This window comes from Nyctereutes procyonoides, unplaced genomic scaffold (assembly GCF_905146905.1).
Source record: "Nyctereutes procyonoides isolate TBG_1078 unplaced genomic scaffold, NYPRO_anot_genome, whole genome shotgun sequence".
In the NCBI taxonomy this organism is placed as follows: Eukaryota; Metazoa; Chordata; class Mammalia; order Carnivora; family Canidae; genus Nyctereutes; species Nyctereutes procyonoides.
Genome location: NW_026575020.1, coordinates 56,261,119 through 56,400,886, shown reverse-complemented (window position 1 = coordinate 56,400,886; position 139,768 = coordinate 56,261,119). Strand labels below are relative to the sequence as shown.

Sequence of the window (139,768 nt, the reverse complement as noted above, 5' to 3'; positions counted from 1 at the left end):
ACTGGAGGGTGTTCAGGGAGGAACTGGTCTCCTCTCACTGCAGCGAAGAGGAAGAGACTTCCGGACGCCTTTGTCTTTCGCATGTGGAGCTCCCAGGGGAAGCTTGGGAGACCAAGGTAGGTTGGTAAGCCTCCCAAGACCCTCACCTGGGGCTTTTCAGTCCCCTCTGTCTGGCCCTATCATTCTCCACCCAGAGGAGGCATCTCAGAGCAGAAGGGATCTCTGTTGGCTCAGAACTCGGCCCCAGGTTAGAGCAGAAGAACTGAAGTCTCTCCTTCGGAGTGGGGCTCACCTGTGCCAGAGGACCCCCTGCCAAAGCCAGCCAGCGGCCTGGGGGATGAAGCTGCAGTAGTCACGGACTCCGGCAGGAGGAATTAGGAGCCCCCAGCCTCTCTCCCTAACCATCTGGGACCAAGCAGTTCTGCAATTATGGCAAGATGAGAAGTTATCAAAAGATAAAATCTATTCCCAGGAAATGAACAGAGGACTGAGCACCAAGTAGGAGCAAACAGCACAGAGCCTCGGGGACTCTCCAACTAATGACATTATGTCATCAGCCCTCGGGGTGTAAGCAGCCCAGTCCAGAGAAGGCGGGAGGAAAGGCCCACATGGGGCCGGGGCGGTCACTGGAGCGGAGCCGATGCGCAGGCCCACTGCAAGGGTTCAGGGAGAGGTGTATGAATTTTTCCGGGTCAACCATAACAAATTAGAGGGCTTCAAACAACAGAAATGTGTCCTAACATGGTTCTGGGGTCCAGAAGTCTGAGATGTGTCCACCAGGACCGGTTCCTTTGGAAGCGCCAAGGGAGCATCTCTTCCCGGCCTCTCTCCTGGCTCCTAGGCGTCATTGGCAATCCTGGGCGTTTCCGTGGCTTGTGGCTCCATCACTCCCACTCCCACTCCCGTCTCCGTCTTCGCACACCTTTCCCCTCTGTGTCTCCGTCTCAGATTCTCCTCCTTCCTCTTAGAAGAAACCAGCCATCGGATTGGTGACCTCATCCTGAGATCCTCAAGTTCATCTGCCAAGACCCTGTTTCCAAGCAAGGTCACATTCACAGCTTCCAGGGGAAGGATATGGAATATCTGAGGGGGAGGGAGGGACACCATTCAACCCACTACAGAAAGGTAATAGGTTCATCCTGGAAAAGAGAACAGGGAAATTCACCTAAGTCGCAGTGAGGACGGCCCAAGCTGGTTGGCAGCAGAGTCTTTCTGCGGCCAGGTGTTGGGGGAAGCCGTCACGCAGGTGCGGGGAGGGTCAAAGGACCTGGGTTCCCATGCTGTGTTCACGTAAGAAAACCCAGGGGACCTCTGAGAGCGCGCAGGGCCAGGAAAAGCCCCTGAATTCTTCCTCGGGCTAAGTGCTCTGCCATATGGGGGGGTGGCAGTGGATCAGGGCCCCTCCTTTGAGCCTATGTTTGGCCCTGTCGCCTCCTCGGGGCAACGTGCAGCCATGCTAAACATGCCCAGGCAAAAGTACACACATTCTTGTTCTCCCGTACTTTCTAGGAATAGTAGAGTTTGGGGGAAAACACAGACCCCTGGTTTCAAATGAGTTTGTGTATTGGTTTCAACTGTTACTTTCCAGCCTTCCTGTTTGTGTTTTCTTCTTAGGTCAAGGGCAACAAGAGCTAAATGAATCACCCCTCCTGGAGCTTGTACGTTATTATGTTCTTAGGCAAAACCACTTTCAAAACAGTAATATCTGGAAAGGTTTTCAATTTTCCACAAATTGAGTTATCAGTGCCTTCCAAGGAGGGAATGAAAGACAATCTGTGAACTCGGGGATTTAAATAGGAACATCTGAAAATGGCCACAAGCCACAGGCCCATGACAGATGCCTCGCACCAGCCCAGAGGAGATGGCGCAGAGGGAGCCAGGAGAGCCCAGCAGAAGCTTCGCGGGAAGGCAGAGGGGAAGTTCACAGTGCATTTGCATCTCCTCCCCCAGCTCAATTCCTCTTCCATCCAGGCCCTCAGCACCCGCCACACCAAAGGAGGCACCCACCTCCGGAGCAGGCCATCCAGAGCAGGGTGCCAAAGGACAGGAGCCCCATTTCCACACCTGCACATTTCTTTTCCTGCACGATTGCCAACAGCACAGTAATCCCTACGCACCCTCAGGCTGGAAAGAGACCGGGTCTGCCTGGTGCTTGTTAATTTTGCAAGTAGTGCAGGATTGGAAGGTTGGAGGCCTTGGCTGAAACTTTTGCTCAAGCCTTGGAACTTAATTTGAAGCTACTGGCTAAGGGCTGCTGGTGTTTGGTGACCAGGGACATGGAAACAAACAGAGGTGGACCTGGTCCAGCGGGGCCTCCACCTGCAGAGGAATCAGTCTGTCCTGGCTCTCAGAAACCCTCCCCACCATCCTGTACAATCGCACCCTATTTTCAGATGAGGAAATTCGGTCTCAAGAGAGTTCATGTGCTGCTTCCAGGCCCCCAGCAGGGACCAGAGCCCCGGTTCCTCATCTGCCTGTAAGACTAAGCAAAAATCCCAGGAGGAAAGAAAGGAATTAATGAAGAGGGCGCCTGGCTCATGCTCCAGCATCCAGAGCTTTGCCTGGCCGTGGACGATGTAGGACCTGCTTGATAGGACCTGCACCCCAGCTCTAGCCTCTTCTAAATCCTGTTGGGTTATTAGGCAGATGCCACCTTATTCCACCTCAGCCGACCACGTTCGTATCCAACATTTGCCAAGCTCCCTGAGGTTCTGGGAGGGCAGGGCTCAACCACCTTTGCTCCCTAATGTATCACAGCTGCTTGGCATTTGCTGAATTTATCCCAGTGAGCGTGCCTTAAACCTATATTCATAGAGTTGGGAGGATTTTCCTATGACCTGGTTGCACTCCTTCACCTGTTCCTCCTTATAACAAACAATATACATTTAACAGGTAACTGTCCAAAGTTACAGGTGCCAGGTGAGGCTTCATGGGAATGACACCTGATATCTACCAAGCCACATGTCCGGTCTGCGGTCTGCGTTAGAAAGGAACTGTACGATGCTGTGGTGACGGACACCTGCCATAGTGCGTTTGTCCAGACCCACAGATTCTTCAGCACCCAGCGAGCCCTGATGTTAACTGTGGGCTTCAGGCAGTGATGATGAGCCACGGCAGGTTCATCGATTGTAACAGATGTACCCCCAGGTGGGGAGGTTGATGGTGGGGAAGGTTGTGTATGGGAAGGGGCAGGGCAAGGAATATATAAGAACTTTCCACTCGGGACGCCTGGGTGGCTCAGCGGTTGAGCACCTGCCCCTGGCTCAGGGCGTGATCCTCCGTCTCAGGATCGAGTCCCACATCGGGCTCCCTGCCTGGAGCCTGCTTCTCCCTCTGCCTACGTCTCTGCCTTTCTCTCTCTGTGTCTTTCATGAATAAATAAATACAATCTTTAAAAAAAAAGAACAATCAATTTTGCTATCAACCTAAACTGCTCCAAAAAATTAACTTTTTAAAGATTTTATTTATTTATTCATGAGAGACAGAGAAAGGCAGAGACGTAGGCGGATGGAGGAGAAGCAGGGGCCATGCAAGGAGCCCGATGAGGGACTTGATCCCAGAACCTCGGGATCATGCCCTGAGCCAAAGGCCGACACTCAACCACTGAGCCACTCAGGCGTCCCATAAAAAATTAACTTGATTAAAATATTTTTTAAATTTTAAAGTAGGGCAGCCCGGGTGGCTCAGCGGTTTAGCGCCGCCTTCAGCCCAGGGCCTGATCCTGGAGACCTGGGATCGAGTCCCACGTCGGGCTCCCTGCATGGAGCCTGCTTCTCCCTCTGCCCCAGTCTCTCTCTCTCTGTGTGTGTGTCTCTCATGAATAAATAAATGAAATCTTTAAAAAAATTTTAAGTAAAACTTAATAAATTTATGAAATCAGTGAGTTTTTGCACAACCCGATTCTCGTGGTAGATGGGAGGACTCCCACATTTATGCCGTCCAACCTGCATTTGACAGACCCCCATAGCACAAATCCTCAGGAAGAAAAGTCCAAGGGGCTCCAGGAGAGATGCACCAGGTGCTGGCTGATGGGTGCTCGTGGTCAGGGTGCCAGGAAGGGGGTGCAGGTACAAGACGGGCTCCCAGGGCCCTTGCATTACTTTGCAGCCTGACTTCCGGTACCACAATCGTATGAGCCAATGGATTGGAAGTCACATCAAAATCCAGGCCATCAGCTTCAGGTGCGCCCCTCCGGGAAGGAGTTTAGTAGAAAGCCCTGGCTCTGTCAGGACATAACCTCCTCCGCCAACAAACAACTGGGAGGGGTGCCGACAACCAGGGCGTGCTCCCACCCTCAGAAGCCACAGCCCAGGGGCGCCTGGGGGGCTCAGTCGGTGAAGCATCTGCCTTCGGCTCCAGTCATGATCCCAGGGTCCTGGGATCGAGTCCCATGTCGGGGGTGGAGGGGGGGTCCCTGCTCAGCGGGGAGTCTGCTTCTCCCTCTCCCTCTGGCCCCCACTCATGCTCGCTCTTTCTCTCTAGTGCTCTCCCTCTCTCAAATAAACAAGTAAAATATTTTAAAAAGAAGAAGCCACAGTCCAGTTGAGGAAGAACAAGGAATTCCCACTGGATTCACGTCTAGGGCTGCTGTGACAAACTGCCGCAAACCCACTGGCTTCCAACAACACAGATTTATTCTCCCAGAGCTCCGGCGGTCAGAAGTCTGAAATGGGTTTCACGGGGCTGACTCCAAGGTGTTGGCCGGGCTGTGTTCCTTCTGGAGGCTCTGAGGAGATGGTCTGTTCCTTGCCTTTTCCAGCTTCTAGAGGCCGTTTCTGGGCTCAGGGCCCCTTCTTGCGTCTTCAGCATCAGAAGTGTGAACTCCTACTCCCCTCCCTGCCCCCCTCCCCTTGCCTGGCTCTGGGCCTCCTGCCTCCCTCTGACAAGGACCCTGTGGTTACGCGGGCCCCACCCAGATCCCCCAGGACGATCTTCGATCTTCGCATCTCAAGATCCTTAACCTCATCACAGCTATGGAATCCCTTTCACAGGTCCTGGGATTTAGGACCACGGACGTTTTGGGGGGCCGTTATTCTGTGTACCACCTCCACCAACCTGACAGATTATATGGAGATGATTAATCTGACCCATTCTCAGCAAGGCCAAAAGGCCTTCAGCCTCAGCTGATTTTTGGCACCTCCTAGAACAGAGGCTCTCAGTGGGAGGGGGTAGGGACCATTTTGCCCCACAGGGGACATGTGACAATGTCTGGAGATACTTTTGGTTGTCACAACTTGGGTTGGGGGCGGTGAGGGTGCTTCTGACACCCAGCAGGGAGAGGCCAGGGATGCTCCAGAACACAGAATGATCCAGCCCAGATGGATCAAAGGGGCCAGGGCTGAGAAAACCTGCTCTAGAAATCAAGAAAAGGACACCTTTGAGGGCAAGGCTCCAGGCCATGGGAGGGCAAGAGGCATCCCACGGCTCTGGGCCGGCCCCCAGAGCTCCCCTCCCGGGAAGGCACAGTGCTTGCACACTGCAGACACTCAAAGGCACGAAGGTACCAAGGTACATTGTTGCTTTGAAAGATTTGTAATCTCGTTTTTTCTTTACATGAAATGAAATCCACTCTGGAGCACCCCGCCCCTCCTGCCCCTACCCCGGCGTCATTTGTCATCCTCACCCCCTGGGACACTGGCAGGGAGCGCAGTCAGATCTTCCATCAGCAGCCTCTATCATTTTTTCCCCCTGTTTCCAAGTCCAAGTGTTAATACTCGCAGGCTTGACTGGTTTTAAATTGGCTTTACTGTGGATAGCTTGCCGTTTCCAATAACACAGAGAGACAAGTGGTAAAAAAAAAAAATCTGCACAGAAGACCATAATTTGGGAGATGAAGCTGGACAAGACTTGAGTCAGCACATGCTGGACCCGCAGGCCCTCTGCACCTGCTCAGTGCCCCAGCCCTACGCTTAATTTCAGAGGCACCTGGGAAGTTTAAATAATTTACTCCTTCCTCGATGCTTCTGAAAGCTTCCTAGCCCACTCATTTGGTGATTAATATGAATCCCAAATTCTACTGGACCGTCAATAAAACCGGGCTTCACGTGGGGCTATACTCCCCGTATCCCAATAAGGCAATGTTTCCAAGGGTTCTCTGAGATGCTAAGTAATTAAATTCTGTTGGACTGGATCAAAGAAAAGAGATGCCATATGCTCTCAATTCAGCTTCTAGAATCCTGGTTAACCCAACAATGGAGTGGGCACCCAGACAAAGGCTATGATGAGAGGTACCCAGGCCAAGCCTACCAGAGAGAAGCCTGTCCTGAGCTTGCTGTACCCCTACCTGCCCTCCTAGATGGGAGCCCCCACCTCTCTGTGCTTAGTTCTGATCCATAATATGGGGATACCTATCCCTCTCTCCAAACTCCTGTGCTGAGCTCTTGGGAGGCTCATGTCAGAATGGACTAGAAAGGGTCCTACAAATTGAGGTTATATAAATGTGAAGTCTTATTCCACAGATAAGGCAGGGCCTGGGGGCCTGACCCACACATAATTTTAAGAAGAAAATGCAGCTCAAACCTGAACTTTTTTTTTTTAAGATTTTACTTTTTTATTTATTCATGAGAGACCCACAGAAAGAAGCAGAGACATAGGCAGAGGTAGAAGAAGGCTCCCCACAAGGAGCCCGAAGTGGGACTCGATCCCAGGGTCATGGGATCACAACCTGAGCCAAAGGCAGAGGCTCAATCACTGAGCCATCCAGGTGCCCCTCCTAACTGCAATTTTGTGACTTGCTCTTGACCTGGTATAAAACTTAACCTTGTTTTGCATTTTTGCATGATAGCGGGAATAAGCTTTGCTCCTTGGGGTGTGGGAAACAAAGGCAGAAGAGAAATTATGAAATTTCCTTACTACCTACAGCCCGTGGACAAGTCCTTGAAAGAGACAGAGTGACTTTCCTCTAGGGACTCAGCTTCCTCCATGTTCATACTTTGCTGAGGGCAAAAGGCAATCCTAGCCCAACCCTCAGGACCCTGTAAGTCCACTTTAACCTATAAAAATTCCTTTGGAAACTTCCTTTATCTCTAACCCACCAAGATACATGTTGACAATCATCCCCCAAGCATTTGACCCCGCATCTGAAGGGTCTCATGACTCCAGTTTTATTAGACGGTAATAAATGACCTTTCCCCAACAGCTCGCCCCCTCAAGGTCCTGGGAGCCTTGCTTCCAAAATTCCTTAGAGACTTACCCTCTCCCTAACCCCCTCCCAACTTGGAAGGACATTATGGACCACGCCTCACGACCCCAGGGCAACTCTTTCTGCCCATGGTCTTGTCCCTGTGCTTTAATAAGACCACCTTTTTGCACCAAAGAGGTCTCGAGAATTCTTTCTTGGCCATCGGCTTCGAACCCTAACGTCTTTCCTACGTCACTTGCACTTGGGGTAAGGCACGTGTGTCTTAGCAAAGATAAAGCACAATGCCAATGTAAGCAGGAATGTCCCCCATATCTAACCAGTCAAAACCTAAGTCCTGCCACCTTCCCCTGTGGCTGTGTGGTGCTCACACTGTAAGGGAGCAACGCCTTACCATCCCTTCATTACCAATATCTGCGTGAGTCAGAGCTGATATCCAAATTTTCCCGAGGTTACCCTTGGTTGGGATTGGGAAGCGATGCATGTTTACAGGCGTGAGTTTAAAGGGGCCAATGAAAAGAAAACAAACCTGAAGACAGGAACAGAGGCTGGACAGGCCCACTATCTTGAAAACAAGTCACATCTGTATTCATAGATCAATACTTAATAGCCCAGCATGAATTCCATCAATAAATGCCGTATTCATTCGCTCCCCGCTGTGCTCCAGGGAATAGATCTTCTCGTGGTGTCCGGAATTTCGTTTCCTGTAAACATTCTAAGACATAAGACAGGAGTGGCTCTGTAAAACAACCTATCAGTGGCAGTCATGAAAGTATCTCAAATTTCAAAGTTCATCTCTTTTGCATGTGGCTATCCGACCGTCCCAGCGCCACTTGTGGGAAAGACTATCCTTTCCCCGTTGAATTGTCTTGGTACCTTTGTCAACTGACCATAAATATAAGGATTTTTGGACTCCCTATTTACCATAAAGATAAGGATTTTTGGACTCTCAATTATTTTACATGGATCCACCCTTCTGCCAACGCTGTACTGTCTTGATAACAGTTTCTTCAGTGTTAAGTCTCAAATAAAAAAGACAAAGTACCTCCAACTTTGTTTTCAAAACTGTTTTGCTGATTCCAGGTTCTTTGTATTTCCCTACAAATCTTAAAGTCAACTTGTTGATTTCCACAAAAAATGTCCTGCTGAGATTTTGAGAGTGATTGCACTGAATTTTTAGATCGATGTGGTGAGAGTTGCCTTCTTGATGAGCCCAAATCTTCCAACCCATGAACGTGGAGATTTTTTCCATTTATTTACACCTTTAATTTCTCTCAAAAACACCTGATAGTTTTCAGCAAATAAGAATTGCATTTTTTGTTAAATATATTACTGTTTTATTCCTTTTGATGGTATTGTGAATGAAATTGTATTACTTTCATCTGCAGATTGTCCAATATTAGTATACAAAATACATTTAGAGGATCCCTGGGTGGCGCAGCGGTTTGGCGCCTGCCTTTGGCCCAGGGCGTGATCCTGGAGACCCAGGATCGAATCCCACGTCGGGCTCCCGGTGCATGGAGCCTGCTTCTCCCTCTGCCTGTGTCTCTGCCTCTCTCTCTCTCTCTGACTATCATAAAAAAAAATACATTTAGTTTCTACATAGTGATCTTGTATCCCAACCTTGCTAAATCCATTCCTTCTAGTAGCTTTATGCGTCTTTGTGTGTGTGTGTTCTTGGTATTATTTATATATAAGATTATGTTAACTGTGATAGTTTTGACAATCTGGATGTCCTTTTGGGAGAGAGGTCTTATTGCAGAAATGGCAAAAGTGTACATTTTGCCTTGATCCTAATCTTAGAAAAAGAGCTTTCAATCTTTCGCATTAAGCATGACGTCAGTTGTGGGTTTTTCCATTCATGCCTCTATTAAGTTGAAGACGCTCTCTATTCCTACTTTAATGAAAATAGTTTAGTTTTTGTCTCTTTGTTTTTAATCATGGTGTTGGATTTTGTCAAGTGCTTTTTATGTAATGTGAATGATCATGCAGTTTCTGTCCTTTATTTCTATGGTGTATTACTGTGGTATAATGAAAAATACATATAGGGGAGGGGGCTCCTGGCTGGCTCAGTTGGTAGAACATGAAATTCTTGATCTTGGAGTTGTGAGTTCAAGCCCCACATTGGGTGCAGAGATTGGTTTAAAATCTTTTTTTTTTAAAGATTTTATTTATTTATTTATTCGAGAGAGAGAGGGGTTGGGCAGAGACACAGGCAGAGGGAGAAGCAGGCTCCATGCAGGGAACCCAATATGGGACTCGATAGCAGGTCTCCAGGATCAGGCCCTGGGTTGAAGGTGGTGCTAAACCACTGAGCCATCCGGGCTGCCCCTAGTTTAAAAATCTTTTAAAAAATACCTATATAGGTATATACATTTACATACATATACGTATACATATACACACACACACAGCCTTTGTTCCTTGTTCCCAGCACAGAACTCCTAAAACCCTTGGAATTTCCTGAGTGTTAAGAATGTCTATCATTACCATAATGAGCCTCTTCAGATCATACCTGATATTATGCTAATGAGGTGACTCTGGGTGGGCCCCTTGCATAGCTTTAAGATGGAGGCTGGTTGCCAGAAGAACCAGCCACTTGATTAGATGATTGGAACTTCAGCCCTACCTCTTGTGCCTCCAACAGGGGTAGAGGAGCTGGAGGTTGATTAATCACCAATGCCAGTGACTTAGTCATGTCTACATAATAAAATCTTGATAAAAAACTCTTTTTTTTTTAATTTTTTAAATTTATTTATGATAGTCACACACACAGAGAGAGAGAGAGAGAGAGAGAGAGAGAGAGAGGCAGAGACACAGGCAGAGGGAGAAGCAGGCTCCATGCACCAGGAGCCCGACGTGGGATTCGATCCCGGGTCTCCAGGATCGCGCCCTGGGCCAAAGGCAGGCGCCAAACCGCTGTGCCACCCAGGGATCCCTGATAAAAAACTCTTATACAAAGTTCAGGGGGCTTCCAGGCTGGTGAACACATTGATGTCTAAGAGGGTAGCATGTCCAGGTAGGACATGGAAGCTCCAAGCTTCTGTCCCATCTCATTCTTGTATATCGCTCCTATATGGCTATTCCTGAGTTGGGTCCTTTATAATAAAACTGCAATATTAAGTATAGCGTTGTAGTGATTTTACGAGTGATTTCTAGTGAATTATATCTGAGGGATGGGTTGTGGGAACCTCTGAATTTGTGCTCAGCGAGGCAGAAGTGTGGGAGCCTTGGGGACAGCCAAGACTTATGGCTGGGATCTGAAGTGGGGGCCATTTGGGACTGAGCCTTCAACTTATGGGGTCTGTGCTAACTCTGGGTACTTAGAGTCAGAATTGATTTGACTGTATGACATCCAGTTGATGTTGGAAAATGACACGAATTGATTTTTGGATGTTAAACTAATCTCGCATTCCTAGGATAAATCCCACTGGCCTATGGTGTGTAATCTTTCTTATATGTTTGTTTTACCTGGAGTCAGTCTGTTAGTATGTTGGCCTTTATGTTCATGAGGAATACTTGACTGTAGTTTTCTTATGATGTCTTTGGGTTTGGTATCAGGGACATTGCGGCCTCATGGAATGAGTTGGATTCCAAATTATATTCTATTTATATTCTATATTATATTCCAATTTATATTCTATATTCTAAAATAATTTGATAATTTAAAGAGTTGATAAAATTCACAGATGAAATCGTCTGGGCCTGGAGATTTCTTTGTGGGAAGAGTTTTAATTAATTAAATTTCTTTATTTGCTATTGGTCCTTTCACATTTCCTAATTCTTCTTGAGTCAGTTACAGTGTCTTTCTAGGAGTTTGTTCTTTTTACCCGAGTGGTCAAATTCTCCTTCTCCTTCTAAGGTTAACTTTCATATGCCATATATTTCAGGGGTGCCTGGGTGGCTCAGTGGGTTAGGTGGGTTAAGTGGGGCTCTTCCTGAACCTGATGGGTTTTGATTGCTTTCAACTCAAAATAATCTTCATACCAAAGTGGCTCATCTTGGGGAGACCTGCCCTTGGCCCCTACATCTATCACCCTATCATACATTTGTGATGGGTTTGGTATTTATAGAGGTACAAATATAAGAAACTCTACGTGTGCATACCTTCTGCCCTGGAACATACAATACACTTCAGGTTACCTCACTGCAGTGGATTGGCTCTGTAGCAATAAGAAAAGTTTATAGACAGCTATACATTGCATTCATTGTTCTACAGCCAGAAAACAAATAATGATGTACCACTAATGCACTTTTTTAAAAAGATTTATTTATTTATTTATTTATTTATTTATTTATTTATTTATTTATTTATTTATTTTAAACATAGAGGGGGGGGGCAGAGACACAGGAGGAGGAAGAAGCAGGCTCCACGCTGGGAGCCCGACATGGGACTTGATCCTGGGACCCCAGGATCATGCCCTGGGCCAAGGCAGGCGCCAAACCGCTGAGCCACCCAGGGATCCCCCACTAATGTGCTTTTTAAAACAGGTTATTATGTGTGTAATTTTCTTTCTTATAAAAAGAAAAAAAAGAAAGGATAGGGAAGAAAGAAAGAAAGAAAGAAAGAAAAGAAAGAAAGAAGAGAAGAAAGAAAGAAAGAAAGAAAGAAATACAAAACTGGGGCCCCTGGCTGTTTCAGTCAGTAGAGCACATGACTCTTGCTCTCAGGGCCATGAGTTCAAGCCCCACACTGGTGCTAGAGCTTACTTAAAAAAAAATTAATAGTGTGAAAATTCATAAAGGGAAACCTCACTAAAATGGAGTCAGGTTGTCCATTGTAGACCCAATAGGAAAGGATGAACAGGAGTGCCAGGGTGGTTCAGTCAGTGAAGCATCTGCCTTCAGCTCAGGTCATGATTTCAGGGTCCTGGGATGGAGCCCTGAATTGGACTCCTTTGCTCGGTGGGGAAGTCCACTTCTCCCTCTGACCCTGGCTCCCCCTTATGCCCTCAATCGCTCTCTCTCAATTACTAAGTAAAATTTAAAAAGAAAAAGGAAAGAAAGAAAGAAAGAAAGAAAGAAAGAAAGAAAGAAAGAAAGAAAGAAAGAAAAGAAAAGGAAAGGAAGAGTAGCGCAAGTCCTCAGGAAAGTTAGCTACTACTTTATCATGACCAGCAGGAGGAAGGTTTCCTCCTCACCGAGCAACAACCCAGCCAATGAGAGATCGTCACACCTCAGCCAATGAGAAGCCCCAATACATCTATTTCCCAGTTTACGCCAATGGACTTTTTGTTTACAACAGCCCTCCCAACGACCCCCTCTCCTCTATAAAAGAGCCTCCTCTCCTTTGTTACGTGGACCTGCCTGTGGCATTGCTGGGTCTTGTGTGTCCTGTAAAGCAATTCTTTGCTCTTCCCAAATAAACCTATATTTTGATGGTTAAAATGACTGGTTTTATTTATTTTTAAGGTTAATAAGAGCAGCAACAATCCATTGTGAGCTGGCTACTACTTATACATGAATGGCCCAGCCGTCCAGAGACCACAGTACAAAGGCTGCTTAATTAGAAAGGATTTCATAGGTGACCATTATCAAGGCAATTCTTCCCTCTCTGTGCCAGAACGAGTGGTTTCTTACACTTTTAAGTGTAAAGCATGCCTTTGGACCTTTTTACCTCCTTTAAGGACGTGGCTTCCGTCCTTTGATTCCAAGGAAATCCTTTTAGCAAGAAACTTGGCAAGAAGAGAAAACAAAACTTAAGGCTGCAGGAGTGGCTGGAATAGAAAGAAGGCAGGCGAGAGAAATTATGGGGCATGGGGTGTGAAATGATGCATCTGATCAGATAATAAAATGGACTGGGGTCCTGTACCCCCAACAGATATAGGTGAGTTAGCTTTGGGCAGAGTTGGGGTGGGGATTAGTTTGCACCAGGATTTAGGACACAGAGGTGTGTTTCTGTGCTATAATTGGGAATTATGAAGATTTTCCCATCTGTGTCCTGCCTTTTAAATATTCTCTGAGGTTCCGGGCAGCCCAGTAGTGCAGCGGTTTAGCACCGCCTGCAGCCCAGGGCGTGATCCTGGAGACCCTGGGTCGAGTCCCACGTCGGGCTCCCTGCATGGAGCCTGCTTCTCCCTCTGCCTGTGTCTCTGCCTCTCTCTCTCTGCATCTCTATGAATAAATAAATAAATAAATCTTTATAAATAAATAAATAAATAAATAAATAAATAAATAAATAAATATTCTCTGAGGTTCCTTCCATGTCTGCATCTTAGGATTCCAGGGCTGCCCTCTGAATCTGCTGTTTCCATATTTTCAAAAGCGTAATAGGACAATAAGTATTCAGTCGCTAACTACTTACCCAGAGTCACCTTATAGCTCAGATCTATACTAGGTGTAATATAATAAGAAATATATTTGGCCTTTGTTCCCAGTTGTAACACAGAGCTTGGAGATCCCCTAGGATATCCTGGGTGATGGAAGTGTCTTTTGTTATTCATGAGCCCCTTTGAGCACTTCTGAGTTTATGGTAATGAGGATAATTAGGATGGGGTCCCTAGGTAGCCTTAGGATAGGCTGCTATCTGAAAGACCAAGTACTTACAACATGTGCCTGGTATGGTTAAGCACTTGGTATATAGTAGCGAAAAAGTCTGTAAACAAAATTAGTCTTGGAAAGTCCAGTCTTGGAGGGCATGATGGCACTGTGTGAACATGCTGGAGCCCATCGAGGATATCAGTATTTAACATGAATAGATGCGAATAATCATGCCCTGTTTTTGCTATTTACCTTTCACTATTTACACTTTCTCTTTCAATGATTGCCCCGATGTAAAAAGGAATTAAATGACAAAGCAGATCTCTCAGGAAAGGAAACAGACTGTACACCAAACACAGAGCACCTTATTTATTCTGCAAAGTAACGAGACAGGCCAAAATGGTGCCTAAGTCAGAGGGTTTGCTGGTGCCAAGGTGATGGCTGTAGAAGCTGCTTTTTAGGCAACAGACTTGAGCGTTGGAAAGTTGAACAAGGCAAAAAGACCCATGGCGACCACCATGCTGACTACAAACACGCTCATTATGCCATAGGCCCTAACTGACCAATGGGCTACTTACAACCAGGCACAGTTCCTGAGATTACCAAAAAAGGGAAAATCCCATTCATCCCCATCACATCCCCTCACTCCGCCCTATAACTATAGCCCCTCACCACCTCCTCCTGGCAGTCTCTCCTCTGCTGTCCTGCTTGCTGCTCCCTTGCTGTGTATTCAATACATTTCTATCTCTTTTGTTCTGCTTGGGGGAATTCTTTAGCTGGCACCACGGGTCCCCATCCAATCAGGATGCCCCATGATGACCTCCAGTCTAAAGCAAGTTCTGGATGCAGAATAAATCATTTCTCACAGAATAGAGCACACACAGTGTGGCTTTGGGTCCAGCTACCTTCAGGAGGAAAGAGAGTCCAGAAGCCCCCGCCTGGCTCCCTCTGACAGCCATATCAATTCGACAGACTACTTACCCAACATGCCAGCTGACAGCATTTGCTGTACTCCTCTTTTATTTGAATGGTTGTAACAACATAAAAGAAGTAGAGAAAAAAACATCTGCTTTTTTCTCAATATGCTCTCACAGTGTCTACAAGATGAGTCATCAAAAGATTTTGCTTTCAGTTCATGTGACAATTATCCCAAAAGATCCCTTTTAAAATGTAAAATAGAAGGGGGAAAAAAGTCAAACAAGCTTAGAATATAAACAAAGAAGATTGAAGAATTGGGAATATCTGACAACATTTTAAAGAAGAAAAGAAAATAAGAGGACCTATGAATTGAAACGCAGTCAAAAAGAAATGCCCAAATGAGCCTCTTTTGGATTTGATGTCTCTAAAACGGCAATCAGTTTTTTCTTTAAATTATCTGTCTCTCTTCTCACAGAATTAGGGCAGAACTGCTCCTGATAAAAACATCAAACCTTCCAGATTGAACAGCAGCTCAGAAAACCAGCAGTCAAAACCAATGACACCAGTGGTCACAGACTGTCCAGACTATTTGTATACAAAGTTGAAAATCATGTCGTTTGAAAGCCACTGTAAAACATTATAGTTTCTTGGCCTACCAAATTAACAAAAACATACTTCCTAGTATTGAAATTTAATATATTATGGATCAACAGGAAGAAATCACACTCAAGAGAAGAATAAGCGATAGATAATTGGGAGAAAATATTTGCAAAAGAAACATCTGGTAAAGGACTGTATTCAAAATAAAAAAATAAAAACAACAACAACAACAACAACAACAAAGAAAAACCAAGACCCTACCCGACACTTCACCAAAGAAGACAACAGATGGCAAATACAAAGATGAAAAGGTGCTCCTCATACTGTGTCCTCAGGGAAATGCAGTTTAATCTGCATTTAATCAACAATGAGATGCTGGTACACACCTACCAGAATAGCCAAAACCCACAACACTGACACCACCAAATGCAGCTGAGGATGGGGAGCAGCAGGAACCTTGGTGCTGGTAGAGATTGCAAAATGGTGCAGCCACTTTGGAAGACAGTTGGTCAGTTTCTTACAAAACTAACACACTCTTACCATACGATCCGGCAACTGTGCTTGTTGGGATTTAGCAAAGGAGTTGAAAATTTATGTCTACACGAAAACCTTCATAGGGATGTTTACAGAAGCTTTATTCATAATTTCAAAACCTAAGGTGCATACACCATGCTGGCAGGTAAACTGAGGCATAATAAATATGTTAAGAGTTTAACAAAAATCTGCTTGAACCCAGCAGCATCCGATCTAGCAGATAGAAAGGTGCTCTGAGAAGCTGTACAAAATGAAAGACTTTTATAGGCAGCAGGAAGCAGGAACAAGGGAGTTATAGCAGACTGAAAAAAAAAAAAAGCAGGTTGGTTATTGCAAGGTTATTTTCCTTTAGGGGATGGTACGGGTCCATCAGGCGATTCCTGATCAACTAGTTTAAGATTCCATTTCTGGGAGAGCTGAAACAGTAATGGTGAAGGTGACTTGGGACTTAGCATAAAGGAGTTCATTTGGGGCCTGGTCTGGTCTTGTTTTTAACAAACCAGACAAGGGAATATTATTCAGTGCTAAGAAGAAATGAGCTATCAAGCCATGAAAAGACATGGAGAAATCTTAAATGCATATGACTAGTTGAAGAAGCCAATAATGGAAAGGCTACAGACTGTGTGTTCCCAACTAACTACATGACATTCTGGAAAAGGCAGAAGTCTGAAGACAGTGAAAAGATCGGAGATTGCCAGCAGGGAGGATAAATAGGTTAGGGAAGGATAAAGAGGAGGAGCACAGGGGGTCTTTAGGACAGTGAAACTACTCCATGAAACTACTCCATATGACACGATGACGGCAGACACATGGTACATTTGTCCAAATCCACAGAATGTACAGGAAGGTGAACCCTCATGTGAACAATGGACTCTGGATGATGATGATGTATCAGTGGAGGTTCATTGATGGTAGCCAATGTGCTACTCCGGTGGCAATGTTGCTAGTGGGGACACGATGTATGAGTGGGGCGGGGTGTATGGGAAATCTCTGTACCTTCCTCTCAATTTTTTTCTGAACCCAAATTATGCTAGAAATTAAAGTCTATTTTTATATCCAAAAATTAATACTAACCATCTATTTCTTAATTCAATAAAGTAAAACACTGTTAAAGAAACAAGCAAAAAGGAAATCACATAAAATTTTAAGAGTCGGAGTATTTCCATGGAACACGTTTCCATATTTCTTAAGAAAATATAGACAGTTCTCTTCTTCAGAAATTGGAGTTGTGGAAAAGAGTTGTCTGTATATTACTTGCTGGGAACCTACCCAAAAGAACCCAACCAAACAAGCCAAAGTAGTTATAGTTTAATGAGACATTAACTTTTCAAACCTAATTATCTCTTCAGTGTTACATCTGTCCCACTCTATGGCTGGAATTTGATCCACTTTGCCCAAGACTCCCTTTTCTTGGAGGACCAGAAGTAACAGAAGTGGACACTTAGGTCATATTGATGAGGGAGCAGAAGGCAAGCTGAGGACAAAGCACAAGGTGACAGACACCCCGCAACCTCTCTCCCCCTCCCCACCCTGGGTGGGATAGGTGTGAAGTTCCTCCAGGAAAATCCCAACTGTCTTAATGCTTTGCAAGAGGGGAAAACAACCTCAGCTTGATAATAGTATCCTGAGGATCATCCTTAGCATATCAAAGTCCTTTTGGACACCTCCCTTTTTCCTCACCTCCTCCAACTCCCAGGTATATAATCAGCCATATCTCACAACCCCAGGGCAGCACCTCTTTCTGCCCATGGGTCCTGTCCCCATGTTTTAATAAAATCACCTTTCTGCACCAAAGATGTCTAAAGAATTTTCTTGGTCATTGGCTCCAGACCTCACTGATATTCCAAAGCTGCATCAATATTATAAAGAATATTTTTTTCAATTACAAAATGAGTGTCCCAAAGGGCGCCTGGCTGGCTCAGTTGGTAGAGCATGTGACTCTTGATCTCGGGGTCTTGAGTTTGAGCCTCACATTCGGTGCAGACTTGACTTAAAAAAAAAGGCGGGGCGCCTGGGTGGCTCAGTAGTTGAGCACCTGCCTTTGGCTCAGGTCGTGATCGAGTCTCACATCAGGCTCCCTATAGGGAGCCTGCTTCTCCCTCTGCCTATGTCTCCGCCTCTCTCTGTGTGTCTTTCATGAATAAATTTTTAAAATCTTAAAAAAGAAAGAAAGAAAAAAAAAGGTGTTGGGGCACCTGGCTGGCTCAGTTGGTTAAGCGTCGGACTCTTGATTTTTGGCTCAGGTCGTGATCTCAGGGTTCTGGGATCAAGCCTTGCATTGGGCTCTGCACTTAGCACAGTCTGCTTGGGCTTCTCTCTCTTCCTCTGCTCTGCCCCTCTCCTTGATCATACTCTCTCTAAAATTAAAAAATTAAAATTTAAAAAGGCGTTAAAAACGTGTTAAAAACAAAATAAAAAACCAAAAATCAGTGTCTCAATTCGAGGAAATAAGACACACATAGTCTATTTAAATGCTTTGATTTCTAATTAAACATGATTCAAGAACAGCAGTGAGGTTTCTAGAATCATTCAAATCCTTGCTATCCTGTTTTTTGACATTTGTTCAAATGAGGCAGGCCTAGAAACAGGTTCAGGACAAATTCTAAAGTCCCCTGATACGAAGCCTTCCTGGGAAGTGTCAGGATGGGGGAAATTGGAGAGTCCCACCTATTAAAGTCAGGCGTATAGTTACTTCTCAAGTACAAGCAAGGCAGAGCGATTCTAAGCATTGTGACCCTAAAAGAAACGTCTGACATTAAACCAGGGGGCCAGTTCATTTCAAGACCTTTCCCACTGTAGGCTTTCCTCTATCATTAGTGAGGAAGAAAAACTATCCCAACCCTGTGTATAAGACCCTTCTGAACACTGCTTTGGGCTTACACGTGACAGGATTAGCACAGCAGGCCTGAGACCACTGTCCCTGGAAGGCCACCTGCAGACTTGCACGCAGGCTCTCGGAGCATTTCTAGCCACCGGTTAACTGGTAAGGGCGGCTCCCTGTGCCCCATTGGGGCAAACCATGTGGTCTCTCTGAGGGTCTGGCATCTCCAGATGTGCCAGGCAGAGAGAGCCCGTGTGACCTGCACCCAGTGGAAACCTGGGGGGCTGTGTCCCTGGTGGGCTCCGGGGCAGGAACACTGCACACGTTCTTGCTGCTGGAAGAGGGAGCTCTTTGCGTTCCCTCAGGGGGAAAGAGGGCATCAGCCACCTCCATTCTGACTTTATTCTGTACTTTCTAATTAAGTTCTCCTCTCCAGCTCATCTAACTCAGGCTAAAGGCCCTGTGGGCAAAGCATCCCACAGAGGAACTGGAACTACCTGCCCTGAGCCAGCAAGACCTCCCTAGACTGACCCCAAGACAAGGATCAACCTGACCTTCACCGCCCACCTGCACGTCCCCACCCACCTTTGTCCTACACCATCCTTATATAAACCTAGAAGTGTTTTCAGCACTTCGGGCACAGTCTTTGAGACGTTGTCTTCATGTGGGGGAGGCCTCATTGGAATAAATTCCTTTCTTGTTTCCCCACCACTCATTGCTCTGGCTTTGGGTTTTGTCAGTGAGTGGCAAGAGGCTGAGCCTGGTCTGCTTGGGACCCCCCAGGGCCAGGTGCTCGTGCACCCCTGCACCCTGCTACAAGGGGAAGGAGAGTGTAAGGAAGCCTGTGCCTGGATTCCTCCAGAGTCTGCCTGGCTCTTTGTCCCGTGATCCATCCTTACCATGTCACCATAATTAACCTGAGCCATGGGTACACTGATAAGCTAAATCCCGTAATTCCTTCCAGTAAATCTTCCAATTTAGGGGTGGCCCTGGGGTCCTCCAAAACATAAGCACTTATGCAGTTCCCCTCAGTTTTTCATTATTTTTAATTGTAGTAAAACACACATAAGGGGATCCCTGGGTAGCTCAGCAGTTTGGCGCCTGCCTTTGGCCCAGGGCGCGATCCTGGAGTCCCGGGATCGAGTCCCATGTCAGGTTCCCGGCATGGAGCCTGCTTCTCCCTCCTCCTGTGTCTGACTCTCTCTATGTCTATCATAAATAAATAAATAAATCTTTTTTAAAAACTACACACACACATAAAATGTACCATGTTAACTATTTTGACGTGCATAGTTCAGCGGCATTAAGTACATTCACATTGTGCAACCATCACCACTGTCCAAACACAGAACTCTTACCTTCCCCAGAGGACACGCTATACACATTGTCAAAAAAAAAAACAAAAACAAAACCAAAACCAAAATTCAACTGGAGTAAATTTGAAGATCCACTTGGCTTTATTAAGAGATGCACGAATCAAGCAGCATCTTGTCGCCATACCAAGTAGAGAGTTGCACAAAGGAAGATTTGTATAGGAAGGAGGGTAGGAAAAGAAAGTTGTTAGAGAAAAAAAAAAAAGGAAAGGACTGTTTGAGGCAAGATCACCTTCCCTTAACGGAGGGGCAGGGGGTCTTACCACGCAGATTCCCTTATCTTCTTCTGTGGTTTGGAGAAGGCCCACGTAATGGATCACCTCACTGATGCTTATCAGAAAATTCCTGACCGTTCAGACGACACTACAAGGAACTTAGGTACTAAGTCCAGATTTGGTGACTTGGCTTAAGTGACACCATTTTGGGCCTATGGTTTTCTAACACCGTTAAACACATTTCCTTGTTCCTCTACCCACCCAGGCCCTGGCAACTACTATTCTTTCTGTCTCTATGCATTTGACTGTTTTAGGTTTTTTTTTTTAAATTTTTTATTTCTTTATGATAGTCACAGAGAGAGAGAGAGAGAGAGAGAGAGAGAGAGAGGCAGAGACACAGGCAGAGGGAGAAGCAGGCTCCATGCACCGGGAGCCCGACGTGGGATTCGATCCCGGGTCTCCGGGATCGCGCCCTGGGCCAAAGGCAGGCGCCAAACCGCTGCGCCACCCAGGGATCCCTGTTTTAGGTATTTGACGCACATGGAATTATACAGTATTTATCTTTTGTGACAGGCATGTCTCACTTAGCCTGGGGTTCTCAAGGTGCATCCGTGCTGTAGGTGTCAGCGCTTCACACCTTTGCATGACTAGATAATACTCCACTGCGTGAACAGACCAATTTTGTTTATTCACTCATCTGCCGATGGGCACCTGGGATGTTGCCACCTTTCGGCAACTGTAAATAATACTGCTATTAACGTGATAGTACAAGTATCCCTTTAAGTTCCTGCTTCCAATAGTTTTGGGTACATACCCCAAAATGGAACTGCTGGATCATACAGTAAATTCTAGTTTTAGTTTTTTCTGTAACCACCCTGTTTTCCATAGAGGCTGAGCTATTTTATGTTGTCAAAAGTATGGGTATGGGAAGACTCTGGGGTGTGGAAAATTCTTCATGCTAGTGGAGAAGACATTTGTGATTCAGTCAAGGTCGTTCAAGGTCCCACCAAATTTCAATATATACCTTATTAAATTTTCGATTTAATAGAGCAGTGCACGCCCCCAAAAAAAGAGCAGTGCACCCATATTTATGCACACACACCCCCGTGTGAAAGCAAGCTAATACTTTTACTTTACACAGATATGAAGATAAAATTATTTGACAGAGTATACAAGACAAGTGTAAAAATTAAACTTTATTTCATTGTCACATTTTAACTCAAATATGAAAAAAACTTAAAAGATGAGCTTATTGTTACCCATCATCTAAGGATCCTGCCAAGATCGACACTATTTATAGACATAAAAAAAAAAAAACCTGAGTAAAACCAAAATTCCAGGAAACACAATGTGAGTACAGAACTTTGAGTATGATTGTACGTATCTGTGGGATGCAGTCATGTTTTTGACTATGAATCTCATCCTATTTCATTTCCTTCTTGACAGAGTTATCAGGAATCCTCCTAGTGGAGACAATATGCTACAGCTTTCTTGGAGGAAAGTATGCTGTGTCATTAACAGAAGCTACTTAACCTCTTGCCAGCCTCGTTTTGCAGATCCATTATGAGCAAATGGAGCAAGAGCCCAGGAGAAGGAGTGATGTGGGAATGCAGGCCCCACTGTGAGCTTAAATATAAGAGAGTTTAAGCCTGGTATGATAAGCAGCCTCGTAAGATGGTCCAGAGAGGATCCCTGACTCCTGGTGCTAACCCCTTGTGTAATCCCATCCAGAACTAGTGACTTGCATCTAACAAAGAGAAAATAGCAAAAGTGATGGGATGTCACTTTTGAGATTAAGTTACAAAAGACTGTGACTTCTGTCTTGCTAGCATTCTCTGGCTTTTCTTGCTTGCTTTGTTTGATGAAGACAGCTTCTATGTCGTGAGCTGCCCTGTAACAAGGAACAGAGGGTGGCCTTTGGCCAACAGCCACGAGAAACGGAGATCCTTAACCAGCAGCCTGTGAGGAGCTGACTCCTGCCAACAACTGCAAGAGTGAGTTGAGAAGTGGGTCCTTTCCCAGTTGAGCCCAGCCCAGCTTTGGGACAGATCCTAACCCGAGGATCTAGCCTAGTAACACTGATTCCTGACTCATGGAACTGTGAGAGTGTTTGTCATTTTAAAGTAGCTAAGTTTTGGGGTCATCTGTTATACCATGATAGAAAATACACCTGGGTAAGGAGTCACGTGCTTACAGAGACAATAAAACCACTTGTATTAATTCTGCAATAGCATTTACAAATTATTTATACAGGATCAACAAACAACTGAGTTTATCTCTCTCAACTTTGAAAAAGAAAACCAAAACTTTATACTACCTGGAACAAGAGTTTGGTGTTCCACACAAACTAAATTTCTCTAAGAAGTCTAGATAACTACAGTTTCCTGACTCCCTGCAGTATACATGCCATCAAGTCTGAAAATCACATGCTACCGAATTTCTTCAGATTTGTAGGCCAACTATAAAAATCTCCAAATTTCTATTAGGTTTAAAAAAAAATAGAAAACAAGGTATTAGCTGTCCTCCTGGCTGAATTTACCTTGCTGTAAAACTCATCATTTGTACAGGTAAATATCTTAGGTAAAAGTGAGCTCTCCCATTCATAAGAAATGTCCAAATAGGCAAATCCAGAGACAGCAGAGTAGTGCTTGCTAGTGCCAGGCCAGACAATGGGGGATGACTGCTAAAAGGCAGGGGTTTCTTTCTGGGGTGATGAAAATGTTCTAGAATTAGATCATGGTGATGGCAGTACAACCCTGTGAATATACTTAAGAAGAAACATTAAATTGTACACTTCAAAATGGTGAATTTCATGGTTTCTGAATTATATGTCGATTAGAAAGAATTTGTAAAGCAAGCTCCTACAGAGGAAAGTGAACATGTCCATTTAAACATCCCCCCAGACAGTTATGCTGCATCCCCAGACACACATGAGGAATGGTGTCTGCTCTGTGACAGACAGCAACCTGCAACCATGCAACAGCTTACATGTACCCCTTCCCCTTTTTTTGCATTGCATCTTCTAGGAAAATACTAGCAAAAATCCTCTCTGGTAAATATGTGTTGTTGTTGTTTTAAAAGAGTTTTTGTTCGTTTACATGTTAGATTCATTTTTAAAACATTAGACAATTTTTAACTCATTTTATAATAATTAGCTACTCCTTGCTACAAATGACAAGGTAGGAAAACTCATCAAACCAAAATGTTAAAGAAGGAAAAAAGTACAAACCTTTTCAAAGATTCCACTAAGGCATCTCACAATTTATTGAAATGTCGTTCACAGACACATACGTGGGGTGGGCATATGCTCCCTATTACTACATAGTAGCACACACCCCATGCCCAGCAAGGATCTTCATCTGCCATACGGCCTAGTGTTCTGAATCAGGGCAGGATCTTTCAATGAGAACAGGAGGGTGAAGAAAACATTTACACTCTAGAACATGATTATAAGGAACTCGACACATAGGAATCGAAAAACATTATCTCTGAACGATTATAACTGACAGAACAAGTTTCCCTTATTCTGCTTGTTTTAAATAGATAATATCTGTAAACTTGAACACCAACCCTGGCAGATTGAGCAGTCTTAATTCTCTGATCTTCCTTCCTGAACAACATCCAACACTCCGCGGAAAGGAAAGGTGGCTTCTTCAGCTGAGTTTTCGCTCCGCCAGGCCACCAGAAGCTGCGCCCCACCTTTTGGGCGCCCCGGGGTCAAATGCTTCGGTAGTCAGAGCCCCGGGCCACGATGGCGGCGGCGGCCCACTCCACGGAGAAAAACGAAATGGTCCCAAAGAACCCAAATATCACCATGACCAGGAGTTGCCAGTGAAGGAGAAGGTAGTTACTGTAGAAGAATGCCACGGCCGCACAGATGGACTGAGAAGAAACAAAACAGGTCAGAAGATGTGCACAGAGGACCCCACCACGCCCCAGCGAGCCCTGCCACCCTCGGCACCGCCCAGAGGGAACTCTGTCAGTCACCAGCTCACAAACGTTTAAAGGCCAGCAACAATCAAGCAAGCGGCAATCTGGTATTGAAAACAGTATATTGTGGGGCGCCTGGGGGGCTCAGTCAGTTAAGCATCTGACTTTGGCTCAGGTCCTGATCTCAGGGTCTTGGGATCGAGCCCCACATCAGGCTCCCTGTTCAGCAGGGGGAGTCTGCTTCTCCCTCTGCCCACCCCCGCCCCCAGGTCATGCATGCCCACTTGCTCTCTGTCTCAAATAAATAAAATCTTTAAAAATAAATATATCAAATAGGATTTTGTGAGAAACTCGGTAATGAAATAACATCACCCGGCCAGAAACCTGCTTATCTACAGGATGAAGGGACTCTGGTACTTAGAAAGGCTCTAATCTGAGCACTGAGTCCAGAATGAAAAATCTCTTACACAGCAGGGGAAAGAAAATCACACCCCTCGCTGCTTCTGAAGTCCAATCAGAAACGCTTTAAAGGATGCCCCGACTCTCATTTGGGAACGATCAAGAACACAATGTTGGTGTACCTGCACAAATTTGAAGACTGCAAAGGCTGGCGCACTGTCTTCAGAGTAGAGAAACCCTAAGATACTAAGCAGCTGAGTATTGAAGCAGCTGTCCCCAAGGCCCAACAAGAAGCTGCAGAAGATGGCAACTTCTTTGCTGCAGAAGAGGAAAATGAACTTAGAAAGAGAGCACTCTTAACAATATTTGTTAGAGCCGTCTCAAATGTAAAAGCAACTCCCCCATGAGAGCATTTCACTCACACGTGATAAACACTAAGAAACAAGAAGAAATACCAGACTCCATGGAGTAACAATTTATGCTCAAACGCACTCACCGTGACAGTCTGAGCAAACTCTGCTCTATGAACTATCTGGGAGCAGACAATGGGTTCGGGCAGGGCTGCCCTTGCATGGTGGATCTGGACATAAATGTCTACATCTATAATGAATTGGAGTGGAGTGCAAGAAAGTAAGATCCTCAAAACGGACATAACCAACTGTGAATGGACGGGATGGCCTACCCTCTCCTCACTGTTCTTCACTGCTCAGAATGCAGACCTATAAAATCACATCAGATACTTTTATGCTCTGTCATAGATCAAGAAAAAACACTCAGTGGGCTGAAAGGTTAAAATCGACAATTACAAAAATAACTTGGGATTCTCTATGAGCTCCTACTTAAACTAATTCTGGCTTATTCATTTAACATTTGACAGATGACCTTATAGAGAGAACAGACTTTCAGAAAATGATTAACGACTCCATTCTGAATATCTAGCCACCCATTACCTCCCACCCTTCTTTAAATTACTAGAAAAATGACAGTCACTATACCTGGATTTGATGTAAGCACTGCTATCGGTTCCTTCAACAGGAGCAATAGGGGCATCCCCAGGCATATTGAGAAATATCAAATAAAAAGCTACAAAATGCACCAGGATGCCCAACAACACAACTGGATTTCTACCAAAACGATTATTCTTGCTCAGCAGGCCAAAGAGGCTTCCACCTACAGAACCAACGAAGTAGAGAAGAGAAAAACCCAAGGCCAGATTAATGAATCAAAATTTTGGTTCTCTGAAAAAAAAAAATTAAAACGGATAAGCCAACAATTAATTTAATCAAGGGATATTAAAAAAAAATAACCATTGAAGCGGAAGAAATGTTAAAAATCAGAACAGACTTCTGGGTCAGAGGGGTAACAAGGAATGGATTTACCACCTGCCAAAAAAAGTTGTACCAAAAATCTGAAGCAGTAATTTTGAAGATACGAGATACCAGACAACAAAGGGCAATAATCTCTCAGAGAGGAAGTGAAGGAGGTGAGCCCAGCTGCAGGTCTAGAGAGAAGCTTAGCTGGGCTGCAGGGAAGGGAGAAGGTGGGCAGGTGGACCCATAGGCCCTGAGTGGAGGACATGGGGCTGAGAGTCAAGGATACCTAGGTGGCTACAGAGTTCCAGAATGGGCTATCAGAAAGGAAAGCTGCACAGAGACAATTCTAGAAATCTACAGCTCTGAGGCTTCTCTAAGTGCTGATTGGCACATACTGTGAGTAAATTAACAGAGGCCCGAGAAAGAACAGTCCAGCAGGATTAGATTAGTGCCACGCTCTGGGCTGGGAAAAGTGCCTCATCCCCCTGGCCAGACAGGAAATCTTATGACTCACAGGCACTGTGCACAGAACGGTCTTCCCTCAACAGCGAGGAAGATTTAGCCCTCGTCTGAGCACTTCTCTGGTCTGCCCAACAAACCTTAAAAGCAAGCCCTGAAAGAGTCATACTGTTTCCAAGTAAATGAACTGTAGCCAAGAATAAAGCTCACGAATATTTATTAGAATACAAAAATGTCCAGCACCCCACTAGGTGAAGTTCACAAAGTCTGGTATCTCAAAGTACCTTCTTTGCCTAGTACCTCAGGCAACGAAGCAGGAAAGCAGGCCCCGTTATGAGGAGAAAAAGCAGGCAAACGAGTTATTATATGACCCAGCAATTCCAGTGCTAGTTATATATCCAAAGGAAGTGAACACGCACCTTTATATAAAAATATATATATACATATGTGTTCACAGCAGCATTATTTATGATGGCCAAAAAGTGGAAACAACCCAAATGTTCATCAAATGATGGACGGATAAATAAAATGTGATATATCTGTACAATTAAATATTGTCTACTGATAAAAAATGTATTTTTTAAAGTATGTTTTAAAGAAGTGAACATTTCTTTTTTTAAAGAAAGCACATTAGCAGTTGCCTGCAGAAGGGCAAGAAAAATGTACTAAAATTAGATTGTAGGGATGACTCACAACCTGTCACTATACTAAAAAACACTGACCCACACATACACTTTTAGGGGGTGATGTATATGGTATGTGAGTTACATTTCAATAAAGTTGTAAAAAATTTTAAAAACAACCCAGAACGATTACAGATACTAGAATGGGCAAAAACATCACAATAATTACTATAACCATATTCTACATAAACACCTGGTACAGTTCCAGGTGTGGGCAAAAAGCAGGGAAAGAAAAGGCCATCTGCTCTTGTCAACATGCTGATCACCACGGGCCACTCCAAGGGTCCTAGGAGGGTTTATTGTCTATGTTCTTCCCTAAGGCCAGAAGCTCCATGTGGGCAGGGAGTCTCAGTCATACAATGCAGGCATAAGTATGTGATGAATTGGTAAGTTCCTCCTACAGGATGGTGTCCAACACACTGTTCCAGGGATCGAGCCAGTGTGGCTGATGGACAAATACCTGCACGCATGGTGCTGAGCACCATGAGTGGGACGAAATGTTCAATTACTACATTGTACACCCGAAACTAATATCATGCTGCATGTTAACTAACTGGAATTTGAATAAAAAAACATTAAAAAAAAAAAAGAATACCTAATGTGGTACAGTAAAAATCCATGTTGGTCTTTGCCTTGTCCCTCCTCCTCCCTGGCACCGAGCTCCTAGGACCCTGGGAATGTCCTTAGTGACAGGCATGTCTTCTGTTTGTTCTCTATTACTCTTTCCCGACCGTACCAGAGCTTATGCAAATGAGGTGATTGCTGAGGGTGTTTAGGGGTGGACTAGCTAGCTTCAGGATGGCTGCTGGTTGCCAGAAGGACCAAGATTTACTTAGAGGGTTGGAACCCTCAGTCCCAGCTGCCAAGCTCAGGGCAGGGGAGAGGGTTGGAGATTGAGTTCAATCGCCATTGGCCAATGATCTCATCAACTTTGCCTCTGTAATGAAATGTCCATAACAACCTCTAAATGATGGGTTTGGGAGAGCTACCCTGATTGGTTGGTTGAACATATCCACATACTGGGAGGGTAATATATCCTGACTCCACGGGGACACAGGTTCCTGTACTCAGGACCCTTCTGGACTCTGCCGTATGTGCCTCCATCCGGCTGTTCACTTGTATTCTTTATAATAAGCTTTAACAGTAAATATAGCATTTTCCTAGGGGTTTATGGGAACCTCCAAATTCATAGCCAAGTCAGACAGAAATGTAGGTAGCCTGGGGACCTGGGATTTTTGGCAAGTGGCATCTGAAGTGAGGGCATCTTTATGGGACTGAGACCTTGGGCCTGTGGAGTCTGACAGAAACTCCAATACTTAGAAGTTTGAAGTGACTTGTCTCACTGGACCTCCAGCTTGTGTCAGAGATTCAGAAGATACTTTCCCTAAGTATTTTAAGAAAAAAAGCTGGAAGAGACTGTATGTTTTCCTATGTATGGTTTTGTCTGTGAATTATATGGCAAACATAGTTTTCTTAGAACGATGATCATAAAAAAAGACATACCTGTCTGGGTGAAAATAAGCAAGGTAATTAAAATTCAAGGATAAAGAGGTGAAGTACACTTACAATATCTATAACTACAACAAAGTGATTTCATGCAAAAACGCTTTTTTAACAAACCTAAGATTTCTCCAATGCCAATGAAAATGCCAGAAAGTCCAATGAGGCTCTTCTCTTCTGTTCCAAATTTATTTACAGCACCAATACATGTTCCATAGACACCAGAAAAGAAAGTCAATTCCAGACCTAAGGAAAAAAAATCATATTTAATTACACATTCACAATCTCCATTCCTGGTTTTTCCTCATGGCTGGCAGAATTATATATGTACACAATAAAATTCATTCAGCCTGACATGTTACTCCCCCCAAGCAGATCAGTTTTATGCTATCTAGCTGATGAAATGGAATTAACCTCAAGATGGCAGTTGCCATGTATTTCAGATAAAAATACACAACTCAAATAAGCAAAGACAGAAGAGTGTCTTTGCTCTGTCTTAACTCTTCTGTTAAGTCTTTTGGGCACCTGGGTGTCTTCAGTAGGTTAAGCACCCAACCCTTGATTTCAGCTCAGGTCATGATCTCAGGGTCCTAGGATCGAGCCCCACATGGAGCTCCAGGCTTACTGTGGAGTCTCCCTGCCCCGCCCCCGTCCCTCCTCCAGAGACACAGGCACATGCTGTCTCTCTCAAATACATAAATTAATCTTAAAAAACAAAAACGATTCTCTGTGTGGAGATGGGATGGACAGAGGGCAGTACATATGTAAAGTCTGTACTAGTGATTTCTAAAGTGTTTGTTACCCTTATTAACAGCTCTCCAAGGTTAATAGGAATGTAGGTTTGGCAAACCAATGCATACCATCCACCTTGCTCAAAGGCACAATGTTTTCGTTGAACTCTTTTTCCCAGAAAAATAAGTTTTAAAAATTAGGGTTAAAAAATTAAGGCCAATCAGTAGGTCTTCTACATTCCTCAATGCTACAAAAACTTTCTGAATTTTAAAGATGTTTACCATTTTTCTATTTCTCAAAAAAAGATGCTCATACCTATAAGGCAAATAAAGGCAAAAGTAATCGCTGGCACATTATAGCACTTTTTTCCCTTAACACTTATTTTTTAATTTACTTTTTTTTTAACACTTTTCTTTTTTTTTTAATTTATTTATGGTAGAGAGAGAGAGAGAGAGGTAGAGACATAGGCAGAGGGAGAAGCAGGCTCCATGCACCAGGAGCCCGATGTGGGATTCGATCCCGGGTCTCCAGGATCGGGCCCTGGGCCAAAGGCAGGCACCAAACCGCTGCGCCACCCAGGGATCCCTCTTAACACTTTTAAAAAAGAAACCAATCTCCTAAACATTCTGAAGATCTGAGAGTGCTCCAACGACCCAGGGTAAACCACAGAACTCATTCCACTTTATCAGGAAGTATATGAATCTATAAAAACTTACAAGATTACTCAGGATTATTTTCTGTAGTGTTCTATTTTGCCCTAAAGTCATCAGTTGTGCCTCCCAGGGTTCAACCCTTGTGCAGAATCCTCCTACACTGAACTTGGGCTGGCCCTGTGATGTGTTTTAACCAATGAAATGCAGAGTGATACTAGGCTCATGCCAGGGCTAAGCCTAAAGAAAATCTGGTAGTTTCTCCTTTTGCCCTTTCTCCTTTTGCACTTGGCCTCTAAGCCATCTGGCCTTCCCGCCAGGTTGGAAGGAAGGGATCATGTGGGAGGGGGTCATGCAGCCACGGAGACAACGTAGACACAGAGACGGAGAGACCCCCCAGCCTTGCACTTGACCCCTTCAGACATGCAAAGGGAACTATAGGGACATTGTGGCCCCAGCTGCCTCTAATAGCACCCATAAGAAACCTCGATTAAGACCATCAGAACCACTCAGCTGAGCCCTGTCAGTACACAGGACTATGGGAAAGAATCATGCAGTGGTTGTTTTCCACCCTTTGTCATAAAGTAGCCACAGAAAACCCCATCATTATTCCCATTACCTGTATAAGCAGTTGTAATGCTAAGGAGGAGCATCTCCTTGGTGACACATAGCTTAAGAGATTTTCCTGTAAGAAAGAAAACAATTCAGGAGTGCTTAATTAGATCGTACTTACTCAAACAAAAATCCTAAAACATTTACTTAACCCGGACACCCCTTGTCAGTAACGCCAGTAGACAAATACAGTGGCACTGAGGTTAAGGATTCAGATGCCGAAGGGATGAACAAAATCTGCCCTGTAAATAATGTGTTTATTTCAACTGCTTCAATACATTCTAGAGTGGCCTTTCCCCCACCATATTCTCCAGCTTGAATTAAAAGAAAAACAAAAACTAAAAACCATGGAATAGAGAAAAGAAATAGAATCAAATAAAACATGACTCTTTCAACAGACTTGACCAAGGGTTAGCCTAAGGGAGTCCATGGCTGGCAAAGCAATAACATCTCAGAGGAACGAGAGGGCACAGAGTGACTTGAAGACTGGACTCCAGATCGTCACCGAGGGAGCTTGCTGACCGCACAGAGGCCGCCACACCATTTCCTGTGATTCTCAGTTCTCTGGATCTGAGGACCGAAACTTCAGTTCTGCATATTTGCTTATGACTACTTTAACATCTGTTTTTATGCTGTTCGATATGGTGGAAATCAGCAAAGGAAAATCCATGTCTAAAAACTGCACATTTTAACTGTCTCTTTGAACCTGCTTACATTTCATAATTTAAGGCCAGATTTAAACTACTCCTAAGTGAATAGTGGATCCAGGTTTTAGTTCTTGCTCAACTGCTGACTACAGAAGTTACACAAGACACAAATGCTCTGTCCTGAATTTCGCCACATGCAGAAGAGGGTATTTTTTTTATCTAACCTCACTGAAATGTAGTAAGACTAAATGCAGTATGACATTTTCACCATTTTCACGAAAAAATATATGACCAATATGAAGTTTATTTTTACTTTTTTAAAGATTCTATTTATTTATTTGAGAGAAAGAGAGTGAGAGAGAGCACAAGCAGGGAAGGGAGAAGCAGGCTCCCCACTGAGCAGGGACCCTGATGTGGGGCTCAATCCCAGGACCCTGGGATCATGATCTGAGCCAAAGGCACCTGACTGAGCCACCTAGGCACCCCTGGTCAATACAAAGTTTAAAACAATATTTTTAATTTTAAAAAATGACATTAGCAAACCATGTTTGTTTTTGGATAATCAGAAGATTTTGTTTTATAGATTTTATTTATTTATTCATGAGAGACACAGAGAGAGAGAGAGAGGCAGAGACACAGGCAGAGGGAGAAGCAGGCTCCATGCAGGGAGCCTGACGTGGTACTTGATCCCAGGTCTCCAGAATCAGGCCCTGGGCTGAAGGCGGTGCTAAACCACTGAGCCACCTGGGCTGCCTGATAATCAGAAGATTTACAAAAAGGAATTTTAAAACAATCTAGAAAAAAAAAAATAAAAAATAAAAAATAAAAAAAAAACAATCTAGAATAATACTATCATGGTGACTACCTATCGTCATACATTCGTCCAAACCCATAAAATGTACACCAAGAGTGAACCCTCATGTTAAACTGTGGACTCTGGGTGGTGATGCGATGTGTGAATGTAGCAGGGGCATCAACTGTAACAAATGCGCCACTCTGGTGGGGGAGGCTATGCATGTGTGAGGGGCAAGGGAGCATTGGAGAACTCTCTTCCTCAATTTTGTTGTGAATCTACAACAGCTCTAAAAAGATGACAGAAACAACAACACAACATCATCTAGGTACAGAAATAGACAAAATGATCCTAAAATTCATACAGAAATTCAAGGGGCCCATCGTAGCCAAAACAATCTTGAAAAAGAACAAAGTTGGAAGGTCACACTTTCCAACTTCAAAGTTTGATAGTCATCAGCGGAGCATGGTACCAGCGTTAAGGACAGACACATGCATCTGGAAATAAACTCTTACATTTACAGTCAATTGATTTTAGACAAGAGAATCAGCACAATTCAATGGGGGAAGATCAGTCTTTTCAGCAGGACAACAAGGTGGCACGGGCAGAGGAATGCAGTTGGACTCCTACCTCACAACATACACAACAATGAACTCAGAATAGATCCCAGACCTAAATGTCAGAGTGGAAACTAAAACTCTTAGAAGAAAACAGGAGCAAATCTTTGTGATCCGGGGCCAAGCAGGACCTCAGGACAACAAAAACACATGCACAAGGTAAAAATCAAAAGGTAAATCAGTCTTCTTCAAAAATTTAGAACTTCTGTGCTTTAGGAGATACTATCCAGAAAATGAAAAGCCAACCTAAGGAATGAGAGAAAATATTTGCGAATTAAAAATAGACCTGCCCTACGACCCAGCAATTGCACTGTTAGGGATTTACCCCGAAGATTCAGATGCAATGAAACGCCGGGGCACCTGCACCCCGATGTTTCTAGCAGCCATGTCCACAATAGCCAAACTGTGGAAGGAGCCTCGGTGCCCATCGAAAGATGAATGGATAAAGAAGATGTGGTTTATGTATACACTGGAATATTACTCAGCCATTAGAAACGACAAATACCCACCATTTGCCTCAACGTGGATGGAACTGGAGGGTATTATGCTGAGTGAAGTAAGTCAATCGGAGAAGGACAAACAGTGTATGTTCTCACTCATTTGGGGAATATGAATAATAGTGAAGGGGAATATAAGGGAAGGGAGAAGAAATGTGTGGGAGATATCAGAAAGGGACACAGAACATAAAGACTCCTAACTCTGGGAAATGAACTAGGGGTGGTGAAAGGGGAGGAGGGCGGGGGGTGGGGGTGAATGGGTGACGGGCACGGAGGGGGACACTTGATGAGATGAGCACTGGGTGTTATTCTGTATGTTGGTAAATTGAACACCAATAAAAATTAATTTATAAAAAAAAAAAAGAAAATATTTGCAAATCCTATATGAGACTTCTATCTAGAACATATAAAGAATGTTTACAACTCCATAATAAAATGACAACCCATAAAAAATGGGCAAAGGACTCGAGTAGATAGTTCTCTAGAGACATGATGCAGATGACCACAAGCACGTGAAAATCTCCACACCCTTAGCCATCAGGAAAATGCCAATCAAAACCATGAGACACCACTTTACACCCACTGGGACAGCCAGAATCAGAAAGACAGATAAGGACTCAAGGAGGTAGAGAAACCGGAACCTTCAGACACTGCTGCTGGGAGCGTAAAATGGTGCAGCCACTCAGGAAAACATTTGCTGGTTCCTCAGAAGCTTAAACAGCGACTGCAGACAGCAATCCCATGACTCCTAGATACACACACAGAGATATGCAGATGTACATCCACACAAAAACCTGTACACGGATGTTCACAGCAGCATTATTCATGATGCCTACAAACACTCCATTCTTTGTAACATGCCATAACATGGATGAGCCTCAAAACCACGACCATAAAACCAAAACCATAAGTAAGAGGAACATGTCACAAAAAAGCACGTATAGCACAATTCCATGCATATAAAATAATATCCAGGACAGGAGAGGCAAGTCTAAAGACAGAAAGTGGGTTAATGGATGCCTAGGGTGAGGGATCGGGGTAGTGGAGAAAATGGGAAGTGAATGTTAATGGGTATAGTAATCTCTTCTGGGGTGAAGAACAAGTCCTATAATTGACTGTAGTGATGAATGCCCAACCCTGTGAATATACTAAATGCCAACAAGTTGTACACTTAGATCGTACAGTCTGTGAATTACATTCAATAAACCTATCCTATTAAGAGAAAAACTATAATCTAACAGTTTAATGGATCTCCTTCCAGACTTAAAAAAAACTTAATAGAAACAAAATTCATTATATATACTATTTTAAAATTTGTTTTCACATAATAAATATTTTCTAACATTCATCAAGATCATTTTAATGGCTAGAATAATCTCTTGTATAGATGCACTGATGCCTTGTTATGAAATATTTCAATTACTTTCAGTTTCTCACTAATACAGACATCTTAGCCATTAAATCTTGACAAAAATTCTTAATTATTTCCTGAGGATAATCCTATTAGTGGAATTGCCAGGATAAAGGCACAAACATTTCTAAGGCTTCTGATATTTGCTGACAGATTGTTCTTCAGAAAATAATATAAATATATCTTCCTATCAGCAATGTGGTCTTATGCCTGTAAGTACATACTCCCGATAACATGGACAATTATTTTTATCTTTTAAAATTTGATGGAAAACTTTCAAATTTCCATTTCTCATTCTTAAGCAAATGTCTTCTCTATCATTTTAAGTCTATTAGGTTGTTGTTGTTTTTTAAGATTTTATTTATTTATTCATGAGAGACAGAGGCAGAGACACAGGCAAAGGAAGAAGCAAGCTCCCCACAGCGGGCCTGATGTGGAACTCGATCCCAGAAGCCTGGGATCACATCCTGAGCTGAAGATGCTCAACCGCTGAGCCATCCAGGTGTCCCCCATAGGTTGTTTTGACAGTTAGACGTTTTATATTTTAAGCAACCAAAGGGCACCTTTTCTCTTAATGTTTGCGTAAGTTGCTTTTACAAGGCTTTTCTCTAACCGGTTTCTTGGATTACTTTTATAGTTTCATTTTTACATTGAATCCACTTGGAATGCAAGAAGATACAACGTTCGAGTCTATTGTCCTATACACTCCACTCCCTAATTTTATTTAAGAATCTCTTTTATTGTATTTGTAGTATTATGGACATGGGCCTGATTCTAGAAACCAGTTCCACTGCTCTTTGTATTCCAAAGTGTTCAAATGATTCATGATAAATGTTAATATTTATTAAAGGAAAGTTCTCCTTCTCAAAAACTCTCTTAGCTGTTCTCAGTTATTTCTTTAAAAAGATTTTTCTATTTATTTATTCATGAAAGACACAGAGAGAGAAAGAGAGGCAGAGACACAGGCAGAGGGAGAAGCAGGCTCCATGCAGGGAGCCTGACGTGGGACTTGACCCCGGGACTCCAGGATCACACCCTGGGCTGAAGGCGGTGCTAAACCGCTGAGCCACGTGGGCTGCCCCTATTCTCAGTTATTCTTCCAGATGAACTTCAGAATTGTTCCAAGACCAAAAAATAAATGTTTAAAAATTTTCTAGAATTGGAGCACCTGGGTGGCTCAGTGGGTAAAGCATCTGCCTTTGGCTCAGGTCATGATCTTGGGGTCCTGGGATCAAGCCCCAAGGAGGCATCCCTGCTCAGCAGGAGTCTGCTTGTCCTTCTCCCTCTGTACTTCCCTCTGCTTGCACGTGCACCCATTCTCTCTCTCCCTCTTCCAAACAATAAAATCTTATTTTTTTTTTTCTAGAATCCCATCAAACATATGCATTTGGTTAAAAAATGAAGTGCTCGCTCTTTTCCATCTTGCAAGATGGCGGGCGAAAAAGCCGAGAAGCCGGATACTAAGGAGAAGAAACCTGAAGCCAAGAAGGTTAATGCCGGTGGCAAGGCAAAGAAGGGTAACGTAAAGGCTAAAACTAAAACGCCAAAGAAGGGGAAGCCCCACTGCAGCCGAAACCCTGTCCTAGTCAGAGGAATTGGCAGATATTCCCGATCGGCTATGTATTCCAGAAAAGCCATGTACAAGAGGAAGTATTCGGCAGCTAAATCCAGGGTTGAAAAGAAAAAGAAGGAGAAGGTTCTTGCTACCGTTACAAAACCAGTTGGTGGTGACAAGAATGGTGGTACCCGAGTGGTTAAACTTCGCAAAATGCCTAGGTATTATCCTACTGAAGATGTGCCTCGCAAGCTGTTGAGCCATGGCAAAAAACCTTTCAGTCAGCATGTGAGAAAGTTGCGAGCTAGCATCACTCCTGGGACCATTTTGATCATCCTCACTGGGCGCCACAGAGGCAAGAGGGTAGTTTTCCTGAAGCAACTGAGCAGTGGCTTGCTACTTGTGACTGGACCTCTGGCCCTCAACCGAGTTCCTCTGTGTAGAACACACCAGAAATTTGTCATTGCCACTTCCACTAAAATTGATATAAGCAGCGTGAAAATCCCCAAACATCTCACTGATGCTTATTTCAAGAAGAAGAAGCTGCGTAAACCCAGACACCAGGAAGGGGAGATTTTTGACACAGAGAAGGAGAAATACGAGATTACAGAGCAGCGCAAGGTTGATCAGAAAGCTGTGGACTCGCAAATTCTGCCAAAAATCAAAGCTGTTCCTCAGCTTCAGGGCTACCTCCGCTCTGTGTTTTCTCTCACAAATGGAGTTTACCCTCACAAATTGGGTGTTCTAAATTTTTTACAAAGAACCTAATTAAACAACTGATCCATTAAAAAAAAAAAAAAAAAATGAAGTGCTCCTGGGATGCCTGGGTAGCTCAGTGGTTGAGCATCTGCCTTCGGCTCAGGGCGTGATTCTGGAGTCCTGGGATGGAGCTCCACATCGGGCTCCCTGCGTGGAGCCTGCTTCTCCCTCTGCCTGCGTCTCTGCCTCTCTCTTTGTGTCTCTCATGAATAAAATCTTAAAAAAAAAAAAAAAAAAAAAGAAATGACGTGCTTTTCAGATAATCAGGAGCCTTTTCTGTACAACATGCACCACAGCATCAACAGAGGGAATGTGATGATTAATAAAAAATGAAACACAGCCCCCCCACCCCACAGACAGATTATTTAAAGCTTGGACAGTCTGCTTCCTGTCTTCTTTTTGGCTTGTTACCTCATTACCTCACACTCCTTCCAAGGGCCCAGGAACCAGCTCCTAAATTTTCCTGCCCTGTAGCACCTTACTTAACTTGCCTCTTTGGCTGTTCCTTCTTTCTCCCCATTCAAACTAGATGGTTCAACATCCTATCACTCCGGCACCCAGTGGAGCAACCAACTAGTTCTATGATGAAACCATGCGGCCTCTGCTGTGTTAGTGCCTCATTTTATAGAAAGAGAAGTTGAGACGAAGTTCATACATCCAGGAAGGACATCCTGAATCTGGTTAGTATAAACAGGCAGCCAGGGAGATCGGGGGTTCGGTAGTGGTGTGCGGAGGCTGCGTCAAGCCTTACCAAGGCTAGACGGACCATTTCATAAAACTGGAGGTCATCAATCTCCCTTTCCCTGACTCCGTGGCAAACCAAGTAAGCCAACGTGGCTTTCTAGGCCAAGAAGGGAACACCAAGAAGGGAAAATCTATGAAAGGGCTCATTAAAAAATATTAAACACCATCATAAATAGCTAAATTGAGATTTCTGTGGTTTGTTTCGCTTGAGCCCTTTCCCCTTTGGTCCCTCTGATCAATAACGGGACTTGTGACAAATGCGTTTCTAGGCCTGCAAAGCTCAAAGCTGGACCTTTGACTGTGGTGACCTCCCATCTTGTTGGGAGACAGTCTGGCTACATCCTTTTAATTATACTGTATCATTATGAATGTGTTCTGGAAACATAAGAAATACATATAATAAAAGCCTGATTATGGGACAGCTGAGTGGCTCAGTGGTTGAGCATCTGCCTTTGGCTCGGGGCATGATCGAGTCCTGGGATCGAGTTCTGCATCAGGCTCCCTACGGGGAGCCTGCTTCTCCTTTTACCCATGTCTCTGCCTCTCTCTGTGTGTCTCTCATGAATAAATAAAATCTTAAAAAAAAAAAAGTCTGATTAAACAGCCCAAACAATAATATACTATTGGGAACTCAAGACTACCACACCCATAAGCCTTTTCTAGAAAATGAGACCACAGGCTATATTCTTGGCTATAAGTTGGGTGCTTTTTGTCATCTGACTTAGGCCATGGCTGCTTAGAACAAGAATTGGCACTCTAGCCCAAGGCAACCTATAGTCAGTCTAGCCACAAGCACAGAAGTGTATAAGGCCCAGGAGCCTAACTGAAACAACATGACCCCAAAAAACTGCATCCCACTAGATAGTGATCAGATTCTCTCTCCTTGGGAGACAAAGAGACTAAGAGAAGCAAAGAACTGGCCTATATCAGGCCTTATGAGAACTGGAAGCCACGCTTGCCAGTTTCAGAAGGAACAAGATGGCCATAATGGGAATCGCTGGCCTGGCCTGTCACAGTTTGGGCTCAAGTCCCACCTTAGCCATGTACTAGCTATTTGACCCTGGGTAGACAATTTCTCTAAGCCTCAAACCTCTCTTCTATAAAATGGAGAGAATGGTAGGCCTGTGTTCTAGGACACTTACAGAGCAGTTTTGAGAATAATACAAAAGAAACGTGGAGGGAGGTTTAGCGAGGAAGAACCCTCCACAGACAAGCCTAGCTGTTCTTCCCAGTGAGTTCTAAGGAGATGGTTTGTGTGTCCTCACTGGCTGGTGTAAATTAGCTCCAGCCCCCAAGCTCTCCAAAGCACAGGTACAGGCACCTCCCTGTACCTCCCTCACAGGGCCCTAGGCCAGGCAGTCAGGGTACCATCCGTCTGTGCGGCCCCCAGTTACAGAGACACTGACTGAGAAAACTACTGCCCTGCGGTGGGGCATACCTGGAAACACGAAAACCCTGGGGGATCGTCAATCCAGAGTTACCAGGGAAGGGGGTAAAGGCAAACGCTCCAGGTGTTCCTGAACAGGTCTCGCATTTCAGGCACAGAAAATACTTACTAAAGGCATCTACTGCTTTTCCCATAGTGCTCTGGGCAGACCTGAAAAAGTAAAACAAAAAGTGTTTTCTTCTGAAAACTGAAAAGAGAACAAAAATGCGATATTTTCATTGACATTCATCAAAGTTCTGTTCCCTGCATAGTCTGGCAAATATTTCCACTGCCTCCAATGCTCCTCGCTCCAGGGTGTCCTGATGGGACCCTGTCCTGGCTTCAAAGAATGAGGTGAAAGTGCCACCTGTGTGGCTCTTTATTAACAAACACCATTCTCTCATACTAAGTTGACAGCACAGATGCATGCCTGTCCTTTGCAGAAAGGATACTTCTGGCGGAACAGAAATCTCCACCTTGCTATTCTCATACTGTACAAACAGCTTATAAGAACTCCATTTTCCTCTATTTTGACTCCTTCAAAACTAAGTTGTGCAGTGTGAAAACTTTTTGAAAGCAATACCAGCACCTGTGCTCCACAGCTGGGTGCCAGAGAAGCTACAGGTCAAAAACGGGCTTCAGGGTCTGCGCTGTGCTTTGCCACTTACCAATCATATGGTTTTAGACAAGTTACTTCATGCCTCTAAGTTTCACTTCCCCGTTTATAAAATAGGGGCACTACCATGTAACTGGAAGAATTTAAGGAAGCCATGTAGTTTAAGTATAATTGTTAACTACGATTACGATAAAAACATTTTTTTTAAAGATTTTATTTATTGAGAGAACGAGAGAGAGCATGAGCACTAGGAGAAGCAGATGGAGAGGGAGAGGCAGACTCTCTGCTGAGCAGGGAGTCTAATGCGGGACTCGATCCAGGACCCTGGGGTCACGACCTGAGCCGAAGGCAGACACCCAACCCACTGAGCCATCCAGGTGCCCCAGTAAAGACATTTTTTAAAAGATTACAGCCAATAGGGTAATACTCATTCCTCTGCCATCTTTACATACTATTATTCACAAAAAAGAAAAAAAAAAAGAAGCCTCATGGAGATACAGGTGACTTATATATATGAATTAGTGACACAAAAAGGTAAAGCCTGTTTTAACCAATAGGAAAACCCTTTCTTCCTCACCATAAAAACTCACGTTTTCCCTGGAAGCAAAAACTCTAGACTCCAAGTAACCGACAATACTCTTGTAGTTGGGATAGGGTCAGGCGTAGGATTGTAGTATTTTACGTTTCGGACCCCAGATAAATAAGTAGGAACTGTTTTATATACTCTATAGACTATTAAAATACAATCAAGCCAGCTAGAAATCAGGTGCAAATCACTCCCAATTCAATTCAGTGAGATATTAAAGGGAACCATTTCTAGAATCCTACTAGATGGTCCCTGAGGCCTGCAAGGATGGAGGGGGCAGAGTGAGATCACTGCCAATCCCTCCCAAGCCCTCTTAACACCCTCCCATCTCACTCCTAGCTTACCTCTTTAAGGTCTCAACTTTGAAGGGTAGCAGAAGGTGCCACCACAAACACGCCACTTTGGTATATGGATTATGTGAAGCTGCAGGCACTCGAAAAACAGCAAATGTGGGGACAGGCTTTCTCTAAATCCCCTCATCTGCCTCAAGACAGATCCTCCAAAAGGAACTCAACTGTTATACATCACCTCTGGGAGTTTCATCAAACAGGAAAGATCTTCTTGTCACAAGAGAGGAGACCAGACATCAACAGTGTGTCACAAACTATCACGTTTCCCATCTAGTCTCCTAAGGGTCTATTCATCTTTCCAACAAATCATCTACTCTCCCATAAGAGGCCTACATCCCTCTTTCCCTTTCCCTATTTAGATGGCATATAAAATCTAAATTCTAAGCCATCCTGGAGAATTCTCATTTTCCCCTGGGTTTCCTTCATGTATACATGAGGCACAAGTGCTAATAAACCTGTGGGTACTTTTTCCCTCCTTAATCTTTATTACAGGGGTCTCGATTAAGAACATAGGAGAGTGAAGGGAAAAAAAGTGTTTTTTAAAAGATTTTATTTATTTATTCATGAGAGACACACAGAGAGAAAGAAGCAGAGACACAGGCAGGGGGAGAAGCAGGCCCCATGCAGGGAACCCAACATGGGACTTGATCCTGGGTCTCCAGGATCACACCTCGGGCCAAAGGCGGTGCTAAACCGCTGAGCCATCCGGGCTGCCCAAGAGAGTGAAGGGAAAATTATCTTTCATCCCCTACAACCTAAATGTTACCTCCTCTCTTTCTCTCCCTCTGCCTCCATCTCAAGACCCTGAGATTGTAACCTGAGCCAGAAATCAAGAGTCAAATGCTCAACTAAGCCACCCAGATGCCTCCCTTAGATGGCTTCTAATCACACTAAGAATAGAAGCTGCAGGGACACATGGGTGGCTCAGTGGTTGAGCGGCTGCCTTCAGCTCAGGGCGTGATCCCGGGGTCCTGGAATTGAGTCCCACGTCAGGGTCCCTGCAGGGAGCCTGCTTCTTCCTTTGCCTGTGTTTCTGCCTCTCTCTGTGTCTCTCATGAATAAATGAATAAAATCTTTAAAAAAGAAGAAAAGCTGCTGTCCTGCCATAGTCCTGCTCCCAGAACTAACTCTCTACTGCAGATGATCCTACTTCCACTCCCTCCCTGTGCTGAGTCCCACGGCCTCCCTGCAGCCCTGGCACTCACCACACTCCTTCCCACCACCTGACCTTGGCAATGGCCTCAGTGAGCCACCTAGCCCTCCATCACCGCCCCTCCTTAACACTTACTTTGCAGTTGTACATATGTATTGTCTATACCCCCTCTAAAATTAAGTGGCACAAGAACGGGGACTTATCTGTCTTGTTCACTGCTGTACCCCTCAGGTTTAGAAGGGGGCTGGCACAGAGTCTGCACTATTTATAGAATAAAAACAAGGAAGCTTCAAGTCTGGGAAACAATTCAGGAAGAGAATATGCTAAAAGGACTGAGCAATACTCCTCAGCACTGTACCTTATCAGTTATATGATCCACTGTCTATCCACAAAGTTCCTTGAAAACAAGGATGGGCTGTTTTTGCACAGAACCAACATCTGACATTTACTAAACCAACAGGTGTTTTAATTTTTGCTGACTCTGTGATATTCCTCTTCAAAGATTCCTTTCCCAATATTTGTTAGTTTATGATAAAAAATATATACACATGGTTTACATTATATATACGTATCATCTTTACACGTATATACAAACACATTTAACCAAAGATTAACACCTCTCTTTTGCTTTAAACAAACAGTGAAATTTTGAATGCTTAATGATCCCATAGCCAGACAATTTTAGGCCTTTTTGAGAATGACAAGGCGGCACAGAATGCTCAATGCTGTTTTAACAATAAATAAAAAGCTATAATGGTGCCTGGATGGCTCAGTGGTTGAGCATCTGCCTTCAGCTCAGGTTGTGATCCCAGGGTCCTGGGAATGAGTCCCACATCAGGCTCCTTGTGGGGAGCCTGCTTCTCCCTCTGCCTGTGTCTGCCTCTCTCTCTGTGTCTCTCATGAATAAATAAATAAAATTTAAAAAAAAAAAAGCTATAACTTCATCTTCACAATTTACTGATTCACAAAGCAAAACAAAACTGGCAAAGATTTCTCATTCCCTGTTCCTCAGACCTCGATACTACCCGCAGAGAAGTCATCTGTGATGTTTTAGTTTTACTTATAATTAAAATAGGCTCAAGGTAATACACAGTGTTTTTGAAGAATAGAGCACTGTATACCTGTTTCCCCATTTGGACTACTCTGGAAGAGCATCCATGTAGGTTTGTGAAAAAACCCATCGCAGTAGAGAAGGGCACGGGTGTGACTGAGGATCTTCTGTGACAGCTGTGGATAGCCCTGTCACTCACCTATACCACATGCATGGGGACATCTTAGGGCTGGACCAGAAAAACCGTAACTAAGGGCAAAGACTGTCTTCTATTTAACTCTATAAGCCCGTATCTTTGTATATTAAAGCACACAGGAGGCCAGCTGAATTGAAAGAAGAAACTGAGGCCCAGAGAAATAAGGGGATTATGGCTAATGTCCAGGGTCTGACAACGTGTCAGCCACAACCTGGGGGTCTGGCTCAGATCTCCTGTAAGCTTTCCCCTGCCTCTCCCTTCTTTTCCCTTCTTCCGCCCCACAGCTCCCCATCTTTTTTCTCACATAACTGGCTTTAAAACCTCTCCCTCAGGGCGCCTGCCTGGCTCAGTCAGTAGAGGCTGCAACTTTTTTTTTTTTTTAAAGATTTTATCTATTGAGAGATAGAAAGAGAGAACACCCATGCATGTGTATGTGCATGAAGGGGGCAGGTAGAGAGAAAATCTTCAGCAGATCCCCCCCTCCCCGCTGAGCAAGGAGCCCAAGGAGGGGCTCGATCCCATGACCCTGAGATCATGACCTGAGCTGAAATCAAGAGTCGGATGTTGAACCCCTTAACTGGCTGAGCCACCCAGGGGTCCTGAGCCTGCGACTCTTGATCTCAGGGTTGTCAGTTCGAGCCCCACGATGGGTGTGGAACCTACTTAAAATAAATAAATATAAACAAAGCTTTTTCCTAATGTCTGCCCAATCCTGGATGAGTTAGGGCCACAAAGGGTTAGTAATCTCTACATCTACTCAGAATATATTTTCAAATAAAAAGGAATGTTGCCAACTTCTTACTCATTGACTTCCAGGTCCTGGTCATCAGAAGACTCATCTTCTCCCAAGACATTTTCAGAATCTGGCTGTCGAATGAGAAAGAAAAGAACTGTCCCCACAAGGCTAATCACTGTCAGGGCAATAAACACTGTTCTTCGATCACTCTCTGGAGGAAGAAAAAAAAAAAAGCTGATAGCACTGGACACGCAAACAATTCCAGACTTAGCATATGTTCAGAGGTGGTTTAACACCATCCTAGAATTTCCTTGTTAAATGTTTACTTTATTGCATTAGTGAAAATCTCAAACAAGAAACACTACCACCCAGAATACCTCCACCTTTGTCTTACAGTTAAAGAAATACTAATAAGCCAAAAGAAAAACAGCACAATAAAGTAATCATTCTTTTAACCAAAGAAGCATACAGACAAAACAAGAGTTTAAAAGTCTAACAGGTGGGCAGCCCGAGTGGCTCAGCAGTTTAGTGCCGCCTTCAGCCCAGGGCCTGATCTGGAGTCCCGGGATCAAGTCCCATGTCGGGCTCCCTGCATGGAGCCTGCTTCTCCCTCCACCTGGGTCTCTGCCTGCCTCTGTGTCTCTCATGAAAAAACAAATAAAATCTTAAAAAAAAAAAAAAGTCTAACAGGTGACTGCTCATACATAGCATAACCTTCTCTTCTACCTTGAGATGCTGCCTGAAGTGTAGTCATAAACTAAAACCCTAGCTTAATAACATAAGAGAAAAAGTTACTAAACACTGAAATCCGAGAGGACTTAAGGCAGCAAGGTTCATTAGGACCATCTGAATAGAGCGATAATGGATATTTTTAGAGAAACTATTATTATCCTTTGAAATGTGTGAATAAAGCGAAGTGAGTAACACAAACCTGATATTTGAGTTTTTCCTTGCCAAGCAAAATATATGTAGAGATTTCCAAAGAATAAGCTGGAGGAAGAAAAGGAAGAATAGAATGCTGAGGGTTTATTTCCATATTTATAGTCTTTACAGCAGTTTTTCCATCATTTGTTAAAGAAAGAAATTTTTAAAGCATATGTGACTTTAAAAGTATCTACCTGTCTTAGATCATTTAAAAGTATCGACTCCACCCTCTTTCTGAAAAAATGACCCAGATGGAATTGTTTCCTTCCACGTGATGGTGACCTGATTCAGAACCACCCTTCAAACACTTGACTCGCTTTGAAACATGTGATTTATTGGGACCTGGAAATGACTACTTGGAAACAAGGTTATGCTACTTCTCAAAGGCTATATTTTAAAGAATGTATGGGGAGAGGGAATCCATGATTCAGTTACCTGCATCTAATTAGATACTTTAGCATACTTTCCCAGAGAAGGAATCATTCACTTATACTCTGGTTTCTTAATATACACCCCCTTACAAATGAAACATCCGCATTTATAAAGACATATTAATACCACAATTTTAGGCAATATCCACAAGGATAAATCCTCAGGACAGATACGATGACAGAATGACAGTTTTTGTTTTTTACTGAGGATATATATAATATACTGTATCATTCAGCATTGATAGAATTAATCTCACTTTTTTTTTAAGTTCACTTATTTTTAAGTAGTCTCTATACCCAATGTGGGGCTCGAACTCATGACCCTGAGATCAAGAGTCATATGCTGCCCTGAGTCAGCCAGGCACCCCTCACTTTTAAATTTTAATATATTCATTAGTAGCTACCAGGTGCAGCTCAGTGGGAAGGATGTGGTCTTTGGAATCCAGATAAGGATGGTTTAAATCAGATCAGTTACTTCACTTTTAAGCCTCCGTTTTCTCATCTGCAGAACACAGATAATACTACTACTGGTCTCATGAGGCAGTGAGGATTACTGAGATTTAGTAATGAAGCCAAAAGTCCCTGCCTGAAACATAGCAGATGCTAAGTACGTTATGGTTAACCTTTTTTTCTCCTTACTAATCATGAGTCCCAGTGAGGCAGATCCATGCATTTCACGCAATTCTATAAAACGTTAAATCTGCATCATATGCAGCTAGGAACTCAAGTTACCAAACATGGAAGACAGGAATTTCCAACACAACAAAGATCTAAAAAAATGCTGGGACAAAATAATTAAAGAAAAGACTGAGCTGCAGAAGGATTATTACCTAGATTGTAAGAGTGCCCAGAAAATTCCACTGTTCCTCCCAATTGTGTGCTCATCTGAATTTATTGTCAGGCAATTTCCTTGTGCTGTCCAAAGCACTGAAATTCAAACCAAAAGTTTGTCAAGGGAATGAAATCACTTAGCTTCACACACTAAACACACGATATTCTTAAATAAATTCCAGAACACAGAGAAAATAAACATCGAGATGCTTACCGGCAGCTGCAATTCCAATGAAAACAGAAGCTGTGTAGAAGGACCATGGGAGAGGCTGGATAAAAACGGCAATGTACATGCTAAAATGTAACAGGTCAACGCATTACGGTCAAACAATACCTCATACAGAATGCCAATTATGCCTTCTAGGAATCGATTCTGAGGATTCCCTTTTTTTAAAAGTCAACCTGTAAATGACTTCTCCAGTGTTGCGGGGGCAGGGGGGACAAATTTCACCTACTCATTTCTTAATTCACTATTCTGAATTTGTGAGATCGGACATGGAACAAGGGTTTGCCATGGGCCTTTGCCAATAGTTCAGCACGTGCTGGGACTGCAGTTCTATGACCCAGAAAAAAAGCTTAAATTATCTCGGTTGAGGGCGGCCCGGGTGGCTCAGCGGTTTAGCGCCACCTTCAGCCCAGGGCGTGATCCTGGAGACCCGGGATGGAGTCCCACGTCAGGCTCCCTCCATGGAGCCTGCTTCTCCCTCTGCTTGTGTCTCTGCCTCTCTCTCTTTTTCTCATTAATAAATAAAATTTTAAAAAAGTTTATCTAAAAAAATAAAATAACAAAGTTTATCTCTGTTGAATTCCTGTTAATCAATTTGATATAAAATAAGATTATTCCACGGGAAATCCAAATTTTTCAACTCTCATAGAAAGAGATTTTGAGATGCTATTCTTGTTAATACTAAAATCACAGCAAGTATGCACACACGCCATCACATTAAAACAATATGGTAATCCCTGGGCATCAAAGAGAGAACCAAATCCCTAAAATACTGCCTGCATTTGGGACACCTCAGTGGCTCAGCAGTTGAGCATCTGCATTCGGCTCAGGGCATAATCCTGGAGTCCCTGCATGGAGCCTGCTTCTCCCTCTGCCTCTGCCTCTCTCTCTCTGTGTATCTCTCATGAATAAATAAAATCTTTAAAAAAAATACTGCCTGTATTCTATTCAAGCCAAGTCAGCATATATATATATATATATTTTTTTTTTTTCTTTTAAGTAATCTCTGCACCCAATGTGGGGCTCGAAACTACAACCTGGAGATCGAAAGTCACGTGCCTTTTCGACTGAGCCAGGCACACACCCCCAAGTCAGCAATTTCTTATGAAAAGTTTACTATATGCTTGAAAGGCGCTGAGGGTGTTTGAATTAAATTAAAGAAAATCACACTACTCACCTGTAAAATAAACCACTTGCAAACATAGAGAGCTGAGGTCCTACAATGGCCACCACTGATGGTGTAATCAAATTGGAAGCGGAGAACACTCCATAAATAATTGCCATGCTGTACACATAAAACATTAAAAGGAAAAAAACAAAACTCTTGAATCACGGTCTCAAAAGTGCATTTTTTTCAAATATACTTAGCGTCTATAGGTTTTTCTTTGCCATAAGCATTGATTTCTTTAGCCAGAATTAACAATAATGCTATCGGTAAGCTGAACCCTACGCTGAAGTTTTCACTTACACAAAATCCTGAAGTCTCATCAAATTTCCCTTTGAATCAGCTTGCCTTGGACAATACGCTTTTACTGAACAAGTAAATTATGACAGCTAACATATAACATGTAACAAACACGGAGCCAACTGTTTTATGTATGTTTTCTTTATTAAACCTGACAGTTCTATGAAATTTTATTGTTATCACCCTTACTCTACAGAAAAGAAAACTGAAACACAGAGGGGTTAAGTTACTTGTCAAAGGTCTTGCCAAAGCTAGATAGCTGGTGAATGGTGGAGCCAGGATCCTATCCCTGGTAATCTCACTCCAGAGGCTCTAGTCAACCAGTCTGCTCTACTAACTTAGCTTACAACTCCTGCCAACTGCATGAAACTTCACTGTTACAAATAACAAGCACAGGGTTATCACTTGCTTAAGCCAAAGCTTACTTAACTCAACCTAATGGTCTCACCTGAACATTATTTGGCTACTATAGACCCAGCCCTCGTACGAATGTCTCGTAGCAAAGTGTGACTAAGACCACCGTGAGGGTCCTGAATTCATTTACTAGATGCTATTTACAAACCCAAAGTAAATTATTCTTTGGCTTCCATGATCCTCTTAAATAGTAAACATTCTTTGGAATTGGAAGACAAAGCTCTACAAAAAAAAAAAAAAAAAAAAAAAAAAAAAAAACTGTGGTATTGTTATTAATCATCTAAAAAAAAAAAAAAAAAAACCCAGAGGTTAGCATCCCTCTATTCTCAAATGTCATATACAAGACTAGGTTTAGGATACATAACAAAGAACCAAATAAGAGCTGTGGGGAAAGGGGGAATGGTCAGCATCTTATAGTTAATGACAGAGAAATTAAGAAACCTGTGTTTATAGCCATGTGTGCATTACATTCCCAGCTTCAATCGTATGTACTGACTCATGAAGGCCTTTTAACTCTTCATTTTCTCTATGTCTAAAACCGGGACAAAAACATCTCAACAAAAATCTAAAAGCTCCTGGTGACAGTATGTGAATCGTTACGAAATTACAAAGACGGGAGGACTGAATGTTTCAAGAACCCTATTAGCATTGAGAAGATGTAATTATGACAATACTTGGGTGTTTGTTAAATGCCAGGCACTGTGCCAAGAGCTTTATATGCATTATCTGAGCAAGGAAACGGGGCTCAGAGAAGCCACTGGCCTAACGCAACACGGTCTTATGTCCCGAAACCAGGATTCCAAACCCGGTGTTTAATTCTTCATGAAATCTAAACTCAGCACCGTTATTGCGTTCTCCCAAGCAGCCCAGATGTGGAGGCAAGACAACTCCTACTAATTCAACCACAGTATTAAGGCTGGAGATTCTGAAGATTTGGGGGGGGGGGGGCGGGGAACTACTGTCATACATGAAGTAAAACCAACCATAGAGTACAATACCTGGTATATCCACTGCCGTGAAAATCTGTGCTATTTAAGCTCCTGATGACGGTTTGCTGCGTGGAAGACAGAGCTCATCAGTGAAAACATTCTGCAGTCTCCCTCCCCACCCCCACCAAAGTTTGTCTCCGAGGACGAGGACGGAGAAGGAAGCACCTGGCAAAGTGGAAATCAAGATACTCCGTGCTTCCCGTCGGAAAGTCAGCTAGGAGACAAGCAGCACTAGACAACAGGAAAGGGGCAAACCGAGGCCCGGGGAGCGCGGAAAGCTGGGCTGTAGCTACGCCTTGAGGCTTCTTCCTTCTGCTCAATTGTCCCAGCACTAACGTGGACCTTAATGCAGGCACGAAATGACAGGTCAACCTGCAGACCCCAAGTCAGGTCAGAGGAATAAGCGGTTAACTGCTCGACACCCCGACCCGATGCAATATTTACTACAAACCGTCTGACACGTGAAACCAAACTGAAGCACAGAAAGCCGGGACAGGCAGGTGGGAAGATAGAAGGTGCAATTTCAGCGCGCTGCTAGGTACGATGACTATTATTGGGTTTGTTTTTTTTGTTTTTTTGGTTTTTTTTTTGGAGCGGGGGAGGCGTTAGGAGAGGCACTTCGGGAGACGGAGAACAAACCCCAACTCACCGCCACATTCCCACAAGTTTGAAAGGCGGTGAACATAAACATAAAGGCAACTCCTAAAATAACGATGTTGAAAAGCTTTTTGGATTCCGGGGACATTGTGGCTCGGGCTGGGCCGGAGGTCAGCAGCTCCTCGGGGCGAAGCCGCTGACGATCCTGGGGAAGGAGACGAGGCGGTGACGAGAGGCGGCAGATGCACGAGCCAGGCTGCCAAGCGGTGCGCGTCCAGCTCCCGGATCAGAATCGCGGCCCGAGAGTGGACTCCTCGCCACGGGCGGCTAGGACATTCCTGGGACCCGATCCGAGCAGGGGCCGGCCTGCCGCCCCGAGACGCGCCAACCACTTCGCGGCTCCAGGTGGAAGGGCCTGCCCGACGGAGGAGGGGGCCAGAGACGAGGTGCAGCGGCCGGCGCGGCCCCGCCCGCCCGGCGGGCCCTGACTCACCGCGGGTCAGGCGACCCGGTCACCTGACCGCAGCCTCCGCGCCCGCCGCTCGGCCCGCTGGGAAATGTAGTCCCGCGCCGCCCGAGGCACGCAGGCGCGCCGTGAGGAGGGGAGCGGGGCCGAGCCCGCGCGCCCCAGCGAGGGAGGGGCTATTAAGCGGAACCCGGCGGAGGAGTGGGGAAGCGCGGGGAGGGAGCCCGGCGACGTTGTAGCGGGGTCCGAGAACCCTGGAGACCGCGGGACAAACGGGGGGGGGGCGGGGAGGGAGGAGAAGTACCCCCTCTGGTAGGGGCGGGAACCTGCTGCGGAGGCCCGAGCAGAAAAGCTGCGTGGAGCTCGGATACGGCCATGAAAAGAAGGCGGGGCCTGGAAGGGGAGCGCTTCCTGTTCCTCCTGCGGGAACAGCGCCCGTGCGGCCTCGCAGCCGGAAAGAGCGTTTCGCGGGCTTTCCAACTGCCCGCAAATTCCGCTCCCCCCTCCCGGCCACAGTGACTCCGCGCTTTTCGGCCCGCCCGCCGGGCTCTGCGCAGGCGCGTCGGGCAGGGGCGGGGCGCGTGGCCGCGCAGTTGCGGGGCGGGGAGGGGCGAGCCAATCAGGGGATTCATTTCCGGGTGGCGCGGGCGCCATTTTGTGAGGAGGGATATAAACGGGCGCCAGGGCCGGCCGCCCGCCCAGTTGTTTCTGTGGTGGCGTCGGCGGCCGCGGTGGTTCGCTCGCCTGCTTCCGTCCACCGCGCCCGGTCCGGCCTCAACCAGCCTCCCAACCGCGCGGAAGCCAGCTGCTGCCAGAGGCGCGGCGTCGAGCCGGGCTAGTGTGGGGAAGCCGCCGCCTCAGCCGAGCGCGCGGGCCCGCCCAGGGCGTTACTTGGTCGGCGCGCAGTCGCGGCCCCCGGCCGGCGCTCCAGAGCCATGAGTTACGGTCGCCCGCCTCCCGATGTGGAGGGCATGACCTCCCTCAAGGTGGACAACCTGACCTACCGCACCTCGCCCGACACCCTGAGGCGCGTGTTCGAGAAGTACGGGCGCGTCGGCGACGTGTACATCCCGCGGGACCGCTACACCAAGGAGTCCCGCGGCTTCGCCTTCGTCCGCTTCCACGACAAGCGCGACGCCGAGGACGCCATGGACGCCATGGACGGGGCGGTGCTGGACGGCCGCGAGCTGCGGGTGCAGATGGCGCGCTACGGCCGCCCGCCGGACTCGCACCACAGCCGCCGGGGCCCGCCGCCCCGCCGCTACGGGGGCGGGGGCTACGGGCGCCGGAGCCGCAGGTGAGCGAGCCGGGGGCACAAAGGTCCGCGCGGACACGTGGCGGCGGCGGCGGGCGGGCGGGCGGGCGGGCGCGCGGCGGGCGCGGGGCCGTGGCGGGCGGCCGGGAAATGGCGCCCGGGCGGCGCGGTAATGGCGGCGGGGCGGGCGCAGCACGCGGGCGGGGCGCGGCCCTGGCCCCGATGGCCGCCCTGACTGACGCCCGCCCGCCCGCCCGCCCGCCCGCCCGCAGCCCTCGGCGACGCCGCCGCAGCCGCTCCCGGAGTCGGAGCCGCTCCCGGTCCCGCAGCCGCTCCCGCTACAGCCGCTCCAAGTCTCGCTCCCGCACTCGCTCGAGGTCGCGGTCCACGTCCAAGTCCAGGTCGGCGCGAAGGTCCAAGTCCAAGTCGTCGTCGGTGTCCAGGTCTCGCTCGCGCTCCCGGTCCCGCTCCCGGTCCCGGAGTCCTCCGCCCGTGTCCAAGAGGGAGTCCAAGTCCAGGTCGCGCTCCAAGAGCCCCCCCAAGTCTCCCGAGGAGGAAGGAGCGGTGTCCTCTTAAGCGAATGGTAATGTCAATGGGGATCCGAGACGCACGGACTCGAACTCAGATGGGGTGTGCAGGAGCTTGTTATGATCCGTGTTAATGTAAAGCGGCTCCTGGTGTCGGGAGTGCGGCTGTGAGCTAACTCAGCTTTGGGAGTAATACTGAAGAGAGGGGTCTGCAGAGAGGATGTGCATAAAGCTTAGATATTAATGGCTGTTTCGTAAACTGTTTGAGACCTATTAATGAAAATGACTATTTCTTGCTGTTTTTATCCAACGTCTGCATTTTCCCCTTTAAAGCTGCGGTCTCCTGTTTGATAAAAGAATATTGGCCAGTATTGCAGATTTTAACTGATTTGGCTGATCCTCCAGGGACCAGTTTCTGTGGGCGTGTATTGGAGCAGGTTTGTCTTTAAATGTTAAAGATGCACTATCCTCTTAGCGAAAACGATCAGTTCAACTATTGTTGTACTGACTGGGACTTCATATTCTAACGGATGTGGCAAACGAATTGCAAAAAAGAAGCAATGAACTTTCGGAACCCCAAAAAAGTTTACAGGTATTGCACTGGGTGGGGAAAGGATAGTGTGTCTTTAACTCTCAAATTGTTTGGTCCTATTTTTTAAAAGGAAAGGGCCCTAAGTAGCTCAGATATTCTCAATTGCCAAATGTTTCATTTGAAAACTAAAGATTTATCTTAAAATAGACTGATTTTCTGATTTCAAGTTGTTTTTGTTTGGATACCGTCCTTTTTCTTTTTTTTTTTTTTTTTTTTCTTTTTTTCCCCCCTTTTCCTTTTTCCCTCCCTTCTCATTTTTCACCTTGGTTATTTGGCCAAGATTGCATAAACACAAATTTGTAAAAGCGGATGGTAGCCTTTGTGAAAATTTCCTAATTGGGCCTTTAAAAAACTGATAATGGCTGGGTGGAACCTTTCCGTAACCTACTTGTTTCACCAGAGCCTTAGTAAGTACATGCCTGAAACTGAAACCATGTGCACTTTCAGTCACTTCACAGTAATGGAGGGTAAACTGAACTTTTCTCTTTTCAAACCTAGATGGGTCAACAAGCAACATAACAGAAGACTTGGGGGAGAAGGACCACACACTCAGTCCATCGAAGAGTCCTTGGAACAAGCAACTGGCTATTGAAAAGGTTATTTTGTAACATTTTGTCTAACTTTTTACTTGTTTTAAGCTTTGCCTCAGGTGGCAAGCTTCATTTTATGTGCCATTTTGTTGCTGTTATTCAAATTTCTTGTAATTTAGTGAGGTGAACGACTTCAGATTTCATTATTGGCTTGGATATTTGAGGTAAATTTTCCTTTTTGTTTATATAGTGCTGACTTTTTTTGTTTGAAATTAAACAGATTGGTAACCTAATTTGTGGCCTCCTGACTTTTAAGGAAACGTGTGCAGCCATTACACACAGCCTAAAGCTGTCAAGAGATTGACTCAACATTGCCTTCATTCCTTAAAATTAAAAACCTACAAAAGTCGGTGTAAATTTGTTTGTATATGTTATTTACCTTCAGATCTAAATGGTAATCTGAACCCAAATTTGTATAAAGACTTTTCAGGTGAAAAGACTTGATTTTTTGAAAGGATTGTTTACCAAACACAATTCTAATCTCTTCTCTTGTGTATTTTTGTGCACTAGGCGCAGTTGTGTAGCAGTTGAGTAATGCTGGTTAGCTGTTAAGGTGGCGTGTTGCAGTGCAGAGTGCTTGGCTGTTTCCTGTTTTCTCCTGATTGCTCCTGTGTAAAGATGCCTTGTCGTGCAGAAACAAATGGCTGTCCAGTTTATTAAAATGCCTGACAACTGCACTTCCAGTCACCCGGGCCTTGCATATAAATAACGGAGCATACAGTGAGCACATCTAGCTGATGATAAATACACCTTTTTTTCCCCCCTACCCCCAAAATGGTAAATCTGATCATCTTCATGTATGAACTTAAAATATGGAAAATGTTAAGGAAGCAAAATGGTTTGTAACTTTGTAAGTACTTATAACATGGTGTATCTTTTTGCTCATGAAAATTCTGTACTATAACCATTGTTTCTGTAGTTTAATTAAAACGTTTTCTTGGTGTTAGCTTTTCTCAGAATATGTCTTGGTCTTTTTTCCCCCTCCCTTTATTTGAAAGACCTGTGACCTGTGCAATTTTACCTTGTGAATTGTTACTGACTGTACAGTATGAAGGTGAAATGTTTAGTAGTTGACTTTTTTTTTCCCCTTAAGTTAAAGTGGAAGTGTCATTTCAGCACCCATAACCCATAAAATCCATGCTCTAGGGTAGCACTTCCCTTGAGGTTGTGGATACGGATACTCCCTTCTTAGCTTAATTTATGGCCTTTTTTTATTTTTTTAAAGAACAGCCCAAGTCGTTTTTTGTTTTCTTACAGGCGTGTTAATTTTTGTTTTCATGGCTTTGTAACCCACAAGTGTTGTCTAGGTGACCCATCACAATCTTTAAGGCTGACAGATCTGGACCATCTTCAAATCCAATGTTGTTTTTTTTTTTTGTACGCCCAAGAAGTTAAAGTGGTCTGAGTCTAGTTGGCATGCCAGGTTGCTAATTAGTATTGACGTCATCCCAGAACAGCCTGTATGTAGGTGGTAATTCAGAGACTGTCCTTTGCAAAGGAGATGACCAGCATTTCAACCGTATGTCTTCCTGGAAGGGCAGATTCTGCTATATCTTCCTTGTCTGCATCAAAAGACTCCAGAGGAATGTGGACACATTTCATATCCCACTTGTAGAGCAAAGCTTCAAGTGACCAGTCAGCACTGAGAAAAAAAAATAAATTGTTTTTTTAAAATCATGCTTTTCCTGTTTTGCTTCAGATACATTTTCATTTTGTCCTTAAAGTTTTAATAAAATTGAGAGAGTAAACCAAGATGATGCTTACCTTCTCACCTGGTAAGTAGACCACAGTTGGACTTTGGGGTTCTTCTGCATCAGAAAGTAGACTGTAGTTAAGATGTCTTCAAAATCTGGGAAGAGAGAACTCCTTAAATGGACTTGTACATATCACCTCTTTAGCCAAATGTACTATTGAAAACCAAAAAAGATTTATTACCTTCTGGTTCAAAGAACACATCGGATGCAAGAATAATATCTTGTGGTGGTAGAGCCAGAAGATCCTGAGACACATGGCCCCATGTCAGTCCAATGACACGCACCTGTGGCAGGTTATTCATTTCACAGCTTTGCCGGCAGATCTCTAGACAGTAAGGCAGCTCTGAACTGTCTGACAGGATTACTTCAGCACCACATTTTGCAGCCATAATTCCTGGAAGGCTCACTCCAGCTCCAATCTAATAAATTTATTAAAGGCTAGCATTTCAAAGTCCTGCTTAGCATTTCAGGGAATTTAGGATCTTAGTTTGCCTAAGTACAGCGTCCATGAGGAGCTTGTCATAATCTATAAAATGTGCCACAATGAAGTATTGCTTTACTAGATGAAGCTTAAGCTTTTCAATTGTAGAACTTCTTGGGGGGATTCCTCTTAATTGGCTGGGAAGGTTAATTCCCATACAGGGCCCTGTATTCTGCAACTGACAGTATCGCTTTCAAAGTCTGTATCTGGCAGCTTAATTGCTTAGTAAGCCCTAGGTAGTTTGGGACACATGTTCTGTCATTTTCAGTTCTCTTAGCTGTCTATAAAGGAGCTCCTAATTATAGGACATGGGGTCTCAAGGTTTGATGAGTGACTTGCATTGCACACCTGGCCATTATGGTTGTTACTACCAATTTTAACTGCTTTTATGTGGCTATAACTTGACAGGTCTGCAACATGGCTTCCTACAAGGGATTTTCTAGTTGGGCCTTCAAAGTGACTAAGGAGTAACCAAAGAATGCCTTTATTAAGTATTGTCTCTGGTTAAAACATAAGCTTCCCATTTTCCAGTTCTGAGGATAAGCATAGAGATTCTCAATCTTCTCTCCAAATTGCCACTGATGGGGGATCACTGGGTGCCTCAGTGGTTGAGTGCCTGCCTTCCGCCCAGGGCGTGATCCTGGAGACCCGAGATCAAGTCCCACATCAGGCTCCCTGTGTGGAGCCTGCTTCTCCCTCTGCCTGTGTCTCTGCCCCTCTCAATGTCTCTCATGAATGAATAAGTAAAGTCTTGTAAAAAATAAACTGCCACTGATATTCAGGCCAAAAGTGCACCAAGTGCCTTCACACTGCTCATTTATTCACATGGTTTTGCAAAAGTTGAGGTGTTACTAAGTTTTGGATTTATCCTCAGCCTTCAGATTTAAGTCTTGTACCGTTTCTGCAAACTTGACAATTTCTCCAACCCGTTAGCAGGTTCGTGTCAGGTGGAGTGAGAGAAAGCTTGGGATACTCAAGATTTCCAAAAATGGAAAAGGCTACTTTATAAGAAACTGCATGTGTCACAGACCCCCCAATTACCCTACTGGGTCACCCTGGAAAGATTGCCTTAATGACTGCTTCCATGCCAAGATTCTAGAACTAAAATTAGTCAATGGGCTTCACTTGGAATAATGGTCAGCATAATGTAAAGGGCCAGATATTTTAGTCTCGATGGGACTCCTGTGGTCTCTGGTACATGTTTTTTTTTAAACAACCTAAAATGTAAAAAGCATTCTTCACTCAAGACTTACAAGTTGGTCAAATCACCCAATTTAAAAATATTTAAACAAAAGTAACAAGCACATAGACTTAAATCTGAACAGGATTTCAGGAAACCTCAAGAGCACTTGTACCTCTAAGACAGCCTTGCCCGGCAGAGATCTTCTGTGAAACCACAGGTACTGAGCCAGGACCACCGCACAGGGCCAAACATACATCCCATATTGGAGATGGAGGACCTGAAAAGAATTTTTTGAATGCCAAAAATAACTCATCTGCTGGCAGCTGGAATATTTTACAGTTAGAATGCCCAACACTGGCATCTATCACAAAAATGACAGTTCCCTGCTCTCTAGTTCACATCCCAGGAGGTATATGAAACTGCAATACCCTGTGATAAGCACTCTTCATACCCTCATTCGTTCAACAAGCATTCATCCAGGGACTTGAGTGGTTTAGTGGGCTAAGGATGTAACTTAGGTTAAGGGTGTAAGGCTCGTAGAATAGACATCCTACTGGGAAAAGACAAGCCATAAGTAAGCAAATACATTCTTCGTTGGTGATAATGCTAACAAACACGAAAACGTGATGTGAGATAGTGGGGGCAGGAAGGGGTGGGGAGACAGTGACCACAAGCTGGCTGTCCTAGATAGGGAGAATGATACAGGCAAAGGCCCTGAAGCAGGAACTAAAAAAGTCTCTGGCTGGACCACAGAGGGCGCCGACTGCTGGAGGCAGGGAGGCAGGGTTGTGGTAGGTCAGAGGGAAGGCAGAGACCAGACCAGTGGGGTCTTGCAGGCCATGGGAAGTTCAGCTTTTATTGTAAGGCAGTTAAGAATGTATAGGGACGCGTGGGTGGCTCAGTGGTAGAGCGTCTGCTTCGGCTGGGGGCATGATCCCAGAGTCCCGGGGTTGAGTCACACATCGGCTCCCTGCGGGGAGCCTGGCTCTCTCCCTCTGTGTCTCATGAAAAAAATATTAAAAAAAAAAATGTACCTGGGGCTTATTATAATCAAGCATTGGTTTGGTATGCTAATGAGAGAGAATGAGGCTGGGAAGACTTTCAACAAGTTTGAGTGCAGCTCAGTCCTGGAGTCAGGAAGGCAGGCAGCTTACACAGCCTTTGGAGAGAATCGTGAAGGCACAGTATTTAGGGAGGCAAAAAAAACGGCTCACACCTTGGCAATGAGCCTGCCTGAGTTCAAGCGCTGGATGTGTAACTTACTAGCTGTGTGACTTGCACCCTGTCTATGCTTGTTTCCTCACCTGCAAAACACTATCTCCTCGGGTGACTTGGAAGACTCAGTGCTAACCTAGTATATAGCACCCGGCACAAAACAGTCAAGGTGAGCGGTTCTTTTAAACTGCAAAACTGCCGAGTCTTTCCGTTTTCTAGAGCAGAGGGTGCTGCTAGTGGATTGGTTGGAAAGGCCGCTGAAGTGGTAAAAGCATCAAAGGCGAAGGAACTGAAGGTCCAAATTCAAGCAGTCAACTCACTCAACAAAAATATTAGTGCCCTGGAACACCTGGGTGGCTCAGTGGTTGAGCATCTGCCTTCAGCTTAGGTCACGATCCCTGGGTTCTGGGATCCAGCCCGGCCTTAGGGGAGCCTGCTTCTCCTCTGCCTGTGTCTCTGCCTCTCTCTTTCTCCATTTCTCATGGATAAATACATAAAAATCTTAAAAAAAAAAAAAAATTAGTGCATGGGTACCGGTACTAAGTGTAGCAAGTGCAGCCTGAATAAAACGCCTGCCCTGGTAGATTTTTACCCCAGATACAATAAAGGATTTCTAACCAAAGCAGCGAGTTTGCAAGATTTGGGTGTAAAAGGGTCTTTATTCTCACAGGGAATATTTCCACCTCCTAAACTTGGAAAGAGATCCCAGTGGGGTATTTCAACACGAAGGCATTTAAAAAACACCAGAAATGGTTTTCGCTTGAGACTTCACCTCCTCTTAGGCGTTTTTTTGTTTTGTTTTGTTTTTTTTGGTCTTTAAATGGTTTCTGCTCATGCCTCCCTCTTAGACTGCTGTTAAAGTCGAAACACTGCTACCTCCAAATACTTTAAAAATCCGGATGCGTAAGGTATTACTTCTATTATTACTGATTATAGAGTTTGGGGGCAGCTGAGAGCTGAAAGGAGCAAGTGACGGTCGGCCCAAGAAACTATTTGGACAGTGAGGGTGGACTCTCCGATCCTTGGTAAGGCCGAACTAAGAAGCCCTTTAACTCTCCCTCTGTCTGTGTCTCTGCCTCTCTCTCTTTCTCTCTGTGTGACTATCATAAATAAATAAAAATTAAAAAAAAAAAAAGGGATCCCTGGGTGGCGCAGCGGTTTGGCGCCTGCCTTTGGCCCGGGGCGCGATCCTGGAGACCCGGGATCGAATCCCACGTCGGGCTCCCGGTGCATGGAGCCTGCTTCTCCCTCTGCCTGTGTCTCTGCCTCTCTCTCTTTCTCTCTGTGTGACTATCATAAATAAATAAAAATTAAAAAAAAAAAAAGAAGCCCTTTAACAAGACCAAAGGAAGTTTGGTGTCCAAATGCCCCTTTTCTGGCAGGGCCCCCCCAAGTGTCTTACTTAGGAGACTGCCAAGGGCTTCACACCGCAGACCTCCCCGCCCTGAGGACCATCGCCCCAACCCTCCCGACGCCGCCAGGTCGGCTGGACCCGCTCCCGCCCCGGCGCCCCCGCAGAGGACCCGAGGCGCCCCCCGGCGGCACCCGCCGCACGCACCTGCGGGACGCGGACCTCCAGCACGGCCCCCTCTGCCCCCAGGCCCGGCTCCTCCGAGAACCGAAAGCGCTGGGCCCGGGCCGCATGCCCTCGGAGGTCACGCTCGCCCAGCGGGGAGTCGGGGGCCCCCGGGCCGGCCCGGAGCAGCGACGAGCGCCGGGCTGCCAGGCTGCGCGCGCGGGAAACCCCGAGGCCGGCTGGGGCCGTCTCGCTGGCGCCACGTGGCCCTTCGCAGCCCCCGTCGGGTCGGGGCAACTCGACAGGAAGGGCGGGGAAAGCAGCCCTCGGGCGGGGATGCGGCCACGCGGTGAGAAGACACGGGGACGCCAGGCAAAACGGACACGGAAGACAGGCGGCCTCCGCCGCTCGCCCGCCGGAAACGGGCCGCCGGCGAAGCGCCTCGCCTCCGGAAGTGACGCGCAGACCGGAAGCGGGCGCGGGAGAGGCGGGGCCGCCGTGAGGCGGCTCCTCGTTCGGCGCGACCTTCCCAACATGGCGGAGAGCCGGCGAGTGTGAGGGCGGACCCCGGAGGCGCGCGGACCAATGGCTCACCGCGAGAGGCCGGGGGGCGGGGAAGACGGCAGCCGCGTGCCCAACCCGAGGCCCGGGAGGTGGTTGGGGAGTGAATTTTCTGGAAGGCGACTTTAAAGGCGCCAGGCCGGAGCGAAGGGCGTTTGGGTGCCGCCGCCGCCGCCGCCGCCGCCGCCGCCGCCGCCGCCGCCGCCGCCGCCGCCGCCGCCGCCGCCGCCGCCGCCGCCGCCGCCGCCGCCGCCGCCGCCCGGGTCGGGGAGGGGGCGCGTTGCAAGTAGGAAGCGAGGCGCTCCGAGGTCGTCGCGGGAGCAGCTGGGGACCCCCCGCAGGATGAACCACAAGAGCAAGAAGCGCATCCGCGAGGCCAAGCGGAGTGCGCGGCCGGAGCTCAAGGACTCGCTGGACTGGACCCGTCACAACTACTACGAGAGCTTCTCGCTGAACCCGGCGGCCGTGGCGGTGAGTGGGCCGGGGTCGCGGGGTGGCGGGGTCGCGGGCACCTCCGGACGGCTGCGCCCCGCCCCGCCCCCCGCCGGTGCCCAGCGCGGCAGCCCCGGGTCCCCAGGGGCTCGCCCGCGCCCGGCGGAGGTCGGGGTCCTCGGGCCCGGGTTCCAGGGCGGCCCCCTTCCTCCCGCGCCGCCGCCCGGCCGCCCGGAGGCTGACCCCGTTGGCCGTGGAGGCCCACGAGTGGGAGATAAGAAGCCGTTTCCCCTGGGGGGGGGCGCTGGGTGCGACGTGTCAGTCCTCTCGCAGGTCCTTGTGCCTCCCCGCCCCCCTCCACGTCCCCAAGGTAAGCCAGAACCAGAATCTGGCTCCTTAGGTATGTCACTGCTAATTAATCCTGGGGGACGCCCTTTGCTGCCGCTGGACTTTTTTTTTTTTTTTTTTTTCTAACTGGATAGGTCTTTTCTGATTCTCTCAGGATAACGTGGAAAGGGCAGACGCCTTACAGCTGTCGGTGGAAGAATTTGTGGAGCGCTATGAACGACCCTACAAGCCCGTGGTTCTGCTGAACGCCCAAGAGGGCTGGTCTGCGCAGGAGAAGTGGACCCTGGAGCGCCTGAAAAGGAAGTACCGGAACCAGAAGTTCAAGTGTGGCGAGGATAATGACGGCTACTCCGTGAAGATGAAGATGAAATACTACATCGAGTACATGGAGAGCACTCGGGATGACAGCCCCCTCTACATCTTTGACAGCAGCTACGGTGAACACCCTAAAAGAAGGAAACTTCTGGAGGACTACAAAGTGCCCAAGTTTTTCACCGATGACCTCTTCCAGTATGCTGGGGAGAAACGCAGGCCGCCTTACAGGTGAAGTTACCTGGCAGTGAGGCCGTTACAGTCTAACGTACAAGTCTAACTTAGTGTGTGTCACCTGAGCTCAGTCAGCTGATCTTTCTCCATAGCAGTGAGTGGTTCTCCTTGGCTGCACATGAAGCTTATTTAGGGGGGTGACTGCTGCCTGCACAGGTCCTACAGCCACAGACTGGTTTCACTGGTCTGGGTTGCCACTTGGGCATCAGGATTTCTGAAGGCTCCCCAGGTGACTCAAACGTGCAACCAAAGTTAAACTAACACTGATCTTTGAGGGAAGTTTTAATAGTTAAAGACCAGCGGTAATAAGCCACATCGGTGATTTTTTTTTTTTTCATTTTTCTGTTATGGAGCATTTCAGACATTCAGCGTTTCTGCGTAGCAGGATTTTTGTAGTACCTGAAATAAAGAGCACATTGGGGACACTTGGGTGGCTCAGTTGGTTAAGCACTTGTCTTCAGCTCAGGTCATGATCTCAGGGTCCTGGGATCCAGCCCCACATTGGGCTCTGCACTCAGTGGGAAATCTGCTTCTCTCTCCCCCTGCTTGTTCTGTGTTCTGTCTCTCTAATAAATAAAATCTTAAAAAAAAAAAAAAAGCACAAGATATAGAACTAAGAACTTGTGATTTTGTAGTATGTGAACAGTTAAGTTATTCTTTGTATCTTGGTTGTTTCTACTCCTTAGGTGGTTTGTGATGGGGCCACCACGCTCTGGAACTGGAATTCACATCGACCCTCTGGGAACCAGTGCCTGGAATGCCTTAGTTCAGGGCCACAAGCGCTGGTGCCTGTTTCCTACCAGCACGCCTAGGGAGCTCATCAAGGTGACCCGTGAAGAAGGAGGGAACCAGCAAGATGAAGCCATTACCTGGTTTAGTATCATTCATCCCCGGACACAGCTTCCTACTTGGCCACCTGAATTCAAACCCCTGGAAATCTTACAAAAACCAGGAGAGACTGTCTTTGTACCAGGTATAGAGGAAATGAGAGGAAGTACATTCGTTGATTTCATTTTTTTTTGTCATTTGGGGGCACAAGGGTCTATATAGAAGGAGTCAAACAAGTCCATCTGCATGCTGATTCTTAATGAACTCCCTGATGCCGAGCTTGGACAGTGATGTGCTGCTGTGTTGTCAAGTGGTTAGGGGGCTACTGTCCATTTTTCTTGTAACCTGCAGATACGGTGCCTATTGATAAACTTTATGTGAGGATTATATTCATTTTTATGCCTAGCAGTTTTCTGGTGTCCCTGTGGATGTGCAGTGACTTGTGCATATTTCTGTAAATTGAGTTTCAATACAGTGTGGCACTGGCCAGTTGAGCCAGGAAATAACTTGGGGCCAGTGCAGCAAGTCCCACACTTGAAAACTGTTAGTTTTGGTAGATTAAGTGTTAAGAGCAAGGGTATTCAATTTTTCTTTTAAGATTTTATTTATTTATTTATGAGAGACAGAGAGAGGCAGAGACACATCAGAGGGAGAAGCAGGCTCCCTGCAGGGAGCCCAGTGTGGGACTCGATCCCACGACCCTGGGATCACAACCTGAGCTAATGGCAGACACTCAACCACTGAGCCACCCAGTGCCCCACAAGGCTATTTGGTATTATAGGAGGTAGGTGTTCTCCTCTTAGAAGCCAAAGAACTTGCTGCCTCTACAGTTTTGATCACCGTTTTGAATTAAAAGGGGTCAATACACTTTTTCTGTGAAGGGCAGAGAGTAAATATTTTAAGCACCGTGGACCAGACAGCATCTGTTCCAACTGCTCAGCTCTGCCTGTGGAGCAGAAAAGCAGCCGTAGACAGTCCAGAAATGAACAGGCATGGCTGTGCTCCAGTAGAACTTTATATAAATTGCTTGTGATTCCTGGATCAGGAGAACCATTGACCGCTCTGGGTCTGATGTTTCTGAGTGTCTACTCATCTCACCTATAGATAGGAATCTTCTATTCATGAAGCTTATGTTATTTGTGGTTGTGTATGGACCCAAACCCTGCTTAACTGTTTCCTCATTGGATTTCAGGAGGCTGGTGGCACGTCGTCCTTAATCTCGACACCACCATTGCCATCACCCAGAATTTTGCCAGCAGCACCAATTTCCCTGTTGTATGGCACAAGACGGTAAGAGGGAGACCAAAGTTATCGAGGAAATGGTATAGGTGAGAAACATTTTTTTCTCATTTCTGCTTTGTTCCGATTCCTACCCCAGAGGTGAAGTGGAAGGAGTCCACTGCTGCAGTAACGTGTGCTGATCTTAGGCCTGGGAGAGCTGGGCTACAAAAGCTCACGGGCAGAGGAGAGTGGGTCCAAGGTCAGGACTAGTTCTCAGGATGCTTGCCAGCCTCGAGGTGTGACAGGCTAAGACTCTGCATGTTTGATCAGTCAGTCAAAACGTGGTCATAATTGGGATTGGTCCTCATTTTCTGTTTCTTTTTTGTTTTCTGCTTTGGTTTTGTTTTGTTTTCCCCAAAGCTAGCGCTAGCAAAGGAAGCCATTTTGTTTGGGTTTTATTTTGGTTCGTTCTTTTTCTTACTCAGAAGCATTATCCCCCTTTGAACTTATTACCTTCAGTTCTTGTGAGTGAGGTGACTGCCCTGGAGACTTAGCTCCTCTGTTTATCCACAGAACAGATACAGCACGGGCAGCGGCAGTGCAAGCCACCCCCAGCCACCCCGTGCCACTGTGTCCCAACCCTGACCTGGAGGGACCAGCTCTCGGGGTAAGAGAGGGATCCTGGCTTGGTCAGTGCTCAGCCTCCCTGCTGAGAGGGCCAGCAAGGGTGGTGGCTTTGTTCTCCCCGGACTGTCGGGCACCTGAGGCCCACTTACTCCATCCCATAGGCCGCTGTGTGCTGTGATAGGGTCATTTTAAAGGCCTTAACCATACAGCTGGTCTTTTGTCCCTGGTTAGAGTGGATGCCAAATCAGGTCCCTAAGGGGAGGGCTGCTGCCTCTGAAAGTCCAGTTCAGTTTTATCTTCAAATGAGGGGGACCCTCTCTGTTGCTTGGCACTTCTTGTTTCTCACAAACCTAATTGTTGCTACTCCTACGAATAGAATTTAACCAAGCCCAACTGCAGTCACTCAGCACTGTGTCGTGGAAAGGAAGGGTTTTAAAAATCAGCTAGGAAAGGTTCAGGAAAAAAAACAACAACAAGGAAGAGAGACTCTTTCTCCCAGGTGGGGGGAAAATAAAATAAGACTAACTCAGGGCTACTTTGCCTCACACGTTGGCAGCACGGCTGGCTCCTATGCGAAGGTCGTAGTAACTTGTGTGCAGCTAGTTTGCCTTTCAGAAAAGCCTGAGCAGCATGTTTAGGGCTTTTGTTCCCAGCCTGTGGATTCGTGTGTCCTCACCACTGTCCAGCACCCATTCTGAGCCAGGGCACCTGACATTCCCAGGTGCTTCTGAGAGAGACAGGCCTCAGCGTTGAGTCCGGGTTGTTGTGCGCGGGCTTCATTGCCGTCCCAGCACTGGGAACAATGTTTCTTGTCTCTCAGGATCTTGAAGCAAGAGCACCCCGAGTTGGCGGTCCTGGCCGACTCTGTTGACCTTCAGGAATCCACAGGAATTGCCTCGGACAGCTCCAGTGACTCCTCCAGCTCCTCCAGCTCCAGCTCGTCGGACTCGGACTCCGAGGTGAGGCCTTGCTTCCTTTCCAGGCCTTTGGGGCAAGGAAAGGAAAAACCAGTGGTGGTGGCTCTCCCTCCTGTCTGGGAAGGAGAAAAGCGTGAACGTTTTCCGCTTTCTTCCAAGAACTTCAACCGCCACCATCTCTGCCACATGGTGAATTTTAGCCGTATTATAGCCTTGTGTGTGTGCACGCATTCGCATATCCTTGCAGTAGCCTCAAGAGGTAAAAGGAGTACTTGGGGATTTCATTAAGTGAACCGCCCAGCATCACATAGCTTGTGAACGGCAGTATGGGGATTCGAACTTGGAGCATTGTCACCTCAAAGCTCATGTTGAGAATCGTCCCTGTGGGTGTCAGTTGTAAGCCTGGCAGCTCAGCAAATTCAGTGGCTTGTTAGAAGCTAACGTCATATTGGGGAAGAGGAACCTGTGCCCTTAGCAGATGAAATAAATTCCTGTCATAGCACTTTGCATAATCGGTTGATTTGGGGTTTTGCCAGGGGGCAAGTGGGGGGTGAATGTTACATGCTGTTACTTCTTGCTTCCCCCACTCGGGGTCTGTGCAGGTGCAGTCAGAGTGCACAATGCAATCTCCAAATGCTGTCTGTAAAATGTTCTTAGAGCCTGTGCCTTGATTTCAAACAATCCCTCTGTTGGAGACTGCTGGAAAGACACCTGGCACCTGAGGGAAGTTGCAGTGTTTGGGGAGGAACACCAGAGGGAGATGGATATTTGGACTGTGTTGCAGAGCTGTCATAAATGGCCGCTTCACTCTGGGAGGGCACGGACAGCATTTGTGCTATCTCTCAAGGTTGGATGTTTACAGACAAAATGGGTTGCATCTAATTGAGTTCCTGTTTTTTTCCCCCGTGTCCAGTGTGAGTCTGGGTCTGAAGGTGATGGCACAATGCACCGCAGGAAGAAGCGGAGGACGTGCAGCATGATGGGAAATGGGGACACCACCTCCCAGGATGACTGTGTGAGCAAAGAACGCAGCTCCTCCAGGTGACCACGCACGGCTGTTGTCTGTGTAGAAGGACATGCCCCCAGCAAGGGGCAGGGCCCTGGGGAGGGCAGCCTTCTGAAGCTGCAGACAAGGGGAGGGCCGGAGAAAGCCAGAGAACGAGGATGCCCTCGGAATAGGAGTCCGTTCACTTAGCATTTGCTGCAGTAGCTTCTTTCTCTGCTACCAATGCAAAGTAATGTGGCTTATTTTATGCATAAAGGCAAGAATCTATGTGGATGGTGCCAAGGAAACCCTTAATGTTATTTAATAAAAATTCAATCCATTTTACATCCTTGAAACTTTTGTCCTTGGAGAATCCCAGAACCTCCCCTGTGGTGTTGTGGGAAAGCAGTGACTCCACTGGTGTGTACCCTCGATGGGGAAGTGGTGGTTACGGCCTAAGTGAAGGTACCCGGTGTCTCCTGAGAGCCTGAGGTGTGGCCTCCTGCTTTTCCCCCCACTTGCCATTGTTGCTTTGAGCACTCACATCAAGTGAGGCAGCCGTGAAGAGCTCAGTTATAGGAGGTTTTTGTCACATCTCCCGTGTCTCTTGATTTGCACCAGATTGGGTCTAAATAAGTTAAAACTCACAAAGTTAGTGAAGCAGTCCCTCTGCCAGCATGTGCCCTTGCAGGGGTACATGATGGGCTTACAGTGAGGTCTGGAGCCAGAGCCCCTTCTCATGTGCGAGCCGCAGTGTGCCAGGCAGTGGCGGTCAGCAGGAGGGTCCCGGGAGGTGTTCAGTACTGAAGCTTGTGCGGCTCCCAGTGTCTGAAGGCCTGGCCTGCCTGCCGCGGGTGGTGTTCCTGCTGTGTTCTTTGTGTGTCTGTGCAGCTGGCTGTTTTCTCACCTGTCTGAGGAAAGCTGGGGACCTGCATGCCTTGCTGTTCGTTGTCCTCTTTCTCCGCAGTCAGGCTAGAATTCTGCAGGAAGTTCAGGTGTCCTAGTCACAGGAATTGATGGGGCTAGACTATGCATTTCTGAACCCGGTTCTCTTCACAGCCGTTGTTAGATTTCTCTTCTTGCTTTTTAAAGATGTTTCTGTTATAAATTCCCCTCACCGGCGAAATGTGCCTTTGTAACGTGTAAGAAAAGGGTTTAGGGACAGCCCTGCCCTGAGTTGCACACAGGGTCCTGGGGTTCTGCTTTAACATTGCCTTCCAGCTTTGCACCGGCTGTGCTGTCTACATGCTGATTACAGGCAGTTGTACTTTCCTTGGCAGGATTAGGGACACTTGTGGAGGCCGGGCTCACCCCTGAGCAAATAAAGAGACTCTCCCTGAGGTGGCTCCTGTGTACGCTGTTGGCGGCCACCTGACTCAGTTTTCACGTCTTCTGCTCCCACCTTCTCCTTTGTCTTCTTTGAATTTGGATAATCCTTCTCTGGTCCAAGCTTCTGTCTTCGGTCAAATGCTGTTTTTACTGCTTACTAAGAATAGATGGTCAAGAAGTGTCAAAACTCAGCAAGCTCAGTGAAACACGAAACACTGAAGGCTGCCATGCTGTTGGGTGAGGAGGCCTATGCTGTCTCCCTTACACCACGACCTCGAGGCTGCAGGGCTGAGATCCCTTGAGTATCTCACTGCGTGTGATAACCTCCCGACGTGGGTAAGGAACCTCTGCTCTCCGAGAGCCGGCTGTGCACAAGCAGGCCCCGAAGGGTGAGTGGACTTGGAGTCGTGTGTGAGCCAATTACACATAAAAAGTGCTGCGCATGTGCCACTTCCCTGTCACTGTCCCAAAGCCGCACTCCCTGGCAGTGACCCAGCCAGCAAGTGCAGTGCCGCTCACTGCTGCGAGCGCTGTCTTTGGACACATTTCCTTCTCACCACCATCAGAGAGGCTCTTAAATTTAAGCAGTGTGTTCGTATAGTGTATTTTGGGGGAGGGATGACATATCAGGGTTTTTGTTTAGGAACAGTATGGGAATGGTGTTTGGTGTGTTTTATCACAGAATTTAAATTATGAATAGGGCCAACTTCTAACAGATGTGTCCTGTTCTTTCCTACCATGTGATCCATAAGGCAGGAGCTCTCTGTAAGAGACTTCACGATTAGTGCCCTTATTTGTTTGACCAGCAGACGAGAGGTGGGTGGCTTGTGCTACATGTCTGGAAATAAATCCATATATGGTGCTTCTAGTCTTTGGGATCTGTTTAGGATTCTAATAACTCTGGTATGAATACTTGGGATTGACCAGCAGTTTCCATTACTTGCTCTCTCAACTCACCTGCTTGCCTTAATTGGTCCCTAAATTCATCTAAATTTAAGTAAAAGTAAGGGGGGGTTTGTCAAGGATATTTCCAGTGGAGAGGACTGAGCAGCATGTCCTGTTCTGGGTGGGAGTGTAGGTAAAGGCATTAGCAGCCAGAGGGCAGCAGGAGCTCTCACTGGGGAGTGTCCAGGAGGAGCAGAGGAGTGTGTGCAGACATCCTGGAGTTGTATGGTTCCTCCCTCAACATGGGTATAATCTGGGGAATTCAGATCTCTTCTGTGCAAAAGTCCTATTTTTAACAGACTGATTATCATTTCATGACACTACCTCAGTCACGTGGCTCTCTTCTAGGAGGCTGATCCCTTATTTTGCCATAGTCAGTTCTCATTTGCGTTCTCAAATGCCAATCCAGATGTGTGGCCAGATTGGATGGAAAACATCTACTGCCTTCATCGGTGTTGGTGCCTGTCACCTGCCCCAAAGTGCTGCTCTCCTCTTCCCCACCAGGCTACAGGGGCTCAGGCTCTTGCTTCCAGGGTCTGTTTGGGTGTGCATAAAGTCAAACCCCAAATTTATCATTTCTTTGTGTTAACAATGGTGTTGCTCCGTCTCCTTTTTCAAATTTTCTTGCCATCTTCCAAAATGGTTTTTTCTTTTCCCTATATTGCTAAGGGGCTGTCACGCCTTCTCAAATCCATACCAACTTCTCTCTGAACTTCAGTTTAGAGAAGAAAAAAAAAAAAAAAAAAATATATATATATATATATATATAAAGGCCGTTCGCCGCCAGGGGGCGTGGTAGGACACTTTTGCAGTGGCTGGGATTCCGAGGTTCGAAGTTTGAATTGGAGAGATGAGCCTTCCCCAGAGGCCAACGGTGTTCCTGTTTGACAAACCATATCCAGAAACGAGGGCTGCAGCCCATCTGACAGGCCCGCAGTCACCTCACCGGAAAGCATCTGGATCACACGGGTTACATGCTGCCATTCGGCTCTTACCACCCCGTGAGTGACCATGGGGCAGGGCAGTCTTTGTTTTAGCTATGCCAGAGATTCAATACCTCCCCCCTGCCCACCCCCCAGCCCCGGCCCCTTTTATCGTCCCTGTGGCCCAGCCAAGCACACCATTATGGAAATAAAGCAGGGATGAGTTGGGGAAACCGTGAGAGAGGAGTGCCGTGATGACTGGATGCTGGGGATGAAGTAGGAAATGGGAACCAGGGGCCCATCTGTTCTGGAGTTAACCTTTTAACCCACCTGGCCTGAGCTCCCCCTTTGAGTGGTGTCAACAGCTTAGTAAGGGCAAGGACACAACATGAAACTTCTTAGGGATTCTTCTCCCAACTGAAAACCAACAAGTTGGCTCCTGGAAGAAGGGCTCTTGGACCAGTAGCTACTGATAGGGAGCAGGGTGCATGAAGACGGTGAGGGGCAGGGGAGGCTCTGGGCTTTGGGAACAAGCACCAAAGACTTTATCATCATCCTGAAGTATCCAGGCTGCACACAGGCCTCCCTGGGGTCAGTAGTAGTGCTGGGATATTCAGGGTGACACCTTTGAGGGGAGAGCCACCGAACAGGGACATTGTTACTGTTTGGCTCAGGCTTACAGATGCCCACTTACTAATCATCCAAGCATTCAACCTGTGTTTGAGTGCCAGGCACTGTTCTAGGTGCTGGAGATGCAGCAGTGACAAGCCCAGGTCCCCCTCCTTATGGAGCTGAAAGACTGAGTGTGCCATGCGTGGTTCCCAAGGGTCGCTGGTCAGAGTAAGTGGAGTCAGGCACATCCATTTCCACGACCAGAAAAGTAAGTTCAGATCTTACTAAATTCAGGTTTATGAGACCTTCATAAAAGAACATAATTAACATCATAGCTATGTTCTCAGCTTAGTGTTTGGTTTCTCTTTAAATTAGCTGAAGATATTTAAGGATTGGCAAGAAAGTTGCTGGTATAAATGCTTTATGAAGTTACTAGAGGTTCAGCCTGGATATGATTTAGGACTTTAGACAAGAGTGTGAGATGGAATAGGAGTTTTCCAGTAAATGTTGTAAAAAGTGCTTTCTAGGACGTAGGCGTGTACGTGCGCAGCTATAGGTTCCTTGAATTGTGTGTAGCGTTTCCACAAATAAGTTGTCATGTGCGTGCTGGGTACTGCTCATGGTTTCCTGTGGAGTCTGGTGTCTCCTCACACTCCCCCCTCCCTGCCTTCTGTCAAGATGTTCCACTGATGTTACATTATATACAGCAAAACGAGATGAACCTTGCACCCCAGCCCCCTTGGGTGGTGGCTCTTGACTTTGTCTCATCATCCTTAGTTCAAAAACTTGAGACATCTAGCCCCCACTGAATGTCCCATGAGAACTGGCCCGGCCTGCTGTCTCCAAGGGGACTGGACAGTGCAGAAGAATTGGGACTGTGCCGAGTCCTTGTGCCTCTTAACAGCTGTCACCTAGACACCCAGCAGCCTGCTGCGCCTGCTTTCATCTCGCCGGGGGCTTCGCCACTGGATGCCTGTGGCTCTGCCATTTGATTGGTATTTTTAACTTTCACTTGGATGAAACTTGTTCATCATTTTAAATAAAGCAACTTGATTTGGAGTTGGTTTTTTTTTTCCTTGTTCTTGTTTCTTTTCATTATTCATCTGATAGTGAATACAGAATGTAACTAAGTTAGTACAATGGGCCCCCTTAAAAGTATACTTTCAAACAGTGAAGGCAGGGGACAGGAAAGAAGGCCCTCTTTGGCTGAAAGTCACCCCCATCCCGGGGGTGGGGGTGGGGGTGGGGGGCAAAGGCCGTAGCCAAGACAGGAGCTCATTCCACATTTTATAGCTACAGGGCATTTTTCATGAACCACCACTGAAATTCCTTGTGCTGGCACCCCTGACTATGATGTGGAGCAGCAGGACCAAACTCCCCCTCTTCCTGGAAGCCTGCAGTCATAACTGGAGCTCAAGAGGAAGCCTGAGCACTTACCGGTGCCTTCCACTTAAACAGCTGTCCATCTACCTTCCTGGCTTACACCAGCTATCAGCTCAGGCACTGTAATTTTTCCAAAAACAATAAATGTATCCTAAGCAGAAACTGGCACCCTGTTTTTTCAACTGGTACCTGACAAACTTTGCCCTGTGTTTACTGGAAATGGGAAAGACAATTTTTTGGTTACAGCATATTTATCTCAAACACAGTGTTCAGCCACAGAGCCCTGGAAGGATCTGGAGAAACAAAACCAGTAAACTTCCCTTCATTCCACCCTCCCATACACGGAGGATTACTCCCAGAGAAGTCAGTAGGGGTCCTTGAAGCTGAATTCCAGAAAGCAGCCTTTGGGGGGCAGCCACGTTCCGGGGAGGCTCGTGTTGGAGGCTGCTGGTCTCAGGCCGGAAGGGGCATTCGCCGGCCAGGAACTGGAAGTGTCCCCCCCGCCCCCCCAAAAAATGCTGTGGCCGAGAGTAAGCGGGGTTCACGTTCGCTGTTCACCGTCTTACAGGCCAGTCGGGTGCCAGGGTTTGGGTGAGCCTTCCCGGCCTGTCGGGGCCTCCGCGTTCCCCAGCCTGCGCTCCCGGAGGGCTGCAGGCGCGGAAATGATGCTGAAAGTGACCAGAAGCGAAGGGCGCCTGAGAAAAGAGCGTTTCGAGCTGGTTTCCAAGACCAAACTGAGCGCAAAGCGCCAGGCCTGCCCGGCGCGGGGCGGCGCGGGCCTCCTCCGGCCTCGGGAGCGCCGCCCCGGGGTCGGGGGCGCGGGGGGCGCGGGGGGGGGCGGGGCGCGGCGGGGGCTCCGCCCCGGGGCGGGGCGCGGGGGGCGGGGCGCGGCGGGCTCCCTCGGGGTCCCCGCGGGCGGGCACTCGGGCGGCCGCGGCGCGATGGAGGCGCCGGCCGAGCTGCTGGCCGCGCTGCCCGCGCTGGCCACGGCGCTGGCGCTGCTGCTCGCCTGGCTGCTGGTGCGGCGCGGGGGGGCCGCCAGCCCGGAGCCCGCGCCCCCGGCCGAGGCCCGCGGGACCCCCGCACCGCCCGGCCCCTGCGCCCCGGAGCCCGCGGCCGCGCCGGAGGGCCCGGGGGAGCCCGAGGGCCCGGGGGAGCTCGCGGCGGCGCCGGCGGAGGCGGAGGAGCAGGCCGCTGAGGCCAGGCAGGTACGACCCGGCCCTCCCGGGCGCCCCTCCCCACCCCGGGGCCCGCGCCCCCTCCCCCCCGGCTCGGGCGGGGCCGGGGACCGGGCCCCACTGCCCCCCCCAGCCCCCGCCCCCGCCCCCGCCCCCGCCCCGGGGAGCGCCGAGCCCGCGAGCAAACTCGCGAGCATCCTCCCCCCAGAAGTGCCGGCAGCGCCGAGCCCGCGTGAGTTGTGTGCTGCGTCCTGCTGGGGTCCGCTCCCCGCTCCCCGCTCCCCGCTCCCCGGCTCGGGCACACCCACCCCTCGCCCTGCACCCCTCGGCCCACGGCGGCCCGCAAACACGTGCATGCGGCTTGTTTCAAGGTCTGCAGTAATGAGAGTTGTCTCCATAACGAAAAAACAGTCATACTTTGAAAGAAAAGAAAAAAGAAAAAAAGGAACGCTGCCTTTTCTTGGGAAGCCAGTGTGAAATCCAGACTCCAGAGCCAGTCTCGGGTGGGAAGCGCATAGGGCGGGGCGGCCGGAAGAGGCCTGGCACAAATGCATTTTTATTGTCACACGTGCTTTGGCACTTTTCCCCTGGGGTTGCAGATAAGCCTGGCCTGGATGGAGCAGAGGAGCAAGATACAGCCCTCCTACAGCCCGGCTGAGCACCCCCAAACCGCCCCTCCTGCTTCTGCCCCACACTCACTCCCTACGGTCCATCATCAGCTCCATCACAGCTCCGTTCCGTTCTGACCACTTGCCTGGCTTCAGGACATCCAGAGAGATGTGCACTCATCCCCCCCCCCCCCCCCCACCCCCCCCCCCCCGGCCCCATACACTTTTTCCAGGGCTTCTCTTCACATTCGAAACCTACTTGCCAGGCATGGGACCCACATTTCCAGGATTTGAGCACCCTTGACCCCTACAGGCTACCACCCAGGGCCCTGAGTCCGCCGGATCAGAATGCCTTGTTCTTACTCCCAATCCCCGATTCTTGCACTGGAGGAGGCCTGGAGCAGTTGAAGCCATGAGCAAGCTGCTCTGGTGCCTTGTCCGTGTGTCCACAGCGCCCTACTGAATTTTGCTGGACACAATGGTTTACACTGCAGAGAACCCTTGAGGGGAGAAGGCAGTGAGGCTGGGCCAAGGCTTTTCTCTTTGCTGAGTAAGTGTGCGGGACCCCTCTGAGCAGGCGCTTTGTTTGACAAGTGGGTGACTAATTGTGTCATTAGAGTGGATTCTAACCAGCCGGAGGAGGGCTGTTGCATTCCTCCCAGGGAGGACAGACTGCTCTAGTGGAGGCCCAGTTGCTCCTGCTCACCTGGCCCATGGTGACCGCAGGTAGGGTTCGGGCCTGTGCTGATATGTTAGGTTCGCTCCCAGGTTTGGGATCCTGCCTGCGCTCACAGCCTCCTGGGAGAGCAGAGAGGAATGGGCCTTTCTCAGGAGCCACTTGCTCTCAACCAGCCCTGCCCTACCGTTTACACAGTGCCCTTTCCCACCTAGCAGCAAGTTCTAGATTGAAGTCTGCGATGCCTGTTAGTGGCGCTCAGTAGGGTCTTGATCCTCTGGGTTACAGCACTCCTGAGAGGGCTTTCTATGAGGCCTGTGGGCCCTCAACAGTTCGAGATCTGGTGGGATGGGGTCAATGTTGTTGGTCCCGAGCAGCCCCAGCACAATCTGCCTCTGTCAGGAAGACGCTCTTCCTGTGGGGGTGCATGGGTGCTTGGAAGGACAAAGCACGTCAGAGGGGTTCACGTGCAGGGCAGCTGCCAGATGACTCTGAGAGTTGAGTCTTGTGTCCCTACTCCCCGTGCCACATCCTGTCCCAAGACCATCCCAGTGTAAGAGTTCTTTTTAAGTCCATATCCTCACTCAGGACTCTGGCCCTTCCCTTGTGGGTTTGGATCCCTGATCCTTGCTGAGTTGCTGAGCTCCCCCCTCAACTCCAGCTGGCAAATGCTAAATCATGGCTGAGCCTCAGGCCCTAGGGTCACGTGCCGGGTTGGGGGACACATACCCCTGTCTCCTACTACTCTGCCTTCCCAGTGGAGAGATTACCCCTGAAAGAAGCTGCTAAGAAATTATCTGGAAATGCACAGGGGCATTTTCTAGAGCAGGTCTCACTGCTTTTTTCTGATTATCATATTGGGTAGAAGGACCCTGGGGAAATGAGGCTGAGGGGTGGGGGCGGGGGGGGGGGGTTTGGGCAGCCACCTTGCCTGACTAGTGGTGCTTCTTCTAATCCAATCATCTTTCTGCCCTGCCAGGCCTGGGAGGCCCAGGGCAGCTGCTGCCTCTGATTCACAAAGCTGATTATTGAGAAGGATCCCGAGCCCAGGGAAGCAGCCTTCCACTGCGGCTGCGGGTCACTGGGAAGGGTCCCCACGGTGCTGCGGCACAAAGTAGCATAGTGAGCTGAGACACTGGGCAGCCACTGAAGAAACGGGGAAATGGGGGGTGATCAGCCGGCCAGGTCGGGGAGGCTAAGCAGAGGGCAGAGCTCTATTAGTAGAACCTCTTTCTTGTCATGTCTCCTAGGGGTGCGTGTCGGGGTGGGCACAAGCATGACAGGCATGCCCCCCCCCCCAACAAAGATTCATGGCCAACAAAGTCAAAAATAAGAGCTGGTCCCTTTTAAGGCCAGGAAACAGTGATTTTTGGTGATGTGTAGGTTGTGATTTTAGGATCGCCACGCTTCTTATCTAATGGAGGTGTGGATTCCAGCCAGGCTATGTCATAGGATTCTCAAACCATGGTCAAGGTGAAGGTCAAGGGTCCCCCGAATAGTACTAGAGTTAAGTCGGTGCCATAACTCAGACTGCTTGGCACTCGGGTCCTCCCTCTCTCTGGTCAGCAACCGACTAGACACAGTATCACTAAACACAGAAGAGGCAGGGAGACCTGTCTCAGCTGAAAACTAAAGAGACAAGACGGACAAACGCGATGCATGATCCTTGAATGGGTTCTGGATTGGGGCGGGGGTGCGGAGCATCCTGCAGATCTGTACAGAACATCTTGCAGATAACTGGGATATGTTTCAAATGAACCGGTTATCAGATCATTTTGTTGTCTCCATGCTCAATTTCTTGCATGTGATGCCGGCGTTGTGCTTCTGTAGACCCGTGGCCTTGTCCTTAGGGAGATTGCTGTGTGCCCAAACGTTCAGGGAGGACCCGTCATGATTCTAATAGTTACACGTACACGCCCACGCAAGAGAATGGCAAAATGGCAAAATGTTAACAACTGGTGAATCTAGGTGAAGGACGTACAAGTGTTCATTGTTTTATTCTTCCGATTTTCCTGTAGGTTTGGAATTTCCCAAAGTACAGGGCCGGAGAGTACACTTAACGGTGATGAACGCCGAGAAATGTATAAAATTGTTGAAACATTATATTGTTTGCCTGAAGCTTTTATACCACTATATATTCATTATACATGAAAAAAAAAAAAACACAGTGTTGGGAAAAAGAAACCCAGTGGGGAATTTCTCAGGAAAGGGCTTGGTTTCTCATTCACTCTGGCTGTGTCGGTCTCGTTGGGCTGCGCAGCCCCACCCGGGTGTCCTCACTGTGCAGCTGGGCCCTGGTTCACCTTCTGGAGTTATCCTGCTGTTAGTAGGTCTACAGCGTATCTCCTACCCTCACCATCCTTGTCGCCACAGGTCTCCCCACCCCGAACCCTACAGAGGCCGCAGAGTGATTTAGGAGCAGGTGACTCCCCTCCCCCGCCATCCATCCTGACCTTCGTGACGCATCCTGACCTTCGTGACGCCAACGTGTCCCCACTTTCTGTTCTCTTAACAAAAAACACAGAAGCCAGTGAGTGAAGGGCCAAATAGAGAGTTGGCAGTTGTTCATATCAGTTTGGAATCCTGTCTCCGTCAGCTCAGGCTGCTATAACAAAATACCAGAGACTGGGAGACCTAAACGGTAGACATGTCCTTCTCCCAGCTCCGGAGGTTGGCAAGTCTAAGATCAAGGTGCCAGCTAATTCAGTTCCCAGGAAGAGCCCGCTTCCTGGCTTTCTGTGTCCTCACGTGGTGGACAGAGAGCTCCCTGGTCTCTTCCTCTTCTTATAAGGACAATAATCCCATCCTGGGGGCCCCTACTCTCAGGACCTCATGTAACCCTAGTTACCTCAAAAGGCCCCACCTCTAAAAACCATCACACTGGGGCTTCTCGGGCTTCGACATAGAAATTTGGGGAGGATACAGACATTCAGTCTGTAATAGGTCTAGTGATTTACTGCAAAGGACACTGGAAATAGCCCACACATCCGTTAATTAGGACATTGGATTAATTAGCAAGTTGGTAGAAATATGTAAGGAAAAGCGCAGAACACAAAACAGTGTGTTCACGGTAATTACAGTGATGAACATCACCAAAGAGAGGACGATGCACAGAGCTGCAAACAAGAGTTCAGTGTTCAGCAGTGCAAGAGAGTATTTTATGCAAAGTCGTTTCAGCTCATAATTTTTTTTTTCCCATGTGAGAAAGAAGTCCAGGGACTTTCCTCATGGCTAAACTTTGTTCTTTCTTCCCAAAGTAGTCTTGTTGGCACCCAGAAAATTTAGCTGTCAGTTAGAATTTTCTACTCTGTGGGAAGTAATAAATTTTTAAAGAACATACCTTAAGGAAAAAGCTGCCTAGCTTTGCAGGGTTAGAAAGGAGACGCGGAGCATGCGCCCTTTTACACAGACCCTGTTTGTTGCTCTGTTCTTTCCCGGACCGTCGGCCTAAGCCAGAGTGTGGGAGGGCTGAGTCGGCCCCAGACCATGGGTGGATGTGCCTCCTGAGAAACGCCCAGTTCCCGGTGGCTGAGGCATTCTGGGAGCAACCTAGAGTCCAGCCAGGCTTGGTTTGCCACCGTTAGGGACAGTTGAATGAACCAGGACTTCGTTTTGGGGTGTTTTTTTTTTTTTTTTTTAGATTTTATTTATTTATTCATGAGAGACACAGAGAGAGGCAGAGACATAGGCAGAGGGAGAAGCAGGCTCCCTGCAGGGACCCTGATGTGGGGCTCAATCCCAGGACCCCGGGATCATGACCTGAGCCAAAAGCAGATGCTCAACCACTGAACCACTCAGGTGCCCCTGAACCAAGACTTTGATGGGGTTCAGAAATCTCCTAAAAGGGGCGCTCTGTATGGACTGAGCAGCTTGCTGGGATTGCTACTCCTGGATGCTTGGTCAGAGCCAAGAAGGAGGTCTGGGATGCTGCAACAGGGTGCTCCTGCCCTCCCACCTGGCAGGGAAGAAGGATCGGTCAGGTTCTGCTGGCCATAGTGGGTGAAAGAGCAAATGAGATTAACTGGTCCAAAGGAAACCCAGTATGAGAATTCATGGTACCTGTTTACCTAATATTTTTCCTCCAGGGGCATCTGGGTGGCTTGGTCAGTTAAGTGCCCATCTTTGGGTCAGGTCTGATCCCAGGGTCCTGGGATCGAGCCCCATATCCAGTTCCTGCTCAGCGGGGAACCCACTTTACCTTCTCTTTTTTGCCACTCCCCCTGCTTGTGCTCTCTCTCTTTCTCTGTCAAATAAATAAATAAAATCTTCTAAAAAAATTGTGACTATTCTGAATAGTCATAGGACTTGAGGGAAGCCATATAACCTCAGTTTCCCCAAACTGAAAGGATTGAACTAAAACGAGCTCTGACCTCTCCTAGAGCTCTCTGCAATCCATGCTTATCTGCTTTCCAGTTACCAACTTCTGTTTCAAGGCCTGTGCGTGCAGGGGTGGGTGTGTGCATGTGTGTGCCCGCATCTAGTATTTGCAAGTAAGAACTCCTTGCATCATTATTAACGCTTCGGCCAACCTGACCTCTGGTTGAGACAACCCTGGGCACGTTCTCAGCCAGAACCTCATTCTGGGACCTTGGTATTAAGAGTGTTTCTCCCGGCCAGGTGCTTCTGTGCCGAGGACTCAGAATCTGAGATCAGTCCCAAGACAAGCAAATACCTCCAGCGCAGTGGTGTCCTGTGAAGATCAGTAAACCCTACTCTGGGGTCAAGCCATTCTTATCTTTATTCTTCCTAAAGTCTTGCCAGTTTCTGTGGCCATGGTTGAGGGCTCCTTAGAGACTTTTTTTTTTTAAGATTTTATTTATTTATTCGTGAGATACAGAGAGAGAGAGAGAGACGCAGAGACACAGGCAGAGGGAGAAGCAGGCTCCATGCAGGGAGCCCGACGTGGGACTCCAGGATCACACCCAGGGCCGAAGGCGGTGCTAAACCGCTGAGCCACCCAGGGATCTCCTCCTTAGAGACTTTAAACACTGGTCACCTGTCTTCTGTTGTTATCCCTAAAGTTGGTCATGGTCAGAGTTCTTCTTCAGCCTGGTTGGCCCCGAACACGGTGGTCTCATGTCCCCCGCCCCCATCGTTCTGGTCACAGCAGTCCCTGAGCTCTCCGCCCTATGCTCAAGCGTCTCCATTTATCACCACCCCCCGCCCCAAAATGTAGACACTAAAATTCCACCTAATCCTTGCTGATAAGGGGAGAATGCACATCGCTGCCCCGGGGTGGTTTTTTACGAAGCATTTGGTGCCCTCCAAATCCTCTTTGTAGGAACAATGCCAAAAACCGTTAATCTGATAGGATTGGATCTGGCATGCTTGGCCATCTGAGCAAGAGAGTGTGCCTAGGGCTTATGAATGTGCCCTCAACTGGGATATGAGGTTGGAGTCCAGGATGGCCCTTTTCGTCTGGACGGCTGAACTTGGCCCCCAGCCTGGCTCCTCCTTGCCCCGGGGCGCTGTGTGCTGGCACAGGGAACACCAGATCTCAGTCTCTCCGCCCCTCTCCCCCAGCCCCGACTCAGGAGTCCACATCTTACCCAGGACTCTTGCTTTGTTCTTTGTCCGTGCTGGAAACACTCATGCTCCTATCGAGTGGAGGACTCACTTCTAGACCTGTCTTCCAGAACACGCTGGCCTCTGCCCTTCCCCTGATCCATAGCTGATGGTGCCCAGCCGCTCCCTGAGCCCCACCTCATGTGGCCGGCTGCCTCCTCGAGACCTGCCCGGGGTGGTTCAGTGAGCCCCTGAGACCACCTTGAGGCCACCCTGTCTGTTAAGACTGTTCTGGACACGTTCCCCCCAGAGACCAGCCCCATGTTTATAACATGGAAGCCAGAGCCACATTCTCCTGCTCCAAGCCGTGTGGTGGCCTCCGTCACATACGGAATAAATTCCGAACTCTTACCACGGCCCCGGTGGCCGGCTCTGCCTCCTGTTCCAGCTGTCCCCTCGCCCCCTCCAGCACAGCCACAGTGGCCTTCCCAGTGCTCAGACGCACCGGGCCGCGCCTCCTCTGGAGCCTTGGGACAGGCTCTGGGCCCTGCCGAGCAGACCCTTCCTGGCCTAGACTCACACAATGGCTCCTCTTCACCTTTCAAGTGTCTGTGTCCCTGAGCACCTTTGAGGATACAAACTGGCAATTCATCAAAGGTTTTATCAGCTAGAATTTTGTCTTGAGGCAAAGGACATCAGATCGGTGGTTTTCTCACATTTTTTTAAAAAGCGCTAGATCTGTTTTGTTCTTCTTCAAGCCTAGGTGGAAGTCCAGTGCGTAAAGCAAAAGCAGAACTTCCTTGGGGTGGGGTGGGGAGCGGATCTTGGGCCCTATATTCCCACCCCCCCTTCTTACAGCAATCCCTTCGGTCGCCCCCACAGAGCTCCAGGATAAAAACAAAGCTCAAAACCATCCTTGCCAGGTCCTGTGAACCTCAGAGGACCCCACCCAGACAGAGGAGGGAGGGGGACCCAGAGGTGAACGGGGAAGGGCAGACCATGTGCCCAAGGCCTTGTTCCCAAGGGTGACCCCAAGTTCCAGCCTGCCTGCCCATGGCCCCTCCCCCCCCATGGGCTGGAGAGGAAAGCACCTCCCTGGAGGCATTAGAGACCCTGACCTCAGGGACTCCAGAAGCCCAAGAACCTCAAAGGCCGGGGATTATTTGAATTGAACACGGCAGCTGTCATTTTAGAGTTTTCGTGGGAAAAAGCCATCGTAAGGGTAGCATTTTAAGATGTTCTCAGAGCAAATGAGTTGCAGGAGATTAAGTAAGGTCAAGGACATGGTGCCGTATCGGGCACCGAGTGATTGGCAGGAGCGTGGAGAATGAGGGTGAGTCCAGACGTTTCCAGGCGGGTGGTGGCGGTTGAGAAGTCAAAGCGGAGAGGAAGCAGCAGGCGTGGATCCCCATTCCCAGGCCATGACGAAGTGTCCAGGATGCTGTGACCGCAGAGAAAAACTGGTGAGTTGAGAGGGGCCAGTTTAGGATAAGAAGACGTCAGTCCGTTGTCTCGGGGGATGCGCCTTATCCAGCTGCAAATATGGATTTAGAGGGTTGGCCAGAGCGTCCTCTGCCTGGAGCTGTCACTTAGGCGTGCGGTGGCTGAGCTGTTAGACACGCGGGTGGAGGGAGCCGCCGTGACCTCTGCCAGCCTGCCCTCCCCCCCCCACCAGCCTGCACAGGCGCCCCGGGAGCTGGCGCCAGCTCTGCGCCCTCTGCTCGCCCGCAGCTGCTCCCCTCCGAATGCAAAAGATGAACAGCCTGATTGCCTAATGGAATCTTTCTGGAATGGGGGTTGGGGGGGGGGGAAGAGCCCTGTCAGAGCCTCTCTGCCTGCGGTGGGAGCCGGGCAGCAGCCCCTGCACCCTGCCCATTCTGGGTGCCCACCCCAGAAACCTGCTGCAGACGTGGTGCAGGTGGATGGGGCCTGGCCCAGGCCGCGGAGAAGCCATGGGGGATCGTGCAGGCCCCTTGAGAACTCCCTGCTCTCCCTGTTGGCTGCTGCAGGGGAGGGAGGGACAGAAGTCCCCGTGGAGGTGGACCCGTGGGCCTCTAAAATCACCCTGGGTTATCCAGGCGGCCTGTTGCGACACAGCCGGGCTCAGCCATGGTGCTGGTCACAGGGGCCAAGCAGGTCCTGTGTGCAGGACCCGGGGGCCGAGCCATCTCCTCAAAGAGACGGAAAGATATCTGCTTCTCTGTCTGTGTCTGCCCCCCCCCCCCCCCCCCGCTTCAGCGCCCTGCATCAGGCCTGGATGGGCCAGGGCGGCCATAAATGGCAATGTGCTGCCCGCAGGCTCGCACTGGCTCCGAGAAGCCTCCCTCCTTGGCCTCTGGGAGCCGCTGGCCCCCGTGCTCTGCCTCCCCCGAGCCGTCCCTCCACTGGAGGAAAAGGCGGATTTGGAGAAGTGTGTCGGGACCCGGGAAGTGAGAACTTGGGCCCTGTCCAGTAGTGGAATGCCGGGACTCTGGTCAGTGAGGTGATGGGCTTGGTCCCGGCCCGAGACCGCTCTGGGGACCAGCCAGGATGACGGTAGCTGTCTCAGAGGGCGTCACCCATTCACAGCTTCACGAACCTGATTTCCTCTCCTTAGAGCACGGTGTGTTGGTTTGCCAGGGCTGCCATAACAACGTTCCGCAGACGGGGCGGCTTAGAACACCGACGTTCACTTTTTCCAGAACTGTGAGGTCCAGGCGCGGGCAGGGCCGGTCTCTCCCGGACCTCTCTGACCCTGGCCTGCCGGTGCCGCCTTCTCGCCGCGTCCTCATGACACCCCTGGTGTCTCTCGCATGTGTCCCCTTCTTACACATCTCCTCTTTGAAGGACACCGCTCAGATTGGGTTGGGACCCACCCTCACTGGCCTCACTTTAACTTAATTCCGTCTTCAAAGGCCTTCTCTCCAAATGTAGTCACAGTCTGAAGTACCAGCGGTTTGGACCTCAACTTGTGATTTTGGGAAAGACACAGTCCAGCCCACAACACACAAGGACCGTGCAGCTCGCCCAGGACCAAGGGGACCAGTGGTGACATCTGGCTGGCTTGCGATCAGCGCTCTGAGCAGCTGTGTGGTTGTGCTGCAGCCCAGCTCCGTGGGAAAGCAAGCCCAAGGGTGGAACTCCAGACCTCGAGACCCCCAGGGGATTGCCTGTGGCCAGGGGCAGCCAGCCCTTCGCAGATTCATTCAACAAACACGGAGCCGATGGCCAGAGTTCCTTAACCTACCAAGTCAGGCCTGACATCTCTCACCTGCACTTTTTTTTTTGAATTTTATTTATTTATTCATGAGAGATACAGAGAGAGAGGCAGAGGGAGAAGCAGGCTCCACGCAGGGAGCCCGACATGGGACTGGATTCCAGGACTCCAGGATCACGCCCCGGGCCTAAGGCAGGTGCTAAACGGCTGAGCCACCCAGGAATCCCCTCTCCCCTGCACTTTGAAAACGCTTCTTGGAGTTTCTCCTGCCTCTGATCTTGCCCTCATTACCCCATTCCACTTCCTGCTCCAAAAATGCCAGCCTCTTCCTCTTTCTCCCCATTTAAAAGCTGCTGGGAGCCCATTGTCACCTTGTCCTCTCACAGAGATGGGGAGGCCGGGGTGGAGTGGCCTTGGAACAACCACAGCCAGGGTCTTCTCCGAACTCTGGGACCAGAGCTCCCTTCTCCCCAAACAGGGTCGGGCCATGGGTCACATCTGCATGCTGCTCCGTTGCAGGAGGGGGTCTGTCCTGAGGCAGTGCCCCATCCCCCACCCCCCACTTCCACCTCACACCCCACACCCCACACCCCACCCCTGGGCCCACAGGCTTCCAGGGGTATCCTCCAAAGGAAGGGGGTTTCTGTACAGACAGAAAAAAATGAGTGGCCAATTCAGCACTGTTTTCCAAACTTCACAAAATCTAAAAAAAACAAAAACAAAAAAAAAAAAACCTCTTTTAAATTGCATCCCCGTATATAAAGCCACAGAAGCACACCAGAAATTTTATAAATCGGTATCTCTCTCTACCAGACACGTAACACTATTTATCTTCCATTTAATTTGGGATGCAGGGGTATCCCCAAAGTCTTGGTGTAGTTTTAGGTTTTAATAACTTGAGAAGTGTAAATGCTACAAAACTACAGCACACGTCCGTTGAATATTTACTTATTTAAATTCTTCTTATGCTTAGCTACCTGACATTTGAATGCCAAGTTTTCCATTTTAATTCCTTGTGTGTGCCAGAGTCTGGATGGGTGGGCAGGGGGACGAGTCCTCTCCCCCGGGCACCTTGGTGAGCTGGCCAACCTCCGTTAACGTGATGTCCAAGCTGTCAGGTGTGCATCAAATCCTCGCAAGATCGAAAGGCTGGAATCAGAAATGCGATCCCTCAGTTACTGAAGCTCAGGCCATGAGTATTGTTTTCAAAGTCCAAAAAATCAACTACAGCCATATCTAGCACCAGACTGTGGTAATTACATGAATTTGAATGAGAAACATCAATATATTTAACATGTAAATAGCCTCTCCAGTGTCGTTTTCTTGCTATGTTTGTAGCATTCATGCTTCTGAAATTATTAAAGCTGAAAATGACACTAAGACCTGGGTCGCACATTTTTTTAAGATACCGGTAGCAACCTCTCAATTGCTTTCATAACCCGCCAACGGGGTCACAGCTACAGCTTAAGAAGCAAAAAATAAAAAAATAAAATAAAATAAGAAGCAGCACACTAAAAATAAATTAAATAAATAAATAAATAAATAAGCAGCACACTTCAAAAGTCAAGTGCAAGATTCAAAGGTAGAGCAGCCTCTCCCCGGGAGGGTGTTGGCAGGTCAGCCTTCGCTGGGTGTCCCTTGGGGATAGTGGGGTGTGCCTCAGGTCTTGATTTTCTCACCGTGCACTGCAGTTATTTGTGCAGATGTCTTTCCAACTGGATCACGAGCTCCTTGAGGAAGGGATTGTGCTCGTATCTCTCTTATCTTTGTGTCCGTCACACGTAATGGGAGAATCGACCGCCTCTCTAGTCTCAATATTGGGCTTATTTCTGGGGTCCAGCCCTGAACAGGTTAAGGGCTGTTTGTCTCTCTGTTTTCTCCTCTTCCTTAAAAAAACAAACAAACAAACACACACACACACACACAAAAAAAAAAAAAAAAAAAAAAACCTCATTGACTTCACAGTTCAGATACCCCTGTGTAGCATTTTTAAAATATGTCGAGTTGGGATCCCTGGGTGGCGCAGCAGTTTGGCGCCTGCCTTTGGCCCAGGGCGCGATCCTGGAGACCCGGGATCGAATCCCACGTCGGGCTCCCGGTGCATGGAGCCTGCTTCTCCCTCTGCCTGTGTCTCTGCCTCTCTCTCTCTCTCTCTCTCTCTCTGTGATTATCATAAATAAATAAAAATTTTAAAAAAAATAAAAAATAAAAAATAAAATAAAGTATGTCAAGTAATTCATGCATATTCATGCATATTATTAGAAAATCCAAATATACTGAAATGAATCAAATGAACAGAGAAAGGCTGCCCTTCCCCAGAGGTAGCCCTTCCCCCCAAAGGTAGCCACTGCTAACAGTGCCTTGCGTGTCCTTCCAGAAAACATTTCCTCAGCGTTTGGAGCGTTTATGTGCATCTCCATTCTTATATTTATACCAAGAAGGTTGCCCTTCTCACACTGTGCTGCTTCTTGCTGCTTCCTCTTGGTAACTTATCCTGATGCATTTCTCACATCAGTCTGTACGGTTGCCTGCTTTTTAAAGCACTGTGTTGGGGACGCCGGGTGGCTCAGCGGTTGAGCGTCTGCCTTGGGCTCAGGTCGTGATCCCGGGGTCCTGGGATGGAGTCCTGCATCGAGGTCCCTGCAGGGAGCCTGCTTCTCCCTCTGCCTGTGTCTGCCTCTCTCTGTGTCTGTCATGAAAAAAATAAATAAAATCTTTAAAATAAATAAAAGCACTTTGTTGCATGGCGTATCCACATTGTGATATATTTAACCTGTTAACATTGTGCCGCACACATTAGCCAAATATATTTAACTCTAATATATTTAAAACTCAAAGTCATGAACATGTCATCGTTTCCAGTTTGGCTTCTTTTCTGCTGCACATGATCAGAGTCCTTGTATAAAAACCTGAACAGATGGTTTTCCAGGCCAGAGCAGATCCCTAGAAGTGGGTTTGCTGCGTCAAAGGGGTATCTCCTTTTCCTGCCTCCCCCGAAGAGTCCTGCCCCCTTCCCCACAGCCACAAAGACGCTTTGCTGTGCAAAATCCAGGGGGCATCTGGACAAGCCCCACGTACTGACCGGCGGCGCTCAGGGCAGCGTGGCTCACATCTCGATGGTGCAGAGCTTGATGGACGCTGCTAAGAGAAGTCCTGCTCCTGCCTCCCACCCAGCTCCTCCTGGCTGCACTTTGTGTGATCCAGAGAGCAAGAAAATGACAGGCAACTCAAGGCCTCTCAGGGTTTGCCACTCATGACCTGCTGTTGGGCTTGTGCAAACTTGCAGGCCAGCTTCGCTCGCTCTGTTCTATGAGGGAGCCTGCTGCCGGCCCTTCCGAGCTCCTGCGGAGGCTGCACCCCTGGGAACTGAGTTCCAAAGGCCTGAGCCTGCCGCCCTCTCCACTCAGGCGGCTCACTCCTGTGTGTGCTTCCCTCTCGTCAACCTGCGGGTTTGTGCGTATTGGCTTCCCGTCACAGTTCCCCAGGTCCCTTGTCCCCACCACGCCCTCAGTCCCTGTGGCTGGAGGAACCGCACATCCCGGTACCCCCCGGCATTCCTGCAGGTTGAAGTCACTCCTTCCTCCCAAGAAGGCCATCTTGGGACACTCCTTCCAGCCATCCGTTTATTGAGTCCATTTGAGGGAGAGCGCTGGGCCTGAAGGAGGTGGAGCTCCAGTTTGGGGAAGAAACGCAGTGCCAGGGGCATCAGGGTGGCTTAGTTGGTTAAGCTTCTGTCTTGGGCTCAGTTCATGATCTCAGGATCCTGGGATCGAGCCCTACGTTGGGCTCCCAGCTCAGTGAGGAGTCTGCTTCTCCCTCTGCCTCTGCCCCCTGCTCATGCTCTCTCTCAAATCTCTCATGCTCTCTCTCAAATAAAAATCTTAAAAAATATATTTTTCTCAAAAAAAAAAAAAAAGAAAAAAAGAAATGAGGTACCAGGAGGCAGAGGTGGAGTCTGCACTCACCAGCACAGCTTCTCCGTGACAGCCCCGCCAAGGTGGGCCCCAGGTGCCAGACTTCCCCGGGTGCCCCTCCCTGGTCCTATCAGCTAGAGTGGCGGGTAGGGGTCCCCAATCCCATTACCAAAATGGCATTCAAAGGCTTTGACAAGGGCAGGCCGGGTGGCTCAGCGGTTTAGCACCACCCTCAGCCCAGGGCTTGATCCTGGAGTCCTGGGATTGAGTCCCGCGTCGGGCTCCCTGCGTGGAGCCTGCTTCTCCCTCTGCCTGTGTCTCTGCCTCTCTGTCTCTCTGTGTCTCTCATGAATAAATACATAAAATCTTTAAAAAAAAAAAAAAAAAAAACAAAGGCTTTGACAAACACCCACCTGGAAGGGGTGAAAGGACTGAGGTTCAAAGGTCAAAAGCACAGCTCTCCAGCCGACAGACTCCCCCTTGTCCTCTTGGCCTCCATGTTTTCATGGAGATTATGTGGATTCCACTGCTGGTTGACAGTGGCCCCCACGGGGGTCCTCCTGGCCTCACCCAAAGAACAGGCACCTGTGCTGTGTGGTCATGCTGTCCCTCAGCGGCCCCTTTCTCTCCTGACGTTCTGCCCACCGCTGCCCCACTTCCCGGAGGAGGGCCCTGGCTTCTGGTCCCCCCACTGCTGCGGCACATCCCTCCTGCCAGTGGGCCAGCGTCAGGTCGCTTTCACCGAGGGGTCAGGCACCTGGATGACCCTATCAGAGTGAGCCACCCCGAGCCCCGGGCCCCAGGTGCTGAGTCTCTCCTTGTCTTGCAGGAAGAGGAGCCAGAGCTGGAGCCGGAGCCACAGCCGGAGCCGCAGCCGGAGCCGCAGCCTGAGCCGGAGCAGGATGGCCCGGAGGGACCAGCCCAAGCAGGGCCTGAGGAAGAGGACGGTGAGTGGGACCCGGCCTCCAGGTGCAGCCCCCGGCCCTGTCACTCTGGCTCTTTCTGTCCCCTTTCCTGTCTCTAAACTGTGAGTTGTCTTCCAATACGGAGGACCCGTCATGCCAGAAAACCAAGCACCCTGACCTTCCACTTCCTGCCGCACCTCCTAGCTCTGCTCCCAACACTGTGCATTTCAGTTTCTCACTGAACGTCTCCCTTATGGAGACAAAAGCCACTCACAGGCCGTTACCCAGGTGTTCTGCACGGCGAAGGCCCCACGGGAGGAGACGCCTGATTTCCAAGCAGCTCAGGTACCTGGCCAGCCCTCCCAGCCCTCAGACCCTGGCCGGCCAGGGGGAGGGGGCAGGAGTGACCCTGAGCATGAAGGAAACTGGCCAGTTAGAACCTGAGCAGGTGGAAGGCAGTGGGGTTGCCCTGGGCACCCACGGGGGCCAGTGCCCTGAACAGACAGAGAGCCAAACGCGGTGTGGGTTTCTGCTGGGTCCTGTCGTGTTTTATTGCTTTAAAACAAGCAACAAGAAAGCAGCATGTCAACATTTGTTAAATCTATATGCAAAGTACGTGGAGGACTTAATACTTGTACTCTTGTGTGTGCTTGAAATACTTCATAATTTTTAAAAAAGCAAGACTGTTGCCGTGACTTTCAGCCGACTGCTGGCAGGGGCAGTGGAAAGAGTGGGTTGCAGGAATGCAATGACCTCGGCTGGTGTGGGTGTGTGGACGGGCGGGCGGCCGGCTGCTCTGGGGGGCCCACAGCTCCCCCTGAGGTCCCGCAGGTCCAGGCTCCTGTCAGTGCTGCCTCAGAAGAACAGGGAAGGGCAGGCAGCTGCAGAGGCTCGGGGGCTGGTTCTCCCCAATCATCTGCAGGTTTAGAGACGCATGGCACCTGCGCCTGGGGTCTGTCCCTGCCTCGTGGCCCCCCACCCAGGCAGCTGCAGGGATGATGGAAGTCAGGATCCTGTTAGTGACTCGAGGACCCAGGACCTGTGGCTGCTAGAGGCCCTGGCCAGGACAAGGACAAGGGGAGGCTCACCAGCCTCCCACCCAGCCATGGGCCTTGTCATGGGCCCTCCGTCCTTATCTGACTGCTGCCCCCGGACACCCCCCATCCCCCAGCCGCCTCCTGTGAGCTCTGACAAGGCGAGGGAGGGGAGGTTTAGGGCCCCAGCTGTCAGAGGAAAAGAGGCGTGGGCCCCCAGCCCCTCTGCAGTGAGCAGCTCAGCTCTCGGGCTAATTGATTAGTGTCGCCAAGATGCCCTCCCTAAGCGACTTGGTGATTCACAGAAGGCTACAAGAGGAAGTCCTGCTCCCGGGAGGCTCTCACGTTGAAACCTCCTGGTCTAGCAAAATTGGATGCGACTGTGGATCACTTGGTACACCACATGTGATGTGATTAAGTGAAAGGCTTTTCTGCCTGGCCCGGAAAACATAAAACTAATCAGGCCTGCCCCCTAAATTGAAACCTTGAGTAGTGCCCAGCTGGCAGAATTTTTTGTTTTATTTTTCTAAAACATAGCAACACAGTGACCTTGATGTTGAGGTTAATTGGTTTTCTTTGTCCGTTGCCTCTTCTCGAGGTCCAGAATCGAGTGTTGGTGCGTTGGCTGTGAGCTCATTCTGAGACCGCAGCTCTGTGTCAGGCTTTTTTTTCCCCGCCCCTCTGGCAGGCTTTTCGGAGCTTTCCAGATAACCAGGGACCCAAGCCCCTCCGACAGCAGCTCTGAATTACTCAGCAAAGTGCCCAGATCCCCAGATGCAGGCAGTCCATACCCGGTGCTGTTGGAAGCTCCTGGTTCTGCGGGCCCGCAGGGAATGGTACTTTCCAGCCCTTTGCTGGTCAACCTGAGCGGAGCTCAGCCTGGAGGAAGAGCTGGCCCGTGGGGGCCGGGGTCTCTGGTGAGAGGGGGTGGGAATGGATTCCCGGGTCTCTGCACCAAGCCTCATCTCACCCGGAAGAAGAATGAAGGCCCCTCAGGATGATCCGGCCCCTTTCTCTGCCACCCAGTGCCACTGGCCTCCTTGCTTTGCTGGGTCTGTCTCCCCAGACACCACAGGGCTTGCTCCCTCTCAACTACCACCTGTAAATCCCCTCCTGATGCCACCCCCAGCCTACCCCCAGGGAAACTTCCAAGCAGCCCCCTCGCTGCCCCACTCCCCTGTCCTTTCTGCAGAGCACTCGTGACCAACTTCTAACTGTATTTTACTTATCTTTGCTTGCTATATGTTTTATTCACTGCTAAGTCCCCAGCACCTCGCACAGTGCTCACTAAATATTTGCAGAAAGAATGAAGAGCAAATGAACTCTTGTACAGATGTAGTAACGTCTTCCTAAGGCAAAGCTTCAGCCCCTGGGCAGTTAGCCGGGGTGAGGGAGCCACAAGGGGACTGTGCCCTGGGAGCCGGCCAGCATTCTCCTCCTGGGCGAGGCTTTGGAGAGAACAGGGCCCTCATCACATGACATTTGGGTTCTGAGTCTGCATCCAGAACCTTCTTCCTTCGGCCCAGAGAGAACCTGAATCCAAAGGGCTACGGCCTCCACCCTGGACCCAAATCAGCTTGTCTAATCAAGCGGGACAGGTGCCAGCTGGAGGTCAGGGTGGCCTGGGGCAGGATGCGGAGGTGTTCGAGATTCCTGACATTGGAGTGGCAGAGAGGTACACTCTCTAGAACAGGACTGAAAAGGACTACATGTGTGGGAGGGTGATTTGCTGGCCTTCGCATTTCCCTCAATTCTGTACGCCTTAGTGGAAACTAGACAAAACCAGCCATTCAGTCCCTGTCCTGGGGATGGCCAGGAGCTGCCTGTCCTCCACCTGCTGGGCTGAAAGACCACTTAAGGGCATCGCTTCCCAAGGGGACTCTCTCCTCCCGGATGCTCAGCCCAGGGCTATGCCCTGCAGCGCTTTTCTCCTCCACCCTGCAGCCCGTGCCTGTGTGCCCAGCACCTGCCCTCGCTCCCTGTCACTCCGCTTCTCTGCCCAGACCTCTGAGGTGCCCGCATAAGGCCTTGAGATGGTTTGTGTGTTCTCAGGCAGCTAGGAGTCCGTTCTCTGGGACTGGCAGGTCCCTATTCAGTAACATGTACCGGTTTTGATGCCCAAATTCCAAAGTGTAAAAAACGCTACATCCCTCCCATGCCCTACTGTAGGCTGGATGCATCGTTTCAGATTTCTAATAACCGGCGGGCACCCCAAGCCCCAGAACGCAGAGGATCTCAGCAGAGAGCTCAGGAGTCCCTGTGCTTCCCGGGGGGCCTCGGACCCAAGGAGATGCAGGGGACGTGGCCATCACACAGCAGTGATGGGGGGCTTCAGAGACGAGGGTAAAGCATCCCCCAGACAGCAACTCGGCGGGAGCCTTTGCCAGAGAGGGGCAGCCAGGCAGCTCTGCAGGCAGCTCAGCCGGGTCTTGGGGGTGCCCATCACTGGCTGGGTAGAGCTGCAGGCACGGTGTGAGGAGGGGGACTGATTTCTCTCCAGCTGCTTCGTCTTTGTCCCTGTATCCCCATTTCAAGTTCCAAAGAGCTCCTAAGCTGTCGTGGGATTTCACAGAGTGTGGGAGGAAAAAGGTCGCAAGCTCCTGAGGCCTGGCAGCCCAGCCGGCATGGGGTGGATGCAGGAGAGGATGGGGCCGGGCAGCCAGCCCTTGGAGCCAGCAAAAGGGAACGAGGACCCGAGCCTGTGGGAGGCCCCCTGCGCTCCAGGCCTGCGCGGGCTCTGACCCGTCTCCTCTCTGCAGGGGGAGAGGTCTTCTCCTTTAAATACAGTCCGGGGAAGCTGCGGGGGAACCAGTACCGGAAGATGATGACCAAAGAGGAGCTGGAGGAGGAGCAGAGGTAGGCCGCACACCTTCCCTGCGGGAGCCCCCCCCCCACGCCGTCTTGCCCCTGCCCTGCCCTCGGGAGGGGGGGAGCCGAGCTGGGCAGGAGAGGAGGCCCACCTCTGGCCAGCCTCCTGCCCCACCCCCACTACTCCTTTATTTTGGTTTTCGGGGTTCTGTCCTGCTCCATCAGCCTCGGTTTCCCCGGAGATGGGCCCCTTGGGGAGCCCGGGAAGAGGGCAGGGCGGCTGAGCCCCTCCCCTGCCCGCCTCGCCCCACGAGCCACCCGGGAGGAGCCTGGAGCAGAGCTGGCTGTTCCCTCACACGTACAGTTCATGACAAAACCGATCCATCACTTGGGGACAGGGTGTGATTCTTCCTGCTCATCCGCTCGGCAGCTCCCCTGCCCCCCTCGCCCGGCGTCGGCGCTCGGTTTGTTCTGCTCCACGGAGCTCCCACACAACTGCAGCCGCCTAGCTTCTCAGCTGTAGGACTGGGCCCCCCCCACACCCCGCCGGGCACCCACTGCACACCGCGGGCCTCCGTCCCCAAGTCCTCTCCGCACCAGCCCGCCGGGGTGCTGAGGAACGCCCTGGAGGCAGCAGGACAGCTGTGCCAGGCCACGGGAGAGAACGGTGGTCGGACTCCAGCGGTCCCCCCACGACCCCCCAGTTCAAACTGGAGTCTCAACGGGAGCCCAGGCTCATAGGCTTGTGGTGACCCCCACCTGCTCCTTAGCACAGGCTGGGGTCCTAGGGTCACAGAGGACAGGAGGGCTGCTTATTCGAATGCACAGCTCAGCCACCCATTTGGTGCCGCTGGTCAAGCCACTCAGGGTTCCTCGAAAGTCAGAAGCCGCTCTGCCCAGACCCCCATTTCCCCTCCTGCAGCTGCCACCAGCTCTTCCAAACCTGGCCTGGAAGGCTCTTCCCGTGGGGTGGAGGGGTGGCAGCCCGGGCCCAGCCTGAGGAAGATCCTGAGCAGGGGAAGGTGGCCTCCAGGGGAGCCCCCGGCCCCCCACTCGGTGCTGGTGACACTGCCTCTGGGTGTGACCCAGTTTGCTGCCTTTATATTTCAGGATTGAGCTGACCTCTGACCTCACTTCCCTGTAGCAAGTTCCTTAGGTCCTGAGCCACACATATTCTTGCAAATCCTTTTGGTAAGGAGATTGACTTCTCAGACCAGTGGTGCTTCCCTCCTCCTGTCTGTTAACGTGTCCCCAACACGACTGGCGCGGTCTAAACCTCCCCCCTCCGCCGCCTCCATCACCAGTTGATACATTGTGTGCACGGCGCGGTCTCGCTCTCCGCCAGCACGGGGGTCGGGGGTCGCTGTGGGACCAGGTCCCTCTGTCCGGGCTACGGGGTTCTGGGAGCCCAGGGGACACAGGTCCCTGGTGGGCCTCGTGGACCGGCTGGTGGGGAGCTAGCGCCCCCTTGTGAGGCTGGGGCAGAACTGTCGTCCCTCAGGGGAACTGCTGGGTGTCCCCCTGCCACTTCATCCCAAGCTGTGGGACAGGCAGGTTGTTCTGGTCAGAGGAAGGGGTGGCGGAGGCAGCGCTGTTCAGTAAGCTCAGAGTGACCAGAACACGGCCACTCTTTGGTTTTCCCGTTGCAATGGAGACCACGTGGCGCAGAGGGCCCAACAGAGTCAGTATCGGTCCCTTAACAGGAAACGTTTGCAGGCCCTGGATTAAGGATGGGGAGCGCTGGGTGCACCTGCGATCCCGCGAAGGTCCCCGTGGACGGAGCCAGGTGCTCGGGCAGGTGCCTGTGGATGTGAGGGTCAGTGAAACTGGAAGGACCGGTTAGGGACAGATGCCAGGCCTCAGGCGGGGGTAGGGGGTGTCAGGTCTCCAGGGTTATGGGGCTCAGAGCAGGCACCCCAGAAAGAGGGAGGGGAAGGGAAAGTCCCTTCTCTGTTATGTTTAGAGAGCAGACCCTGCATCGCCCAGGAAGGTCTTTCCCACCAGGGTCTTGGGGGACCTCTGGGGCATCGAGTCACACTTGGCTACTCCGTGGGGTGGAGACTGTGCCCCAGGGCAGCTCTTGGGGTGAAGGAGGAGATCTCCTCTGCTCGTCTGCAGGCTGTGCCCCAACTTGAGATGAAGGGGCTAGTGGACTTCATGGCCCTTAAACACACGGTCCCCGCAGAGTGGAGCTGGAGTTCACGTTCATTTTCATTCCTGTCCTTCCCCAGCATGCTCCCCACGGCTGCTGCACGCATCTGCCTGCTGCCTCCTGCCCCTGCATGCGCCCCCGGCCAGCTCACCCAGCTCACGTGGCACTGCATGGGGCCTCGTGACTCACACACCTCTTGCAACTGCTTCTGTCCCTCTCGTGGTGATGCTTGGGGTTGCAGAGGCTGGCGAGTTTGGCTCTGTCTCTCCATCTACAGCTCAGTAGTTCCCGTGTGGCCCCATGAGAGCCGGCGGGTGCAAGCTTGTTCTGGTCCCAGCTCGTCCCAGCTCGGTCTAGGAAACTGCCCTGGAATTCTAGTATGAAAAAGAACACGTATATTATCGTCAAATCACTAAAGCCACAGGCCGGCCAAGTATGCTCTCTTCTTTGCCTGTCAAATTCTTTCCGACCGCACTCTGCCTGTTTCTAATCCCTTTCCTGGCACTCTGGGTCCCGGTTGAGTTGCAAGCTAGTTCACCAAAAAATGCTGCAAATCCCTGACTTTAAATTAACTCAGCCACCAGAGCAGTGGTATCCAGAGCCCAAATCCTTAGCGGTCACACGGTCCAGCATTCCCTAAAGCCTCACTTTATAAATAATTTTCAGGGCTTAGCACTTAGGAAGCAGGACTAAAATCAAGACCCCAGATCATTCCTCTGCGTGTTTCAGTGGACAGTCCCACTCTTGGAATTGCTTGTAGATTCAGGTTCCTTGGGCACAAGAGGCAGATAAATGGTCAGGGTTCCAAATCCAGAGCTGGTGGCTGCCTAAGGAAGACTCTGCTCGGTCACTGCCTGCCCCCTCCGCCAGGCCTTCTCCTGGGGCCCAGGGCTCACAGGCGTCCCTGGCGTTGCCACGCCTGCCTGGCTGGTGGAGGGTGCCTTCCCATCGCAGCTTCTCTGGGAGGTGCCACGTCCAGCCTCAGTGTGGCTGGGACAATGGGCTTTGCAGGCTGCTGACTGCGCCTCCAGCTCCCAGAGCTAGTGAAGCTGGGGAGCTTGGCAGGAAAAAGCACCCCCGTCCCCTCCTCTCCTGTGTGCCGTCTGTTCTTCCCACCTCCTGGTCCAGAGGACAGTGTAGACCAGGCTGGCTCTGATAGATGGGAACCTGGGATCCCAGCGCCCCCGCTCCATTCTGAAGGTCCACAGAACGTCCTGACCTTTCTGGAAAAGGACACGACTCTGGTGGAAGGTGCTTAGTGCAGCAGAGCAGGCGAGGGTGGGAGGCGGCCCCGGGAGCCCAGGCTGTGGGACATTCTGGCATCCACAACCTGGTGAGTCCGCGAAGGATTTGCCGGTATGAATGTCTAGAAACACGCGTGACTCTGACCTCCAGAAGAGGGCGCCAGAGGGACAAATTGAGGGCCTGCGTTCCCTCGGAGAGACTGCGAGCTTCTGGGTGTCATTTAGAAAAGGTGCGCGTGCATCCTAGGGTGCCAGTGTCCCCAGAGGCAACAAAACCCCACCAGCGGGAACAGGAAATAGTCGAGTGTGACAGGACAACCTCATTGGGGGTGGGGGGGCAAAGGTCAGAAGCACCCCGTATGTGACCTAGAGTCGGCCCCACCTCCCCGCTCAGGGTCCCGGTCTGCCCCCCTTAACTAAATGCCTCCGGGACTCAGGACTCAGAATGGGGTTTGGCAGGCTGCTGAGGGCCGGTGCCGGGTCAGGCGGGCTCTGGGGAACAGTGTCCTGCTGTAGCCTGGCTTCTGCAATCCCAAACATCCTCCTCCTCATCCCCATTTCCCCCTTCCTCCCCCACCATCCGGGTAAGATGGAAGAAGTAAAATAAATGATCTTTTCTCCCTATTTCTCTTTACAGAACCGAAGAATAATGAAGTTATCATTAGCCTCCTGCTAAAGGCTTTTCCTTTTGGCATCTAAAAAGCTTGAGAGATAAAATGGAAATCCCCAGAGCGGAGCCACGCAGGCTCCCGGGTGCCTCTGGCCTGCACAAATGTGCTGGGACCCAGCCCCTCCATCAGGACCTGTCCCTCAGCGGGGAGGGTGCCGGGAGCGCCTTGGCCCCCCGTGGTAGAGATGCTCCCCCCTGTTGGTGTGGATTGCTTGGTTAAGCAAGGGTTTCGTAGACTTGGATTTGTCTTATCACCGTACCCTGCTTTCCCCTCGCCCTTCACACCTGTGCTATCACCAATGGCAGCCACCTTGTCATTTTAAAACCAGCAGAGCTTCATCCCCGCCCCGCCTTTTCCTTCACTGGAGCCAAATTGTGAAAGACTCTGAGGCCTGCCAGACCAACGAGGCAAAGCTCCTGTGCTGGCTAGCTGGCTCAGGGATGGTGGACGTCCTCCTTTCCCTGGAGGCCCACTTCCCTCTTTCCATCTGGGGGGCTCGGGTGTTGGGGGTGAGAGAGGAGAGTCGCAGCGGCAACAGTCCTATTACTGGCCCCACAGCGGGGAACCAGCGCCAGCTATCGATTTGTGTGGCCCTTAGACTTCCTTTAGAGGAGGCTTGAATCCGCCCCTCTTGTGGCTTGAGAGGCCTTTTCACTGATGGCTCTTCCCAGTGCAGCCGAACCTCCACCTCCGCTTCGGCAGAAGCAATAAGACTAGTTTGCTTGAAATAGGTTTCTTGACGATTATGCCTTTTCCTAGAAGGTTTCGTAGGTAAGTTAGAATTTCACCAGATAAACGAGGTCAGCCCCAGACCCGTTTCTTGGAATTTTATATTGGACAATATTTATACTATACCAGCCTAATCTGCAGTTTTTAGATGTGTTGGTTAAAACAGATTTTTTTTAAAGCAGTAAGTTTATAGAAAAATTTGTTCCATTTAATGGAAGGCCGGGATGCCACCCCCTGGGCCATGTTACATTCCCAGCCACCTTCTCCTCTGGTCCTAAAATCTTAGGTTCAGAGGCGTAGTGCAGAAAGGGCACCGTGTGCAAGCCTCATCGAGCCACGGGACGAGTAGACCTACCCTGGTTAGCACACGTGTCCCCACGCAGCAATAACAGCAGCCTCGTCCAGGCTGGGATCTTACTGATACAGTAAGTAGGTGACTCCCTCCAGGGTAGTTCCCTAATAGTTAGTTGTCTGGAATCCTGAACGTGGCTTGTAGGCACCAAGCCTCATCATGTACTCCCGATGGCTTGGATCTGTGTGTTCAGCCTTTGTTCAGCCCAATAAACTTTGAGTAGATGACCTCGGTTACTGTGTGTTCTTTCAGTTTTGCTGTGTTTTTAAGAAAGTCTCCTCTGAACCCATTAAAACATGAGCTCGCTCTCATTTTGATGCCTGTTACTCTCTAGCAGAGGAGGAGTCCTAGGTCTACCCCAATGCCCAAGCGCCACAGCCGTCAAAAATACCTGAGAATCTGTGTGCATGCGAGGTGGGCGGTGGGGGGTTGTGATTCCATCCAAGTTGCTCAGCACACACACAGCCTTTCAATTCACAGTGCTTTCTTCGGACTGTAGGGTACAGAACACCTACGGCAGGCTCCTTCTCCTCCACACAGAGGAGAAATCGCATTCCCAGGGTGACCGAGAGAGGCTGGGATTTGGGACTTCAATATTTGAGTTTCTAGATGCAGCTCTAGCCAGAAAACCAACTTCTGGTCGAGAAATACGGGGTCACCACAGAAGGAATCCATTGGGACACACATAAGCCCAGACACTGGGACCCCACGCCGCCCCAGGCAGCATTATGGGTGCTGGGTGGCCTGGTGGTCATTCCAAAGCCCTGCCACGGGGGACACACGGTGTGTGTATGCAGGGAGGGGCCGAGAGGGCCGGGTGCGGGGTGCAGCTGCCCACACAAACCACAGAAACCAGAGGCCAGCTGTGCTGACGGCACCGCACATGGAGCGGAACGGGCGAGCCCCAGGCCGCAGCTGCCCTCTGCGCTTGTGCCCCGTGCCCCACCCTTGCAAAATGTTTGCACTCCTGGGAGTTGTCCCATGCGGGTCAGATGGTGTGGCCGAGCCTCATAAAGATAAATACTTGGGTCCCAGCTGCCCATCCAGTGTGGGCCAGCTCTGTGGTGGGAGGGACGGCCCCCCCACTGGCCATAAGGTATGTGGGCAGAACAGAAGCAGGCGCCCCTTCCTCCGAGCAAGGAGACCCCGTGGGCACTTCCGCCCACACCCCTGCTTCTCAGCTGCTAATGCTTTCTGCCCTCACCCCTCACAACTGAGGCTGCTGCTAACACGTTCCTTCATGGGCTCACTCTGGGGCCACTTAACAGAAGGGGCCTCCCCCCATCGACCCCCCTCCCCCAGGACGTGCCAAGTCAACACTTGAAAGGGGGCCCCAGGGAAATCTGGGTGGCTCAGCAGTTAAGCATCTGCCTTTGGCTCAGGTTGTGACCCCGGGTCCTGGGATCGAGTCCCACATCGGGCTCCCTGCAGGGAGCTTCTCCCTCTGCCTGTGTCTCTGCCTCTCTCTGTGTCTCTCATGAATAAATAAAATCTTTTAAAAGAGAGAAAGAGAAAGAAAGAGAAAAAAGAAAGGAAAAGAAAAAAGAAAGAGGGCCCCCTGGGGGAAACAGAGGCACAGGATCCCACACGTTCACTTGGGTCCCCAGACCCGTGGGGCAGAACCAAGACTTAGAGCCTGCTTTAGGACCTTCCAGCGGAGGTGGTTCGGCCAAGCCACCTCGTGGGTTTTGAGTGGGTTTTGCTTCTGTTTGACTTTCTCCTTCCTGGAAGGCAGGCACAGCAGCGGCCGAGAGCAGGGCCCCAGCCCCGGCGCGCTCGGCGTCCCGCACCCTGCGCTGGAGCACCTTCTTCCTCTCTCCTCTCTTCCCCACAGAGTGCAGAAGGAGCAGCTGGCGGCTATCTTCAAGCTCATGAAGGAGAACAAGGAGACGTTTGGGGAGATGTCCGACGGCGACGTGCAGGAGCAGCTCCGGCTGTACGACATGTAGGCCGCCTGGCCCGCGAGGCCCTGTCCCTTGCCGGCCCGCCTTCAGCAGGCCGTCCCTCCGCCTACGTAGCCGTAGAGGTGTATCACACACGGATTGAGCGGTTCCCACAATTTAGGCCTCATTTTACAGGAATCAGTATCGTCTTCAGAGTTCGACTTGTTTGCTAAGAGAATGCTCCCCTGCTGCTCGCGCCCATGCAGTTACGGAAGCTTCCAGAAAGCCTTCTGAGGCAGATTGAGGGCACAGCGTTGTTAGGCTGGACACCCAGGCAGCAGGACCCATTGCCCATCTCCCCCATAGCACCCCTGAATCCTTTCCACACCAAGTGCCCGGCGGGGGTGGGGGTGGGGACTGTGCCAGGGGCGCCCAGCTGCTGCCTGGGCCGGCTCTGAGCGTCCTTTTAGCAAAAACTCTAACTCAACACCCACCTTCCATGCTGGAACAGGTCAGTGTTCTCAGAGTTGAGACCCCCTGAGAGCTTCTCCCATTTAAGCGTGAGACTTCCTTCACCCACGAGGAAGGCAGGCTCATTTGAGTTATTGTGCACCCAGAACGACGCTCGCTGCTAGAGAGCAGTCAAGGCTGCGACATGGTGCCCACCCTTAGGGGGACTAAGGTCGCCCAGAGAAAACACGCATGTGTGCAGGGAGGGAGCATCTCCCCAGACAGCATGCAAACCCCAAGGTGACTTGATGGGACAGTGTCTGGGAGGCCTTAGGGGGTCAGTCCCCTCCCAGGGGTCAGCCAGCGTGGGATGATGCAAATGCAGCAGCTCCCTGGGCTGCACAGGCCCTGGTTTCTGTTCACCCCATTAGCAGGAAAACTCATAGTACGAGGAGTTGGGGGCGGGGGGGGGGGCATCTGCTAAAGAGAGGACCTATGAGGTTCTTACCAATATTTTGTATTTGCTGAAATAAAGCTAAGTCAACACAATGAACTCAAGCCTTGGCGTTTTGCACACCTCACATTAGTGATGGCGGGGGCGGAGTTACTCTCCCTCCATCCTCCTGCTGGCTACTAGAATTCTCCTCGGGGACCTCCCGTCTGTTGCTATAATTCCTTTTTGCTTCCTTGTCCACAGTCCCCACAGGAGGAGGGTCTGCTCTCTGTTCTGTCCAAGTGTCGGTGGTTCTTTCTTCTTAAAAAATTATGTCACTTTTTTTTTTTTCTTAAATTATGATTTTGGAGTTCTTTGCTCCCTTTGTCACACCCCCCCCCAGGGGCGCCTTCTACATCATTTCATCTTCCCTCCCTCTGAATGTGGGCTGCGGGCAAGGCCGCCTCCCCCAGGGCCGCCCTGCCCTTCGCATTGCCCTGCTGCCATTTTATCAGCCTTCTTCTTCTCCTGCCTGGATCCTTCTTCTCTGATTACACCAAACAGGAAGGACTTGTGGGTACTCGAGTCAAAATTCCCATGGCTATGGGAGGTAAACTCAAGGAACGTTGTAACCTTGGATCAGCTAAGATGTTCCAATGGCACATTCCAACTTAAGCCAGAGGGGAGCTGGGTCACGGAGGAGTCCAAAGGCAGAACAGGCCCCAGCTTGCAGTTCCCAGGGCTCGGTCTTCCTCCCGTTGTGGCCTTCTGCGGCCCACTGGCTCTCCTCGTGCTTGCAAGACGGCTGCAGGAATCCGGGGGTCACATCCAGATGCAGGAAAACAAAGTGGCTCTGGCTTGTGTCTCTAGTAGGAGTTAGGGAACAGGTGCACCTGCAGCCCTCCTCCCCCACCTCCCTTCAGGTCCCAGTTGGCCAGAATAAGCCATGTGTTCACGCCTCAACGATCTACAGCAAGGCTGGCCATGGCTGGCTGGGATTCAGGCAGTGTCCCCTGAACACAGGAGCAGAGAACTGGGCCCCATCGGGAGTCTGTGAGGAAGGGATGGGGGACGTGGTTACGGGCAGACGCCAGGACCACTGTGTCACCTGGTGGGGACTTGGGAGCCCCTGAAGCATGCTGCAAACACCACCCTGCACACCCCCCCCCCCCGGGGCAGCCGTAGTTGCCCAGGCTCCACGGTGGGCCTCTGATGCTTCGGGGAAGCACCTCCTGCTGGCTGGGGCTGTGGGCTGCCCTGATGCCATCTCCAGATAGGCGCCCACTTGTGTTTATACCACCCGTCACCCCATCTGCCTCCCCGGGGCACCCTCGAGTCCATCTGTGATCCAAAGAGTCCCCTCAGAACCCGCTTCAAATTGACGCGCGGGAACGCCTGGGTGGCTCAGCAGGTTGGGCGTCTGCCTTCGGCCCAGGGCGTGACCCCGGGGTCCCGGGATCGAGTCCCACGTCGGGGTCCCTGCGTGGAGCCTGCTTGTCCCTCCGCCTGTGTCTCTGCCTCTCTCCGTGTCTCTCATGAATAAATCAATAAAATTTCTTTTTTTTTTTTTTTTTTTTTTTTAAACTGACGCCCGGGTGTCCCATCAGATACCAGTATGCTCCGGCGCAGGAGGATCCAAGCGCCCTGGGACAAAAACGTACCTGCAGATTTAGAACCCATTTCTAGAAGCTTCCTGGAGCCCCCGGGGTCGATGGCAAGGGCAGGACACACGACCACGAGGGGACACCCCACCCTGCAAGCCGAACCCCAGAGCGGCCCTGGGCGGAAGAAAACGGCCTTGGGACCATGAGGGCCGCTAAGGCGCGCGGGCACTGAGGGGAGGACGCTCCCCTGCCCACGAGTGGGACTTCCGCAAGGCAGGCCGCGGCCAGGGCGCTCGCGGCCTCATCCCCTTCTCGCGTTAACAAGCTCCCCTTTGACAGACTCCGAGGCTCCTCGCCCCCGAGGCCCGACGGCCGCCCCCTACCACGCGCGGCGCAGGCAACACCCGACCGCGCGGCCTCCCGGCTCCCCGGCGCCCGCCCCGTCCCGACGCGGGAAGCCCCGGATGTCCGGTCGCGCTTCCCCGGTGATTGACACGCGCATTTGTCCAATGACAAGGGCGGGCGGGATCGCCCCGCCCACACCTGGCCGCGGGGGCTGCCGGGTACCCGCGCCCCGCCCCCGCCCCCGCAGGCCGCCAGCAGCTCGCGTCGGGACGTCGGTGTCTGCACCCCGGAGCTCGCCGCGCGGGGTGCCGCTTGGCGAGCTGCACGGCCCAGGGCCGGGAGCCCCGCGCAGCCCCCGAGCAGTGCACCCGGCTCGACCCCCGCGTAGGGCCGCTGCCCCCAGGAGCCCACCGACCGTCTCCAGCACTCCCGGGCGCGCCCTCCAGTCCCGCAGCTGAGTCCCACACGAACACACCTTGTTCTTCACACTCCCGGTTACACCCGGGCCCACGGCGAAATCCAGCTGAGCCCTCCGATTGCACGCACGACTGCCCGCGCCCCTGTCGCCCCCGCCAGGGTGCCCTTGGTGTCACGCTGACCTTCAAGGTGGTGCAAGGTGAAATGAGACCCCTTCCCCACCTTCCCCACCTTTCCCATCTTCCCCACCTGTGCTTCCCCTTCGTTATGCCCCAGGCAGCTCAGCCGGATTTCCTAAAGCACCGGCCGAGTGAGTGCAATCAAGGAGGACTCACACTTGATTGAGTTCCACACCCTAGCAGCCCCCCCCCAACACCAACACACACACCCCAGCCTGGAATCTTGGGGCCTGCCCAAGGCCTGGTCCTCTACATATGAGAGAGGGCCATGCCTAGGACCAGGCTGGGTCGTTAGGGGTTACTGAACTGTCAAGCCTGCACTCAGGGTTGGTTTTTTTTTTTGTTTTTTTGTTTTTTTTTGCAAATCTCATCTTTCTCACTTCTGTAATGACTTTAATTACTTTTTGCTGAGCTCTCCAAAAGGGGACAGGTTGTATTGACAGGCTGTCAGTCCTTTAGCTCCTTCAAAGGGTTCTCGGATTCACGTCAAACTCTGTTGGGTGGTGTCTTTGCTTGTCTCGTAATCAGCTTCAGTGACACTGCCAGTTAATTTTCGGGACAGGAGGCAGCTGGCAAGGGGAATAAAATTAAGGAAATTGTTCTCAGAAGAAAAAGTGCGCCTGAAGTAATGGCAGCAAGAAGGCGAAGCTCTTAAGATTCCAATCAGAATATTGAGTAGTGTGAATTGGCACATTTATACTTTCAGACGTTTATTGAGCCCGTCTTCATGCAAAGCACCGTGCTAGGTGATGTAATGCTAGCCAAGCTTGAGTTGCTTTCTACTTTCAAGGCGGGGTGAGAGGAAAGTTCACTACTTTTTGGAGCATATGCTAAGTGCACAGTGCTGTGTGAAGTCTTCACAACAAATCTATGAGGGACACAGTAAAATTCTTTAATGGAACAAGGAAACAGGACTCAAAAAATATTAAAGATGCAGCATCTGGGTGGCTCAGTCAGTTAAGCTTGTGACTCTTGGTTTCCGCCCAGGTCATGATCTCAGGGTCTGGAGATGAAGCCCCGCATGGGGACTCCACCCTCAGCAGAAAGTCGGCTTGGATTAAAGGACTCAGCAATTTTACTCCTAGGTATAAACCCAAGTGAAATCAAAACATATGTCCACACTCACCAAACCCCCCCCCCCAAAAAAAAAAAACCCAAATGGTAATTATGAGAGGTGATGGAGGTGTTAGCTCACACCAGGGTAGAAATCATTCTGCAGTATATGTGTATTACATCAATGCATTATGCATAAACTTGCACAATGTTGTATGTCAATTATATCTCAATAAAGCTGGGGAAAAACAAAAAACTATGTCCACAGAAAAACTTTCACAGGAACGTTCATAGCATTATTCATAACAGCTAAAAGGTGAAAACAATCCAAATGTCCATCACCTGGTGAATGGATAAACAAAATGTGGTCAATCCATATAATGCATATTATTCAGCCATAAAAAGGAACAAAGCAGTCACATGCTATAGCATGGCTAAACCTTGAAAATATGCTAAAAAAAGAAAACATTATGCTAAGTGAAAAATCCAGACACAAAAGACCACATGTTGCCATCATTCAATTTATATGAAATGTCCTGAATAGGCAAATTTATAGACACAGAAAGTAGATTAGTGGTTCCCTAGAGCTGAGGGTGGGGTAGAAAGAGCAGTCACCACTAATGGGCACAGGGTATTTTAGAGCAGTGATGAAAACATTATAAAATTCACTGTGGTCATGTTTGCAGAACTCTGTGAATAAACTAAAAGCCGTTGAATTGTTTGCTTTCAATAGATGAATTGGATGGTATATGAATTAGCACTAATAAACTAATGTTTATTGTATGCTTGTGCCTGGCTCTGTGATGAGAATGTTAAGTTCTATGCAGTTTTGTCCTAATGAGAAAGTGGTATGTGGCAGGCTGGGTCCCCAGGACTCTCTGAAGGGGAGATCCCTGTGATCCCTGTACCAGAAGTTCAGGAGGGAGTGCTCTTGCCTCAACACCTGCCAGAGGAAGAGAGCGGCCCAAGCCGACCCTGGAAGGAGTTTTGAAGACTGGATGGGCATTCAGAGCTGAACCCATGGAGTGTCATGACCAGGCCCTAATGCTGCCGTGTCCATCAGTCCTTGGATGCTGGTTGCAACGGGAAGGGGCCTGCTGTCTCCAGTGAAGTGCTCCCACACAGGGGCTGACAGTGGGGGGAAAATCCTCCCTTCCTGCTGGGGAGTCTGGGCGGCACATCAATGCATGCATCATGCACCATGATTATGATTTGCCTTTAACAGAAAAAGAAAATTGAGGCATAGAGAGGCTAAGTGATGAGCTCAACTAGTGCAGGTGAATGAACCACAGGAGACAGACATTGAAATCTCCTCCCACTGGCTGCAGAGCTGGGTGCCTGTAGCTGAACTGCCTCTGCCCTGAGAAGCCTTGGGTGGCTGGGATGAAGAAAGAACCACACGGTGCAGGGTACTGTACTGCAGAGAACTGCTCCGTCCAGCGGTGCCGCACAATCTGGCATGGTCCCTGGAGCATGGGCCCCTCTGGGGCCAACCAGGTGACCCATTTGAGAACCTCCTCTATACCCTACAGTCTTTTGGACCAGCCCAAGAAGATATACAATAGAGCCACCTAGTGCTTCTGACTCCCCCTGCCCATGGCCCTGGCAACCCTGCAGCCCTTAAGGTAAATGTGGAGGACTCTCACGGGGGCGGTGAGCACACCAATATATATATCAGACACCAAAGATGGGGTCAAACAGAGGAAATCATTTCTATTAATGCTGGAATTACTGTTTTTCACTTACACACTGTATGGGTCAGAGTTCATGCTGGTAATAGAAGCTAGCTCTGGCAAATTTAAGAGGAAGGGGAATATGCTAAAAGGAAATTGGGAGCTCAAGTCCCACAAGGGCTAGAGGACCTGAACTGGGCCTGGGGCACAGTGATGCTTCCGGTACCCAAACTTTACAGTTGGCCTAACTCTTGGGCCAAGACCTCCTGGCTGGCTGCCCCAGACCTCTGTTGTCTTCAGACACTTCCTCAAGCACCTTCCACATTCTCTTTTCTCTTTGAGCTCAGCCCTCAGGGCAACTTGGAAATGCAAGGTAAATGGAAGTCTTAGGTAACTGCCCTGGTCTGCTATCCTTGCAGCCTGCCCTACAGGGTTGCCTACAGAGCAACCAGCCAACAGCACTCTTTCACCAGCTCTTCCTCTTGCCCTGTGTCAGTGTCTCATTCTATTTCCTCATGCCTGCTTCCTAGGGACACTTCCCAAATAAACCTCCTGCACCCAAGTCCCTCCTCAGGCTCTTCTTTCTGGGGAGCACAAACTGAGACACACACCCAGATACTAAAGGTACATAAACAGGGGCTGGACATAACCCCACTCTTGATAAGGTAGTGCTTCTCGGAGGAAGGGAGAGGATTGGAATTAGGAAGGTGAACAAAGAGAATTTCTACTTAAACTATAAGGTTTGTACCTATAAAATACATGGAAGTGGCTCAGAAGAGTCTCCCCAAAATGTTCCACTTTGGCATGTGGAATATTTTGAGCTAAAGGCAATCAATCAAGTCCTGCAAACTCAAGAGAAACTTTTTTTAAAAAAAAGATTTTATTTATTTATTTGACTGAGAGAGAGCGCACAAGTAGGCAGTGAGGCAGGCAGAGGGAGAAGGAAGAGGGATCCCCCGTGGAGCAGAGAGCTGGATGTGAGATTTGATCCCAGGACCCTGAGATCATGAACTGAGCCTGACTGAGCCTCCTAGGCATCCCAAGAAACCTTTGATCATATCTTTACTACCTAGAAGAATTTAAACCAGAGATCTGTCTCAGCATGAGAGTTTTTACAAAAATAAGTTTGATCTGAGTGACCCATCTATATGGCAGGGCAAGTATGTAATTACCAATTACCTGCTCTTCTTATTTCCTGTGAATCATCCTCCCCATCCTCCTTGAAGCCCAGGCTTCCATCCCATTCCTTAGCTCAGGATTGCACGTGTACCTCATTTTATGCTTCTGTCTTTGAAACTCTCATGTATGTGGGATTCTCATACATATGAAATTAAATTTGATTTCCTCCTTTAAAAAAAACTTAAATTTAATTAATTAATATATAATGTATTATTGGTTTCAGAGGTAGAGTTCAGTGATTCATCAGTCTTTTATAATACCAGTGCTCATTAAATCATGTTCACCCCTCAGTTATCCCATCCCCCCATCTCCCTCCCCTCCAGTGACCCTCAGTTTGTTTCCTACACTTAAGAGTCTTTTATGGGGATCCCTGGGTGGCTCAGCAGTTTGGCACCTGTCTTCAGCCCAGGCCGTGATCCTGGAGTCCCGGGATTGAGTCCCACATGGGGCTCCCTGCATGGAGCCTGCTTCTCCCTCTGTCTGTGTCTCTGCCTCTCTCTGTGTGTCTCTCATGAATAAATAAATAAAATCTTTAAAAAAAGAGTCTTTTATAGTTTGTCTCCCTCTCTGATTTTATCTTACTTTATTTTCTCCTCTAATTTTCTCCTATTAACCTGTGTCATGTCAATTTCATCCTAGACCAACCAGAAGAACCTATAAAGGGTAAAGGAAAAGTTTTCTTCCCCAATAATATGTAGCTGAAGCAAAAAATGACAAAATAGGAACATTTTAATTTAAAAAAAATTTTTAAGAGATACATACAAAGATTTTATGTATTGGGGCACCTGGGTGGCTCAGTGGTTGAGCATCTGCCTTTGGCTCAGGTCATGATCCCAGAGTTCTAGGATCAAGTCCCACATCAGGCTCCCCACAGGGAGCCTGCTTCCCCCTCTGCCTATGTCTTTGCCTCTCTCTGTGTGTCTCTCATGAATAAGTAAATAAAATCCTTTTAGAAATTAAGATTGTATGTATTTATTTGAGAAAGAACAGAGCCAGAGAGAGCATGAGTGGAGGGGAAAGGCAGAGGGAGAAGCAGACTCCCCACTGAGCAGGGAGCTCAGATGCAGGCCTTATCCCTGCCTTGATCCGGATCTTGATCCCAGGATCCTGAGATCCTGACCTGAGCTGAAGGAAGATGCTTAACTGTCTAAGCCATCCAGGTGCCTCATATAGCGACTTTTTAAAATGTTGGGTGTTACCACCTTATTCTCATTAAGATGGCTATTATCCAAAAACAAAAACAAACAAACAAGAAACTATTATGCAGCAGGTTTATTGGGAGCACTTAGGAACGCCACTGCTTAAAGAAGAAGCAAAGGAAGCAGAAACTGGCAGGAAGAGAAGCTGAGCTTCCACTTCATTGCAGGGAGGCCTCAGCCCATCCCATAGGGAGTTCCAAAGCTGGACTGGCCTTCAGAGTGGTCCGGAGTGCAGGAGAGAGAACCAGCTCTTTGAAATTCCACTTGGACTAGTCACTGAACACAAGTTGCTCCTGGGGAAGTAGCTGTAACCTTGGGCAACGCAGTGCCTTTGGTGGGAGGAAATGTCCAGAAAATAATTTAGCAGCTAAACCCACAGCAGCTGTGGGGGGAAATGGCCCAGTCCTGAAGGGGAATCTGAGGAGCACCACAGCAATGCACTACACTCTTACCAGGTTTCACAGGGTGCAGTTTGGGGGAGGCCTAGCTGGGCTCTACACCTGCCTGGTTCCCCAGGGCAAAACATGTCTAGAACAAATGCATCTTCCTCTGGCTTTTTGTCTGTCTCTTATGATATGACTGTCTTTCTTCTCCCCTTATCAAAGATTCCCACTCAGGAGGGGGAGTGGGGAGGAAGGATAGTGAGAAGAAGAAAAACCCATCCTGCTACAGGCAAATAGTAAAAATCCATTCTATGGCAAAAAGATGATCAAAATTGAAGAATCAAGTTTCACTGTGCAAACATGAGTAGAATCTAAACGCTTTTGCTTATGTCCAAACGATTACTTGAGACTTGAGTATAACACTTAAAGCTTCTGTCCGGGCGCATGTGATTTTTCACATGTTCTTTGTATCATACTTGTTAGCAAGAAGTTAATCTGCTTCTAACGTTCAAGATTTCTTCTGCTTTTTTTTGTTTCATCTTGGTTTCTGAAAAAGTGGATAGCAAAAGATTATATAGGCTAGGGAGGAGCGAACTGTGTAGCTTAAGAGAAGAATATCTTGAGGGTCTACTTCTTAAGAACAATTTATGAACCTCAGTCCAAACTTTGAATTGAGACTTCACCATTTTCACCTTTCCAGAGTTTTCGTTGGTGAATTACTTAGATAAGGATGCCACAGGCATGTCAACCTCACTACTCAATGGGGGCACAGGTGGCAAAGTTAGTCTGCGTATTATAAAAATTATATCATTTTCTTTAGGGATGCGTGGGTGGCTCAGTGGTCCCACTTCATGGCCCCATGGGGAGCCTGCCTCTCCCCTTGCCTATGTCTCTACCTCTCTCTGTGTATCTCTCATGAATGAATGAATGAATGAATGAATAAATCTTTAAAAAATAATAATTTTCTTTAAACAATTGAGTTTTCCATTCTACATTTGCGTTTAACTAGTTTCTTTGTAGAAAATTCAGGCACATGATCAAGTGAGACCAGGGATGTGAACTGAAGGAGAGACAGGTAGATGACATCATGAGTTGAATGGCTTCAAATTAATTTTATATGACTGCAATCTGGATTTGAAGTCCAGTCAAATTAGATTTCTTTCCAATCAGCAGGGAAGTGCAGGCCACTCACCAGCAGGATCAAAATAGACACCAGACCACCAGGCGAGGACCAGAGAGAGACTCTGAACTGTGTTTCCTAAAGCCTTGACTGGTCGGAGAAAAGGGATAGTCATCTGAAGTAATGGAATCTAAATTGCAGTCTTTGGGCATAATTGATTTAAAGATTTTTATACGGAAAATTTCAAATATGCACAAACGTAGAGGAAATCAGGAAATAAAACCCTATGTGCCCCTCATTCAGCTTCAACGATTACCCACCCACCCTTTGCCAATCTTATTTCATCTCCACCCCTCACCCCTGGCCAGCCTTCTAAAGACAAGTGCAGACACTGTGTCGTTTCTCGCATAAATACATTAATATGCATTTTTAACTAATAAAAACTATGAAAAAACCATCTTTATGTGCCATTGTCACCCTTAATAAAGTTAATAATTCCTTAATATTATCTAATTTCTGATTACCTGAAGTAGCTGGTTTGTTCAAATCAGAATGCAAACAAGTGCCACACATTGCAATTTTATTTATGTACTTATTTTTATGGCATTGATTTGATAGAGAAACCAGGGATGGCCTCACTAGTTCCAGGGTTAGTGGTGCCAGGATGGGCCAATGGAGTCAGGCTCTGTCAGCTGCTGGCTCAGGCCCCCTTCACTCCCACCTCAGGGTTTTAAAGCTCATGGATGAGCACTAAAATGTCGGGTTGCCAGTTCTCCTGTTCTTCCAGCACTTACTAACTTGAGGTCTATAAAGAACTTCCCGTTATTGGTTTTAGGGTTTCCTTAAAACACAGTTTGGATAGGAAAGGGAATCTTTCATGTTGACCCCTGAGACCTTGATTTTTCCTTGTTTTTTTCTTTTTTTTCTTTTTTTTTTTTTTTAAGTCATATTGGATTGGGCAGCCCGGGTGGCTCAGCCGTTTAGCTGCCTTCGGCCCAGGGCCTGATCCTGGAGTCCCAGGATCGAGTCCCATGTTGGGCTCCCTGCATGGAGCCTGCTTCTCCCTCTGCCTGTGTCTCTGCCTCTCTCTCTCTCTCTCTCTCTGTGTCTCTCATGAATAAATAATTTTTTTAAAAAAATCATGTTAGATTTATGGGATAGTTACCAGATTTGTGCAAACAGCTCTCACAGACCATTCCTCCAGGTTTCCCAATTGTTAGCACATGATCGCATTTACTCAATCGTTTCCTCTTTCAAAATGTTTTAACTATGTGAGAGTGAATTGCCACACGATGCTCCTCTTCCCCCAAACACCAGAGTGTCTGTTCCCTAAGAACAAGGATGTACCCTTGCATGGCCATGAACAATGATCAATATCAGAAAATCAGCAGATACAGGTCTATTGTTTATGACTTATTCATACTTTGCCAGTTGTCCCAACAAAGTGTTTTATTTAAAAAAAAAAAATCCTATTCCAGGATCCAACCCAGGATTAAGCATTGCATTTGGTTCTCTTGCCTCCCCTGAGCTGGAATGGCTCCCCAGTGTCTTTGTTGTTGGTAACACTTGACATTCTGAAGAGTACAGGCCAGTTCTTTAGGAGATTCTGTGATTCATCTTTGATAGCTTCCTTGCTTTCTGCCATAACAAGATGTTCCAAATCCGTCTGTACATTTCCTGGTCTGGAGCCTCATTCGCTACTTCTCCAGAGATCCCTGGTTTCTTTCAGTGGAAAATGGGATTTAGAGATAAGGACTGAACCCCAGTGACAGCTGGTGGTGGAGGTCAGATCGCAGCCGGGGCTGTGGGTGGGCAGGCAGGTGGGCAGCACCCCGGGCCCAAGGCTGGCTGTCCAGCCACCACCACCACCACCGGGGACCCCAAATCTGGGGGGATAGTGGTTTCAGGCTGGCTTTCATGAACAAGTTTTTCTGACTCAGAGAATCAGGAAGACATGCGGCCCTCGTCCATTGGACTGGCTTTGGGTGTAATTCCTGAATTGTTTACCTACTCATTTTTTATGACATCCTTTCTTATCTTCTGGTTTGGAAGACTCACTTGATTTTTATTATCTAACATTATTGACTTACTGTAGTCATTAGAAATGCAAACACAGAAGGCTGGGCACCAGGAGGCCGTCAAGGAAGTGTCTGACTACTGGATGAACATAAGGAGCTGAGCAAAACTGAACTCTGGTTATAATTAAGCAATAAACACACAATGTCACTGAGGACCTGCTTTGTCTCGGTCACACAGCCTGCAGCCTGTCTACTTATCCCCGGAAGCAGTTGTCCTTGGCACGGTCCTTCCCTCTTTGGTCAGGAGGCTCATGACTACTTTACTATCCTCAATCCTCCCTCTTGTTCCTGTGAATTCCCTAAGAGAGCAAACTCCTTAGGTGCTATCCAAACCCTTGTCTTGGGTTCCTCAGAAGCTGCTGTCCCCAGGGTCATGGAGACCAGGGTGTCTGGAGTAAAAGGCCTCCCCTCCGGGTGCTAGGGAACCTGCACATTTGGTTTCTCAGTTTTTCCAAATGAAAGGGTAGCAGGAAGTGTTCTAGGCTGAGAAAAGGGCCTCAAGACAGAACTGCGAGTATCAGAGGGAAGATCACCAGAGGATGGAGAGACTCTGGTCCTGACAACCATCTAAGTGCGGTTTCATGGAGTCTCAACTGGCCAGGGAAGCAATGGGAAGCAATTCTCTCATCTGCACCTGCAGCTCAGCCTTCCGGAGGCAGCTCCCTCTCTGTGCCTCAGCAGGCCCGGGGGAAGCCCAGGCACCGAGGCTGGAACTCAGGCCGGCTCTGCTGCAAGCTCCACTCGCTTATCTGGCTCAGAGCTTGGTCGCCTCTCCCCAGTCCATACTGGGTCCACACTGGGCTGCCTGGAAGATGGGAAGACCCACAGTGGGGGTGGCTCCTCTTTTTGTTTTGGCAATGCTTGGCCTCCAAGCTCCCCTGGTGTGGAGAACAAGAAGCAGAAGTGGAAATAGTTGGGGTGGGAGGGAGGGGGAGAGATATTTTCATTGAGCTGGCTGTGTGCACCGCCCCCCCCCCCCCCCGCCGCCAGGCTTGGCTTAGTTCTATCTACTACTACTGGTGGTGGCATAGAGCGGTCTCCGCATAGATGGCAGGGTTCCCTGTCCCCTCCATCACTGAGGCGCCCTCAGAAGGGACAGCTTAGTCTTCTCTGACCCCACAGCAGCCCACATCCTCATTGCTAGAGCCCACTGTTTGGCCTGGAGGCCACCTGGACAGCCCATGGGTTCCACCCTTTCTCTGACCTCTGACCGTCTTCTTATAGAAACTCAGGAGGGGCACCTGGGTGTCTCAGGGCTTGAGCCTCTGCCTTTGGCTCTGACAGGTCATGATCCTGGGGTCCTGGGATCGAGATCTGCATGGGGTTCCCTGCAGGGAGCCTGCTTCTCCCTCTGCCTGTGTCTCTGCCTCTCTCTCTCTCTCTCTTTCTGTGTCTCATGAATAAATAAATAAAATATTTTTAAAATTAATCTTTTTTTTAAGACTTTTATTTATTTATTCATGAGAGAGAGAGAGAGAGAGAGAGTAACAGGTTCCATGCAGGGAGCCTGATGTGGGACTCGATCCCTGGACTCCAGGATCACACCCTGGGCTAAAGACGGCTAAACTGCTGAGCCACCCAGGCTGCCCTAAAAAATTAATCTTTATGCCAAAGTGGTCCACCTTGGGGCAGCCTGCTCTAGGCCCCTACATAACTAATGTGAAATTCCCATTTTGCAGGAAGTTTTGGACGTGCAACATCAGAACAGGCCCAGAGATCTTTAGTTCAATCTCTTCCCAAGCCCTTTTCCTGGACAAGGCTGAGGGCTTCTTTGATCACACCTACTCCTGACATCTGAGCGGGAAAACAAGTGTCTTATATTGTTTTGTGCCAGTCCCTGGCCAGGTGAGCTTCCCTCAGACATCTCCCCCTTCCAAACCAGTGTTACAAGTAGACGGGCCCTGGTGGTTCTTACTATGATTACAAGGTGCCCTTTAGGAACAACCTTCAGGAAATTTTGAAAAATAGAGGTTGATGACTTAACAGTACCTGGAAATTATACCATACACCTGGGGGCACACAGCGAGGTCGCAGGGAGGAGCATGGGTGCGAGCAGTCCTGGGGTTCTTCTTTGATTGGAGTGGAGAGTGGGGACTTGGGGCTTGGGGGGCTTAGGCCTTATTAATATTTAAAACATAACAGCAGGAATTTAAAGTGTGGGAAGAGAACAGGCAAGCAGCCCAAATGGTCAGTTATTGTAATCAATCGCCATCCTCAGCGCAGGGGAGACAGCTGGCTCTTTATCAAGGGGTGTTGCTGGCAATGTGTTATTTGAGATAGCTTCCTTAGAAGTGGATGCCTTGGCAAATAGAGCTTAAATAAAGCACTTGGATTACCAAAAAGAGAGAGGGAAAAAAAGCCTGCCGGGGCTTACACTACATATGTTATCGTCTATTTGTTTTGTTTTGTTTTGATTCAGCTCATTTGCCACACATTTACTAAATGCCAACTATGCAATAGCAATTGCACCAGGAGAAACACATACAAACGCGTTGGTCCTGGGATTGAGTCCCTCATGGGGGTCCCTACAGGGAGCCTGCTTCTCCCTCTGTCTGTGTCTCTGCCTCTCTCTGCGTGTCTCTCATGAGTGGAATAAAATAAAATCTTAAGAACCAATTGTTTCTGGACGCTTCGGAGGCTCTATCTGACGCAAGAGTTTCATCTAGTATGTGGATGATGACATAGGGCGAGACACTGACCGTCAGACACAGCGGAGCTCCATGAACAACTCGTCCATGAGGATGAGCCCTATTTGGTTTCTCCTGCCTGCAGTGGTTTCTGAACTTGTCTGCTGGGATAAGTTCTGGGGAATGAACAGAGCTGATATGGAACATTCCCCTTCTGCGCTTAAACTGGTGAGCCACTGAATGTCACCGGCACTTGCAGGGCTCGTTGGGAGCTTCGAGAACATCTAGCCAATTAGCTCATGGAACAGATGATGACGCCAAGGTTTAACAAGGCCCTGGGCCACACTGCATAGTGGGGCAGGTGCCTTGATCCTGGCTGCTTCCAAGCTGAGGAACCTCGGGCAAGTTACTGAGTGCTTCACTTTATCTGTAAAATGGGGATTGTAACTGCCAACTTTATTGGATTGTTATGAGGAATAAGACAATATTTGCAATTGCTTAGAACAGTTTGTGCCTTTGTGAACTGTTATTATAACTATTAATGTGTGATTGCTCAAGCTTTTATAGCTAAATAGAGGCTGGGTATATCAAGAGAGACAGGGAAGGCATGAAACGCATTCCACGTTGCTGCCAGGAGGATCCTGCTTGCGTGGAACCCACCGACGCCCAGTTATGGCAGAGAGCTGTAGAAAAACAGCTGTCCAGCCCCGAGAAGGGAGAGGAATGCCCCAGGATTAAAGGCCTTGCATTCCCAAAGTTACCCAACATCCTTCTCATTCTAGGATTCAGCGAACAGTTGCCTTTATTGGTGACAGCTGTGCAATTAGGTGACAAAGGTCTCCATGGTAATGCATCCAGGTACCACATGAAATTAAACACGCATTTTCTGTGCCAGCCAAGACCTTGTAAAAATATAAAAACAAAACAAATTTTCCAGCAGATGTAGAGAACAGATCCAATTAGCTTCTTGTTTCTGAACAGCCAGCTGTCCAGAAATAGGGTGAGTGTTCCAAAGCAGACAAACCAACCACCACCCCCAATAATAAATAGCCAAGAAGCAGTAAGAGCAACGAGAAACCCAGGTGGCGCAAGAAGTCAGATGAGGACGTGGATCTCGACAGGTAAAAATCAGCTCCCAGCCTGCAAGGCAGACAGGCAACTTGCAGAGTGAGTCAATGTGCGATTCTATTCATGATTCTATGCCACAGGCATAAAAGAAACGATGTAATCACTTTGCTTCTTTTCAGAGACCTGTGTGCTTAGATGTAAAACTCTACTGACAGGCAGTTACATAAGGGATGATGGGAAAGGATCCAGGTGGAAAACCTGAAAAAAAAAACTCTTGTTTTGGTCTGATTTGGGTAATTCTCTCTCTCTTGGCTTGCTTTCTCAGGAGCTGGGCACCTTCACAGCCTTGCCCTACGTCACAGACTGTTACTTGCACCTTAGGTGACTTCGCTATGCCATTGCCTTCCTTAGCATTTCTTTACTCTCCTCCTAAACAGCTCCCCGGAATTTGTTTCCCAAAGCTCTACTTTACTTCCACCTTGTAGGGAGAAATTTGAAACATCCAAGAGACACTGTCCTAGAGAAAAGACCAGAGAAGTGGAAGGACGACGGGTATATTCCATAATGACGCCCGTTAAACAGGAATTCAGGGCTCCTTCAGAACAACACAAAGAAACACCTCTGCTAAATGCCTCGAGTGCTGTGGTCAGCAGACCTGCTTGGCTACTTGGCACAAGCCATCAGAGGAAATCAGTGCCACTCTCAATCTTCTGGGGCTTCCAAAGTCCCCTTCGTGCTTAGAGACATCAGGCCAAGCCTGGGGCCCAGGTCTCTGTGTTCAGCACCCAGACTGAGCCTTCAGGACGCTGTCCAGCTCCTCCCCGGCCTCCTCCTCGGCCTTCCCATCAAGCTCAGAATAGACGGAAACCCCTCCCTGGGGCTTGCAAGGCCCACATCCTCTGCTTTTTCTGGGGAAGGACAGATACAAGCAGAAAGATTAGATGCTTAATTCCCCTGGTGAGAATAAGGGTAGCGATTTCTCTCCTCCTCCCCTTTTTTTAGAGCAGTTGCTTTAGAAAACTTGTAAGTTCTTCCTCTGTCCATTTGAAGTGTGTGTGTGTGTGTGTGTGTGTGTGTGTGTGTGTGTGTCTGAGTCTCTTTAAAGCTAAAGAACCCTCTTGCCAGACCCAGGAATGTCTTTCTCAAAGACTCCCTGGAAGCATCTCTTTGAGACGTCATGGCACCCCCGTCGCCCAGTTTCTGCAGGAGGCCAGGAGCCTCATTTATTTTGCTTTGTTTAAAGCCACTTAGCGAACTCACAAGGTTCCCCCCAACCACCAAGGGAAGTCAGGAGGAACTCCATGTGACAAATGTGCTGTCTGGCCCTCTTACTAGAGGACTAGCCATAGTTTATCTTGTGAACCTGTTTGTAAGGACCTGTACCCGCTTGGCTGGATCAAAAGGCAAGGTTTCTTTCTGTCTTTGTGATCTCTTAGTAGATGACCTACGAGGCCCACTGAATTCTGATTTAAGGTCATTCCACAGCGTAAGTGTTTTCTTTCTCATCCACCTTTATGGAGAGGGCTTGGGAGATTTGTGGGGTTTTGTTTTTAACTCATGAGAGAGGCAGAGACACAGGCAGAGGGAGAAGCAGGCTCTCTGCAGGGAGCCCCATGCAGGACTCCATCCCAGGACCCCAGGATCATGACCTGAGCCAAAGGCAGACACTCAACCACTGAACCACCCAGGTGCCCCAGGAGATTTGATTTTCATTTTGTTTTTCCAACCTCACTGCCCCTCCACCCTATGCCCTCTGTTGGCTCAGCTCCAGCCACACAGGCTTTTGTCTTGGTCTGAAAAAGTGCCAAGCATCTCCTGACCCTGGCCTTGTGCTCCTGTTCCTATGGCTCAGCTTGGTGTCTGCCCACACCTGTCCAGTGGCTTGCCTCCTTCCTTCACCGGCTCACTCCCCAGACAGCCTGGCCCTGACCAACGCTCTCAAGCCCCTTGAGAGCTTCCTAGAACTGATCACTGTCTGTTTAACCGATTTTCATCCGTCTCTGCCCTGGCAGGTAGTCTCCGTGAGACCAGGACTCCATCTGTGTGTCTGCAGCACCGATAGGGCCTGTTGTTGGGGAAGTATCATCAAAACTCAATCTCCTGCTGACCCAGAAAACCTCTCCACCAAGTTGCCTTCTACACAGCAATGATTACCGCTGCAGGTGGCTTCCAGGACGATTTGGCCACTCATTTTCAGCTCTTCCTGTCTAGGTGCTGATGGCCCTCAGGGCTGGATCTGGGCAGGGTAGTTTTCCTGCTTAAACCGTGTCCTCAGCCTTCTTGCTGCTGCCTTTTATGCATCCACAGCCAGCATTATTCTGTGCGCCTCACTGGCCGTGTTGGGTGCACTCCCCGGGGAACCTTTCTGTACTCCTGCTGGTCAGAAACCCCCCTCCGCTCCGAGCCTGCAGTGACCCTGTATGTCTTCCATCATGTAGTCACCGGGATCCCAGAATACAGTCATCTATCAATAAGTGTGAAATGAACAAATTCACCAGGAAAAACTTTTATCTCGTGTCATGTTTCTTTTCGATAACGCTTGTCACCATGACACTGGTCTACGGTGATGCATCCACCTTTCCACTGGATGAATTTCTCCACAAGGAGAGGACATGGGAAGAGTAGATGCTTTCCCATGTGCTGAGAAGGGTAGGCTACGATCTTAGAAAATGAGGTAGGATTCTTCTCCGATATTAGAGTCTTAAGAGAACAGGAAATACTGTTGTTGCATCCAGAGATTGAAGCAATGTCATCAAGGAAGTCCATCAGGGTCCTCCTGGCCTTTCTAGCCACCTCCACAAACACCGATGCAGCCCAGAGGGCTCTTCACAGGCTGCCCGATCCGGATTCAGTGTTCCAAGACAAGCACACCTCTGACCATGACCACCCGAGAGATAGGACATTCTGTATGGAAGAGAGGCCATCTAGCATAATACTCGCTTGCCTAGGGCACCCTTAATCATCGACTCCCTCATCAGACAACAAAGACTCATGAATTAAAATTCTATTTTTTTTAACCAAAATGGCATTATTTTTGCCTTTCTGTCTCTGTGAGAAACTTCTAAGAAATGAATATGGCAGTTGAGCCTGTTATAAAGGCAAATACTGTAGCTGTGTGAACCAGGGCATTCTAGCTAAGAAAGAAAGAAAGAAAGAAAGAAAGAAAGAAAGAAAGAAAGAAAGAGGAAGGGAAGGGAAGGGAAGGGAAGGAAAGGAAAGGAAAGGAAAGGAAAGGAAAGGAAAGGAAAGGAAAGGAAAGGAAAGGAAAGGAAAGGATGGCCAAAGGAATGTAGAATAATGTCATGTTAAGACACAGATAAGAGGAGCCCCTGGCCTGGACCCCACACTTTAGAAGCCCTCATGTCGCATACATACAAGCACAGACTTGTCAAAGAGCAGGGGACCCTTATGTCACTTGAAGCTGGTGCTCAATGTTGGGACGTCATGACCCCAAACTGTCAACATATGCTTTTACGACTTAACATTCATTGCTCAGGCCCCAGACAAAGGCTTTTTCACATCCTTTGCCCTAAATATTCAAAGTCAAAGGCAACAGTGTCCCGGTGCTATGAAGGGTTCCTGGGTTCTTCAGAGATAAGCACATTTTGGGCAAACAATTAAAAGGGATGGTAGTTCCATGATCCTAGCAGAGACAAGCAAAATAGCAGATGAGCCGGAAGAGAGAACCTAGGAAAGAGACAGCTAAGAAGAGTCACGGGATCCCACTCATTCCTGGGGGTCCAGAAAGCATGCGTGCCCACGCAGGAGCAGTCAGAGCAGGAGAGAATTTTCCACACCACAAAGATCCGTCAGCAAAGGGCAGGAGCCTGACTGGCTCAAGGGACTGAAGCACATCTGACTAGACACTGGCTGAACAATAAGCCACTCGGACCCAAGAATTCAGACTTAAAAATAAAATCACACTGGCTGTGAGCATGATCTGGTTGCAAAGCAACAAGTGACAAGTCAGAGGCTGCAGGGGTGGCAAGTTTATTATTCTACCCTTCTAGGTTCTTTGGCTGGTTTAATAATTAAATTGACAAGAGAAAGATTAACAGGAGAAGGAGAGAGGTTAAATAACATGCCTCCCTCCTGTATACATGGGAGAGACCCAGGAAAACAGTAACTCCCCTAAATGGCCAAAACCATCACTTTAAATACTGTCAAGTTCTTTCTAGCTGGCCTAAGAATCAAGATGACGTCAGACAGATTCACAGAAGAAAATCCGATTTAATAGCATCTGTGCAGGGAACCCACACAGACATAGAAATTCCAAAAACAGTCAGGTGCATCGAGGTCTCTATGTCATCCTGAACTAAGGATGGAGGCAGTAAGGGCCTGGGACTCCAAAAGGGAAGGAATACACTTCACAGGAAGATGAAAACCAGGAAAAATTTGCTGGGCCGCTGGGAAACAATGGGACAGAAAGGACTTGGGTCCAGCAGGCCCTGCTAGCTTCCTTCGTGCCTCCCTATTCATATCCGAAAGAGGTTATCCATGGTGACAGCTCTGTTCCTGGAGCAGGTCCTCTGCCTAAGTTCTTTTTAGGCAGTTGGAAGGAGGAGAGTAAAAAGCTTTTCCTGAATCTGATTGCCTTTTTTTGTTTGTTTGTTTGTTGTTTGGGGTTTTTTTTGGCCTTTTTTTTTTTTTTTTTTTTAAGTAGGCTACATGTTGACCATGGAGCCCAAGGCAGGGCTTGAACTGACAACGCTGAGATCAAGACTTGAGCTGACATCAAGAGTTGGACATGCAACTGGTGGAGCCACATAGGTCTCCATTTTTTATTGTTTTTAATTCAGAATAGTCTTCATGCCCAAGTAGCCTGTCTTGGGATCCCTGGCCCTATGCTAGGTAAAGAGGAAGGGCATTGCTGTGCTCCGTTATGGGAGGTGATCAGGAAAAGCACCAGAACAAGGATGAGATTGTCATGCAGATTTAAGTCCATGCCATCTTCCTTGACAAGAGTATCTAGAGCATTCAGTGTCCTCCTCTTCCTGGTACAGGGAGGGAGACACCCCTGCAAATGGAGATTTCCCTTATAACTGGAATGTGTCTTACAAAAGGGAAACTTATACTTGGTCTTCAGAGCTTCTTTCTCTAGCGCTTGCAGTTTCTTAAAAATAACCAGCTTAAAATAATCAATGGGGCCAGCCCGGGGGCTCAGGGGTTTAGCGCCGCCTTCGACCCAAGGCTTGATCCTGGAGACTCCGGATTGAGTCCCACGTCGGGCTCCCTGCATGGAGCCTGCTTCTCCCTCTGCCTGTGTCTCTGCCTCTCTTTCTCTCTCTCTCTCTCTCTCTCTCTCTGTGTGTGTGTGTGTGTCTCTCATGAATAAATAAAAATCTTAAAAAATAATAATAATCAATGTGCCAAAGAGGCATATTTTGGGGTGGTATATTTTGCTCCCCTTTAATGGAATAAGTTTTTGTTTGTTTGTTTGTTTTCAGTGTGATGAAAATGTTTTAAAATCAGATCACTGGGACACCTGGGGGCTCAGCGGTTGAGCGTCTGCCTTTGGCCCAGGTTATGATTCTGGGGTCCCAGGATCAAGTCCCACATCAGGCTCCCTGCAGGGAGCCTGCTTCTTTTTTTTTTTTAATTTTTTTTTAGGGAGCCTGCTTCTCCCTCTGCCTATGTCTCTTCCTCTCCCTGTCTCTCTCTGTGTCTCATGAATAAATAAATAAAATATTTTTAAAAATAAAAAAAATCAGATCACTAAGGGGGGGCCTGACTGGCTCAATCAGTGGAGTGTGTGACTTGATCTTGGGGTTGTGAGTTCGAGCCCCACATTGGGTGTATTTTTAAAAATAAAAATAAAATAAAATCTTTAAAAATTGTCTTAAAAAGAGGATGCCTGGGTGGCTCAGCAGTTAAGCATCTGCCTTCAGCTCAGGGTGAGATCCTGGAGTCCCAGGATAGAGTCCCACATCGGGCTCCCTGCATGGAGCCTGCTTCTCCCTCTGTCTGTGTCTCTGCCTCTGTGTGTGTGTGTGTGTGTGTGTGTGTGTGTGTCTCATGAATAAATAAATACAATATTTTTAAAAAACTAAAAAATAAAATTAGATTATTGTGATGGTTGCACCATTCTGTAAATAGGCTCAAATCCATTGAATTGTACACTTAAATGGATGAACTAAACAGTATATAAATTATATCTGAATCAGGCTGTTTTTAAAAAAGTTAGGGGTGGGCCTGGTACAGAAAGTAGAGAAGGCAGAACCTATAACAGGGTATTGAATGCTGCTACCCACCGTCCCTGACAAGCTGACCTCTTTCCATTTAATCCAGTATTCCCCTAAATCACCCAGAGTCTCTTCCAGTGGAGGGGATCCAACGGCTGGCAGTTTTCAACAATTGCAATCCTGAAATGATTGCAAGGTACACTCACTCTATAATTTTTTTTTTAAAGATTTTATTTATGTGACACAGAAAAAGGGGCGGGGCACAAGCAAGGGGAGGGCAAAGGGAAAGGGAACCTGCTGCAGGGTTCGATTCCAGGACCTGGGGATCATGACCTAAGCCAAAGGCAGACACTTCACAGACTGAGCCACCCAGGTACCCCAAGATATACTCACTCTAGAAACACACTGTTGTGTGTCAGTGGAAAAGGGTGCATGTCTAGGAGACATGCCTCCAGCTTAGCTGATTCTAACCTTCCATGGTCTTTGAACTATTTTACAATTCTGTAAATTGTAACTGAGTTGATAGCCAGCAGAACCTGTCCTGTCTGTCCTCACTGTGGAAAAACCAGTTTTGCTCCTGCGTGCAATTCATTGCTAGCCGATCTTACTCTATATTAATCTGTGCCTCTTCACTTTCTCTTTTGAATCAATGATTACATTTGCCCAGTTCTCTCATGAGTAGAATAAAACCTTTAACACATATTCAAGTTTCGTATCCATATGACAGTCGCAACCTTACCTTTGACCAAAAAGTATCTTTTAACAACTTTATCTGCATAGAAGGTCTCATGCATCCTGCTGGCTAGAGTATAAAGACGAAACCAAAAGCTTTAAAAAGAAGAGGAAAGGGACACCTGGGTGGCTCAATGGTTGAGCCTTCAGCTCAGGTCGTGATCCCAGGGTCCGGGATGGAGTCCTGCATCGGGCTCCCCTTGTGGAGCGTGCCTCTCCTTCTGCTAATGTCTCTACCTCTCTGTGTCTCTCATGAATAAATAAATTAAATAAAAAGTAAAAATAAAAAGGAGAGGAAAGTGGAGCTTACTGAACACGAAACAATGGTGATGGTTAGAAACCCATTTGGAAAGTCTGTTTCCAGTAGAACAGGTGTTTCTCTGGATCTCGCACAGTGCACAGGCAGGTGCTGCAGCAGCATTGGCTGGAAGCTATAAACCAGGAAGCTAGAACTCTGGATTATCCACCCCCACCCCCTCTGTGGGCTTTCCATACTCCAAGTTCAACCCACCCTGGAGGTGGTGAGTGGCACAGACTGTGTTCTGTAGCCCAGCTCGCACCCAGGAGCCCACCTGGATCTCCATGCACTGTGGAAGTCAGAACACTGAGAACCTTTCCCCAAAGCGGGGGGCGAGATGAAAGAGACACTCCTTGCAGGTGAACCCGTGCTGAGGGTAAGAAAATGCACCCCCTCTCCTCACCGCCTACCGCCACCCCATGTGCATCATTTGCCTAGCATTGCAAACAGGCACCAGGGTGTAGGGTAATTGTTCATGGCAGGTGCACAGGGGAACTCAGGTTGGTTATGGGTCAGTTAAGGCAGAGGGTTATGACCTGGGTCTACTCAGAAAATATTTATAGAGTCATTGTATGAGCGCTTATAGGTTAGGTGTGTTCAGAGAGAGAGAGAGAAAGAGAGAGGAATTAAATCAGTACTGAGAGGGACTTTTCTCCTTGCTCCCAGCCCATCCCCTGAAATAGTGCCAGTGTATGTTCCAGTGTATGGTACGGGGCAAAGGAAGGCCGTGAGGCGTCTATAGTACTCTCCACCACTCAGAAGCATGTCTTACCTTTTTCATCCTGCCTGGAGATGGTGGTTTAAGCATTTATTGGTGCGTGCCCTGGGTGAAGGCCAAGGAACGTTGGGTACAGAATGGGAGGCTGTGCGTTCCTCTGAATATACCCTGCCATGGGCGAGCAACGAACCCAGGTCCCCTGAGCTTCAGAGCGTATTCCTCCAAGCTGCACCTCCCACCATTTCACCTGCTGGAAAACACCTGTGTATGTAGTTCAATATCCTGGAAGCAACACTTTAAAAATTAATAACCCACCGTACTTTATGAAGGGCTGCTTCTCTGAATTTTCGAAGTTTTCTACAACTGCTACTATTCCTCGGAGTTATACATTTCCCCTAAGAATGATGCCTTGTGTACTTCCTATCAAAGCAGAGTTAATAAAAAAAAAAAAAGCAGAGTTAATGATTTCTCAGAGGTGCTGCTGTGCAGCAAGTAGGAAGGCAACCTGTAGGTCAGCTGCGTGGGGTCTCCAAGCTGATGGTTCACTCTGTGATCTAGGGCAAGCTGCTTGCTGACAAAGGCAATTTCCCCAGCCATAAAATAGGGTAGATAACAGCATCCAGCGCCTCGAGTAGCTGCAAGGGCCTGGGTGCAGGTGGACTGCTCACAGAGCTGGCTCAGAGTAGCTGCGCAGTACTGTCGTGGTCCTGACTCCAGAAAAGAAGCAGGGAAGGTTGAGCCAAATGACTGTAAATCAATGGTTCTCTGCTTGGCCGCATGTTGGAAATCACCTGGGGAACTCAAAAGATTCTCCTGCTGGAAAAATAGCCACTCCCAGAGATCCTGTCTTCATTGGTTTCAATGCAGTCTGGGCACCAGGATATAGGAAAGCTTCCTACGTGATTCTAATGCGCACCCAGGACTGAGCGCCACCACTCTGAACGCTTTGGAAATGAGATGTTCTCAGAGCTCTAGTTTATGGTTGCATGGTGTTCTTTTAGGAAAGATTGCTAAAGGGGCGCCCGGGTGGCTCAGTTGGTTCAGTGTCTGCCTTTGGCTCAGGTCACCATCCCAGGGTCCTCGGATCGAGCCCCATGTCAGGCTCCCTGCCCAGTAAGGGGAGTCTGCTTCTCTTCCCTCTGTCCCTGCCCCTTCTTGTGCTCTGTCTCTGTCTGTCAAATAAATAAATATAATCTTAAAAAAAAAAGAGGAAACATTGCTAGAGGATCCCAAAGCTAAACAGATTCCTCATAATTTTCTTATAAAGGTCAGGTTGCGCATGGAGATCAGCACGAGGCTCTTCCAGCCTGTGCACTTGCCAGGGTCCCCAAGGGTTTGGAATCTGATAAAAGTGAGGTTCCATATAACGTGTGCATGTTTCTCAAAAAGTTCTATATGCAGAAGTTGGCTTCAAAGACAAAGAAAAGGGATCCCTGGGTGGCGCAGCAGTTTAGCGCCTGCCTTTGGCTCAGGGTGCGATCCTGGAGACCTGGGGATCGAGTCCCACGTCGGGCTCCCGGTGCATGGAGCCTGCTTCTCCCTCTGCCTGTGTCTCTGCCTCTCTCTCTCTCTCTCTCTCTGTGTGTGTGTGTGTGTGTGTGTGACTATCATAAATAAATAAAAATTAAAAAAAAAAAAAACAAAGACAAAGAAAACAAAACTTGTTTGAACAAAAGGAGTTTCCTTCCTTCAAGCCACGCCAGCCTATAAGCCTTCAGAAAGCAGGGAAGGGAGCTCCTCCTTTCCCTGGCAGATCCTGATAGACTCAGTGTTTACCAGAGTGGCTCGTTGTTAAGACAAGTGGTGAGCACTCCCCGGCCAAGGCATCTCAGCACTTAAACTACCTGTGGCTCATATCCAAGCTCCAGGATATGCAGAACTCTCCTGCACCACCTGACCCACCACCATGAGGACCCGCCTGTGTAGACTCAGTCATCTGGACCAAACTACACAATGGCTCCTGCTTTCGGCTGTGTTGACCTTCTTTGTCTTCATCCTGCCTTCCTTTATTAAGGAGCCCAATACCAAACCTTTCAGGTAAGGTTCTGACCCCTTCCAAATTCCTCATAATTTATTTGAAGAACTTTAAAAAGACTCTAGCCCGGGGAAGCCTGGGGAACTCCAAGACACCGCTGTGTGTCCACCTGGGGTGCCAGGAGTCAGGCACATTGTCAACAACCACCGGCAAGGATGATCCAAGGGGACACCTAGGGGACAGCAGGTGGCAGGGGTGGGAAAACCAAGGTGTCCGAATGCCTGGCGGCTTGTCAAGGGGAAATGCAGGCAGGAGTTTGCGAACTGTGGGTCTGGGTCCCTGGAAGGCACAGAAAGAAGATGGACCCCCCCCCACTCAGTCCCATCCCACCCCTGGGGGACTGTAAGTAATGGTAACAACTTTAGGGATAGTTCGCACGTGTGCCATTGGATGTGTCCAAAAGCAAAAGATTTACCCCGTGGATTCCATTCATTCAAGAATCACACTCTCCCTGAGGAGTTTGTCAGAAAATGGGAGGCCTCTTGCTCAGCTTAGTTCCCCCAAGCTCACCCTTCAAAAGGACCTCATAGACCAGTTCTCTTATAAAATCAACACATCTCCAGGAGTGGAGAGTCCCTTCCTTTCCAGACTCAGTTTTTGTTTTTTTGTTTTGTTTTGTTTTTGAATGATTTTATATTCCACTGCTCTTAAAATCGGAAGGTAATACATGCTCTCAGGAAGTATAGAAAAACACAAGCAAGAAGTGAGGGTCTTCTCCATCACACCCCCATGTCCACCCACTCTCGAGGGGGTGACCACGCTTGATTCTTTGGTGTACATAGAATTATCACCTAATTGTAGCCAACACTTCTCTTCTAAATGCCTTATGTGTTAACTAATCCTGACGGTTGTGAGTATACAGAGAGACACCAAGAGCTGAAGTGAATTGGCCAAAGTCATCCTGCTAGGAAGTCACAGGGACAGGATTTTTTTTTTTTTTAATTCATGAGACATACAAAGAGTCAGAGACTCAGGCAGAGGGAGAAGCAGGCTCCATGCAGGGAGCCTGATGTGGGACTCGATCCCAGGACCCTGGGGTCACGCCCTGAGCCGAAGGTAGAAGCTCAACCGCTGAGCCACCCAGGTGTCCTGGGGCCAGATTCTGGTCCTAGTATTTTGCTTCCCTAGCCTGTGCTTCTTACCTTAGGCTACACAAGCCCTTACCACAGATGGATAAATGGATGGGTAGGTCAATAGGTGGACACACAGGTGGATAGGCAGGTATCACACTCTACACCTTGTTCCACAGGCTGGCTTTTTAAATCAACAGTATACCTTGGACACCCTTCCATGTTGACGTGTACAAACCTACTCCCATCTTACTTGTGGCGCTGGATACGGATATGAGTTTACTCATCCAGTCTCTGTGGGTTGACCGTCGGGTTGCCACTGGTTCTTCACACACCTTTGTACATTTACGTGGGTATGTCTGTAGGTAGGTTTCTAGAAGTGGAATTGCCAAGGCAACGGGTACACTCACCTCAAATGTCAACAGATGCCACCAGATCATCCTCTGAGAAGGCTACCGCAACCCGTGTGCGTGTTCACTCCCTCACCCCCACCCCGGGGCCACACCAGAAATCATTAATGTTTTTAAAGTTTAAGCATCTGAGAGGTTCAAATGTGTCTCTCTTTTGAATCTGCATTTCTCAGGCCACTGTGAATTCAAGGATCCTCTTAGGCTTATTGACCATATTGACTGTATTTTTTCTAACTGAACCAGCCAGGTGCTCCGATCATTTGTACTTTTCTGGGAATGAATGACCTGTGTATATCACTTGCTCCCCTAAAAAATTAAATTATTTATCTTTTTCTCTCTTTTTCTTTTTAAAGATTTTTATGTATTTATTTGAGAGACAGAGAGAGAGAGAGAACAGGAGGAGGGGCAGAGGGAGAGGGAGAAGCAGGCTCTCCACTGAGCAGAGAGCCTGACTGGGGCTCCATCCCAAGACCTTGGGATCATGACCTGAGCCGAAGTCAGACCCTTCGCCGACTGAGCCACCCAGGAGCTCTTGTTTATTTTTTTCTTAATTGCAGGAGTTTTTTGTACCTGAGGGATATTAACACTTTTCTTTTTTTTTAAGATTTTATTTATTTATTCATGAGAGACACAGAGAGAGGCAGAGACACAGGCAGAGGGAGAAGCAGGCTCCATGCAGGGAGCCCGACGCAGGACTCGATCCCAGGACTCCAGGATCACGCCCTGGGCTGAAGGTGGCGCTAAACCGCTGAGCCACCCGGGCTGCCTGATTAACACTTTTCTATTGCACATGTGACAATACTTCAAATGTTCTCTTTGGCTGATATTTGTTTTTATTGCCTTGTTTATGCTGTCTTGTGTCACACAAGTAATTTTTATGTAGGTAAAGTCTTCTTTTCCTTTATGGCCACTGGACTTTGTGCAACTTGGGGGAAAGCCTGTCCGACCTCAAAATTATATAAATCTCGGGGTACCAAAAAAAAATCTCGGGGTACCTGGGTGGCTCAGTCGGTGAAGCGTTTGCCTTTGGCTCAGGTTATGATCCTGGGGTCCTGGGATGGAGAGCTCCTAGCTGGGCTCCCTGCTCAGTGGGAGCCTGCTCCTCCCTCTCCCTCTGCCGCTCCCCCTGCTTGTGCTCTCCCTCTGTCAAATAAATTAACAAAATCTTTTTTAAAATTCTATAAATCACCTTCTATATTGTCTACTAATATTTTTGTGCTTTTGTTCTTCAAGCTTACATAGTTCTCCCATCTGCAGTTTATTTTTGTGGCCGGCGTAAATCTGGGTTTGGGTACACTGGAACTCTTTTGATCACAAGTGACAAAAACCCAACCCAATGTAGCTTAAATAGGAGACCAGGGAGAGACACGTGCGGGGTGGGAGAGGGCTGTGGGAGAGTCACTCACAGTGACAAGGGAAGGTGCCTTGTCTCCTTCCCCAGCCGATGTCATATGTCCCAGGGTTAAGGAGAGAGGTAAGTAGACTGGTGCCTGTTTGTGATCTAGAGATTTCTGAAGGTGGAAGGTGGTTGGAATTGTCCATGGTGTTATGTATCTGGGAAAAAACCAGAGCCCACCTGCCCTGACCCCAGGGCCTTCAAAGTCAAGGATGCTGTGGAGGGTAGCTCGGCATTCCTGTGGTGCCATGGAGGGACCAGAGCCACCCACTTACCTACTGGGGCCAAGTAATGGGACATCCACTCCAGAGAAGTGTTTGGGACACTGAATACTGTTGGCGCACTCATGCGGGGATCCCCAGTGCCAAGAAAATTGCTGCCCCAGGGAAACCACATTTACTGACCCTCCCAAGAGTACCTGTCAGGAGACAAACACACTGGCCTTCAGGGGGAGCAGGGACACTGCATCCCCCTACTCCTCCCAGACAGGTGGTCACTTAAGTAATAATACCCAAGAGTGGGACACTTGGGGGGCTCAGTGGTTGAGCGCCTGCCTTTGGCTCAGGGCCTGATTCTGGGGCCCTGAGATCGAGTCCCACAGTGGGATCCCAGCAGGGAGCCTGCCTCTCCCTCTGCTGTGTCTCTGCCTCTCTCTCTGTATCTCTCGTGAATAAATAAATAAAATCTTTAAAAAATATCCAAGAGCTAGGCCTTCAAAGGGAAGGGAAAGTCTTCTCTGTGGCTGACCCAGATTCTTGCCACCCCTCCACACCACCACCACCCCCTTCTTGCCCTATCTCCCAAGCCTTGGGTCTTGGCTCTAACCCAGCTGGGGGGTGTGAGGGGGAAGAGCTCTGAACCAACAGGACAACTAGAGCTCTAAAAAAAAAAATGGGTGAGACTGAATTTGGGGGTTGAGGGTTGTTTTGTTTTGTTAATCTTTCCTATAATTCTTTTTTTAGACTGAGTTTCAATCATGAAAGGTGATTATACTATAAAGTTATAGAACTGCCCAAGGCATTAGAGGTGAGAGAGAAGGTCACACGCTGAGACTTCCCAGTAAACTGTCTCGGTAACTAAGCTGCAAACCAAGTAACAGAGAGTAAGCACCCTAAGAGCAGAGGTCCCTGGAGGGAAGGACGTGGGTCCTTTGAAAGCTTCAATGGGAAGATGGGTCTCGAGGCAGGTAGGGCTCCGATAAAGGTGTGGAAAGAATAGTACAAGCAAGGAGGCCGCCCCGCCTAAGTGTCCCCTTGGCTGAGCCGTGGACAAACACGCCTTGTAGAGACGAGGGGCTCGCTCCAGGGAGCAGAGGAAGGACATTTCAGGAGGGTGGGGCCGAGGGTGGACGCAAGAGGTTTTGAAGCAGGGAGGTGACTTCTCAAAAATGGGATTGTGCAATGGTTCAGTCTGTCCAAAGGGAACAGGACAGATTGGAAGGAGGGATGAGTCACCACTTTTGGCCTGACCTATGGTGGCAACCAAGGGATGCACCTGACAAGTGGATTATCCTGCTGCAGAGGGAGGGACTGTGGCCAACCCTGTGCCCTCACAGGTGGCTTTAGCCTTTGAAATGTAAGGTGAAGAGGACCTGGGGCGGGAGGGAAGGGAGAAGTGGAAAATCAGGAGACATTTTGATGAGGAGAGAGATGCAGAGGAGAGAGCAGGGTGCATGGGGGGCGCGGCGGGGGCCCACCTCTCCCCGCAGGCTGGGTGGGCAAAGGGTGACAGGTCAGAGATCAAAGGGGTTTGTAAAACGCCAACTCCATGTAGTATCGGTGGTTTCTGAAGGTCATTGGTACCGAGGTGTTTGCATGTTTTATGACACAGGATTATCGTTTCAGAGCTGGAGATTTCCCAAAACGCTAACCTACGCTCAGGAGCTTTCTGTGCGCTACTTCTGATCTTCAGTATTTTTATTCTTTTACAAAAATGAGGGATATGAGGCTCTGAATGTTAAGCTTAGGGGTGCCTGGCTGGCTTGGCAGGTGGAACGTGCGACTCTTGATCCCGGGGTTCGAGCCCCACGTAGGGTGTGGACAGTACTTAAAAAAAAAATACGATCTGGGCAGCCCGGGTGGCTCAGCGGTTCAGCGCCGCCTTCAGCCCAGGGTGTGATCCTCAAGACCCGGGATCGAGTCCCACGTCGGGCTCCCTGCATGGAGCCTGCTTCTCCCTCTGCCTGTGTCTCTGCTTCTCTCTGTGTGTCTCTCATGAATAAATAAATAAAATCTTAAAAAAAAAACCGTCTTAGGGACTCCTGGGTGGCTCAGCGGTTGAGCGTCTGCCTTTGGCTCAGGGCGTGATCTTACGGTCCAGGATCGAGTCCCATATCGGGCTCCTTGTGGGGCACCTGCTTCTCCCTCTGCCTGTGTCTCTGCCTCTCTCTCTCTCTCTCTCTCTCTCTCTCTCTCTGTGACTCTCATGAATAAATATATAAAATCTTTAAAAAAAAAATCTTAAAAAAATGCTAAGCCTAAATCCACCCAGCCAGGAAGTAGCAAACCAAGATTTGAACACAGAGGATTTAGGCTCCGAAATCCATGTTTCTCAACTTCCTGGGACGTGTTGACTCTCAAGTCTAATGGAGCGGAGAGATGTACACAGAACCAGAGAGGGTGTGTGACAAATAACCACAGTTAAGTCAAATGTGACAGTCCCTATGGGAGCAAAGTTACAAGAGTCATTTCCACCCTGGGGTGGGGGTAGGGGGGGATGAGGAGAAGGCTGTGGGGGTGGTGGCATCTGCAGAGAGCCAGAAGGCCGTGTGACATTTCAGCATGCAGGATCAGGATCGTTGCACACTAAAGAAGCAGCGGGAGCAGTAGTGCAAGCTTGGGAACCGGCGGGGCATGTACAGGCACGAGAGGCTGATTACTAGTGTGACACAAGCTGATAGGGGGGCTCCGCATGCCAGGCACTGGTCTCCAAAACCCTTGAGCATCGTATCACAAAAACCTTGACTACATATCAAGGCTTTGGGAGTAGATACTATTATTAACAACAGCCTCTTTTCCAGATAAGAGAGGTTAGGCAACTTATCCAAGGTCAGCCTTGTCATTTAAGTTCAAACCCAGGCCAGGCTAGCTCCAGAATCCACCCTCCCAGCCATGACCTGCGCTGGCATAACAGCACCCCTCCCTCCCCGGCACCCACACCCCCACCTTCCTCTATCACACCCATCATAACACGCTGTCATGAACACAGTTTGTTTCCTGCCAGACTATGAATTTCCCATGGGAAAGGCCTGTCTTATTTGTCTCTCTTTCCTCAGTAATTTGAACAGGTCCTGGACACCAGGCAGGCATAACACAGCGTTTTTTAAATGCTTGTTGATGAAAGAATAAATGCAAGACCCTCGGTAACGTACCAACAGTTTAAACTTTATTCTAGGGCTGTGGAAAAACCTCAGCGTAAGGGAGGAACGTGATGACATTCGTGCATTGAGCAGGCTCCTCTGCTACAGATTATAGGGTAGGCGGTGGGGGGAAGGTGGTCTCAGCGGGGCTGGGTTAGAGGCTGTTGCAATGGTTTGGGGTAGAGCCAGGAGCCCTGGGCGGGGAGGCTCTGGTGGCAGGACGTTAGAAAGAAAGGACTGAAAATAAGTTGGATCGTCTGGATTTGGCAACAAATAGGATGGATGGTATGATTTCAAACCAAGGTTATTGGACTACTTCTCATATCTTCTTCATTTGGTGCCGGTCTCTGAGGTGCTCCCGGATATGGAAATACAATCTAAGACCGTGCCTCCACTGGCTTGGCTTTCCTGGTCTGGAATGAATTTGCCTTGGAAGATTCTATGCCTTGGGTCGGCTTCAGAGCTGACCAATAAGAGTCAGCTGTAAAATCAAGGCTATGGATTTTCTTTTTTTATCTTATTTGATTTTAGTCTAAGAATATAACTTTATTTTCTATCACCCCTTGATTTCTGATCCTGGATTCCCCCCCCCGCCCCCCGCCGTTCACGGAGCTGCAGGGAAACTTAATCTCAGCCATTCTTGCTCCTCTGCACCCTTCCTAGGATGGTGTCAAGGGCTCCCCGATACCTGATGCGGTGCCAGGGCATCGGCGGGGGCGGCTGATTCTTAGTCATCGTGGTGCCGTCGAGACATCCTTCGTCGTCTCTGCCTCTTGGCTCTTTCATGTGCACCTGCTTAGGTGTGAGAACTTTCAGCCGCTGTCTTCCTGGGATCAGCATGCTGTCATTTCCCCTCGGGGTCTTATTAGACTCTAGGAACACTACAAGGCAGTAGGGCGCAGGAGCCCTCCAACCTCAGGACCCACAGACCCCTCTCTTCTCTCCCTCCTCCTTTCCCTCCCCCTCATCCACAGAAATCTTTCTAGGGAGGGGGCGATGGTGGGAGGAAACGGAGAAGTCCTTCCCCGAGACATCTATTTCACCAAATCTTCTCCCCCCCTTAGGGCTCAGGCATGGGGGGGAAAGCAGAGGTCTTGCAGGACATCCTTTACTTCCAGCTCTTATTGGCCACATGTGTCCACGGAGGCAATGAACATGCGGCTCTTCACAGCTGCGGTGGGTGACAAGTGGACGCCAATGGGAAAGGGAGAAAGTACAAGGACAGAAACAAATAACATTCCGAAACAGCACACATTTGTACATTTGTAAGTGTAACAGGCATAGGAAGGGGTCTGGATGTGCGTGCCCTGAAGGCGCCACCGGCAGATTCTTTGGGAGGATATAATCCACGGGCTGATATCCTTTTCTGCTTAAATCCATTTTCTGCTTTTATAAAAGGATGAATACTTCAGAAAAATTTGTTTGTGAAGAAAGATTCGGGAACAAAAGACCCATTTAGGCACCACCTCCATAGTGAAGTGCCCCCCCTCCAGCAGAACCGTGTCCCTAGGGTGTATCCACACACTCTCTCCCACACGTATGACTAATAGCATCGGACCTAACACTTTATAGCAGCTATTTATGTTCATGTCTGTTCCCCTGTTCGCTCTGGAGCTTCTTAAGATGAGTGACAATAGCTCTCTTATCCTTAACAGAGAGTTCTTGATGCCTGGCATCTAATCACCACTCAGTAATATCTGTGGACTAAATGTTGCATTAGATTTTCAAATTTTCTTTTTTTTTTTTTTTAGATTTTATTTATTTATTCATGAGACATACACACAGAGAGAGAGACAGAGGCAGAGACACAGGCAGAGGGAGAAGCAGGCTCCGTGCAGGGAACCTGATGCAGGACTCGATCCTGGGACTCCGGGATCACGACCTGAGCTGAAGGCAGACGTTCAACCACTGAGCCACCCAGGCATCCCAGATTTTCAAGTTTTCATAGAATTTTCGATAAGATGTCTCATTTAGTTTTCATGTTTTTCCCGTTATTATTATTTTTTTATTAAGCTGATATGCAAGTGTTTCAGGCAAATAGTATTGCAAAGTTTACGTCAACATAGAGCGAGCCCCGTGACTTGTCCCTACTCCAGAATCTTGATTCCCAAGGCAACTGTGTCAACTCTTTCTGCTCTTTTTTTTGGTAATTACCTCCCTATTTCAGAGTCGCATGCCTACCTGCCTCTTCTTGACTTCTCGATTAAATGGTTTAGTGCTACAAATGAAATATTACTTACCCATGGCCTTGACACCTGTTGCCCTTTTAGGCTTTCATCTTCGAACACGTGAACCCAAAGCAGATAGGGACTCTGATGGTCACTCTGTGTCGTACACGTTAGCACTTGACCCAGCTCGACTAGAATACATTTGTACAACATGACATTTTTCAGGGTGCCTGGGTGGCTCAGTTGGTTAAGCATCTGCCTTCAGCTCAGGCCATGATCCCATGATCCTGAGATCAAGCCCCACGTCAGGCTCCCCACTCAGCAGGGAGTCTACCTCTCCCTCCCCCCTGCTCATGCATCTCTCTCTCTATCTCTCTCTCTCTCTCTCTCTATCTCAAATAAAGTCTTAAATAAGTAAATCTTACAAAAACGGCATTTTTCCAAATACCTTTTATACTCTAGCTTGTGAAGTCCTCACAACAGTATTATGAGACTGATATTAAGATTCCCATTGAGGGACGCCTGGGTGGCTCAGCGGTTGAGCATCTGCCTTTGGCTCAGGGTGTGATCCCAGGGTCCTGAGATCCAGTCCCATATCGGGCTCCTTGCGGGGAGCCTGCTTCTCCCTCTGCCTGTGTCTCTGCCTCTCTTTATGTGTGAAAGAAAGAAAGAAAGAAAGAAGAAAGAAAGAAAGAAAGAAAGAAAGAAAGAAAGAAAGAAGAAAAAGAAGAAAGAAAGAAAGAAAGAAGAAAGAAAGAAAGAAAGAAAGAAAGAAAGAAGAAAGAAAAGAAAAAGAAATAGAGAGAGAGAAAGAAAAAGATTCACATTGAATGGGGCAGCCTGGGTGGCTCCGTAGGTTAAGCACCTGCCTTCGGCTGGGGTCATGATCTTGGGGTCCCTGCATCGAGCCCAGCTCAGTGGGCTCCCTGCTCAGTGGGGAGCCTGCTTCTCCCTCTCCTCCTGGGTTCATGCTTTCTGTTGTTAATCTCTATCTCTCTCTCAAATAAATAACTAAAATTTAAAAAGAGAGAGAGGGAGAGAGATTCCCATTTAATGGATGAGAACAGGGGCTCTCCGTGTTCTGTAACTTGCCCAAGGTCGCGCAGCTGGCTAGTTAGGGCTGAGCTGGAACTCAGGCAGTTACTTTCTGCCCCCGTGTGCTCCGCCGCCCGTTTGCCAAGTGCCAAGAAGTTAGGTTTTGGCCAGACTCAAGTTGAACCCTTGAGGACAGCCAGAGCCCAAGAGGTTAGGTCCTGGGTGGGTGACAGCTATGATGCTGTGGGCCACCTCGCTCCGAGAGCACTGCTCTGTGCCATCGGAAGCAGAAGCGGTAAAAGCCAGACCCTGAAGTTATTAAATGCCACCACGGTTGTGGGGTTTGGCAGTTTCTCGGGGAGCCTTCCTGCACCAACGGAGGACAGGGTAGCTGCCCACTCGACTGCTTTGCTCTTCTCCTTTCTCTCTTGGGCAGAGGGATGGGGAAAGGGAAGAACCTTTCCCCCAAGGTCTCTATCTCAAAAGTGCTGGCCTAAAAGCGTCACCTGAACTTGGGCTAACCCCTGAAATAAACCTTACTCGCAGATCTGATTATCCCCAAAAGAGATAAGCTGGGTTCCAGATACAGGTCATAAAAACTGACTTTGTTTTAAACAACCTTGATTCTTTCCCAGCCACCAGGCCACATGGTCTTATCTTGCATCTGGGATTCTTGGCCTATATACACCTGCCATTGTTCAGTTTAGAACATTTTCTCACCTGGTTACCGAGGTCTTCCCTACTCTCCTTCACTCTCAAGACTTGTGCCCGTAGGTCTCAGGAGAGCTGTTTGTGTCTGTACTTGTGTATTATAGGGAGGGAGAGCATCCAGCTTTTAAGCCAGCTTCCCTGGGGCCTGGTTGGCTCAGTCAGTTAAGCATCTGCCTTTGGAAAAAAAAAAAAAAAGCATCTGCCTTTGGTTTGGGTCCTGGGATGGAACCCCGCATCGGGCTCCCCGCTCAGTAGGAGCCTGCTTCTCCCTCTCCCCCTGCTTGCCGCTCCCCCTGCTTGTCAAATAAATAAATTAAATAAATAAATAAAATCTGAAGAAATAAACCAGCTTCCCATCTCCTGAGCCACAGTTAGGTGAAGGGGAATCTCAGAGAATGCTCTGGGTCTCTCTGTTGGGGGGACAGCTCTGGAAATAGGATCCAGCTACTCAAGCATTAGGAGCAGTGGCTTAGATGTGTTTCCTCTTCTCTTCCCATTTTATATTGTCCTTCATTAGGATTTAATTGGCCAGAAACTAAATAAGTAAGAGAATTGGCTTTGATTTGAAGAAAGAACACTTGGAACAACAACAGAATACAGATTTCTGTATTTTTTTTTCCAGCCTACAAAGATAATTAAAGCAAAGCAAGGCAAAGGACAGCTTTTAGTGATGAAGCAACTTTATGGACATGTCTAAAGTTTCAGAGCACAGTTCTAAAATGTAAATTATGCAAAAAGTTTCAGGATTTCCTGGGGAAAATAAACTGCAAAGTTTAGGGAGGGAGCACAACAGAATGACTGGTTTCCATTTCAGATGAGATCAGAGCCCCTAAAGAGCTATGCAGACCCCAAGGGAGTTTCAGCAGCTTCAGGCTGGGCTAACCACCCTGTGGGGTGCTGGAGGTGAGACCCACCCCGTCATGGAGGATCCTCAGCAGGGAGTGACAACAGGCAGTGCTGGGGAGCCTAAGGTTTGTTTCCCTTTCAAGGAGAGGTACAATAGAAACTGAGGTGGGGGAACCAGATGTGGAACCCCAAAGAGGCAAGTGATCAGCAAAAAAGGTGGGGACTGGGGGGAGGTGGCCCATGTCATGAGGTCGTAAGTAGAGGCATGTGTGTGACCAGCCACTTGTCACAGGGCAGGCACACCTAGCCTGAAGCCTCCTCCACTGTCTGTTCCGTTGAATGGCAGAGCCCAGAATTATTTAGGAGATCAAAAGGCTTTTTGTTTTTTTCAGTTTTTATTGAAGAATAATTGATAAAAAAAATATTGGATATCAGTTTCAGGTGTACAACATAATGATTCAATATGTACATACATTATGAGATGCTCACAATAAGGCCAGTTACCATTTGTCACCATACGAAGCTGTTACAGTATTATTATTTTTTAATATTTGTTTGTTTGTTTGTTTTTACAATATTATTGGCTATAGGAGCACCTGGGTGGCTCAGTGGTTGAGCATCTGCCTTTAGCCCAGGGTGTGACCCTGGGGTCCTGGGATCGAGTCCCACATTGGGCTCCCCACAGGAAGCCTGCTTCTCCCTCTTCCTGTGTCTCTGCCTCTCTCTCTGTGTGTCTCATGAATAAATAAAATCTTAAAAAAAAACGTACCCAAACAATATTATTGACTGTATTCCTAGGCTTGCACTTTACACCCTCGAGTCTTATTTGTTACTGGAAGACTGTGCTTCTTTATCCCTTTTGCCTATTTCGTCCATCCCTACCACCACCTCCCCTCTGGCAACCGCCGCTCTACTCTCTGTATCTAGGAGTCCGTTTCTGTTGCGTTTCGTTTGTTCATTTGTTTTGTTTTTGAGATTCCACATATACGTGGCATCATATGATATTTGTCTTTGTCTGGCTTATACCCTCTGTGTCCATCTATGTTGCTGCAAATGGCAAGACCTCATTGTTTTTATGGCTGAGCAATATTCCATATATACATATCCATATATATGTATCTCTATCTATCTATCTATCTATCTATCTATCTATCTATCATCATCTATCTATCTATCTCCAGTCATCTGTCGATGGACACTGGGCTGCTTGCACGTGTTGGCTATCGTAAATAATGCTGCAGTGAGCACAGGAGTGTACATGTCTTTTCAGATTACTGTTTTCACTTTCTTTGGATAAATATCTAGAAGTGGAATTGCTAGATCATCACGGAGGTTTCTTGAGCTTTTTCCTTGATAAAATAATCTTCTATTCCTACTAGTTTTACTATTTGCCTTTGATTTGGGGTGTTATCGCTAAATTTCAGTTTGGATGACCTCTCCCACGTGCAAGCCACCTTCAACCCCGCCATGTTCTTTCTAGTAGATACAGTTGACCGTGAACAACATGAATTGTACCGCGTATATATGGATTTGTTTTACAGTATTGTACATGTATCTTCTCTTCCTTAGGATTCTCTGAGTGACGTTTTCCTTTCCCTAGATGACTTTATTGTAAGATTATGCGTGTAATACACGTAACATGCAAAATATGTGTTGATTGACTTGCTGTTGGTAAGGATTCCGGTCAACAGCAGGCTATTCGTAGTTGAGTTCTGGGGGAGTCAAAAGTTACAGGCAGATTTTCCACTGTGTGTGGGTCAATGGCCCTCACCCCCAAAATGTTTAGGCTCAGCTGTGCTATATTCATGGGAAAATGCTGCTCTCTTACCAACAGTCATTTCATGGCTTCAAGTATAAATACACTTTGACCCCTCTGCCATGTCATTGCTTCCAGGTCCCCCTTGGTGTTGTGTAGTTCAGAATGTAGAGGGGAGAAGATGACAGATAATTATTCTTTGATATCCATTTCATTTATTGAACAGAGCCATGTGATCCCTGATAAAAATAAATTTATTTTTTGAAGTGCAACATTTTATATTTTTACTTCCCAAATAGATCAGAATTTAATAATGAATTGTTCTTTGCTTGGATGTGATCCGTGAATGATTCGCCGTCCCTCTGAACTCTTAATAGAGAACAGGTTTCTGTCTTCACCCCAGCCCTGGCCTTGCCCATGGTGTTTAATTTCAGGATCACCTAGGGTCTGGACAAGACGAATGTAGGGCACACAGCATGTGGATGGAAGGAATTTGAACATTCAGTAAATACCATGCATGAGCATAAGGAAATGCCTACGTAAACACCCACATTCCTAGCAATCATAGTTGTGTTTAATTATAGGGAATTGAAATGCAACTTAATTACATAATTTTGTCAGTACCTGGGTCATTGCTGCAACTCCTTGTAGCACATAAAGGAGTCATCAGTAACCTGCAAGGGACCTTGTATCTCCTGCCTCTGGAAAGGACGGCAGAGAGGAGCTCCTGGTACTCCCTCCTCGGGGCTGGCATGGCCACGAGGCAGAGGGCCAGCTGTCCGGGCTGTACATTTGCTGTGTCTGGTGTAGAAGACCACCCTGCTGCACTCTCTAACCAGCCACAGCCACACAAAGGTGCTGCAGTTTGGAAGGAAAGCTTCTGGAGGCCTCTTGTAGTCTGGGGGTAGGAAATGCAGGTGGAAGTGAGTCCAAGGTTCACAGCTGAGTGACAAGAGGCATTTGCTATCAGAGTTGACACTTAGGCCTCTGCTGGGCCTCAAGCATGGAGCCTCAGCACATCGGTGACATTGAAAGGGAGAAGAGTAAGTCTCACAGTACTCAAACCTTTCTACTAGATAAACGTGGCCCAAATCCAGCAAGAACATGTTCTGGACTAACTCAGGTTTTCCACTCTACATGGATGATACTCTTTCAGAATGGATATTTTAGGGGTATCTACCCAGCTCGTAAGCCAACAACTCCCTCTTTCCCTTCAGATTGTCCTCCTGCCATGCACAGGGTCGACCCTAGGATCCATATCACCTACCATGTGGCCAGGGACAGAGAAGGGACACAAGTGGGCTAGAATCTCTCCCATAAAAATTAAAAATTGGCAACAAAGAGAGTCAGCAGTTGCTGGAGCAGGTGTTATAGGGTGGCCATCCTCACCGCCACGTGGGCTGAGGAGCAGAAAGCAGAAAGCAGGCTAGAGGAACAGAGGTAGGCTGTGTCCCTTCCAAGCCTCCAAGAGAGACTCCAGGTTCCAGACCCTTCTAGAGGCTCAACTACATCTTGCTCTTGGGCTCTTCAAGACATTTTCTATCCTTTTGATAAATCTCCCCATCTTTTTTTTTCTCTTAGTTACAAATGGAAAACAGGAGCACCTGGGTGGCTTAGTGGTTGAGCATCTGCCTTTGGCTCAGGTCGTGATCCCCCACATCGGGGTCCCTGCAGGGAGCCTGCTTCTCCTTCTGCCTGTGTCTCTGCCTCTCTCTCTCTTTGTATCTCTCATGAATAAATAAAATCTTAAAAAAAGAAAAAAAGAAAAGAAATAAAGGCTTAAAGTCTTGATGGCTATTAGTTTTTCCAGGTTGTCCCTGGAAAAGGGACAGCCTTGTCTCAGGGCCTTTCTCTCCTTTCGGGTCTGGGATATCTCTCATTCAAATTACTTCCTTGAGCTGCATAACAAAGGCAGAGGCATTGGCTACAGGAAGCCTGTTAAAAGTGTGAGTGTTCCAAGGTGGAAGGACCCCACTGATGACCTTTCCCTACCAGCCTCCAGAGAAGTTAGGTCCTCTCTCACTTTCTTTTTTAAAGATTTTATTTATTTATTCATGAGACACAGAACGAGAGAGAGGCAGAGACACAGCAGAGGGAGAAGCAGGCTCCATGCAGGGAGGCCGACGTGGGACTCAGCCCGGGACTCCAGGATCACGCCCTGGGCCGAAGGCAGGCGCTAAACCGCTGAGCCACCCAGGGAGCCCTCTCTCACTTTCAAGGTCATAACAGAGACTGTCCTTCTTGGAGGACGTGGATAAGTGTGCTCCCCTGGGGCCTTGGGAGCAGGAAATAGGGAATCCACCAAGAAGGGCTGGCCACAGTGCAGGACGGAGGCCCTGAATGAGGAAGGATTAAGGGAGGTAATCTGCCTAGGCCATGTACTACCCTGGGCCAGCCCTGTATTTTTCTGGTAATGAAAGTCTCTGTCTTACACTTTTATTTATTTATTTTTAAGGGCCAATTTATAGGTTGAGGACTTTTTTTTTTTAAGATTTTATTTATTTATTCATGAGAGACACAAAGAGAGAGGCAGAGACACAGGCAGAGGGAGAAGCAGGCTCCCTGAACCCCTGGATCACGCCCTGGACCGAAGGCAGACACTCAGCTGCCGAGCCCCCTCCCCCACCCCGGGCGCCCCTGTCTTCCACTTTTCATAACAGTGACTACTGTGTACTCTGCAGGTTCAAGGTCTGTGCCTTATTCAAATCTGTATCCCTGGAACCTATAAACCTACATGGCACATAAACATCCAGCCAACATCTGTTGGATGAGATGTTCTTCCCCAAGGACATATTTCAGATTCTATTCCTTGTTTATTTAAATCCGTTTCTTGGCGGGCTCGGAAAGCCTTTCCAAAGCACCGACGTGATGCAGCATCGTGGGGGGCTTCGTGGGAAGGGCTGCTTAGAGGCATTTTTGCCCTTTCCGATTCAGGGAGGATCTCGACATTACTGCTAAATGAATGTAATCCCCAAACACACCCAATTCGATGACACGTAGGGTTTTAGTATTCACGTTGTCCCAGGAACCAGAGCTTGGGTCAGGCTACCTCCCATGGCTTCTTTCTCCTCACCCATTTCCCCGGCACGTCTCCCGGTAACAACCTGACATTTGTCTGTGATTGTTCCCCTTTGGATCCTGGGCTCCACGGGAGGGAGGAATGTGTCTGGCTGCACTCCTCACCAGGCTCCAGTGCTCAGTAAATACTTGCTGCATAAAAGAACACATTAGTGGCTGCAGAGTTGAGAGGCGGGTAGAAGTCAAAGCTGCAACCAGAGAAGTGGGAGACTAGACTCAGGAGACCCCCCCCCCAACTTACACAGAACAGACCAAGAATGACTGGGAACAGAGCGCCACAGCAGGGGTGAGAAGCGGGGAACTCATCCGGTTGAGCACGAATTTTGTGTCAGATGCTAAACACATGTTGTCAGGCTCACAGCCGACTTCTCTCAGGAGCAAAAGGCAGCAGCCCATTTTACAGATAAGAAAACCCAGGGCGGGGTGGCTCAGCAGTTGAACGTCTGCCTTGGGCCCAGGGTGTGATCCTGGAGTCCCGGGATCGAGTCCCACATCGGGCTCCCCGCATGGAGCCTGCTTCTCCCTCTGCCTGTGTCTCTGCCTCTCTCTCTCTCTCTCTGTGTGTGTGTGTGTGTCTCATGAATAAATAAATAAAATCTTAAAAAAAAAAAAAAGGAAGGAAGGAAGAAAAGCCAGGGTCACGTGGGTTGTGATTTCTCCCAGTCACACCAGCTAGTAACTGGAAGTGCCAGGGATTCTCACTCA

At 48.5% G+C, this 139,768-nt stretch overlaps 7 protein-coding genes across 19 annotated transcripts in view; 5 read left to right on the top strand and 2 right to left on the bottom strand.

Annotated features, from left to right (window-relative positions):
* Positions 1-23,319: 23,319 nt before the first annotated feature.
* MFSD11 (major facilitator superfamily domain containing 11) lies at positions 23,320-50,397 on the bottom strand. The gene is made up of 14 exons (XM_055344396.1): positions 50,142-50,397; positions 49,424-49,576; positions 48,784-48,839; positions 47,084-47,191; positions 45,895-45,974; positions 45,680-45,776; positions 44,426-44,484; positions 43,561-43,705; positions 38,937-38,977; positions 30,365-30,430; positions 28,484-28,609; positions 25,404-25,578; positions 24,591-24,726; positions 23,320-23,961 (listed from the first exon to the last, which is right to left on the bottom strand). Exons 2-14 carry the CDS (start codon positions 49,517-49,519, stop codon positions 23,797-23,799), a joined length of 1,350 nt encoding a protein of 449 aa, XP_055200371.1. The 5' UTR covers positions 49,520-49,576; positions 50,142-50,397; the 3' UTR covers positions 23,320-23,796.
* LOC129522408 (60S ribosomal protein L6-like) lies at positions 35,723-36,675 on the top strand. Its single transcript, XM_055344687.1, has one exon. The coding sequence runs from the start codon at positions 35,752-35,754 to the stop codon at positions 36,643-36,645; it is 894 nt and encodes a 297-aa protein (XP_055200662.1). The 5' UTR covers positions 35,723-35,751; the 3' UTR covers positions 36,646-36,675.
* A 98-nt stretch (positions 50,398-50,495) lies between the features above and the next one.
* Positions 50,496-53,747, top strand: SRSF2 (serine and arginine rich splicing factor 2). Of its 7 annotated transcripts, none has more exons than XR_008667004.1 (4): positions 50,496-51,134; positions 51,365-51,675; positions 51,953-52,056; positions 52,710-53,747. XR_008667004.1 is itself a non-coding variant. In XM_055345274.1 (3 exons), exons 1-2 carry the CDS (start codon positions 50,773-50,775, stop codon positions 51,666-51,668), a joined length of 666 nt encoding a protein of 221 aa, XP_055201249.1. In that variant the 5' UTR covers positions 50,496-50,772; the 3' UTR covers positions 51,669-51,675; positions 51,953-53,747. The 7 variants fall into 7 exon arrangements, 3 of the variants coding, with proteins under 3 accessions (XP_055201249.1, XP_055201083.1, XP_055201167.1); XR_008667009.1 differs by having other exon boundaries at positions 51,365-52,056; positions 52,710-52,807; positions 53,312-53,747; XR_008667016.1 differs by lacking the exon at positions 51,953-52,056 and having other exon boundaries at positions 50,498-51,134; positions 52,710-52,807; positions 53,312-53,747.
* A 394-nt stretch (positions 53,748-54,141) lies between these two features.
* METTL23 (methyltransferase like 23) lies at positions 54,142-59,395 on the bottom strand. Of its 4 annotated transcripts, none has more exons than XM_055344810.1 (5): positions 58,993-59,395; positions 56,392-56,496; positions 54,737-54,974; positions 54,566-54,650; positions 54,142-54,443 (listed from the first exon to the last, which is right to left on the bottom strand). In XM_055344810.1, the coding sequence occupies exons 2-5, from the start codon at positions 56,473-56,475 to the stop codon at positions 54,278-54,280; spliced, it is 573 nt and encodes a 190-aa protein (XP_055200785.1). In that variant the 5' UTR covers positions 56,476-56,496; positions 58,993-59,395; the 3' UTR covers positions 54,142-54,277. The 4 variants fall into 4 exon arrangements, with proteins under 4 accessions (XP_055200785.1, XP_055200859.1, XP_055200934.1 ...); XM_055344884.1 differs by having other exon boundaries at positions 54,737-54,839; positions 58,993-59,394; XM_055344959.1 differs by lacking the exon at positions 58,993-59,395 and having other exon boundaries at positions 54,737-54,880.
* A 332-nt stretch (positions 59,396-59,727) lies between these two features.
* JMJD6 (jumonji domain containing 6, arginine demethylase and lysine hydroxylase) lies at positions 59,728-70,283 on the top strand. 2 transcript variants are annotated; one of them, XR_008666900.1, is made up of 7 exons: positions 59,728-59,982; positions 60,446-60,834; positions 61,524-61,810; positions 62,858-62,993; positions 63,460-63,553; positions 64,334-64,472; positions 65,344-65,471. XR_008666900.1 is itself a non-coding variant. In XM_055344523.1 (7 exons), the coding sequence occupies exons 1-7, from the start codon at positions 59,854-59,856 to the stop codon at positions 66,730-66,732; spliced, it is 1,245 nt and encodes a 414-aa protein (XP_055200498.1). In that variant the 5' UTR covers positions 59,728-59,853; the 3' UTR covers positions 66,733-70,283. The 2 variants fall into 2 exon arrangements, 1 of the variants encoding a protein (XP_055200498.1); XM_055344523.1 differs by lacking the exon at positions 63,460-63,553 and adding an exon at positions 66,696-70,283.
* A 1,246-nt stretch (positions 70,284-71,529) lies between these two features.
* MXRA7 (matrix remodeling associated 7) lies at positions 71,530-98,421 on the top strand. Of its 3 annotated transcripts, XM_055324889.1 has the most exons (5): positions 71,530-71,815; positions 86,514-86,631; positions 90,383-90,479; positions 91,542-91,622; positions 94,465-95,811. In XM_055324889.1, the coding sequence occupies exons 1-4, from the start codon at positions 71,549-71,551 to the stop codon at positions 91,573-91,575; spliced, it is 516 nt and encodes a 171-aa protein (XP_055180864.1). In that variant the 5' UTR covers positions 71,530-71,548; the 3' UTR covers positions 91,576-91,622; positions 94,465-95,811. The 3 variants fall into 3 exon arrangements, with proteins under 3 accessions (XP_055180864.1, XP_055180856.1, XP_055180873.1); XM_055324881.1 differs by lacking the exons at positions 91,542-91,622; positions 94,465-95,811 and adding an exon at positions 97,414-98,421; XM_055324898.1 differs by lacking the exon at positions 91,542-91,622.
* Positions 98,422-123,003: 24,582 nt separating this feature from the next.
* ST6GALNAC1 (ST6 N-acetylgalactosaminide alpha-2,6-sialyltransferase 1) overlaps positions 123,004-139,768 on the top strand; it is a 22,508-nt gene continuing 5,743 nt past the window's right edge. Inside the window, exon 1 of the mRNA XM_055330322.1 lies at positions 123,004-123,237. Coding sequence (XP_055186297.1) covers positions 123,107-123,237 — 131 coding nt within the window. The 5' untranslated portion in view covers positions 123,004-123,106. The remainder of the gene's footprint in view (positions 123,238-139,768) is intronic.

Bases quoted from the DNA above. Each gene is read 5' to 3' on its own strand.
- MXRA7 (XM_055324881.1), top strand. From the start codon at position 71,549: ATGGAGGCGCCGGCCGAGCTGCTGGCCGCGCTGCCCGCGCTGGCCACG. The intron at 71,816-86,513 runs GTACGACCCGGC...CTTGTCTTGCAG, and splicing joins AGGCCGCTGAGGCCAGGCAG to GAAGAGGAGCCAGAGCTGGA. The intron at 90,480-97,413 runs GTAGGCCGCACA...TCTTCCCCACAG, and splicing joins GAGCTGGAGGAGGAGCAGAG to AGTGCAGAAGGAGCAGCTGG.
- SRSF2 (XM_055345274.1), top strand. From the start codon at position 50,773: ATGAGTTACGGTCGCCCGCCTCCCGATGTGGAGGGCATGACCTCCCTC. The intron at 51,135-51,364 runs GTGAGCGAGCCG...GCCCGCCCGCAG, and splicing joins TACGGGCGCCGGAGCCGCAG to CCCTCGGCGACGCCGCCGCA.
- METTL23 (XM_055344810.1), bottom strand. From the start codon at position 56,475: ATGTATGTTTGGCCCTGTGCGGTGGTCCTGGCTCAGTACCTGTGGTTT. The intron at 54,975-56,391 runs GTACAAGTGCTC...TAAATTTATTAG, and splicing joins CGGGCAAGGCTGTCTTAGAG to ATTGGAGCTGGAGTGAGCCT. The intron at 54,444-54,565 runs GTAAGCATCATC...TTTTTTTCTCAG, and splicing joins TCTACTTACCAGGTGAGAAG to TGCTGACTGGTCACTTGAAG.
- JMJD6 (XM_055344523.1), top strand. From the start codon at position 59,854: ATGAACCACAAGAGCAAGAAGCGCATCCGCGAGGCCAAGCGGAGTGCG. The intron at 59,983-60,445 runs GTGAGTGGGCCG...TGATTCTCTCAG, and splicing joins TGAACCCGGCGGCCGTGGCG to GATAACGTGGAAAGGGCAGA. The intron at 61,811-62,857 runs GTATAGAGGAAA...ATTGGATTTCAG, and splicing joins AGAGACTGTCTTTGTACCAG to GAGGCTGGTGGCACGTCGTC.
- LOC129522408 (XM_055344687.1), top strand. From the start codon at position 35,752: ATGGCGGGCGAAAAAGCCGAGAAGCCGGATACTAAGGAGAAGAAACCT.
- MFSD11 (XM_055344396.1), bottom strand. From the start codon at position 49,519: ATGTCCCCGGAATCCAAAAAGCTTTTCAACATCGTTATTTTAGGAGTT. The intron at 30,431-38,936 runs GTAAGTATTTTC...TCTTTCTTACAG, and splicing joins AAAAGCAGTAGATGCCTTTA to GAAAATCTCTTAAGCTATGT. The intron at 28,610-30,364 runs GTAATGGGAATA...TTTTTTCCTTAG, and splicing joins CATTACAACTGCTTATACAG to GTCTGGAATTGACTTTCTTT.